Source organism: Cajanus cajan, chromosome 1 (assembly GCF_000230855.2).
Source record: "Cajanus cajan strain Asha chromosome 1, NIPB_CcT2T_4, whole genome shotgun sequence".
NCBI lineage: Eukaryota > Viridiplantae > Streptophyta > Magnoliopsida > Fabales > Fabaceae > Cajanus > Cajanus cajan.
In genome coordinates, this window is record NC_138517.1 from 68,021,605 (window position 1) to 68,165,783 (window position 144,179).

The 144,179-nt window shown below is 35.2% G+C and overlaps 3 protein-coding genes and 1 long non-coding RNA gene across 5 annotated transcripts; 1 reads left to right on the plus strand and 3 right to left on the minus strand.

The window, feature by feature from the left end:
• Window positions 1-14,200: 14,200 nt before the first annotated feature.
• LOC109815824 (ARM repeat superfamily protein) lies at window positions 14,201-81,651 on the minus strand. 2 transcript variants are annotated; one of them, XM_020380629.3, is made up of 27 exons: window positions 81,290-81,651; window positions 81,081-81,176; window positions 80,542-80,723; window positions 78,879-79,149; window positions 78,735-78,802; window positions 78,554-78,623; window positions 78,079-78,444; window positions 76,677-76,756; window positions 76,514-76,565; window positions 58,332-58,485; window positions 58,089-58,176; window positions 56,251-56,353; window positions 56,075-56,165; window positions 39,769-39,866; window positions 35,880-36,062; window positions 24,528-24,779; window positions 23,603-23,698; window positions 23,401-23,495; window positions 23,246-23,309; window positions 23,069-23,153; window positions 22,875-22,948; window positions 21,561-21,797; window positions 21,385-21,458; window positions 20,600-20,706; window positions 17,333-17,451; window positions 16,900-16,977; window positions 14,201-14,905 (listed from the first exon to the last, which is right to left on the minus strand). In XM_020380629.3, the coding sequence occupies exons 1-27, from the start codon at window positions 81,491-81,493 to the stop codon at window positions 14,708-14,710; spliced, it is 3,585 nt and encodes a 1,194-aa protein (XP_020236218.2). In that variant the 5' UTR covers window positions 81,494-81,651; the 3' UTR covers window positions 14,201-14,707. The 2 variants fall into 2 exon arrangements, with proteins under 2 accessions (XP_020236218.2, XP_082918033.1); XM_083061907.1 differs by lacking the exons at window positions 81,081-81,176; window positions 81,290-81,651 and having other exon boundaries at window positions 78,879-78,985; window positions 79,095-79,149; window positions 80,542-80,605.
• LOC109815825 (uncharacterized) lies at window positions 31,220-33,136 on the minus strand. The gene is made up of 3 exons (XM_083061918.1): window positions 32,096-33,136; window positions 31,887-32,005; window positions 31,220-31,800 (listed from the first exon to the last, which is right to left on the minus strand). The coding sequence occupies exons 1-3, from the start codon at window positions 32,838-32,840 to the stop codon at window positions 31,336-31,338; spliced, it is 1,329 nt and encodes a 442-aa protein (XP_082918044.1). The 5' UTR covers window positions 32,841-33,136; the 3' UTR covers window positions 31,220-31,335.
• On the minus strand, window positions 49,576-55,458 carry LOC145950634 (uncharacterized). Its single transcript, XM_083061914.1, has 4 exons — window positions 51,366-55,458; window positions 50,466-51,278; window positions 50,257-50,375; window positions 49,576-50,170 (listed from the first exon to the last, which is right to left on the minus strand). The coding sequence occupies exons 1-4, from the start codon at window positions 52,354-52,356 to the stop codon at window positions 49,706-49,708; spliced, it is 2,388 nt and encodes a 795-aa protein (XP_082918040.1). The 5' UTR covers window positions 52,357-55,458; the 3' UTR covers window positions 49,576-49,705.
• Window positions 81,652-83,003: 1,352 nt separating the features above from the next.
• Window positions 83,004-84,439, plus strand: LOC145951779 (uncharacterized). Its single transcript, XR_014429987.1, has 2 exons — window positions 83,004-83,063; window positions 84,228-84,439. It is a non-coding gene; the product is annotated as an uncharacterized LOC145951779 (long non-coding RNA).
• The last annotated feature ends 59,740 nt before the right edge of the window (window positions 84,440-144,179 follow it).

Below are 144,179 nucleotides of genomic sequence, written 5' to 3' on the forward strand. Positions count from 1 at the left end.
TTGAGTTCAGTGCGGCCGTAGTGAAGTTCAGAAACTTCAATACGGCCGTATTGAGTTCAGTGCGGCCGTATTGTAGTTTAAAATGTTCAATACGGTCGTACTGAACTTTTGGGAGGCCGTATTGGGCTTCATTCCCTCCACTTCCTTATTTTGAGCTATTACAAGACCTCTAGACCTACAGAGAATCCTCCTAGGGCCTTCCATGAGTCCTTCTGGCTGACTTTCCTTCAGTCCTCAAGAGTCTTCAAGCTTTATTTCCGACCCGGACAATTTTAGGGGTCTACAGCTGCCCCCCCTTTACTTAGTCGGACGGCCTTTTGGTGTACCGGCTGACAAGTAAAGGAGTTGACCCAATTGTCCGGGTGATGTGCCAACCTTCTGACTTGTAGCGTCTTCCGGTGGAAAATTGTTGAGTAGCCTCTCCAGGTTGTTGCATACCTCGGCGCTTCTGACAACCTCGGTAGCTAAGTTTACCCTCTCCAGGGTCAACTTCACTCGACGCCCGAGCCGGAAGTTGAACACCAACGTGCCTCTGACGACGCTGATGGTTGAGTACTGTCTCTCCAGACCTTGAGTACCGTCTCTCCAGACTTTGAGTACCGTCTCTCCAGACCTTGAGTACCGTCTCTCCAGACTCTGAGTACCGTCTCTCCAGACTCTGAGTACCGTCTCTCCAGACTCTGAGTACCGTCTCTCCAGACTTTGAGTACCGTCTCTCCAGACTTTGAGTACCGTCTCTCCAGACTTTGAGTATCGTCTCTCCAGACTCTGAGTACCGTCTCTCCAGACTTTGAGTACCGTCTCTCCAGACTTTGAGTACCGTCTCTCCAGACTTTGAGTACCGTCTCTCCAGACTCTGAGTACCGTCTCTCCAGACTCTGAGTACCGTCTCTCCAGACTTTGAGTACCGTCTCTCCAGACTTTGCCTCTCAACATGAGGCAGTTGAGTTTGCCCTCTCCAGGGTTTGCCTCTCAACATGAGGCAGTTGAGTTTTCCCTCTCCAGGTTTTGCCTCTCAACATGAGGCAGTTGAGTATTCCCTCTCCAGGTTTTGCCTCTCAACATGAGGCAGTTGAGTATCACCTCTCCAGGCCCTGCCTCTCAACATGAGGCAGTTGAGTTTTCCCTCTCCAGGTTTTGCCTCTCAACATGAGGCAGTTGAGTATCACCTCTCCAGGCCCTGCCTCTTAACATGAGGCAGTTGAGTTTACCCTCTCCAGGGTTTTGAGATAAGTTTGTCTCCACAGTCCACAATGCTGCTTCGACGGTTTGTTTTTCTGATTTTGTGCCGCTGAGGGCTGGATAACGCAGGGATCCGTCTAGGGGATGTGCAGTCATTCATAGGTTTTTTGTGCCCCAACTTGCATTGCTTAGTTGGTACCCATGGGGAATTTCTGACTCCTTGGGGTGTAGACACAGATGCTCTCTCTCTGAGTTGAGCGATGCCTTATGTTTGGCTGACGTCCTTTTGATGTAAGTGGAGTATCCCGGTTATCCTTATTCGGGTGTCTCTCTTTGATTTTCTGATTTTGTAGCCTCTGTGTAGGCTATTATCCACTGGGGGATCTTGTCATTTGATTCTTGATTGACCTCTTCTGTTAGGCAAATCATCTTGATGTTTAGTGGTTGGCTGTACGCCCAAATTCTGCTTGGGGAATATTTATTGATATATTTTTTATTTTTCTCCTTTTGTAGGGGTGCCTCTTGAGTAGGCGACTGGGGATTTGGGGATCTTATGTATCCCAGAGTATTATTTAGGAAGCCTCTGCAGGCTTAGCCTCACTCAGCGCTTGAGTCAGAGAGCTATCTTCCACTGAGGAAGTTTCAAGTCCTTTGACTGAATATTTTGCTTTGGATGATCGCGCTTCCATTGGGGATTTTGACGATCTTGCTTTGGTAGCTCTCGCTGGGGATTTGTTCCATGAGCTTAAGCTGAGGTTTCTCTGGGGAGTATTATTTCTGCGAGCCTCTCCAGGCTCATTTATTCTGTACAGTTGGGGAGTATTATTTCAGCAAGCCTCTCCAGGCTCAATTATTCTGAGAGAGTATTGTTTCGGCAAGCCTCTCCAGGCTCAGTTATTCTGAGAGAGTATTATTTCGGCAAGCCTCTCCAGGCTCAGTTATTCTGAAGGAGTATTATTTCGGCAAGCCTCTCTAGGCTCAGTTATTCTGAAGGAGTATTATTTCGGCAAGCCTCTCCAGGCTCAATTATTCTGTACAATTTTGTGGATTTTCTATGTTTGCCTTTTATCGATTTTTGGGCTTTTTCCGTATTTTGCCTTTTTATTGATTTTGGCTTTTTCTGTATTTTGCCTTTTTTGTTGATTTTGGCTTTTTCTGTATTTTGCCTTTTTTGTTGATTTTGGCTTTTTCTGTATTTTGCCTTTTTTGTTGATTTTGGCTTTTGTTGTACAGAAATAAAAGTGCTAAAAGATTTAGACTCAAAGAGTGAAAAATTTCATTCATTAAATAAACATGAAATTTTGTACAAGGGAAATGATGGGACGCAGCCCATTCAAACAAATACATAAAAATAGGAAAAAGAAAGTCGGTCTTCATTCTTCTGCCGGCGGGTCCTGTGGAGGAGCGGGGAACTGGCGGTGCATCCAGACCGAGAGGTTGTCGAACCCCTGCACCCAAGTGTCCAGTCGAGTATCGGTGCTCTGCTGCCATGCGCCGATACTGTGCTGAAAAGCATCGAATCGAGTATCGATGCTTTGCTGTAAAGCGTAAAAGCGGGCATCAAAGTAGGCCTTATCCGACTGTGAGGTGCCGGCCTCTGGCTGTGGGCTGCCGTCGCCCTGAAGATCAACGTCATTGAAGAGCTCGGCGAAGGCATCGGGGCCATCCGCTCGTACATACCCCCCTCCTGACCTCGCTATGATCTTCATACTGATCAAGGTGGAGGCATTAATTGGCTTCGGTGCCAATGGCCCTGGCTCTACGCCGTCTGGGCATCCCCAAGTCTCTGCAAGCCGTGAGAGGAGTGGGGCAACCAGGATGTATCCCTGCCTAGATCCTCCCTCTCGTGCCCCCAAGTTCTTGACGTGCTCGAGGAAGAAGTATCCGGGGTTGGCCCTCTGACTGGTGGCCATGCAGTATAATGCTAATAAATCCGGCCGTGTCACCGACTCGGGGCTCTTCCACCTGCCATGGATGGTGCTGGTGAGGATCTTGTGACAGATCCGAAGAGCGGTCGGGAGCCGAGTGCCTTTCACTCCAGCGTGATAGTCCGACTGACCCGTAATCTCTCTCCACATCTCATTCGGGGTCAGACCATCCGGACACTCGCACACGGCATCCCTATACTCCAACTGATCCTGTCGTGAGAAAAAGCCGGCTTGGACATTGAACTCGTCCAATGACAAAGAACGGTACCCCCCGTTCATCCAGAAGTCTACTGAGTAGACCGTCTCTCCGAAGCTGTTTGTCGACTCAGTGACGCCGACGGTAGCCAAGAACTCCTTTGTCGCTGTCGGGAAGATCTTGGCGTGAGGGTTAAGGAGGAACCCCCATCCTATGGCGTTGATGTAGCCTAGGACCTCGACATCCCACTCCATCGCTTGGAGGATATTCAAGTCTAACACCCGCGACGGCTTGAAGACAAAAGTTTCGAAGAGCTCCAGCCTCTCTTGATGCTTTGCGGTCATTTCTCTTTGGGCGGGGACCCTTTGCCTTTTCCTTGAAGATTCGGCCATGTCTTTGAATTTTAGAAGACCTTGAGCTCACTCACAGAGAATACAGACAGAGGAATGAAGAATGCTGTGCAGAAATGAGGGAAAAAATGGGCTATTTATAGAAGAATTTACGTCAGTACGGCCCGTATTGAATTCAATACGGCCGTACTGACTTGGCCGTTGGTGTGCAAATTAGGGAACCAATACGGGCCGTATTGAACTCAATACGCCCGTATTGGTGTGACCGTTAAGGTCAATACGGGCGTATTGGGCTCAATACGCCCGTATTGAAGCTGAAGGGCTGCCTTAACCCTAGCTTCAATACGCCCGTATTGAAAGGAATACGGCCCGTATTGAATTTTAATTTTAATTTTAATTTTTTTTTTTATTTTTTATTTTTTTTTTTATTTTTTATTTTTAGATAAACAGAGAATAAGTGATCTTCCATTACACCTATCATCTGTATGCATGTATGATGTATGATGCACCTAATTCTATTTGATTATCTTTCAAAAGAATTAACCGATGCGTTTTTGTTTGGATTCTGCCATTCCTCAAGACGGACTGTGCACTGCCGACTTCTATAACCGAAGAATGATGCGTATTATATTGAGATTTGGTGTTATCAACCAAGTGATTCTTCCCTTCCTTTAGAAGATATGTCAACCCTCCTATTGACCACTATATCTCCATGTTTCCACTAGATTATCCTACAATCGCTTGGGACAAGAGAGAAAAGAAAGGAAAGGTATATATTTTTTGAAAGTTTGTGTTTTAGAGGGGTTTTTATTTTCATTTTGAAAAATGGTTTTTGTAAGAATGTCTGGCCAAGGTAGGCTTATGTGTTTAGGCTTGTTTGATTAAACACTTATGAAGTTAATAAAATCTTGTTTATTGACGTTGTGATTTGACAACTTAGATAGCTTCCCTTGAACCTTTCTTTTTGAATTCAGTTCATGGTACCATCATGGATTTATTTTCATTTTTTGATTGTCCTTATTTTTGCCTAAAACACCCTTTTGTGGCGTCTTAGCGGACTTTTGTTTTTGTTCATTTTTGCAACCCTAACTTTTGCCTAGGTCACCCTTTCGTGGGATTCCTAGCGGGTCTTTTGCTCTTATTTTTGCGCAGCCCCCTTTTTGGGTTTCCTGCCGAGCTTTCTTTTATTTTAAAAGATTTCTTTTTATCCATGATGGCACTTGTCGAGGCCAAGGAAAGGTGCTCTAAGTTGTCACGCACACTTCCACATAAAAATGATGTGGGTTTATTGTTATTAAGACAATTTTAACCTCATTCATGCTTATTCAAACAGGGTTAAAAATAATGCGGTCTAGAATTTTATTGCAAGCAAGAAAAGAAGCAATAAGAAATAATAAAGAATGATTTTATTATAATCATAATGGAAACATGTGCCCTATCGAGGCTCGGGGGTCGGGCTGTCCCCGAGGAGTAATCTCTAATAGTCATCAGGTCTATACATCCCTATCGGAAGAAGAAGAGCACTTGATGACAACGACCGGCCTTGACGTTTGTGAACCGGCCTTCCTAAAGATCTGGCTTAAAGAACGTCGAGAAGGATCTTGGTTCCTCTTCGTCCTTTGATCTTTATTAGGGTTGTATCCTAACCCTTGTTTCCCCGGATTATCCTTGATAGTGGGTAGCTCGGGAATTCCTTGGGAATCCTTGCCAAGTCCTTGTCCTGGCAAGTATCCATTCTTGGTGAGCATGGAGGCTACCTTCTTCATTTCTCGGGGAAACATTTCGACATTGGCGATTTCCAATGCTTGGAAGGCGGTTTCTAAAGCTTCCTCCGCTGCATCCACGTAAGGTATGGTGGATGGCTTACTGATGAGTATATCATCTTCAGCTTGTACAGTCACCAGCTTGTCACCCACAATGAATTTGACTTTCTGGTGGAGCGTAGAAGGAACAGCTCTTGCATCATGAATCCAAGGTCGGCCGAGGAGACAGCTGTATGCGGGAGTAATGTCCATCACTTGAAATTCGACGTTGAAGATGGTGGGCCCAATTTGGATTGGGAGATTGACTTCTCCCACCACTTCTCTTTTAGAACCGTCGAAAGCTCGGACGATCATGTTGCTCGGGCGCATTTGGACTCCCTTGATTGCCACTTGATCGAGCGTTCTTTTTGGCATTACATTCAAGGAAGATCCATTATCTACCAAGACTTTAGCGATGTGATACTCCTTGCACTTTACAGAGATGTGCAAGGGCTTGTTATGATTTGGTCCCCCAGCGGGGATCTCTTCATCGGTGAAAGAGGGGTGATCACTAGCCGTGATGTGACTAACAATCCCCTCAAACTTGTCTTGGGAGATAGTGTGCGACACGTATGCCTCGTTCAAGACTTTCAACAGAGCTTGCCGATGCGGTTCAGAGCATAGGATCAACGACAACAGAGTAATCTTTGCTGGCGTCTTATGAAGTTGATCCATGATGGAGTACTCGCTTTGTCGGATAAACTTTAACAGCTCGCCTGTCTCCTCCTCGGATTCTTTTTCCTCGGTTTTCTTTTCTTCTTTTTCTTTATTCTTGGGAGCTTTATCGTAAAGATCTTCGGGAGTGTAGATCCTGCCACTCCTAGTCATGCCCCCAAGTCCAGCGATGTTGGAGATATCGCTGTCGGCAGAAGAATGGATGTCGTATATCCATGGCACAGCCTTATTTGATTCGTAGGGAAAAGGCCTTGGAGTAGTGATCCTTAACGGTGTTGGACCTTCCCCTTTGTTCGTCTTGATTACCAACAAAGGAGTTGACGTGTGTTCGCTTGGCGCGGTTGTTGGCTTACACTTGATAACGAACGGCGTGCGATCCATTCTTTGAACATACGCATCGATTAATTCTTTCTTTTTATTAATGTTTATTAATGAATTACTAGGAGGGATGTATGAAATGCAAATCTAGATCCCTCCATGATCTTTGATAAGAATGCATGATATGAGATGATGACGTTGAATATGCATGCATTGTGTTTATTCAACTAAGCATTATCATGTTTTTAGGATGTCCCTAAGATGATGCATGATATTGCTTGGTTTGGATAAATAACCCCTTTTTTTCTTTTTTCTTTTTTTGGGTATTATTATTTTTTTTTGTATTTTTTTTTGGGTGAAAAGGGAAACTACCTATATGAATGTGATGAAGGTAGATGTTAACACCATGCAATGGAAGATTCTTATTCCTATTTATTCTTATTTTAAAAAGGAATGTTGTATGTTTAAAGAAATGCAATGTATGCTCAAACAATTTCACATAATCAATGCACAAACAATTCACTCATCCACGAACAGTCACGAGCGAATCACGAGGTAGGGGTATCCTGCAGAAAAGTGCATATTCAAGGTGGTTCTAACTGTTCTCACCGGTCTGAGGCCCCCAAGGTGCCCCCATTATAGGGACCCAATTCCTCTTGTCGTAAGTCGATGGAAAGCTCCAACGAACTGTCGGACTCAAGTTCATGGTTATCACCTTGAGTGATGCTTTCCGACAACGGTCTACGGGCACCTATAGACCCATTCGACAACCGGCCGTACTAACATCCACTCCCTATGGCTTTCCACTCATGCCCCCGGGTATAGAGGGAACTGTTGTGTGCAAAGGTTTGTGTGCAGTTTTTATTTCAAACAATTGCGAGAATTTAAACATACAACAATTATTAAAGCCAAATAGATAAACATGTTATCATACAAGTGAGGGGTAATGAAGTAATTTTAAACTATTATTTTAGAAATAATCCATCACTAAATGGGACTGACTCTCGAGGCTTCCCCAGTGGAGTCGCCATCTGTCGCCACCGGCCCGAAACGGGCTTTCGGCATTCGCGAAGGATGGTTGGACTCTTTTATTTGTTTAAAAATATGGATTGCTAGAATGACTTATTCTCAAACTGAGACCTTGTCAAACGAGCAATTTTATTAAAAGGCTCACCAATCCATGTTAATCCCAAGCGGGACCCTCCATGGATTAGCGGTTTTCATAAAAAGGAAGGGTTCATGGAGTCGCCACCAATGTTTTACTCAAAACATTGGAAAAAGAAGTTTAAGGCAATCGATTCAAAAATCGACTTCGGCCATGACAACCAGAGTCGGGTAAGGGAGTCGGTTACGCGTGGGGAAGGTGTTAGCACCCCACAGCGCCCCTTTCGGGTTCCCTATGACAGATTATTTCTAAAAATAATAGTGCAAAATTACTAAATTACCCCTATTTATTCTAAACAATTATAACTTAACTATCTACATGATGACAGTTAAATATACACACAGAAAGCAGTAAAAGGAAGGACTTAAGAAGAAACCTTTGAAGCGTGCTTTTATATTCAAGTAAAACTGGGAAGCTTTTTGGCGTTCCCTCGCTCTACAAGCCCGCTCGCTCCCTCCTAGAAAATTTTAACTATGGAAATCCGGAGGATTTCCCTTCGACTCAGTTCGAGACTCAAGCAAAAAGCTCAGAACTCGAGAACTTTGTCGGATCAACTCTCCGAGTGATTTCTAGGCAGAGCACTGCTCAAAAAAACCCAGAATACTCAAGAAGAGGGTTAAAACTCAGTGTCAAAGTGTGCAATGACGTCCAATTGACGTCATATTTATAGGGATGAGGCGCAGTACGGCCTCTGGGGGTCAATACGGCCCGTATTGAGTTTTTGAACTACAATACGACCGTATTGAATTCAGTACGGCTGTATTGAAGTTCAAAAAACCTCAATACGGCCGTATTGAGTTCAGTGCGGCCGTAGTGAAGTTCAGAAACTTCAATACGGCCGTATTGAGTTCAGTGCGGCCGTATTGTAGTTTAAAATGTTCAATACGGCCGTACTGAACTTTTGGGAGGCCGTATTGGGCTTCATTCCCTCCACTTCCTTATTTTGAGCTATTACAAGACCTCTAGACCTACAGAGAATCCTCCTAGGGCCTTCCATGAGTCCTTCTGGCTGACTTTCCTTCAGTCCTCAAGAGTCTTCAAGCTTTATTTCCGACCCGGACAATTTTAGGGGTCTACCACATCTATGTTTTAAGATGTTGAATATGTAATCAGAATATTTTCACCTGAAGAAAAATCTTTAGTGGATGGAAAAGCCTATAGGTGACATCTTTAGGGGATGTTGGTTTTTATCGTTTTTCTAATTTCTTCCTAAGTAGAAAAATGAAAGATTAAATCCAAATTTTGAGTTTTTTTAATAAATAAAACATATAGAGTTTTTGTAAGGGTACCAGCTAAAACTTATTTGTTCTTCGTTTTTATCAAAATAATATCTACTTGTGTAAGTTAAAAATGGATCGATTATTAATTCTTTGGTGCAACTTTTATTAACAAATCCTCTCATCAATCTATTATTATCAACTTTTGATATAAGAAATTTTCACTTTGTAACACCCCAGATTTCATAATTTATAATAAATAGTATTTTAGCAATTATTTTAATATTTGATATATTTATTTTAGAATTTTGAACATTATTTAATTTGTTCTATAAATTATATTTTATGCACGATACATGATTTTATGATTATTATTTTGATAAGTATTATGAAGGTAATTTTATGAAACGTATTTTATTTAACAATTTTTATGTTATTTGATTAAAAGGGAAGAAATGTATTTTAATTATATATATGTTTATTTTAAGGGAAGAGAGGACGTATTAGTCTTTTGCTAATTTCTATTGTTATTAATTATTTTATTAAATGATGAGAGGGGTTAAGGAAGTTATCGGGAGTTAAGTCATTTTTACGTAACCACTCTCTTGACTTCATTCCTTCTTACACTTCTGAAAAACAAGAGGAACCTGAAGAAGAGAACTGATCGGATTTTGCTTGTGCATCTTTGTCTGCTCATCAAGGTAAGGGGGGAGTGAGAAACCTCACTCGGGGGTGTGAGAATAATTATTGGGTAGCAGGATTAGCCCCAATCCCTTAACTGATGCATGCTTCTAGGAACAAGCTAAATGTGAAAGTTTTCTATTTGGATGATTGTTGTTTCTATTGTGTTCCTTGTTGAATGTTGAGTATGATTATGTGTTTAATTTTAAAAATAAATAAGTTTTGATATGAATTAGAGTGCTTTGTGGGTTCCTCTAGAAAACCCTATGAGAAACAATTAGGAATGTGATCTTATGACAATAATTGAGGTATTTTATGCGAAATTGAGTATGGATTCGTGTTCCGGGTGTTAATTGGAGTATTTGTACTGAATAAATTTTGCAAATATGTATTTATATGTGAAAAATCGCGTGATTGCAAAGTCTGGGTTTGTAGGTTCGCATTGGGGCACATGACACAATTCTTTGTGTCGGGTGCAATTCTTCGTGCCGGGCATAGGAAAGTTGAGCCAAACTCTGGAAAATTTTGTTGGGTGCAGGAAAGTTGCATCGGGCACAAGAAGCCTCGTCGAGTGGGTTTCTCCGCTTTAGGTGCAACATTAATTTCGCCAAGCGCACCAGGTGTGCTACTCTACTTTTGGTGCATCATTTAATTCGCCAGGCGCGAGTTGGGGTGCACTAGGTGCGACCCCGGTTCATGTTTTGCATGTTTTATATGCTTATAAATGGTTAATTAACTATGTGATGCTCAACTATTGATATGATGTGAATTACGTGCTATTGTGAATACTATGAATGTGAAAACTAATGTGTGTGATCATATGACTATGAGAATGTGAAATGTGATGATATGAGATAAGACATGAAATTCCATGACAAATAAAGTGAAGAGTCATTGACATTGTGAATGTGTGACATGCATCATATGCATTTATGTGACGGGGTACGATATAGAGTACACCGTTAGGGAAGGCCCTCCAGGTGTGAAACATCTTGGAGGAGTCCTAGGGGATAACGCGGTTTGGAAGACCCAGTTCTACCCGTTTGTGTGCATGGGACGTATCTTGGGTGGCTTCGCTATCCCGATGAGACCCTAACATTACATCTTTCTAGTTGAGAGTGCACGATTAAGCCTGCATGTACTCCTAGACTACTCCAGGTTTGTTACTTCGGCAACATACCATGTGATATATGATGAGATATGTGACTGACACCACATGCATGCATTTATGAGTCGAGTCCATGGTGTCATTGAATGATAAGTGATTATGTATGTGTTACTATTTTATGTATGACCTATGTGTGTGCCTTGATTGCGATTGCTTTGTATGTGTTATCTAATAGTTATTTTTGCACTTGAACCTGAGTGAGATGTTTCTCACTCCCTTGTTGTTTGTGTATGTTTGCAATTGTGTTGCAGGTGATCATCGACAAGAAGATGCTGGTGATGAAGTTTAGGCTTCGGTATTGGGCATGCTCTGATAGGACATGTGACACAGGGTATAGATAGAACTAGTTTAAAACTTCATTTTATTATTTCGTTTTGAAAAACCTTAGTTTTATTTCCTTTGCAAATTCCGCATTTGAACTACGAATTATGCTTATGAATGTGAATCCTTTACTCATATATTATTTGAGACATTGTTTAACTATGAAAATTTTTATTCACTCAAATATTGTTTAATCATTTATTCCATATTTATGTTTGGGGTGTCACATGTTTATCCAAGATGACAAAGTAATTAATATTCATTTTTTAAAGAGATTTTCATTGCTTAACTTTATATAAGTTGACTAAGAAATATAACATTCTCTATCCTTCAAAACTAAAATGTGACGTACAGAAGAACAATTCCATCTTTTGGTAATGTATGAGAAAGATGTTTTTCTATCTTAATAGCAAATTGTGTGTGAAGGTATTATTTTGCTATTTTTGCTTAGATGGTTCCTTCTACAAAAGGCAAACTAATACTACTATCTCTTTGTGAGAGGGTAAAATGCAAACTAGTTCATATTTTATACAACACAACTAGGACTATACATTACATCGAACAAAGATGAGATCAAAAGCAAGCGAAATTATTTAAGTGATGATGAATTTATGTCTCACATATGACAACAAAATTATTGAAATAAAAAAAAATATCAGAGTTATTTCAAAAAGTTATAATAAATTATTGATTCATCTTGAATCATCATCATTATTCACTTTACATTATGCAAGCACGACCGTTGAAGAAAGCGACTAACACAAGAGACTGACGAGAGACCGACAAACACGAGGGTGGCAAGGGCGGCAAATGCAAGGCTGAAAGGATTTATGATTTTAGGCAACCCGCTTGTGAAGGCTTAGAAGGAATAGAGATATGATTTCTGGAATGCTAGCGAATTAAGGATTAAAAATAATAAGAAAAAAATGAAATATTGAAAATGAAATCAAGAAAGGAATTCACGTTTTTTTTTCCATTACTTTCTTAATTAAAATAAGTAAATTCTAAATATTATATTTTAATATGATGATAATTATAATTTTGTTTTAAGAGATATTTTGATAAATGTTAAAAAATTCTTATTTTAAATACAGTATTTAGAAGATACTTTTTTTTTATAAATATATCAGTATATATTAAAGAATATTAGAATCATATTTTAAAAATATATATAATAAATATATTCTTATAATTAAATTAATAATTCAATTTAAAGAACTCAATTTATTTAAAAAAATCTAAAAGCTTCTGGAATATTATTTAATAAATTTTCAAATGGTAAAATAATTCACTTAAATTAATTTAATAATTTTAGTGTAAATTAACAAGTTCTTAACAAATACATTATTATGATTAAATTTTTTAAAAACGTAAGTACAAATAAAAAGTTAAAAATAATTTGAAATGCAAAACTTATGAGTAATTTTGACGCTAATTTAAAAAACGTAGTAATTTGAATGCTAAATTAATTTAAAAAAAAATGAAAGTTATAAATAATTTAAAATATAAATTTTAGTGTAAATTAAAAAGTTCTTAACAAATATATTATTATGATTAAAAATTTTAAAAACGTAATTACAAATACAAAATTAAAAATAATTTGAATTGCAAAACTTATGAGTAATTTTGACACTAATTTAAAAAAACGTAGTAATTTGAACACTAAACTAATTTTAAAAAATGAAAGTTATAAATAATTTAAAATATCAATTTCAACTAATTATATTTTTCTCGTTTTAATAATATTATTTTAATTCATGTAATCAAAATAAACATAAAAATATTGTTTTTTAAAATGTAATTTAAAAATAAATTTAGATCAGTACAAGAGATAATTATAATTTAAGACAAACGAATATATGTGATAATTAATTAATGGAAAGCTTATAAAGCATAAAAATATAAAAATTAGTGAAAAGTTAAAAAATGATACTTTTTGCCCTATTGAAATTCGAAATGGAGACAATATAAATAATTTCACTTAAATCATGAAGAAGTTATATATTAATAATAACCTATAATCTAAAACATGTAATAAAGAAGATTGTCTCATTTGGTGTATATATTTTTAGATAATTTTATTCTTAAATTTTAAAATTATAAAAAAATAATATTAAAAATTAATCATTTTACAAATATAAGATTTGAATTCAAGAACTTTAAGTTTGAAGATCAAACACAATACTGATTAATCTAATAAACATTAATAATTTTTGAATATTTTTAAACATTGATAACAAACATTAATAATTTTATAGAGGTACGAAATGTTTCAACCCTACTAATATACCCTATTTTGGTATCCAATTTTTCAAAGACATAAAAAAATCCCTAATTTTATATAATTATGTCAAATAAAAAAAATATAAAAATAACTAAATAATTTTTTTTAAAATGGCAAGTATTGTTAATATTTGATTTTTAAATTGAGTACAAAAACGAGTATATACTTACTTGTCTTATACTTGTCTTTGTCCTTATCATACTTTAAATTTCTAGAAATTTAATTTAATTTTCTTAAAATTTATTTGAAATTTATGTAATTTTTACTCTATGTTAAAAAACAATTTTAGTATTTTTTTAATAAAAATATTTAATTAATTTTTAGAATAAATACGAGTATACTTGAGACAATACAGAAACAGAAATAAAACATAAATTTTATATCCATCAAATATAAAAATAAAAATAAAAATAAAATATAAATTTAGAGACGAAGACAAGAATATTAAAACTCACACTGCCATCCGTAGCGTCAAGAAGCAATTGTCAAAACAGAGGTTGGACTTTTGAACCAAGTGTGAACCAATACAGAGATCATGAAGCACATTAGCCAGTTGACCATCTATCATGTCGACCTTTTTATTAACCGTAACAATAGAAGCTTGAGTTTGGAACCATGTTTATCTCATTCACCGTGGTAACCCTTCAACAATCTTGTGTTTTTGAGTGCTCTTGCTGGTTTAATTCAAATCATTGAGCTTCTAACAAAAAATATAATTATATTTTCGTGTTATTATCTATTTTTTGAAAAATTACGACTATATGAAAATTAAATTTAAATCCCCTTGCTAAAATTTTTGTATTAATTTATTGTAAAGATATTTCTTATTATTTAAAATCAGATATTTATTTAATTAATATTTTATTTTTCTATAATTATCAATTTTATATCATTAATTTCTGCACACAAAATATGATAAAAAAAATTACTTAATAAATACCACCAAGTTAAGACTTTACAACAACCATTTATTTATTTATTTATTGGGTATGAGAATAGCAAAAAAGGGTGTGAGAAAAACGGTGCCCATCGACATGGCTCCGCATATCCAAGTGTTGTTGAGGCACACTAAAGCTATTCAGCCTACAACTCTACTCCTTGCAAGGAAATCAGTTTGGGCAATGAAAGGAAAACTTAATTTCCAAAATGTAGCATTTCAGTTAAACAGTATTAATCTCCATCATTTCAGGCATAACAAAGATTACACTCCGCAAATCTGTAACCATAACAAAAGCCATAAATATGTAGACACAATACGATCCTCTTGTTCAGTAAAGCAATCTCTTCTAGGACTGATATAGTGAATCCATCCATAAAGTGCTTCATTAAATAAATTCCTCTGGACTCGACTGGATCTTTTGCCAATATTCCAATGCCTGAAAAGATTTCTATGAACAAATGTCATTTTACAACTCCACCTTCACATATTGTTCTTCAATTCCTCAAACTTCTGAGCAATTGCATCCTGTTTCTTTTCTTTGTACACTTCAATCAATGACTGTATCGCACTAGATATCATTACTCTCTTTCGGTCTACAGTGCACTTATCTTGAACATCATTCGTCTCCTCAGCAGATGAGCATAATCCCTTGAACCAATCTTCAAGGATAGATGCTTTCTAAACAAGCAAAAAGAAAATTAAATCAAGGGAAATTTCCACCAAAGATTATCAGAGAAGAAAAAATCCCATGATCTGGAAGGAATTACAACATTCAAAAGACCAACTGAAATTGCAAATGCATGCTAGCTACACACATTGCAAGGATAAATGACAAAAAGGCAGGTATCAGCTTTCGTCCTGAAGACCAATATGTACAAGACAACCGTTAGGATATGCTGCTTTTTCTTTGATTATTTTTATACTACTGAAAATTATTGCACGAATGTTCAAATAAATACTGTATTCAGTTAGACTAATGATAACAAGCCATAGACACATGAATAGCTTTCTAGTACAAGGTGGAGTATAAGACTACAAGTACATACTACAGCTGTAATATAATAAGATCTGTAGTATGTTATTATTATGTACAATATATACTAATATAATATGTGCAAGTGAGAGTGTGAGAAAAACTAATTTTGACCATATACATACATGAAGGATTAAGACTAACTCTTCTGTCAATTATGCCATTCTATACCTCGTGAGTCTAGCAGAGTATTTGACCCATCATTTTTCCGGTTTCTCTTCAAAGAAATCGGGACTAAACACAATCCTGAGACTTGAGTAACTTTTATGCTAAAAAATATATAAAACTTCTAAACAATAACTACAGTTTTGAAAAAGAATTTTTAACTTTAAAATAGCTCTCAAGACCCAAAAGAGTTATGCTAAACATTACCTTAATCAACACTTCTTATTTTGTTACTTGAGTGAAATTAGTGGTAAGGCATCGGATAAAATAATGTCCAATGAAGAGACATTCGATATAATAATGCTGCAACAGATATAATTTTCATGGAAGAATTGAAAGCAAGAATAAATGTTAAACTAGAATTATGGAGGGCGGCTTTGGAATTATATGATTTTTGTTTAAGCAGATATAAAAAAGAGTATAAAGGATAAGGTAGTCAAACTTGAGAATCTAAGTAAACATGTGAAACTTATCTAAATTCAACTTGCGTTTACTTGTAGAAAATAAAATTACGATTATATTCCAAAAATAATGTATAAGCCTACCCCAGGTCACAAGAGACCGAGCCATAGATTACATGTATGCATAAGTAATCATTTGATTTGACTCCCATAAGTCGCAAGCTATAATGATGAAATTTTGTAGTATGGTATGTTAGAAGGATATAATGGTGTTTGTGTTGAAAGATCTATTAGCATTGCCCATAATCCAATTCAGTATTATAGTGGACTTATAAAATCACGTGTGCCTTCTGGGTGTCAACTGGCAAATATATTAACTACAGAATTTCACAGAGCGCTTTCGGTGATAGTGTATATGTTGTATAGGTTGTATTGTATGTACCATAGACCTGCATCTAGCATAGAGCTACCTCAGTTAGTTACGACAGCTGTCAGTTAGTTGGAGCTTGAGATCTCCGTATTCTGTAAATACCTTCTCTGTAATCAAATAAAATATAATAGGAAACATATTTCATATTACACTCTCTAGATTCTCTGTATCTTACATTTAGGATCTTTCTTGCAAGCTGGGAAATATATTAGCCAAGGAACATCCTTGTTTATATTTTAATTTGTAAAGATTTGTTTCCATATGATTAGTTTGTTTTATTTCTTGTAATTATGATAGCAATATTCTTTCATGAAAATACTTGGTCAGAATTAATAATCACTTGATACATATTTGTAATCAGTCTATATACAAGTATTTGTGAAAATTATTCATATTTTTCCTCATTTCAAGTACGGTATATCTTGGAGGTTGCCCCATCTCATGTTCATTTCAAATCTCCCAAACCATTTATAGAGAGATGTTTTGGCTATATATTGTAGTTTGGTTGTGTGAATAAATCAAGAGACAGAATTTTTTTCTCCAAACTGTCATCATTTATTGCTTTTGTACAATACCCACTGCAAAGTAATTTCATTCTTCCTGTGCTTATCTATAATTTTTTCATTCATGATAAAATACATACCTTCACTAGAAAATCTTTCAGCTGTTGATCATTTGTGCTCGAGGTAAAGCGTAGAATGTGTAACATTGTCAAGGTAAGCTGCACCAAGAACATGAAGAAGTTAAGTAATGACATAAAAGCAGCAGATCAACAGAAAAAAGTTACAACTCTATAATAAGAATACAATGCAAGTTCATTCAAATTTTAAATGGTTTTTAAATCAAGATTATTGTTAACAGAGAGAAAACATAGACATGCAAGATTCTGAAACCGTGTGTTTAAACGACACCACAGAGACATGTTTATATAGGCTTATTTCATTTAATGAGAAAACAACTTTTCCTAGACCAACAATACCCCTTAGTTTGAATCACAAATACCCAATATCATGCCTATTCATTGACCACTCCAAAATGATTAATTCCACATGTCATTAATGAATATAAAGAATGACCTGTTTTTGTAATGAAACCCTGTACTTGAAATTTGATGGCCCGGAAATTTGGTCCTCTTCTATATTCTCCATTAAATGCTCTATAGATTGAACAATCTCTGAGAAGGATGGGCCATAATCTGCAAAAATGCGAAAATAAGTTATTTTCAGATAAAGAATTTGAACTGAATGTAATCAGAATAGAATACTATGTATGCCAAAGTAGGTAAAATGGTAAGAGTAAATTAAGGTTTATGTACGGTATATTTTAAAATATAAGAGCCCATTTGATTCGCATGATAGGGATAAGGTCCAAGAAGAGTGCTAGCAATATACTTTCTATTATACTCATGTTAACAAACTCTCTTATTGGTTAAAATTCATTGAAAACTATAAAACCATAAGATTCATTAAACAGTGTGTGGAAAAAATCAAATTTTATAATTTCAGCCAATAAAAGAGAGTGTGTTCTTAACATTTTGCTATTATAGAAGTTTTTGATAAGGAAATCTATTTTTATTAGAAGTTATTATAATTGATTCTGTTTGGGAATTACAGTATTAGAAAACTATTTTCGGATTCGACTTTTTCTTTAATTAGCAAGATCAAGTGCGGAAGCAGAGTACAAAACCATGGCCCTAATGACTTGTGACCTTATTTGGTTCAAACAACTCCTTAGAGAGTTCAAATTTGAAGACGATGCAAATATCAATGATGTGATAATTAGGCTGCCTTACATATTGCATCCAACCTTGTCCTTCATGAGGACCACACACATTTAGGTTGACTATTACTTAATCAGAGGAAAGATTGGGACAAACGAAATCATCACTAGTTTCTTCAACTCTAGTGATAAACTAGGATGTCTTTACTAAATCTTTGAGGACACAGAATTAATTACATTTGCAACAAGTTGGGTATTAATGACAATAGGTACATATCATCATCTTAAAAAGTGAGTTTAGGCCTAGCTCAATCTTACAAAACCTATTTGTAAGGAGAGGGTATTCTTTCACTCATAAAATATTTTAGCCTTACCTTTGTGGGACTTAGGATTTTCAATACACCCCTCACACTATTAGACTTGGTGCGTGTATTGGTGGGTGAGCCTTATAATGGATCTAGGATAGCTTATGTTGTGAATGTAATTAGTCAGTTCATGCATGACCCCCAAAAAATGCATATGCACATAGTTGACAGGATTCTTTAGTACCTGAAGTCAAGTCTAGGAAAGGGATTACTATTCAAAAGAGGAGACACCATGTCTATGGAGCTTTATACTGATGTAAATTATGCAAGGTCAGTCACAGATTGGAGATCTACTTCTGGATACTACATGAGGACTAAGCAACAAAATGTAGTTGCTTGGTCTATTGCAAAAGTTGAATTTCAAGCCCTGGCATAGGGTAATATGTGAATGGCTATGGATGAAGATTATTGAGACAAGCTTTGTCTACCTATGGAGATTACTAAATTTCTAGGAAAGCTTTGTTTACCTATGAAGCTGTTTTGTGACAACAAGTTAGCCATCACCATTTCTCACAACTTGGTTCAACACAACATGATGGACCATGGGCCAAGGGTCCAATCACTAGAGCTATTACCAGGAGCATTCAGGAAGGATTGGACAACTTGAAGACCAATGGGTTTTCTAAGCCCAAGGTTCTCTTCATTTGGACCACTCTATCATGAAGAGAAGGCATAGTTCTTTTGTATATAACTTGTATATAGTTTTCATTGTATAGGTCACTTTTTGCCTTTGTATTTGTGAGACACTTTATTTCATTTTATAGATCATTGTATAGTGAATTTAGAGTAGGTTCTTTGGAGACTACTCCATTTGACCTTGTATTAAAGGTCACCAATTTTACATTTTTCAGTAGTAGAAGTGGGGTGACAAATAGCAAGACTTGAAGGTGTGATTAGTAATTGGGCCAGAATTGGACCTAGGCAAAATTTTACATATTGAACTTGTTTTACTCCATATTTTTCAAGGATTTGATTTAGCTAGATCTTATTATTTTTGGATGAACCTAACTAAACCAAATTAACAATTTTTGAAATGGATTAAGTGAGCAAATTAAGTCCAAGGCCGCCTAGCTTTCTTAGTTCTCTTCTTGGCCGAAATTGCTTCTCCTCCTTTGGAGTCTTAGGAAGCTTGTGCTACAAGCTTCTAACTTAGCTTGCTTCCCAAGCAAGCTAAGATAGAAGCTTGCTCCACAAGCCTCCTAAACTAGGCTGGCCGGTCAAGCAACCAAACCATGGTTCTCTTGAACCATGGTTAAGGTTAGCTTGTTCCCTAAGCTACCTACTTCTATAAATTTGTAAACCTCTCATTTTCTCCCACTTTGGATGAATAAACTCATAATTTTCTCTCAAAATTCTCTCTTCAAAAGCCTTAGAAACCATGGAGAATCCTTCTCTACCTAGGTTCCTTCACAAAGGAGTTCCTCCTTTGTGCCTTGGTGCCTTACTCTTCTAGCTTCTTGAAGAAGTTACCGAGCCTCCTTTGTTGCTTCTTCCACCATTGGAGCGTCTTCTTCTTCATCATTTTCAGCCATTGGAGACCTCAAGAGTTTGCTTGGGACGTGAAGGTGAAGAGTGAACGAGAGCAACAATCTTCTTCTTCAACCTCTTCCATCATGACAAGACCAAACATATTGAGATAGACAAACACTTCATCAAAGATAAGTTAGATAATGGTGTCATTGTTATAGCTCACATCTCTGTAGGACTACAAGTGACGGATGTACTTATTAAAGGACTTCCTACTAGTAGATTTGTAGATTTCAAGAGTTGATAGACAAGTTGGGAATAATTGATATTCATTTATGAACTTGAGAGGGACTCTTGTAAAAAAGGAGTATTTTAAGAGATTTGATATTATTTTACAATCTTTCTTTATTTCCTTTAATTTTGTAGTTACTCTTTATTTAGGGACAAATGTATCTCTATAATAAAGTAATATAAGAATATAATTTGTGGGATACAAAATAATAAATTCACCACTTTAAACTAATACGCATTGTAAACAGAGTAACTATCTCTAATAGGTGAAAGCAGAAATAAGATGTTGTATATAGGAGTGTCTTAGGAGATTTAATATTATTTTATAATTTTTCCTTATTTCCTTTATGTTTGATTTTCATAGTTACCTATTTTAGGGACAAATGTATCTTTATAATAGGGTAAGAGAAGAATGTAATTAATAAGAAACAAATTAATAGTATCCTCTCTTTCAACTCAAGATAATAAACCAATACAAATTCATTCTAAGAAAACAGTTACCTTGCACTGACACTGGCACAGCTAACGCTGCTGCAGCTTGTATCCTGATTTTAAAATTTGATGAATCACGTAATAGTTGCAGAAGAATACCATACACAACTGGAGACCTGCAGAAAGGAAGAACAGAGAATTGTTCAATAGTTTGAATTTTTATGTTACACACGTAACAAATATGAACATGATATCTTCATGAAGAGAGCCTATAAAAAACAACAGGACCGAAAACAATGCAACAAATGTCGTTTATCCAATGAAAGTGAAATACATTCAACCAAAGTACCACTTTTTTAATACTTCACTCAAGGACAATACTAGAATTGTAGTAAACTTCACAAACCAGCAATCAAATCTTGTACTCGTGTATATTTCTAATTTAGAGAAGTTTCATCTTCATATTAAATGAAAGGCATGACTTATGTCTAAATTTGTGGGTTTCAGGTAGATAGGGAGGAAGAAATATAAAAGGTGATGAAACACAGTTGACATTAAGGCTAACCAAACTAATTGGAGTGGGGGGTTTAGGCCTTTCTTACAGTATCTCAATCAAATTGGAGTTATTCATAGGCTTATTTTTCTTAACACTAATCATCAAAATTGGGTAGTTGAATTGTGTTTCTGTTGATTCACTAATAATCTCATTGATAAACATATGATTAGTACACAAATAAGAATAACCTAATACAAACACTCTTTCCTATATGCTTCATATTACAATATCTAGTAACTAATAAATATATCTAATGTACATGAGAAACATAAAAATCATGTGCTTCAATGTAACATACCAGTCCATATCTTGCAGCCTTAATGTCTCGTTGAGGAATAGGTTACCTAGAGCATGACAAACATTCCACTGAACCTAGTAACAGAGACTCCAGGTTCAAGAGGGATATAATGGATTGACAAGAAATCAAAATATTCAGAATAATCAAATAACATTCGGACAATAAGATTATGGTACCTTCACGTTCCCAGTATTAATGCAAGAAATAAAAGCCTGAACTATTCTTTCTAGCCTATTGAAATCTTGCAGAGAATCTGATGTGCAACACTGTTGAGACACCATTAGATTCTCACTATTAAGATACGTAGCAGTCCTGCAGCCATGGTAGTCCAACGTTGTATCTTGGAATTTTGATGTTGAAAATTTTAAGATTCTCGAAATATACCCAAGAGCCCTTACAGCATTAGATTTAACCTGGTAATGAAAAATAGAAAAAACCATTAAAACAAAAATCAATGGAGAAATGTATACTAAGGAGTCAAATAATCAATATATGATTTACCTAATAATCCTATAAAATAGGTCAATGACTGTTAGATACCGTAAATATCTTGAATTATGGTGATTATGCAATCCTTAATTATGATAGTTGAATATTGAGTTTTGGTGAATTGCTCGAGTGTTTGATCCACTCGGCAGCATCTTTTACTTCTAAAAATTCATATTGGAATACATTTAATAACAATAAATAGTGTAAAAAGATTGAAACAGAGAAATAGGTGCCGAAACCATGCGTTCAAATGATACCAGAGGTATGTTTATATGCGTTTATTTCATTCAATACACATGGACAGGGGATATTTTGTTTCCCCTAAATAACATATTATTTGCCTAATTATTTTATTACTACATTATGATTCTCAACACTCCATCAAGCTAGGGTGCATATAAATCATATCCACTAGCTTGTTACATATATAACTAATTCATCGACCCCTCAAGGATTTAGTAAGAAAATTTGCTGATCACTAGAGTTGACAAAGGTAGCCGTTATTTCTCCACACTCAACCTTCTCCCTTATGAAGTGACAGTCTACCTCAATATATTTGGTAATACAATTGAGAGAAACGAGAGGCAAAACAGAACTGAAAAAAACTGAATGGTAAAACTATCTTTAGTTGAAAGTACAGAGAGTGTAACCTTTTAAACCTAAGCTATATGACTCCTTGCAGAGTCAGCAACAGACTATCTAACAAACCAACTATAACAGAGAAAATGTAAAGGGAATAGCAATAAATTGACAATGTAATGTAAACTTAAATGTACATGTTAACATAATGTGAATATATCTAATAGTAGGATTTACTTAATTATAGAAATGAGAAAATTATTTTCTCTTTAATCATTACCCACACTATATAATAATACACTTCGCTGTGTACATTCACACACGGATTCAACCATGTCATGTTTTCTCTCCTTCTCAACAATGACATTTCATCAATATAGAACATACAATTGAAAGAAATACAGAATACAAATATAAGATACCTTGTCTCCATCTTCAGTAAGATGCAAAGCACATTCACTCAATGAAACAATCAGCTGGGGATTGGAGTTTGAACCTACATAAAAAAATAAAATAAAAAAGGAAGAAAATAAATAGATTACAAAATACAAATTTGAAATTCTGTCTTGACACAAAATGGTTGACCATTCAATCACGGATATCAAATTGAGCTCACCCGTTTGTCCAAAGGGAAGGATTCTATCAGAGTGACAAATAGCATCACATATATTTGCCAATGCCCATGAAGCCGTTATCCTAACCTGATATAAGGAAAACAATGAATTACAGTTTAAGTAATAAGAATAAAAAGTGTATAGGACAGTATGCAGTCAAAAACTGAGGCACAACTTACTGAGATTAGAACATCATGAGAGTTTTTCTCAACAGCATGGATAAATTTGTCAAGTACCTCTGCACTACAGAGATTATTGAACATTTTAGTTTTACACTAGTGAATCCGACACATTTAAAAAAGATTATAATATTGATACCAAGTTTTAGTACAACCTCTGACACACTTGGGGGAAACATGAAATGATACCAATGGCTCGACAGGCAGCAGATCTCACCGATGGTACATTATCACGTACAGCAGCATGAACCTACAAAATTTTAGCAAGTTAATCAATTAAATCCAGCAGCATGTCAGTCAATTAACATGATACTACAATTAGACATAGCATTGAGCATGGGTTCTATAAATACTTACTAAAGAAGACAATATGAAATCCTGTTTTTCCTTAGTGAAACAGATGAACACTGAAGAAGTCATACCCGCAAAACACGTAACTGATGCAGCTCTCACCTTTGAGGAAAAACAGAAAGACCAATACATTCATTAAAGATATATTATTCATTGATTCAGTAATATTATCATTCCCTTCAATACAATATAAAAAAATAATGAATTGGAAAAAAGTGCAAGATAAACCATATGGATAACGTTAGCAAGTGTGTAAGTGTATGGTATTGAGCACTGAGCTAAGTTAAGCCTCTTAACCTAGTGCATACTTTGTATTAGAGAATAGTATTTGAAAGCACTTCTCATGATTTTCATTTTATTTTTACTTTTTCTTTTCTGTTTTCTCTTAGATAGTTATTTGGGCTTCTGCTATCTCAGTTGTTTGGGCCCAACCTATAAGCTGGCCCATAGTCGGTGTCTATCATCTATAAATTGATGACTCTCAATTGCTGTAACTAACTTTCAACAGAATCAATAATACCATTTGTTTTCAGTTACATAAATTCTCTGAATTCCATCATGATATCCAAAGTAGGGTTCGAACCCTAATACCATTTTTTTTTCTCTCATAGCCATATCTTTGTGTTTCAGCTTCAATCTGTTCCCACTACAGTTGATTCTTCAATGGTGATCTCATCCAATGCTCTGATTACCTTCTCTGATTCCATCTCTGTGAAGCTTCCCACCAAAAATTACTTGTTGGTCATCAACTACAACATTTCTTGGTGAATCCAATCATTTGAATGAAGCTTCACACGATTAAAGATTGTGACACAGGTCGCATATCAGAAGAGTTTCTTGCTTGGGAGCAACAGGATCAGTTGCTACTTTCCTAGCTCCAATTGTCAAACAAAATAATAGAAACTATTACAAAAGAAATGAAAATTCTCACCATTGCTGAAGAGTGACACAAGATAAGAGGCATATGCTTCTCAATTGCCTCATGCCATTGCTGAATTCCTGATTCACAAGCTTCAAAGTTGACTACAATATCATCTTTGCACTCTAGCTCGTACGATGGAGCAGAAGACACTTTCTTCATCCTGATGCAATCAGATGCAAAGGGAACACCCATCAATTTATCATCTGAAAGATCTTCTGTTCCTTGAAATCCAGAGACTGCCCGAAGACCCTCATCTAGAACCTTGAAATATTAACATAAATTTTATCACTACCCAATATAGATTGAAGAAATCATGATGCAGAAATGAAATGACATCACCTAAACCCATCAAAATCAAATACAAATATTTACAAAAAACAAGGACAAAAGTTGGATCAGTCAAGAGTTGCTTATGCTTTCGGTGTTCTTCTCTATTTACCATCGAATTTTCAGCTTGATAACGTACATAATAAAAGTTTGTACAGAAGATCAGCATTGATTACCGACATCAAATGTGAAACTCCAATCTGATTTGAAAAGAGCACTAAAAGCACATGAGGAACTGCATGTAAGTTTTGTCAAATAAAAGAAAACCAAACATGGAAATACTTTTCTATATATATGAGAAGAATACAGAGCAATAGTATAAGACACAAGAGGTCATGCCACGTGAACAATGTAATGGTTCTTAGAAAGTAAATTTGAGCCTAATTCAATCCTTACAAAATTAGCTTGTAAGGTGAGAATTGTACTCCACTTGGAATGAGATTAAGCTAGGTCAGGCCTGCCAAGCTTTAAATATATAGGTCTGACTTGTTCTATATGAGCTTGACGTATTATCTATCATAAACTTAGCCTTGTCTTTTCAAAAGTCTAAATTGGCCTATTAGCCTGTTTAAATGTCTATTTTATAATAATGGGATTAAATAAGACAACAAACTTAATTTTAAACAGGTTAATGAGTTTTTTTTTTTTTTAATTTGTTGTGGTAAAAAAAAGTCATTTACTACTAAAATTTAGTTTAAAAAAAAAAAAAACTAAAGTAAGATACAATACCTTAAAAGAACACTGCATATATTTTTTTTTATTCATCAAAAAGTTAAAAACAAAACCAGTAAAAAGTATTGGCCAAAAACTAGTGAGGCCCAGCTCTAATTACACTTGTAGTGTCTGCAAAAAAAAAAGAAAAAAGAAATCATGGAGATTCTAATAATATTAATAATTTAATTTTTGTATTATAAATTTATTTAATTAATTTTTTTTATTAATAGTGTAATGTGTATTAAAGTTTTTATTATATTATATTGATAAATAGGTTAGCGAATAAGACCTAACAAACTTTTTTAAGCCTTTAAGTCTAGCATTTTTTAAAAGTTCAAACCTAACCTTTTTATTAAATAGATCATGTCAGGCTAGGCCAAACTTTAGACAAATCAAGCCATAGGCCCCTATTTAAGATTTGATCCATTCCCGTCTCTACTCTCCAAAAAATTATATATATAAGCAATTTGGAAGCAAGTTCATGAACAATAAATGAAAAACACATCAAATTTAAGAGAATGAGGATTCGGGTAAACAAAACAAACCTATTTTAATTTCAAATGGAGTAAACAAAAATGGAAAAAAAAAATTTGATTAATGTTCAAAGAATGGTTACCACTAACAGGAACCAATTAACATTTTTTCCAACACAACTCCTTTTTCTCCTTATTTAAAATATGGTAGTCAACCAAGGCTTTAACTCGGTTGTTAGTGGCATTAGATCAAATGTTCAAGGGATAAAAGCAATGTTCATATCAAGGATTTGTTCACCAACAGGACAATCCATTTCTAGTTCTTTTCCAATAGGAATCAAAGTCTATACAATCCTTTTGTTAGGCCACCATCGATGTATGATATTGCAAACTTCATCTTATGTATGACTATACTAGATGAAGCATCATAGAGTTTAGCCACTAAGATATTGACACTCAAGTGGTTGAGATCCTATATCGACTAATGATATGATCAAAATAGGCCTTGTTAGAATTGTTGTAAATAGGATATGTTAGTGTACTATAGAAAGAGCATGGCAGCCAAGATAATATTTATTCATACTGGCTTTTGTTTTAATATTGTAGCTCTCTTTGGTGGCAAAGTTATGATGGGGTGGGGAATGTCAAGAATTACAAAAGCTAGCAATGAGAGTTTTGAGTCTCACTTGTAGAGCTACAAGGTGGGAAAGAAATTGGAGCATATTTGATCAAATCCATACTAAGAGAAGAAACCACTTAAAACAACAAAGATTAGATGCTCGTCTTTGTTAAGTATAACCTTCAACTTGGGATGAGGTAAAAGGTTAGAGAGGAGAAAGGAGATACTTACGATCCTATATACTTATCTGATATAGAATCAAATGATGAATGGATTACTGAAAAGTGGATCCTTGCCTACCAATTGATGCATCATGGATGAATATATACAAGTGTTTTACTTTAGAAGAAGGAGCTCCAAGCAAGAAAAGTAAGAGAGGTATGTGTTTAAAAGTTTAGATTTAGAACATGTAATGTAATACTTAAATATAATACTATGTTAAGAGATTCAATGAGTTAAATGCCAACGTTGATAGGAAGGGAAAATCGACTATAATAGAAAAGGAGAATGAAATTGAAGAGACAATTAGCGATGTAGGTTAAGAGGATGAGGAGGAGTATTTGATATTAAAGGAAGAGGATGAACTAAGTGACATTGATCTTGGAGATGATGAATGAAGCATAAAACTAGGATGTGTGAAGTAGGAAAGATTAATTTGCATTTTGCCATCATATTTTGTATTTAGGGGTTGAACTTGAAGACTATAACTTAGTGCAGCCAGCCACCACTTATTTTTTGATTTATGACTTTTATCTTGAATTATTTTGTGATTCATAGCTTCATATATGATATATTAGTGTGTATTTTTTGTTAAAATGCTATGATTTTATTGATCTTGTATCTAACAGTTTGTAATACAATATGATTCATGACTTGTAAAGTAGCTCTTCCGATTCACGATTCAAATCTCAATTCGATAATCATGATTACATGTTACCACCATGTAATTACTCAAATAAAGCAAAATCTTTTCCATCATTTTCAATCTATAGATCTTGGCAGACTTAGTTACTTCTTGGGGGTAGAGGTGGCATCGTCCAAGAATGGCCTTATGACTTCTTAGAGGAAGTAAGCAATAGATATTTTGAAGGAAACTAGGGTTGATGAATGCTAAGCTTGTAGAAAACCCCACATATCCCAATACCTCAAAAGCACGGATACGTAAATTTTCATCCCGTATCCGTATCGGATACATATTCGATACGGATACATTTCGATACGTTAGGGATACGTATCTCAACCATATCTATAGTGATCTTGTTAAATAAAAAGAAAAGAAAAAATACTTTACAGATTTGTTGCGATACGTATCCATTATTCAGAATTCAAGCATAAATAAGCAAGAAGAACACAAAAATTTGAGACGAAGATCCTCGGATGCAATTCCAAAACTTTCGTTTGCATTCCAAAGCCAGATCAAGATGCGTTCAGCATTTGGGCACTAGCCATCTGTCGTAACCAAGATCACGACGGGATGACGCTAACATTTATTTTTCAATGGAGCCGCCACCAATATTTTATTTTAAGGGAAAAACATTGAAAAACCCTTTAACAGATAATCTTTAAAATCAAAGTTGGGTTCGGGAGCCAATTACGTGTAGGGATCGGATTCAACAAAAAGCCAAACACCAGTGACCCAGGTAAAGAAGTTCATCTCCGATTCTCCATTATTTTTCCTGTAAGGTTTCCGATACCCATTACCCAGTTACCCACCCAACCTAGGCACCTATTTTTCTTGTTTTTGTTGAAACATGAAAGAGCATGTGCAACCATTTCTCTCGAGTCTCGACTTTGGGGAAAGTTTTTGGCTTTTTTCTTTTTGGTTGTTGCGTGTAATCAACACTCACTGAGCATGTGTTTCACTTTTTTCCTTTTTGATTGACAGGTGTGTAGTGTGCACTGTGCCGCTTTTGGCCTTTTGTACATATACACATGGCTACATGGGTTTTTTTTTACATTTAATTTTATGATTTATTTAAAATTTTTTTAATTTTTTGTAAAATTGTAAATTAATAATAATAAGAATTTTTTTAATTCTCTTTTAGCATCTCTATGTACAAAAAATTGTAACAAATTTTTAATTTCTAGTTTTTAAACTAACAAAATTTCAATCTCACATAAATGTTTTTTAAAAATTTTAATTTTCTTTCTTAATTTTAATTTTTTAATATATACTAATTCAGATGAAATTATAATATTAAAATAAGTTAAATACTTAAATACTCAATATTTATATAATTTCTTTATATTAATATAAAATTATAAATAAAAAATATTTGATAATATTTAATTTATAATTTTAATATTTTCAAGTTATAATGCCTTTTGTGAAATTACTTAATATTTTATAATTTATATTTTTATGATTCGGAGTGATTAAATTTTTTAAGTTGTATAATTTATTTAACAATTAACAATTTAACATAGATATACTTTTTTTTTTTGCAGAAGCATAAAAATTATTTATTTATAATGTCAATAGCAAATGCTTCTGGTTCTGATTCCAAGTAAGTTCGTTTCTACTGATGTTGTACAAGATGAACATGCTCCTCTTTGGTGTTGTTAGCATATTAGATAAAAGTTCAGAAGGGAGAGGAAATAAGAGTTGGTCTTGTAATTTTTGTCAAAAGGTTTATAAAAGTTCTTATTCGAGAGTTAAAGCTCATTTGTTGAGGATTTATGGAACTGGAATTTCTGAGTGTGCAAGTGTAAATGATCAATATTTGGTTGAATTAAAATCAATTGTTGAATTGGCTGAAAATAAAGTGAAACCTAAGCATGTCTCATTGCCTAAAGAGAAAATGCATCAGAGTTCTTTATTGAAAAGGAGAAAAGTTGGTCCTTTGGAGAAAGCATTTAATTTAGAAAATAGAGATAATCTCAAAGCTCTCATTGCTAGAATGTTTTATTCTTCTGGATTGCCTTTCAACCTTGCCAGAAATCCCTATTATGTGAATTCTTATTCATTTGCTGCAAATCACATGCTTAATGGTTTTCTCCCTCCTGGATACAATGTCTTGAGGACAACTCTTACAACAAGAGAAGGCACAAGTTGAGAGGTTGCTTAAACCTATTAAATCGACTTGGAATGCAAAAAGTATTAGCATAGTATTTGATGGATGGAAAGATGTCCAAAGAAGGCCTTTAATTAATTTTATGGCTACAAGTGAAGGGGGTCCAATATTTTTAAAAACTATTAATGTTTCTAATGAGATTAAAAACAAACATTATATGGTTGATAAGATGATAGAAGTTATAAAAGAAGTAGGAGAACAAAATGTTGTTCAAATTATAATAGATAATTCTCCTGTATGCAAAGGTGCTGGAATGATTGTTGAAATTTCTTTTCCTAAATTTTTTTGGACTCCTTGTGTTGTTCACACATTGAACCTTGCATTGAAGAACATATGTGCTGCCAAAAACACTGAAAGGAATGAGATAGCTTATGTTGAATGTAATTGGATTACTCAAGTTGTTGATGATGTTTCTTTTGTGAGGAACTTTATCATGAATCACTCAATGAGATTGGCAATTTTTAATCACTTTTCACCTCTATAGTTGCTTGCTATAGCTGAAACACGCTTTGCATCTATTCTAGTTATGTTAAAGAGATTTAAACATTTGAAAGGTGTTTTGCAATCGATGGTTATTAGTGAAGAATGAAACTCTTATAGAGAAGATGATGTGGGTAAGGCCCAAGTTGCAAAAGAATTTATTTTGAATGATGTGTGGTGGGACAAAATTACATATATTCTTAATTTCACCGAGCCTATTTATAGTATGCTTAGGGCTTTTGACACAGATAGTCCCACACTTCATTTGGTCTATGAGATGTGGGATAGTATGAAAGAAAAAGTAAAAACGTCTATCTGTAGATATGAAGGAAAAGAGTTAAATGATACATCAACATTTTATTAAGTTGTTTATTCTATACTAATTGATAGGTGGACTAAGAGTTGCATCCCTCTCCACTACATGGCTCACTCTTTGAATCCTTGGCAAAATTAGCCTATTAAATATTTATTTGTTTTTCTAATTTATTTATAAATAATTTGGTAGTTACTAAATTTTTTTATCTATTAACTTTTTTATTTATTCACAGGTTCTACAGTGATGAATAGCTTCAAGAGGTTCCAAATAGAATTTCTCCACATGAGGTTAAAGAAATTTCTATGGAAAGAAATAAATGTTTAAAAAAGCTTTTCATAACAACTGAAGAAAAAAGAAAGGTTTCTCTTGAATATGTTGATTTTTCATCAAAAGCTCATAATTTTGCTTCTTTTGACTCGATTTAAGATAAATGGACATTAAATGCTAAATCCTGGTGGGTAATGCATGGTTCTTCTACCCGTCTCCTTCAAAAGCTTTCTTTAAAGCTTCTTGTACAACCTAGTTCTTCACATAGTAGTCAATCCCGGATAGCGGCGCGGAGCGGCCGACCCCAAAACTGGGATAGCGGGATGACGCGGAGCGGGATAACCGCTATTTAAATATTAATTTATATATATTAAATAATTAATAATATATATATAAAAGCTAAAAAAAACAAAAAAATAACTCTAAATTCATGCATTAAACATTTTTAATAATTAAAAGTTCATAGTACTCAAACAATACATAATATAAAATGTCTCCAAAACAAAGTGTTAAAGCTCTAAGTAAGTAAAAAATTAAACATTATAGTTTAATCTTCTTCCTCATCAAGATTAAAGTCTTCCTCTCCCTCAAATTCATCACTCCCACTAGCATTAGAATTATATTCTTCTTCTTCCTCTACATCATCATCCTCGTCTTCTAGTACTTCCATCACTTTTTTTCCTTTATCTTTCTTGGATGTAGATGCAATTGTTGATGTCTTGTTCACTTGTGTTTGTCTCCTAGTGTATTTCAAAGGTTCACCGGCACCACTTGCTTGGGCAACATCTCTCCAAGTCAAAACATCATCATCAAACACCAAGTCATCTTCAAATTCATCCTCATCATTTTCTTCTCCCAACATCCATTCATTGTTATCATCAACTTCATTCAAAGCAATTGGATCAATTGGATCTTGACACTCAAAGCGTTCTTGAAGAGCTTGATTATATTTAATAAAAACCAAGTCTTGAAGCTTTTGGTGCTCAAGCTTACTTCTCTTCTTTGAGTGAATCTATAATAATTTAACAACATGATGTTAGTTAATTTTCCATTTTCAATAGTAAACTCAAATTTAAATCCACTAATTCATTAACTTACATGCTCAAAGGTACTCCAATTACGCTCACAACCAGATGAGCTACACGTCAAGCTTAGTACCTTAATGGCAACAATTTGCAAATGTGGTGTATGTCCTCCATACATCTTCCACCACTCAGCTATAAATGCAAATATTATTATATAAATAAATTATCAAATAACTATAAAATTTGTAAGTGAAGTTGAAGCTTAAGAAAAGTCTCACTTACCAGGAGCCATTTTAACCCTTGCTCTAACTGCTGCAGGAATGCCAAATCTTCCTCCTGCCCTTTTATATATTGCCAATTGATTGTGAACATTGTCTACAATGTCATTATTTTCACAAAGCCTATCAATACATTTGAAAAGGCCATCCACCACTTCATCATCAGCATCCATTCTTGTTGAATTTTTGTAATAAAACTCAGGATTTAGATAATATCCTGCTGCATGCAACGGATGATGGAGTTGACAATCCCATCTTCTATCAACAATTGCAAATATATCCTTATATTTTTCTTCATTATGATTAAAAGAATTTTGAATTGCCTCCTTAGCCCTCTCCATTGCTTCATAAATGTAACCCATTGCCGGTTTTTTTTCATTATCTACCAACCTCAACACACGTACAATAGGCCCCATAGCCTTTAAAGCATAAACAACATCACTCCAAAATGTAGGCATAAGAACAATCTCCGTTGCTTTCTTCCCCTTAGGTTCTTTGGCTCCTTTTGATTGCAACCATTCGTCGGAAGTAAACATCCTTCTAAGATTTGCCTTTAACTTATGCAATCGTTGCAAAGTAAGGAAGGTGGTAGCAAATCTTGTAACTCCATGCCTCACCAATTCAACCTTATTTGTATACTTCCTCATGGTGTTTAGGGTCAAGGTATGATTATAAATGTAACCCACGAGCTTGATGCCTCTTTGTATTACCCTTTTGACTTTAGGGATCTTTCCAATATCTTCTAGCATCAAATCAAGACAATGAGCAGCACATGGAGTCCAAAATAAATGTGGTCTCACAGTTTGTAAAATTTTGCCTAAAAACACAATAACAAAATAATTAAAATTAGAATTTATATCTTATAATCGTATGAGTATAAAATTAGAATATAATTGATTCTTACCCGCCATAACATAATTGCTTCCATTATCTGTTACTACTTGAACAACATTTTTCTCTCCAATTTCCTCAACAAAACTATTTAAAAGTTCAAACACCTTCTCACCGGTCTTGGTATATTCAGAAGCATCCACACTCTTCACAAACATTGTTCCCATTGAACTATTAACCAAAAAGTTAATCAAAGTTCTACTTTTCCTATCTGTCCAACCATCAGACATAATTGAGCACCCATATTTTACTCTCTCTTCTTCATGGCCCTTCAATAAGCCCTTGGTGTATTCCAACTCTTTTTTAAGGAGTGGCACTCTTAATTCATGGTAGCTTGGTGGCTTTAAATGGGGACCATAGGTGCCAATAGCTTCAACCATCAATTTGAAGCTCTTTGATCTAGCAACATTAAATGCAATTCCATTCCGATAAAAAAAGCGAGCAATGTATTGAATTACCCTTGCTCTTGCTTCCTTGTTACAAGCATCATTTAAACTTGTTTGCCACAACCCCTTATTCAATTTGATACTTTCTTCTGCCTTTCTAGTAAAGTGCAAATCAAGGGGACCTTTGACATTTATACCCCTCTTCTTGGAAACAGAAGTGGCTTCACTTGATGTAGATGAAGGTCTCTTAATTCTAGCAATGGCTTGGATGTCATCCTCCTCTTCATTTTCATCTACGCACTCCATATATACTTCTGAGGCAATTTTTTTACTCTCATAGGCAACCTTCATTTCCAATTTTAGATCCTCAGGAATTTTTCTACAAGCACCTACATCGCCTTTTATTCCAAGTTGATGTCTTTTTGCTCTAGTAATTCCACCAGTAGATGTTTTCAGACAAAAATCACACGTGACACTCTTCCTATTATTTTTGTCTTTTAAGCTGTTCCACTTCCAAAAGACATCAATATTGTCACCAGTGGGCTTAAACATTTCTGTTCTAGGAGTGGGACCAGAATTGGGATTAGTTTCATTTCCAGCAGAGATTGGTTGGCTCATGATTAAACTGATTATCAAAGACAAAGACAGCCTAATAAAAATATAATAGAATCAGAAATTAAAAAAAATATGCTGCTGAAATAGAAATAGAATTTTCTGAAATTAAAAATAAAATTTTCTGAATTAAATTTAATCAGAAATTAAAAATAAAATTTGCTGAATTAAATTTAATCAGAAATTAAAAATAAAATTTGTTGAATTAAATTTAATCAGAAATCATAAATAAATTTTTCTGAATTAAATTTAATTAGAAATCAAAAATTAAATTTACTGAATTAAATTTAATCAGAATTTAAAAATAAAATTTGTTGAATTAAATTTAATCAGAATTTAAAAATACAATTTGTTTAATTAAATTTAACCAGAAATAAAAAAATAATCAGTTGAAATAATTTAATAAATAATTAAAAAAAATATGTTGCATGCATAAAAGACAGAATCAGGGAGAATAGGAGAATACGAGAATAGAAGACAAAAGCAGGTCGGAGGAACGAGAATAGAAGACAAACGCGCGTCGGAGCTTGCGGCCACGTCGGACCTGCGTCGGACCTGGAGGCGCGTCGGAGTCGGAGGTGCGTCGGAGCTGGAGGCGCGTCGGCGATGGAGGTGCTTCGGAGCCGGAGTTCGTCGGAGCTGCACGCGTTCGCCAGAGAAGAAGAAACAATGAGAGGGAGAGACGAGAGGAGGGGTAAGTCTGAAATCGCGAGAGAGAAAGGGATGATTAGGGCAAAACAAGCCCATTGAAAAGACGGACTTACCCTTAATGAAGGGTAAGTCTGAAATCGCGCCGCGATTCCGCGTTTAGGGCCGCTCCGCTCCGCCTCCGACGCGGCCGCTCCAGCCGCTACAGAAAACCGCCACGCGACAGCAGCCACATTGCGGGGTGAGGCCGCTCCGCTCCGGAGCGCCGCGAAAGCGGCCGCTCCGGCCGCTATTGACTACTATGGTTCTTCATCTTGTTGTGAAAGGAATTGGAGTACTTATTCCTTCATTCACTCCCTGAAAAGAAATAAGTTGAATCCTAAAAGAGCAGAAGACTTGGTTTATGTACATACTAATTTGCGACTCTTGTCTAGGAAAAGTGAAGAATATATGCAAGGGAGTACTAGAATGTGGGACATTGGTGGAGATGCATGGGGTAGCTTTGATGGTGTTGAAAATCTTGAGGTGGTGTCATTATCTCTTGATGAACCAAAAATAGAACCTGTCTTATTTACAGATGATGGTCAAGTAAGGGATGAAATTGATACTATTCCTATTTTTTGACAATAAAAAATAATTTATAATTTTTTTAGTAATGTTTAAAAATTAAAAAGCAAGAAATGTATTCTTAATTTTGATTTTTGAATATTTATTTGCAATTATTATTTTATATATATTAATTTTTTTTTAATACGTATCCTAAACGTATCGTATCCTATATTTTCAAAACTTGATGTATCGCCGTATCGGATACGTATCGTATCCGTGCATCATAGCCCAATACTAAACTTTAACCAAGTTAGGGAGAGCCTCTTTTAGACCCAAAAAAGTATATAAGACTGGTGGAAAATTGAATTATCTCATTGTAACTTGTCCAAATATTTATTTAGCAGATAGTGTGGAGAGTCAATTTCTTAAATGTGAAGGACATTGAGATGTAATTCACATTTTTTGGTAAATCAAATCAACTCAGAATAATAGAACATTAACATAACATAATACAGCGAGAACATTACAATATATATCTTAGAGAGGAATGCAAAGACAGAAATTAACTTCCATGTAAACGACACATGCATTTTCTTCACAGTAATTGACTACTGATTATTCACGAATTAATATTCGAAGGGAAAGAGGACTGAGAAGCTAATTTGAGGAAGATTTAGCATTTATGAAGGGCAAAGTGGTTACCTTAATAGCAGTGACGAGAACTTTTTCATTAATAACTGGAGTAGGGCTACCAACATGTTCACTTGACTGCCTGGAAGGAGCTTCAAGGCATATAGTGCTAAGGAAGCCATACACCATAGCAGAAATTTGTTCCCAACATGCAGCCACTATATTAGGATAATTGTGGGATGCAGCTTTAAGTGCCTGTAGAAATTTAATCTGAATAAATCAACAATCTAACTATGATGCACATCAACTTATTGAAAAATCAATAGAAAAAAAAAATGTCAACCAGTAACTATTATTTTGAAGTTCGAAAAGAGCTATTAATGTAGCTTTTCATGACAAATTAACTCTTAGAATTTAGTTTTAGTACCTAACTTAATCTCACAAAATTGACTTAAGAGATGAGGACTGTCGAAGCTTTATAAGCTATATTTAAGTCATATCTTTCATTGATGAGGGACTGAACCACCACTCTTGAGTTGCAATTAAGGGGCGTGTATTGGTTTAGGATTTCATAGGATTTTAAAAAACTTTTTTTTAGTAAAAAAAGTCCGTTGGTATTCAATTAGGATTTTATGTCACTTAAAAACAATCAAGTGGTATTCAATCTGGATTTTCAAGATTTTTTAAAGAGTCCATTAAAATTTATTGGTATTCATTTGAGATTTTTTACAACTTAAAAACAATTCATTGGTATTAAAAAATATAAGGATTTTAAAGGATTGTATGTTAGAGAGATTTTGAAGGACTTTCTAGTGTTATCTATAAATACCAAATTCATAAAACAATCTCATCCAAACCCACCAGATTTTGGAAGATTGTTTGAAGTAATTTTCAAGTGCTTCAAGAATTTCCAAGTGAATTTTTCATCTTTTTTTTTTCTATGCTTCTGTCTTCTCTATTTTTTCTCTACTAATAATACTGCACTACTGTTCATTGCTCATATATAATACTGTAGTATTGTTCTCATTCCATTCTCCTATTTTGTGAAACTCCGATATGTAAATGACAGTGTCATTAACTTGCTCTATTTTTCTCTTCGTTCTCTTTAATTGACTTGCTCTATTTTATTCTTTTTAGTTTAATTTTTTCCTTTATATAATAAAAAATGCTTGAAATTTCAACTTTTAAGTGGTAATTTTTTTTATAACACACGTCAAGAAAAGGAAAAGGTAAAAGATCAAATTGATACATGATCTCTACAATATATATATATATAAGATAAATTTGAGTTAGGGTTTCTATGAGTAGAATGAGATGAAAATAGATCTTAGTTGGGAGAAAAACTCTCATCATAAAAACTGCGATCTCTCTGCTTCCTTTGAGTTTGTTACTCTTATCCCTCCTCCTTTTATGACCCAACAATTATTTTATTTTTTATACTATTAATTTTTTTAATTTTTATATTGTGAAATTAGGATTTTTTTTATATTTTAAAAAAAGGAAATTAACATAAGACATTACAATATCTAATTTTTAGGGTTTAGGGTTTATGCCTCCATTAACTTATTTTAAAAAAAGGAAATATTGTCAAAATATTTGTTAGAATAATTTACATTTATAAATATTGTTAAAAAATTATCATATAATATATAACTAAAATACTAATATATATATATATATATATATTCTCTATATCTAAAGAATTTCGTTTATATAAAAAAATTTATATATCTAAATATTTTCTTAGTATCGAATATACTGTTTTTTTATATAAAAAATTATCTTATGTTTCTATATTTCCATTTTTACATGTTTTTTATAATGGCCAAGGTATTTGATCCTTTAACTTCAACATTACTGGTTAATGAAGATCATACTTTTGAGCTTATTATTCAAACTCAGGAGCTATTGCTTGGAGGACTAGTATAACTATGGATATGTGGATGAATGTTATTTAAGAGGATATGATATTATAGAGAATTATTATTATTATTATTATTATTATTATTATTATTATTTATCTAGACATTGTTATTTTTTTTATTATTTTTGTCTTTAACTCTTAAAATTTGAATGTATGAAAAAAAATTTGAAATCTTATCATACGTCAAAAATCCACAAAAATTCTATAAAATCCACAAAGTCTCGTAAAATCAATTAAAATCCTTATTTAAAAGTCTTGTAGAATCCATTAAAATCATGATTTAAAGTCTTGCAGAATCCTACAAAGTCTTAAAAGTCATGAAAATCATGCAAAGTCTTCTAAAAAAAAATTTAACTAAAAAAGTCTTTTAAAATCCTAATCCAATACAACTCCCTAAGAATCTCCCAAAGAGGGCCAAAATTATAGTGGGCTAAGAGTGACCCTCTTACGTACAGGGATACCAACTTAGAGCATAGTAAATGCAAATGGTCCAACGATGGATCTAGATTAGGCTCTCATACCATTTTTGAATTTGTTCTTTATTAGTGTGTAAATATTGTTTTTACCAGCTTTTACCTTTTCTGTTCTGCATTTAACTTTTAATTCTGTTATAACAAACAGAATCTCCCTGCAGGTGTGTTGTATGCCACCTGTCTCCTTTTTGATTTAGTAAATCTATCCTACAGCTGTACTAAGAGGTGTAGCTTCTATAAAAGGCTCCCCTTACATTCTGTTTCGAATGAAAAATGAAATGAAAAATATCATCACTGTTTTAACCTTTCTTTTTATCTAACATTCTTAGATCCTAATTCAACTCCACAAAATCAAGATTCTTAGATCCTAATTCAACTCCACAAAATCAAGTTATAAGGTAAAGAATACCTAAGCTTTATAAGCTCTATCAAGTCATATTTCTATTCAATGTGGGGCTAAAACGCCATCCTTGAGGCTGCAATTAAGTCAGGCCCCAATGAGGATGCAACTAAGGTGGGCTAGGGGTGACCATAATTAAGGCGGCTTTCTTGAAATAACAAAGGCAAGATACCACTTTAGCTTTCAGAATCAAGCATATTACGGTTGACATCAACATTACCCCTATCTTCATTTTGCAGCAAGTCATCAAATTTCAGTAACCTTTTTCCAGAAAATAAAAATAAAAAAATATGCAAAGCCAATAACAGTTGCAATATTTTAACACAATATATCATAAGAGTTAATGCTGGAGCACCCAATATTATTTCCTTATTTCATTACTTCACTCTTTATTTGTAGCACACCCAGGAAAAGGGATACTCTTTAAAAGGTAGAAAGACTTTACAGAGGTATAGACGTATAGTATACACCTGCACAAACTAAGCAGGGTGCATTATAGACACAAAAATTCACTTCAGGATATTGTTTGTTCTTGAGTGGACTTGAATATAGAGAAAAGTGTTTAGGAACAAGCAAAGACCCATATACATCCAAATATCTGTCACTTTGAGCCATTTATGAGATTTGAGATTTTCCAAACTTTCTTCGAAAATTTTTATTAAGAAATTCCTCCTTATGGCAAGTTCCTCATCTTTTGCTAATCTCCCACTTGGAAGTGCATACCAATACCATACACTCTCCTTTCCTTCCATATTTGTTTGGTTTCTTTTGCATTTGGAACCATGGATGAAGATTGGAGGAGGTACGAAGAAGCAATAGAGGATTCAGCAATCACCACCAAAGGTTTTTCTATCCGATTGACAAGCATGTTACTAAGGAGTTGAATAGTGGCTGTTTATATACAAGTAATCACTTGTACTCAATATCAACAAATAATATTCAGTTTCTTTATGTTTTCTTTATATATTTTGCAGTCTTATCGCTGTCATTTATGCAGAAATCTATCCAATGTATGCATAAGTTAAAGAATTCAAACCAAAATGACAGACTCATCAAAGAAAAAAAAATCCACAAACCATGTACACCATCCCCATTTTTAGTTGCTAGCAAATAAATAACTCAGCAAACTATGCAAAAAATACTCAAATTTACCAACAAGATTACCTGAAGGGCCTCAAGGCAAATAGTTGGGCAACTCCATTGCATTGAATATTCAAATAAGGTAGAAAGAACACCTGACTTCTTTTCATTCCCAATATAACCTGAAGGAAAGCCAACAATAGCAAACATGAAGCGAAACCAACAATGCAATAAACTAACTGTTAGAATCTGTTTTATTAGAATCTGTTTTATTAGCTGTGTTAAGATATTCTAAGATATAGTTTAGACATATTAGTTTATCTTTTACTAATTTATAGTTTATCTTAATCCCTAAACTTTAGGGATTGTTTCTGTTAGTTGCCTATTTATTTGATTGTACCCATCAATTCAGATTAATAAGAAAAATTATTCTACCCTAAATTTTGACATGGCATCAGAGCTCTCAAATTCTGGGAGCCACCTCTGACTGCGCAAACCAAAACCCTAGACGGCAGCCTTCATTCCTGGACAGCCTTCATTGTTGTCAATCATTTTTTTTAGGACAATCAGCCTTCATTGCTGCTATGATTTGCAGTGTTGTTTCTTAGTTGCCGTCGCAACAATCAAATACATACTCACTGCATTAGGGTCGTTGTACTACGGTGGACATGGCAGACCCAATTGCTGAAGTGGTGAATACTGAGTCTCAGAACACTCAGGAACAGCTGCAGAACCTCAACATTGCCTACCGATTGAATGGGAAGAATTACTTGAAATGGGCCCAGCTTGTTCATAGAACTTTGAAAGGTCAAGGGAAAGCTAAACACTTGACTGAAGATGCTCCTAAAGAAGAAGATCCCAAATTTACAAAATGGGATGAAGAGGACTCTATGATCATGGCATGGCTATGGAACTCCATGATCCCAGAAATCACTGATACTTGCATGTTTCTTAATTCTGCAAAGGAGATTTGGAATGCCATGGAGCAGACATACTCCAAAGCTAAAGATGCTGCTCAAATATATGATGTGAAGGTGAAGACTGTGGCTGCAAAACAGGGAAACAAGACTGTCACAGAGTACGCCAATCAACTCAAATCTCTGTGGATGGAGTTAGACCATTACAAGGTCATAAAAGCCAAGTGCTTAGATGATTCAGCAATGCTCAAAGAGTATATTGAGCAAGATAGAGTCTATGATTTCTTGGTAGGGCTTAACTCTGATTTTGATCAAGTGAGAGTCTAGATCCTCGGAAAAGAAAAAATTCCAGGAATTAATGAAGTAGTAGCTATGGTCAGAAGTGAAGAAAGCAGAAGGGGAATAATGCTAGAAACCCCAACCATGGAAAATTCAGCCATGGTAGCTTCCGGATCAGCCATGATGGTAGACCAGAAAAAGGGGGAATAGCTGATGTGGAGAAGAAAGGTGAAGGAGTGTGGTGTACCTTCTGTAACAAGCCTCGCCACACTCGTGAAAAATGCTGGAAGCTGCATGGAAAGCCACCTAGTAAGGATTGGGGTCCCAAAACCGAGACAAGGAGTGGGGAAAAAAAGGAGACAACACCAGAAAGGGAGGACATGCACACATAGGTGTTGCCACCAATGAAGAAAACAAAGGAGGAGTGATTCAACTTAACCAGGATGAAGTAGAGCAGATGAGATCATTCCTCAACAAGTTGGATAAGTCAACAGGTACTTGTTCTCTAGCACATTCAGGTATGTTTCCTTTTTCTTTTGGACTTAATGCCTTAGATAAAAATTATAACCCATATTGGATACTAGATTCTGAGGCTACCGACCACATGACACCCCTACCTAAACATTTCTCTTCTTACACCACTTGCCCTAGCAACAAGAAAATATCCACAACAGATGGCTCTCTGATGACTGCAGCAGGTCAAGGAGAAGTTCAAATAAGCCCATCTATAACCCTTAAAAATGTCCTTCATATTCCTAAACTGTCTGTCAGTTTGATTTCCATAAATAAACTCATAAAAGACCTATCATGTAATGTTATTTTTTATGACAATGTTTGTATACTGCAGAACAAGTACTCGGAGAGGACGATTGGACATGCTAGAGAATGGAATGGCCTTTATTACTTGGATAATCCGGATTTGCCACCGGACCTGGAAAATAGCAACTCTTTTTTCTCTGATTCAATGAAGGCCAACAGGGAGAAGGTCTTCCTACATCACTGTCGTCTTGGACATCCTTCCTTTAGAGTCATAAAATTGTTATTCCCTTCCCTTTTTAGCAAATTAGATGTGGAAAGTCTCAATTGTGAAGTGTGTGAGCTTGCTAAACACAAGCGTGTACCTTTTCCAGTTAGTAATAATATGAGCACTTTTCCCTTCTATTTAATTCATATTGATGTGTGGGGTCCCTCAATTGTCCCAAATGTTTCTGGTGCCCATTGGTTCCTCACCTTTATAGATAATTGTACTTGTGTCACATGGGTCTTCTTACTAAAACAAAAATCCGAAGTCAGCTGTGGATCAGCATTTTTTCTCCATGGTAAAAAATTAGTTTGGAGTTAGCATTAAGAGGATTAGATCCGATAATGCCAAAGATTACTTTAATCATGGGCTTATTTTCTTTTGTCAAAAGGAAGGTATCATTCATGAGTCAACCTGTGTCAAAACACCTCAACAAAATGGGATTGCTGAGAGAAAAAATGGTCACCTACTTGACCAAACTCGGGCTCTTCTTTTTCAACATGAGATTCCTAAAAGGTTTTGGGGGGAGGTTGTTCTTACTGCATGTTATATAATTAATAGACTACCTTCTAGTATTCTAGCATCAAAAAGCCCTATGGAGGTTCTGTCCTCCTTTTATCCTAATGTTTCCACATCCAATCAACTTGTTCCAAGAATATTTCGGTGTGTCTTTTGTCCATGTCCACAGTGGTAATAGAGGTAAACTTGATCCTACAGCCTTAAAATGTGTTTTCATGGGATAATCATCCACACAAAAGGGACATAAATGCTATCACCCACCATCACAAAAATTCTTCGTGTCTAGAGATGTCACCTTTTTTTAGCACAAAAGCTACTTCCACCAAGATCATCCTCAGGGGGAGACTGCAAGAAAGGAAGATGATCTTCTTATGCTCCCTGACTTAAGCTTGGGACCAGAAATAGGGACTAAAGGTGTAACAACTGAGAAGGAACCCACTAAATCCATTCAAGATGGAGCTGATGTAAGATTTGGAAAAGGACTGGTTTATACAAGGAAGACAAAGGTCATTCCAGAATCTGTCCATGTCCAACAATCCAGCCCAACATTACATGAGGTAACTACCCCTGATCCTTTAATCTCCACAAAATCAACCTCTGATTTCCCAACTGTACAGGAACCTGAAACCAGTCCAGCACCACTTTATGAGGACCTAGATATTCCAATTGCCCTTAGGAAAGAAACCAGGAAATGTACCACCAAGCCACTGTACCCTCTAGCCAATTATTTATCCTTTAGAAACTTCTCACCTACCCATAAAGCCTTCCTCACAAGCCTAAACACTACAACAACACCTACCTCTTTATCTGAGGCATTGAGTGATAAAAAATGGAAACAAGCCATGGATGTGGAAATGGAAGCATTAGAGAAGAATAGTACCTGGGATTTGTTGCTCTCCCAAAATGGAAAAAAACTAGTAGGGTGCAAGTGGGTATATACTATAAAATACAAGGCTGATGGATCCATTGAGAGGTACAAAGCAAGGTTAGTAGCTAAGGGATTCACTCAAACCTATGGAGTGGATTACATGGAAACATTTGCTCCAGTTGCAAAAATGAATACAGTTAGGGTGATATTGTCCATAGCGGCTAATTATGGTTGGAACTTGCAACAAATTGATGTTAAAAATGCCTTCCTCCATGGAGAAATTGAAGAGGAGATTTACATGGAATTGCCCCCTGGATATGGTGAAAAAATAGTTTCCAACACTGTTTGCAAGCTAAAAAAGGCATTGTATGGGCTGAAACAGTCACCACGAGCGTGGTTTGGAAGGTTTACTAAAGTTATGATAAGTTTAGGCTTTAAACAAGGAGACCAAACTCGGTTCATTAAACACTCTAAGTCAAGGGGACTAACAGTGTTACTGGTTTATGTGGATGATATTATAGTGACAGGTGATGGTGAGGAAGAGCAACGATTGTTAGGCCAACATCTAGCCAAGGAATTTGAAATTAAGACCTTGAGAAAATTGAAGTATTTTTTGGGAATTAAAGTGGCCCATTCTAAAAAGGGGATATTCATATCTCAACAGAAATACATCACTAATTTGTTGAAAGAGATTGGTAAGACAGCATGCAAGCTTGCAAGTACACCAATTGACCCAAACCTGAAATTGGGAAACGCAGAAGAAGATACTGCAGTTGACAAGGAAGTGTATCAAAGGCTAGTTGGTAGACTGATATATTTATCTCACACTAGACCTGATGTTGCATTCGCCATGAGTCTAGTCAGCCAGTTCATGCACCAGCCGAAGGAGGTTCACTTACAAGCTGCACTAAGAATTGTGCAGTATTTGAAAGGGACCCCAGGCAAGGGAATTTTGTTCAAACAAAATGGGAATGTAAATCTGGAAGCATATACAGATGCAGACTATGCAAGGTCAATTGTGGATAGGAGGTCAACTACGGGATATTGCACTTTCCTTGGAGGGAATCTTGTGACTTGGAAGAGTAAAAAACAAAGTGTGGTAGCCAAATCCAGTGCTGAAGTAGAGTTCAGGGCAATGGCACAAGGGATATGTGAACTACTCTGGCTGAAGATTATCTTGGAAGACCTAAGGATAAAATTGGATGAACCAATGAGACTTTATTGTGATAACAAATCTGTTATTAGCATAGCTCATAATCCGGTGCAACATGATAGAACCAAACATATTGAGGTTGACAAACATTTTATCAAAGAAAAATTAGATAGTGGTCTGATATGCACTCCATATGTCTCCTCACAAGACAACCTTGCAGATATTCTAACAAAGGGGCTGAACAGCAACATCTTTGAGAAGATTGTTTCCAAGCTGGGAATGGAGAATACCTATTCACCAGCTTGAGGGGGAGTGTTAGAATCTATTTTATTAGAATCTATTTTATTAGCTGTGTTAAGATATTCTAAGATATAGTTTAGATATATTAGTTTATCTTTTCCTAATTTATAGTTTATCTTAATCCCTAAACTTTAGGGATTGTTTCTGTTACTTTATGAGAGAAAGAATTGAAAGAAGATTTCTTGAAGAAAATATTATTGAATAAGAGAGAAATTGATAAAGTGATACACGAGAGATATCACCTACATATATAGACCTAACGGACTTAACTAACTCAAGAGTTAGTAAGTCAACCAGACTAACTAACCTAAAAGTGTTAGCAAAATACAAGAAGAAAATACATTTGAATACATGTAAATAATACAACAAATAAAAGTATTTATTATCCTATTTTCTTCTCTAATACACCCCCTACAAGCTCAAGGGGGATGAAACATAGTAGATGGATCAGCAACATTGAGCTTGGAGTGAAGAAGAAGAAATCTCTTAGGAGACAAGGCCTTGGTCAGAACATCTGCGAACTGATGTTGGGCAGGAATATGCGAAACAACGAGGGACTTGTTGAGCACCTTTTCACGAACAAAAAAGATATCAAGCTCCATATGCTTGGATCGTGAATGTAAAACAGGATTGTGCGAGAGTGCAACAGTACTCTGATTGTCACAAAGTACAGTAAGAGTGTTTAGGGGAACCTTTAATTCCTTCAGAAGTGACTGAATCCACAAGACTTTAATTACTGCTTGAGCTAAGGCTCTATATTCAGCCTCAGTGCTGGATCTAGCAACAAGTAGCTGTTTCTTGGACCACCAAGACACTAGATTAGGTCCAAGATAGAGACATGCCGCTGAAGTGGATCTTCGATCATTCGGATCAGATACCCAATCAGCATCAGTAAATGTAGTGAGATTGAAGGGAACAATGTGCTTTGCAGGCGAAAACACAAGTCCATGACCAACAGTTCCTTTTAGGTATCTAAGAATTCGTTTGACAACTTTCCAATGCTCTTCCGTGGGAGAGCACATGAACTGACTTACCTTGTTAACACTGAAGGCAATTTCAGGTCGCGTAATTGTGGCATACTGCAATGCACCAACTACAGACCTGTACAATGTAGGATCATCAAATAGAGTACCATCTTTAGCAAGCTGTTGACCGCCAATCATAGGAGTGGAGATGCCTTTGGAATCTTCCATTTTGACCTTAGTAAGAAGATCAGTAATATACTTGTCTTGGGAAAGTAGCAACTTTCCTTGAGAGAGGGACTTAACTTCAATGCCTAAGAAGTAATCCAGAGTACCAAGATCTTTAAGAGAGAAAGTAGCATTGAGTTGGGTAACAAATTTTTGTAGCAAGGAAGGAGAATTTCCAGTGAGAATGATATCATCTACATAGACAAGCATAAAAATAGTTGCAGCTGATGTGGAGAAAATGAACAGGCTGGGATCACACTTGCTTTTGCTGAAGCCAAGCATAAGTAACACAGACGTGAGTTTGTCAAACCATGCACGAGGAGTCTGTTTCAGACCATAAAGGGATTTGTGCAATTTGCAAACAAGATGTTTATTGGCAGAGTCAACAAAGCCAAGGGGCTGAGACATGTAAATGTCCTCTTCAAGCATGCCATTGAGAAAGACATTATTAATATCAAGCTGTCGAAGAGGCCACCGAAAGGAGACAACAAGAGAAAGAACAATGCGAATGGTGACAGGTTTCACAACAGGAGAAAAGGTTTCAGAAAAATCCAAACCAGGTTGTTGATGGAAGCCTTTGGCAACGAGCCGAGCCTTATATTTATTTATGGAGCCATCAGGATTCTCCTTGACACGAAAAACCCATTTGCAGCCAATGGGTTTTCTGCCGAGGGGCAGGGTGGTTAAGGTCCAGGTGTTGTTGTTATGTAAGGCTGTGATTTCAGCTTGCATGGCAGCAAGCCAATTAGAATCGGCTAAAGCAGTTTTGACTGTCTTAGGCACAACATGTGAAAGGAGAAGTGTGGGATTTAGTCTGGGTTGAACAATACCATTTTTGGAGCGTGTGGTCATTGGGTGAAGGTTTATAAGCCCTACCAAATGCAATTGTAACACCTCTGCCAAATGCAATAAATGTGTTCCCCAATTTGGACTGTAGACCAAAATATCATCAAAAAACACAAGAAAAAATTTGTGTAAACAAGATTTAGACACATCATTCATCATGGACTAAAATGTGGCAAGAGCATTCATTAATCCAATCGGCATGACCAAGTACTCATAGTGGCCATTATGAGTTCGAAAAGTTGTTTTATGGATATCTACATCCTTTACTCTAATTTGGTTAAAACCTGATTTGAGGTCAAGTTTAGAGAATACCCAAGCTTCATGCAACTCATCAAGGAGTTCCTCCACCACTAGAATAGGGTATTTGTCAGGAATTGTAACATTATTTAGAGCCCTGTAATCCACACACATCCTCCACGAGTTGTCCTTTTTCTTTACCAAGATGATAGGGCTAGAGAAAGAACTATTACTGGCCCGAACTAAAACCTGTCATTCAATTTCATCCTTGTGGTGATGAGGGTACCTATAGGGCCTGACCCTTGTTGGTCCTTTTCCTATTTGAAGAACAATTGCATGATCATTGTCTCTATGTGGGTGGTAAGCCTTGAGCTTTAATGAATACAATTGGAAATTGAGCTATTAATTGTTGGATCTTCTCATGTTGTTCTTGCAATAAATCTCCATATTAGACTACTTCTTGATCTTGAACCTGTATATTCCAAAATAACTTGTCAAAGGACAACCCTTTGCTGCCGATTAAGTTATGCAAGGAAGAAGTGGTTGTTGCCACCTCCAGTTTAATGCCACACAAGGTGATCAATTCATTCTTGTTGTAGAAAGTCATTGTCATTTTCCCCCAATCTATTTGCACCAATCCTAATGTTCCCAGCCATTTAATCCCCAAGATTAAATCTAAGCCGCTTATGTCAAAATCATAGGCAGTCACAGAGGCTTCCATTGGGCCTAAATCAACCTTCAAGTTGCAAGTTCCCTTTGTCAATACACGATGACCATCAGCCAACCGTATGGCTACACTTGAAGTGTCTTGCACAAGAAAATTCAAAGCCTTCACAACACGTCTTGATACAAAATTATGGCTGGCACCGCTGTCAACTAAAATTAAAATTGGTAATCCATTCAATTGTCCCTTTAATTTCATGACTTTAGGACTAGAAACTGCTTCTTTAGTGGAATGGAATAAGCTCATAGCAATGCATTTCACTTCCTCAAGAGTCCCGTCATTATCACTTTTAGCAAATTCAATCTCACCCTCTTCGTTGAAAATCTCGTCCTCTACAAGCAATGTGAGTCTAACCTATTTTTCTGGGCATTGATGCATAGGATGGTATTGCTGAGCATACCTAAAACACAACCCCTTTTTCTTTCTATCAAACAATTCTTGGGCATATAAGTGGCAGATCCCTCTACTCCTCGTATCTCCTGGGTGGCTAGTAACAAACCCAGATCCATGTGACTTGGGTTCATGTTTCCAATTCTGGGAGTTATCTTGCTGATAAAGGGCACTTTTTTTATTTGAAAATTCAACACCAGATTTTTGCAAATACGATCCATTGTTGACCATAGATTTTCGATTTGAAATTTTGCCCTTGCTATCAAACTCCCCATATATTGCACACTCCACATCTCGAGCTAGAGAGATAGCCCTATTAATTGTTTCTGGTTGGTGAATACGCACCCAACATCTAATTTCGGGTTTTAACCCATGCATAAAATATCTGATGGCATGTGGTACAGCTAGGCAAGGGACTTGGGAGGACAAAAACTCAAGCTCTTCAATAAATTCGGCCACAGAATGCTCATGTGTAAGTGCAGCCAGTTGTTCATAAGGATTTCGGGTATTTATGTCTCTGAAGCGATCGAGCAATGCCTCCTTTAACTTTTCCCACGAAGCCCTGGGTGACCCTCTCATAGCAAGGAAAACCAATGGGCGACATGCCCTTCCATTGACAATTGGGCAAGAGGAATTTTTGTTTCTGGTGGGTACCATACACACGGAAATACATTTATGCCCGAACAATCCAATCTTGTGGGTCCGTACCATTAAAGGAGGGCAATTCAACCTTCCTTGCTGTGAGCCGATAGTCATCAGTGAGGACTAAAGGGGTAGGAGGAATCTTAGGAGGGTCATTAGCCTTGTGGGACTGATTATCTCCATTCTGTTTTAACCACTGAGTGATCATAGATCGAAACTCAACATTTTCACAACGTTCAGTCTCATTCGCATGTGCTTCCTTGATGATAGATTGTTGGAGATCAGCAACCGAGGATTGTAATTCCTGAAGTTAGGTGTCCAAAGTTGTGACTTTGGATTCCAATGCATCGACCTTAGAGACCATGTTGAGGTATCCAACAGATCGGACCAATGATAAGATCCTAGAAATATAAGAATACTTTATTGAATAAAAAAAAGAATTACAAGTAGTGCTCTACTTTCTCTTTTTCCCAGAGCATAGGCTCCAAACAATTTCTTAAAGAATAACTTTTCTCTCCCTGTTTTCCCAGACTTCACCTGACCCCTTTTTTATATCCCTACTAGCTAACTTCCTAGATAGTCTTATCTATTATTAACTTCCTAAATAATCCTTACTTTAATTTAAAAAGATAAAACCATAGTAGTCAATCCCGGATAGCGGCGCGGAGCGGCCGACCCCAAAACTGGGATAACGGGATGACGCGGAGCGGGATGACGCGGAGCGGGATAACCGCTATTTAAATATTAATTTATATATATTAAATAATTAATAATATATATATAAAAGCTAAAAAAAACAAAAAAATAACTCTAAATTCATGCATTAAACATTTTTAATAATTAAAAGTTCATAGTACTCAAACAATACATAATATAAAATGTCTCCAAAACAAAGTGTTAAAGCTCTAAGTAAGTAAAAAATTAAACATTATAGTTTAATCTTCTTCCTCATCAAGATTAAAGTCTTCCTCTCCCTCAAATTCATCACTCCCACTAGCATTAGAATTATATTCTTCTTCTTCCTCTACATCATCATCCTCGTCTTCTAGTACTTCCATCACTTTTTTTCCTTTATCTTTCTTGGATGTAGATGCAATTGTTGATGTCTTGTTCACTTGTGTTTGTCTCCTAGTGTATTTCAAAGGTTCACCGGCACCACTTGCTTGGGCAACATCTCTCCAAGTCAAAACATCATCACCAAACACCAAGTCATCTTCAAATTCATCCTCATCATTTTCTTCTCCCAACATCCATTCATTGTTATCATCAACTTCATTCAAAGCAATTGGATCAATTGGATCTTGACACTCAAAGCGTTCTTGAAGAGCTTGATTATATTTAATAAAAACCAAGTCTTGAAGCTTTTGGTGCTCAAGCTTACTTCTCTTCTTTGAGTGAATCTATAATAATTTAACAACATGATGTTAGTTAATTTTCCATTTTCAATAGTAAACTCAAATTTAAATCCACTAATTCATTAACTTACATGCTCAAAGGTACTCCAATTACGCTCACAACCAGATGAGCTACACGTCAAGCTTAGTACCTTAATGGCAACAATTTGCAAATGTGGTGTATGTCCTCCATACATCTTCCACCACTCAGCTATAAATGCAAATATTATTATATAAATAAATTATCAAATAACTATAAAATTTGTAAGTGAAGTTGAAGCTTAAGAAAAGTCTCACTTACCAGGAGCCATTTTAACCCTTGCTCTAACTGCTGCAGGAATGCCAAATCTTCCTCCTGCCCTTTTATATATTGCCAATTGATTGTGAACATTGTCTACAATGTCATTATTTTCACAAAGCCTATCAATACATTTGAAAAGGCCATCCACCACTTCATCATCAGCATCCATTCTTGTTGAATTTTTGTAATAAAACTCAGGATTTAGATAATATCCTGCTGCATGCAACGGATGATGGAGTTGACAATCCCATCTTCTATCAACAATTGCAAATATATCCTTATATTTTTCTTCATTATGATTAAAAGAATTTTGAATTGCCTCCTTAGCCCTCTCCATTGCTTCATAAATGTAACCCATTGCCGGTTTTTTTTCATTATCTACCAACCTCAACACACGTACAATAGGCCCCATAGCCTTTAAAGCATAAACAACATCACTCCAAAATGTAGGCATAAGAACAATCTCCGTTGCTTTCTTCCCCTTAGGTTCTTTGGCTCCTTTTGATTGCAACCATTCGTCGGAAGTAAACATCCTTCTAAGATTTGCCTTTAACTTATGCAATCGTTGCAAAGTAAGGAAGGTGGTAGCAAATCTTGTAACTCCATGCCTCACCAATTCAACCTTATTTGTATACTTCCTCATGGTGTTTAGGGTCAAGGTATGATTATAAATGTAACCCACGAGCTTGATGCCTCTTTGTATTACCCTTTTGACTTTAGGGATCTTTCCAATATCTTCTAGCATCAAATCAAGACAATGAGCAGCACATGGAGTCCAAAATAAATGTGGTCTCACAGTTTGTAAAATTTTGCCTAAAACCACAATAACAAAATAATTAAAATTAGAATTTATATCTTATAATCGTATGAGTATAAAATTAGAATATAATTGATTCTTACCCGCCATAACATAATTGCTTCCATTATCTGTTACTACTTGAACAACATTTTTCTCTCCAATTTCCTCAACAAAACTATTTAAAAGTTCAAACACCTTCTCACCGGTCTTGGTATATTCAGAAGCATCTACACTCTTCACAAACATTGTTCCCATTGAACTATTAACCAAAAAGTTAATCAAAGTTCTACTTTTCCTATCTGTCCAACCATCAGACATAATTGAGCACCCATATTTTACTCTCTCTTCTTCATGGCCCTTCAATAAGCCTTTGGTGTATTCCAACTCTTTTTTAAGGAGTGGCACTCTTAATTCATGGTAGCTTGGTGGCTTTAAATGGGGACCATAGGTGCCAATAGCTTCAACCATCAATTTGAAGCTCTTTGATCTAGCAACATTAAATGCAATTCCATTCCGATAAAAAAAGCGAGCAATGTATTGAATTACCCTTGCTCTTGCTTCCTTGTTACAAGCATCATTTAAACTTGTTTGCCACAACCCCTTATTCAATTTGATACTTTCTTCTGCCTTTCTAGTAAAGTGCAAATCAAGGGGACCTTTGACATTTATACCCCTCCTCTTGGAAACAGAAGTGGCTTCACTTGATGTAGATGAAGGTCTCTTAATTCTAGCAATGGCTTGGATGTCATCCTCCTCTTCATTTTCATCTACGCACTCCATATATACTTCTGAGGCAATTTTTTTACTCTCATAGGCAGCCTTCATTTCCAATTTTAGATCCTCAGGAATTTTTCTACAAGCACCTACATCGCCTTTTATTCCAAGTTGATGTCTTTTTGCTCTAGTAATTCCACCGGTAGATGTTTTCAGACAAAAATCACAAGTGACACTCTTCCTATTATTTTTGTCTTTTAAGCTGTTCCACTTCCAAAAGACATCAATATTGTCACCGGTGGGCTTAAACATTTCTGTTCTGGGAGTGGGACCAGAATTGGGATTAGTTTCAGTTCCAGCAGAGATTGGTTGGCTCATGATTAAACTGATTATCAAAGACAAAGACAGCCTAATAAAAATATAATAGAATCAGAAATTAAAAAAAAAAATATGCTGCTGAAATAGAAATAGAATTTTCTGAAATTAAAAATAAAATTTGCTGAATTAAATTTAATCAGAAATTAAAAATAAAATTTGCTAAATTAAATTTAATCAGAAATTAAAAACAAAATTTGTTGAATTAAATTTAATCAGAAATTAAAAATAAAATTAGCTGAATTAAATTTAATCAGAAATTAAAAATAAAATTTGTTGAATTAAATTTATTCAGAAATTAAAAATAAAATTAACTGAATTAAATTTAATCAGAAATTAAAAATAAATTTTTCTGAATTAAATTTAATCAGAATTTAAAAATTAAATATGTTGAATTAAATTTTATCAGAATTTAAAAATAAAATTTGTTCAATTAAATTTAATCAAAAATTAAAAAAAAATCAGTGGAAATAATTTAATAAATAATTAAAAAAGATATGTTGCATGTTGCATAAAAGAGTAAAAGACACAATAGAATAGGGGAACAGACAACAGAGGGCAAACGTTAGTCGGAGGAAGGAGAAGACAAACGCGCGTCTGAGCTTGCGGCCACGTCGGAGCTGCGTCGGACCTGGAGGCTCGTCGGAGTCGGAGGTGCGTCGGAGCTGGAGGCGCGTCGCCGATGGAGGTGCGTCGGAGCCGGACTTCGTCGGAGCTGCACGCGATTGCCAGAGAAGAAGAAAATATGAGAGGGAGAGACGAGCGGAGGGGTTTGGTTTCGAGGAGTCTGAAATCGCGAATGGGAAAGGGATGATTAGGGCAAAAAAACCCCATTGAAAAGACGGACTTACCCTTAATGAAGGGTAAGTCTGAAATCGCGCTCGCGAATCCGCGATTTCGGCCGCTCCGCTACGCCTCCGACGCGGCCGCTCCGGCCGCTACAGAAATCCGCCACGCGACAGCAGCCACGTTGCGGGGTGACGCCGCTCCGCTCCGGAGCGCCGCGATAGCGGCCGCTCCGGCCGCTATTGACTACTATGGATAAAACAGAAATAATTATCAACTTCCTAAATAGATTACAAACAGATAATAAACTGTTAAATCTTATTCCTCCTAGTATAGACTCTCCAAACCTTGGGCCTATTATCTTGCCTTACTAATTGGGCTCTATCAAAAATTCATTAATTAGATATTAATAATCCCTTTTTAAATGGTCTGATTAATGAAACTATTTATATGCAACAACCACTAGGATTTGAGACTAACTCTACTATGGTCAGCAAGTTAAACAAAGCCTTATATGGCCTGAAACAAGCTCCTAGGCAATGGTTTAATAGATTACAAACTACTCTGCTTTAGTTTGGGTATAAGGCTAGCAAATGTGATCCTTCTCTTTTTATTTATCACATAAATAATAATGTTGTCTATCTTCTGGTCTATGTAGATGATATTATCATCACAGTGAGTTCATCTCAGTTTACTCAGTTTCGGGAATAGCGGTCAGACACCAGCAAAATGGTTCTATTCTCCTCACAGAACAAATATATTCGCAACCTTCTTCAAAAAACCAACATGCTTGAAGCCAAACCTATTTCAACTCCTATGTTCTCTACTTCCAAGCTGTCTAAGCATGGGACTGATACATTGACTGATTCTACCTTCTATAGGTCAGTTGTTGGAGCACTTCAATATGTCACAATAACCAGACCTAAAATAAGTTTTGCTGTCAATAAAGTCTACCAGTTTATGGCCAATCATCTTGAGAGTCATTGGAATGCAGTAAAAAGGATTTTAAGGTATCTTAAAGGTACACTAAGTCATGGTTTACACCTTAAGGCTGCTGGAACTTGTAAAAAATTGCAGCTCCATACATTCGGTGATATTGATTAGGCTGCGGACCCTGATGATAGAAGGTCAACATCAAATGCAGCTATCATTTTTGGACCTAATCTAATCTCATGGTGGTCTAGAAAATAGCTTGGAGTTGCCAAATCAAGTACTGAGGCTGAATATCAAAGTCTGGCTCAAGCAGCTGTTGAAGTACTATGGATTGAAACTCTTCTTCATGAATTAGGAATTCCTTTCTCTATTCCAATTATCTACTGTGACAATCAAAGCAAGGTCTCTTTAGCTCACAACCATGATCTTCACTCTAGGACAAAAGATATGGAGATCAACCTTTTTTTTGTTCGAGAAAGTGCTTGCCAAGCAACTTAGTGTTCAGCACATTCCAACTCAAGATCATTAGCTGATGCTCTAACCAAACCCCTATCATCTGCTAGATTTTTACTTTTGAGAGACAAACTCAAAGTTGTTGAGCTATCCACTACTACTCACCCAACTTAGGTTTGTGGGGGTATGTGAGTGAACTATAAAGAGAGCAGTTGTAAAACTAACTCTCGGGTGGTTAATTTATCACAGGTTTCTTTGCTCTATAAATAAGTGGTTTTGCTCCACTGTCAAATAATGAAAATCAGTTAAACATTTTACAAATTTTCTGTTTCTCTTCTCTCTCTCTATCACTCAATAACCCTCTTCTTCACAAACTTTTTGTAGAGCAAACACACTGCCATGCCATTTTTTGTAAACTGCCGTACTCACTCCATATTGGGCTTGTGTGAAAACTCCAACATCAATCATCGGTATGTCCATCCTTCTTACAATAAGTACAATAGACGTTTCCTCTATCCCCAATCTCCACGATCAGTTGGGTTAGATTACGGAAATGGATTTCAAGGAAAATTGAGGAGGAGCCTCAAATGAGGAACCTTAATTAAACAATGTTTCTACTGTAGGTATGGTAGGAATTGTCAAGGTCTAATCTTGAACGACCTCACAATCCTTGTAAAGACCTTTAAGGATGTAAATTATTCAAGCCTGCTCAATACGCCAATACCTGCTAAAGGGACATCACTTACTATCATCATCTTCAGCTCATCACTTACAAGGTCAATTTCTCAAGTACCTTTGGTCTAGACTTTTCTAAAACCCTATTCAACTAAAATGGATAGCTTTATATCATCAAGAAAACCTTGTAGGCCTAACTGAATGACCTATCTAAGTAAACCTGAATAATAATAATAATAATAATAATAATAATAATAATAATAATAGTAATAGTAATAATAATTTTACTCAAATTATTGTATTGATTTTTTTCTGTAGTGTTATTGAAATTATATATTTGTTTGACAATAAGATTAGGCCCGTTAATTTACATAAGGCTTAGGCATGTTACCTTGTTTAGATGTAGGCTTCTACAAAAGGCTTTATATAATGCAGGCTATTTTTCAAACCAAGTCAGACGTTTAAAATTACCTAGTCAGGTAAATAAGACAGGCTTAGTTCTTATATTTTGCAAATTGGATAAGCCAATTTAACGTTTGCATCCATATTCTAGAGGATTTATTATCTTCTTGCATTTTTTTCTTTCTGTTCGGTCTTAATAAATTGTTCATTTCTCAAAAACACAAAAAAAAAAAAAACTCAATAATATGATATTAGTTGAAATGAAAATATGTATCTCTTTCAAAATGACAAAAATATTCAAATGAATACACACAAAAATTAATTGAAACAAAAAGTAAGAATGAATTAACCTACATAAAATATAATCCACATTTAGATGCATGAGTTATGTAAATATTGATATTAAATTTTTAGACTATTTCATTAATTTTAAGTAAAGTACTTATAATATCAAGAGTAATATAAAAGTTACCTGAAGAAACCTCGTCACAGAGCATCTTCCTTATTTGAGCAGAAGATGGTGATGTAGACAAAGCTAATGTCAAGCAACCAATGGCAGCTGCCTGTTAACACGGGTCAATGTTATACATTCATATCATTGTGGCATAAGGTCATACAAAACTTTGAACAATCAATCATACAACTAACCAGCAGACTACTTCGGTCACTTTTCAACCAAAACCCTTCTTCAATCCTTGTCCTAATAGATGTAATAACAATAGGCAACAAAGTTGGTGGCATTCTTGAATATCTGGAAAAACAATAAATTTCAGTTCACATACTAATTTTGTAAATCAAGAGCCTTCTAATCTACCTTCAAGAAATAAGTAAGCAAATATATAGAAGAATACAATATGAATGAAATCATTTTCTCAGTTTTTCAATCTACAACCTAACCCTTCATGCTCGTAAGAAACACATGGAAATAGACCTCATCTTTGTTAAGAGAGAAAGTTGCTCAGAAGCAAGTTCAAGTCCTTCATGATCCACAGCTCAGGATCCACGGGCTAATCTTCTAACAAAACCTCTATCACCGAAACATTTTTTTTATTACTTAGAGGCAAACTCAATGTGGCTGAGTTATCAGCTTCTCACCCGCCTTGAGTTTGTGAGGGAGGGGGGGGTGTTAATGATGTATTGAGTTCAGTTAAAGCAATTGATCTCTCGGGTTAACTTTCTGTTGTGGTAATTAGTTGGGCTAGCTTTCCATTGTAATACTTAGTTTGTTGTGACTACATTCCTGAGTATAAATACCTTGTAACAGAAGAATACAGTATGAATGAAATCATTCTCTCAATTTTTCAGTTTACAATCTTTATTCTCTATGTGCTATGCTATTCTAACACAATGAAACATTTAATTATATTTAGAATGATCAGCATCATATTTGTAATTAATTGTTTTATTATTATATTTTGCATTAATTGATTCTCTTCCATCTTTTTATATTTTTTCATTTTTCATTATACAACCTTTGGACTAAAGCAACAATAGTTTGTATTTTATACCCTATAAATCATAATTTTCAATTTCAAATGGCCGTGCATGGCAGCCAATACTAAAAATGCTATAGCAGGAAGCAGGATCAAATATTATAATAATACAAACTAAATAATTTATACAACACATATCAGTGTGTTTGATTTTCAATTTCATCCATTTAAACCCACGTTCAACCCAATCCAACACTCATTTTCCATTTGTACATTGGAATGTGCAAAACATCCATTCAGCACAATTCAAATGGGTTTCCAAAGACACCCTAAATAATCAAGAACCAAAAAAATAAAATAAAATAAATTCATGATTACCACCAAACCCGTATTGCATTTTTGCTTTTTCATCATTGGTAATATATTTATAGTAGATCCCTTAAACTTAGGTAATGTATTTATAGTAGACTCTACACCATAAAGTTAATTCACAGGGATAAATTTTTCCTTCCCTTTTCTGTTCCAAATTTCCACTACACAGCCAACTATTTATTTGTAAAACTGTATTTTGAATAAAACCATCAACAAAAGAAAAACCTTTTTTGACCGATATAAATATTAATCTATGATTAAGTTGTTTGCTATCTACCACATCTCTTAATTATCCTTTTGACCTTTTGTATTTCAATAATTGCATGATTTTTGTCCCATAGTTTCATTTTCAATTGTTTCAACTTTCAATAATACCCTCCTACTTATAAAATGGTTGTGATGTCAATAAAACCATTAGATAGATGTTCCACAGTTTGCAAAAGATTTGATGATTTGGGTTCCTCAGTCGTACTATTTTATCCAACCTCGGTATTTCAAATGAAAAAATTAATATTACTGGCTCCAACCATTAAAGCATAAGAGCACTATGGACAAACAATAACCAAAACAGGAAAAATATTGTACTAGTATATAAGAGGAGAAAAACAAAAGGAAAAACTTTGCAGTGAAACTACAGCTAGATTGAACAAATAGGGTAATCCTGGAAGCAAGGTAACATACGGTGTAGATAATATCACAAGCTTGATAATCTTGAATAACAAAGCCAGCAATTTACTATGAGCTTCATGCTCTACTAAGTAAAGAAGACCTACATCAGAGAAAAAAGGACAAGTGCAAAATTAAGCAAACAAACAAATAAATAAATAAATAATGAAGAGCCACGAAAAATAAAATCGAAAGCACCGTTACAGGTGTGTGTAAACAAAAATATATTCAATAAGATACTGCAAATGTTTTAACTACCTCTATGAAGTTCCAGTAAAATCTTCCCAAGGGAACTTGAAAGTGCCATAAAAGATCCAAATTTGTTAGATTCCTTATATTCTGCTACTTGCAGGAAAATGGAAGAGAGACCATCCAACAAGGTCACTAGTGTGGATGCAGATGCCATACGTGCCTGGATAACATAAACAACTTTTTCTTAGGAAATCAAAATACTGTAAATATCATAGATATTCATGAGGTCAAAAATATCTTTGAATATCTCTAAATATTAGTGTGTGATAAAGCCCATGGTTTTGGTGATAGGTCAATTATTGGCAACAAACTAATAGGCCCAAAGTGTGGAGAATTTACACTAGGAGGAAGGAGAGAAAACGAAAGGGAGAAAATATTAAACATATGGGATGAGCTGGCAGTTTGTTATGTCTGTCAGAGGGGATGGGTTGTGGGAATATTCAGTCATATAAGGGAAAATAAATAAAAGAGGGGGCATTTTAATTGGCGGGACCCTTAGTGGTGGAAAATAAATAGTCATAGGCTCTTGGCATTGTATGAAGTTTCCATTAACTTTCAGATCAATATATACGTCTCCATTTTGTGAGAGCTCAGATAATTGTTGGTGTAATTTTCTGGTTTCCTAACATTAGTCTGACCTGTCGGATTGATTATGCCACCTAAGATGCCAGATAGAGTCAATTTATTGGAAGTGAAGGTTACATCATTGGAGGATTCCGTCAAGCTTGCAATGGAGGAGTTTCGGAGAACTCTATCGACGGGCATTACCAAACTCTTGGATCATCAATTATCAGATGGTGGAAAAGATAGTAGCAAGGATGGAAGTGTTACCCATAGGAAGACTATCCATGGAAGTGGCGGTATCTTTTTGAAAGGAGGTTCAGGAAGTGGTAGTGAAGATCAATTGGAAGAATATCGAATGTCTATCTACAAAGTGGAGCTACCTATGTTTGATGGCAACGACCCCGTTGGTTGGATAATGCAAACTTAAGTTTATTTGAGGTTCAAAACACTTCAGAAGCAATCAAGATTAAGCTGTCTCGACTCGATATGTAAGGGGCAACCATACTCTAGTTCAACATCTTACAAGAAACAAAGGACAAACTGACATGGCAAAATTAAAGAAACCGATGGTTGTGTGCCATGGAGGCGAGAAGTTTGAGAACCCTCTTAAGGAGCTCTCATCATTGTTGCAAATAAGGACAATAGATGAATATATTGAGCGGTTTGAGCTAATTCCATCTAAGGTTAGTAGATTGCTTGAGGAGCAATATGTGGGATATTTCATGAGCAACTTACAACCTACAATACGGAGACATGTTCAAACGTTGAATCCGACTACCAGTATACAACTTATGAAAATAGCGAGGGGTGTAGAGGAAGAGTTGAATGGAGAAGATGAAATGAGGGGGAAGCCTATGCAAGGACGTGTTTGTACTCCGAGAAATAGAGAAGCCAATTGGGAGGGTGGGTCACATTCATTCCCAACCCAACATGAATTTGGCCAATCTAATTTGATGGGCTCAACACTAAACATCGCAATCAGTTTTCAACAGACTCTTTGGACTGTTAATAATAATCATTAGATTTGTTAGTTTGTTATGCTTTCCATTAGGCTTGTTGTAATTGTATTGACACAATTACACTAGCACTCAACTATATAAATAAGAGACTTGCTCTCTAATTGTAACATGAAATACATATATCATAAGTATATAAGTATTTTTCATATCCTCTCTGTTTTTCCCTCAACTCTTTTCTCCTTATGCCTAAACACTCGAACAAAAGGAGATCAGTGAATTTAAAGAAATATACAGTTAATACAAAATCCTCTCATTTCAACTTGGTTTCAAAGCTCATAATCTTGGGAGCTTTGTTTCTATTGCATAGTACCAACACTGCTATTTGTTGCCCCTGCCACCACCTACGAGACCATGGTCAAACCAGGAGGAGCAAATCCCCTTCACCATCCAAAAACCAAGAAATCTAATACACAATGCACACATGTTAGAATTCATATGCTAGACTCCAACTTCCAGTATGACCCACTCAACAAGGGAAGAGATCATGAGCCAAGTATCTCATTTCTCCATTTGTTTGTACTGACCATTTCTATGTCCAACATCAAACCTTTATTTTTTCCACTTATGCAATCAAAACACCCGCATCAATCCAAGAATCATTCAAAGATAGAAATTGGATTCAAGTCATGAATGAAGAAATGTAGGCATTGAAGAAAAACTAAACATGGGAGATCGCTAATAAACCAAAGACAGGAAAATTGTAGGGTGCAAATGGATATACACACTCAATTATTGGAATGAGCAACTTCAATTCCAAAGAAATGCTTTAATTTCCCCAAGTCTTTCATATCAAACTATTTGCCAATTTCTTCTTCAGGGTCAATTTTTTCTTCTTCTCCTACAATGATTATATCATCTACATAGAGTAAAAGTATTGTAAGTTTACCATTAGGAGAGTGTCTTATAAATAAAGTATGATTCCCTTGACTCTGTTTGTATCCCAAAGAAATCATTGTTTGGATAAATATCCCAAACCATGCTCGTGGAGATTGCTTGAGTCCATACAAGGCCTTTTTTAATCTACATGCTTTATTTTCTTCAACTGAAGCTCCAAATCCTAGGGGAATCTACATCAAACTGTTGTAAGTCCCAACCAAAATGACCGGCAAGGGAAAGTGTAACACGTACTATATTCATCTTTGTCGCTGGTGCAAATGTCTCCTCATAGTTTATCCCATAATTGTATGTACCCCCTTTGCTACCAATCTTGCTTTGTATCTTTCTATTGCCCCATCAACTTTGTGCTTCACTCTGAATGTTCATTTGCATCCTACAACTTTCTTGTCTTTATGCCTATCTATAATCTCCCATGTTGAGTTTTTTTCCAATGCCTTCATTTCTTCTTTCATGGCTAGAATCCAGTGTTCTTCTCTCATAGCTTCTTGGACTGAGGTTGGGATATCTACCGAATCAATGACAGTTGTAAAACTTTGATGTCAAGCAAAGTAGCAAACAAGTGGTTAGTACAGAAATAGGATATTTAACATAAGATCTTTTCTCTTTCCTCAAAAGCAATAGGAATTTGAATATCATCATTAACACTTACTTTCTCCAAATTACCTTCAAGATCACTTAATTCCAAGTCATACAATTCCTCTTGCCGTGGAACTATGGTGGATTTTTTCTTCCTTTGATATTTTATGCCAAAGAACTTATCTTACATTTGGACATCCTATAGAGACAAAAATGGTAATAACTCTAAGCAAGACTTGTCTTCAGGTTCTAAACTTTTCTCCCCCTGAAACCGAGGACAGACAAAGAAGGACACATTTTCATTGAAAGTAGCATCCATGAAGACAAAAAATTTACGACTCTGAGGATGATAACATTTGTATCCATTTTTATTTGACGGGTAACCAACAAAGACACATTTAATTGTCCTGGATCTAATTTACCTCTATGAGGACAATGTGAATGGACAAAAGCAACACAACCAAAAGCATGACAATGTAAACTTGAAATCAATGGGACAGAAGGAACCAATGATTGTAATAACTCAATAGGGCTAACACCATTAAGGACTCGAGTGGGTAACCTGTTTATAAGATAGATGGAGGTTAGGACAATTTCTCCCCAAAAAGTGTTAGGAACAAACATTTGCAAAAGTAAGGCTCTGGTAACTTCTAAGAGATAATGATTTTTCCTTTCAGCAGCCCCATTTTGTTAGGAAGGATCTGGACGACACTACCCTTTGGAATGGGCTAAGGGGTCGCCGTTGAACCTTTCAAGATGGTTACCAGCGAGTGGGTCTCGTCGTAGATGAACGTGAGGCCTTGTTAGTGTATATGGGTTACAAAAAAAAGGGAATATTTGTTTGTTAGTCCTTTTTGCTTTTTGCATTATGTGATATCTTTAGGATATCTTCAGAATCTTTTAGTGGACAGCTGTTCTGCCACCTCTCTTGTTTTTCTCTCTCCGCTGGTTGCTTTTACAACTGTTTTCTCTCTTTTCTCTAGCTGCTGTATTTAGAAAAGGTTCTCTATATATTCAGCACTCCTTGTATTCTTTCTATAGCAACAATGATAATAAAGCTTCACTATTACATTTTACCTCTCTTGATTTTATCTAACATGGTATCAAGAGCCTTCTGATCCTGTACCAAGATCTTAATTTTTCTTCCTCATCTCTTCTATGGCAACATCAAATAATCCCTCCCCCTTTTCACAATTTTTCTCCAACTCCATAGCTGAAAAACTTGATGATTCGAATTATCTTCACTGGAGGCAGCAGATCGAACCCGTCATCAAATCCCACAAACTTCAACGATTTGTGGTTAATCCGCAAATTCCACCCCGGTATCTAACTGATGCTGATCGTGATTCTGATATTGTTAATCCAGAATATAAAACCTGGGAGGTCCAGGATCAAATGCTTCTCACATGGTTGCAATCGACGCTCTCGAAGTCTATCCTTTCACGTGTCATTGGCTTCGTTCACTCTTACCAAGTGTGGGACAAGGTTCACGAGTATTTTCATACTCAAACTAAAGCTCGTGCTCGACAGCTCCGCACTGACCTGCGTTCCACCACTCTTGATGGTTAGTCTATGCGTGATTTTCTGACTCAAATCAAAACTATTGCTGATGAACTTGCTGGAGTTGGGAGTCCTGTGTCTCTTGAAGAATATGTTGATGTTGTTCTTGAAGGACTGCCTCAGGAGTATGCACCTGTGGTCTCTGTTATTGAAAGCAAGTTTGTCACTCCTATTGCTGAAGTGGAAGCTCTTCTTCTTGCTCATGAGTCCAGAGCTAACCGGTTTCGTAAGCAATCCTTTTCTCCTTCAATTAATTACACTCAGGGTTATTCTCGTGGCAGTGTTAGTGGTGGTCACAGTGGGCGTCGTGGTGGTCGAGGTTCGGGCAGAGGCCGTGGTGGTCGATTTGCCAATTTCCAGTGCCAGATTTGCTTCAAGTATGGCCATACTGCCAATGTTTGTTTCTATAGAGCTGATGTTAATTATCAACCTGCAGAATCCCTTGTTCTGTATGATCCTACCACACTGCAGCCTGTGCAGGTCACTTCTTCTTCAAATCTTAAAGGCTCCAACACTTGGGTGAATCCTAATCCGAAACAGCCCAGCCAGCAGGCTCATGTTAATGTCACACCAAGTGCTATGGTTGCTAATACTTCTCAACCAGGTGCTAACTCTTCATGGATTCCTGATTCTGGTGCTTCATTTCATGTTACTGGTGAGCCTCAGAACATTCATCAGCTTGAGCATTTTGATGGTCCAGACCAGATTTTCATAGGAAATGGTCAAGGTTTGCACATCAATGGTTCTGGTTCTTCCATTTTTGTTTCTCCTATCAACTCTCAATTTAAGTTTCACCTGAATAATCTTCTCCATGTTCCTCTTATCACCAAAAATCTGTTGAGTGTCAGTAAGTTTGCTAAAGACAATTGTGTTTTCTTTGAGTTTCATGCTAATCATTGTCTTGTCAAATCTCAGGAAACCAATGAGGTTCTTCTTCAAGGTGTTGTTGATGCTAATGGGCTTTATTCTTTTCCAAATCTAAAGCTCCAAAGTCCCTCGGCATTGGTCACTTCTTCGGCTCAAATACCCTCTCAGTCTGCTGTCTCAACTTCTGCTGTCTTAGATAATTTCAATTTCAATAAAAAATCTGATGTATCTAGTTCTTCCACTATGTGGCATACTAGACTTGGTCATCCTAATTCTCATGTTCTTAAGCTTGTTCTTACACAATGTAACCTTCTCTCATCAAATACACATGTTACTGAATTTTGTTCTTCTTGTTGTGTTGGAAAGTCTCGTAGACTTCCTTCTTCTGCATCTCAAACTATATATTCTACCCCCTTGGATTTAATTTTCACTGATTTATGGGGACCATCTCACATTACATCTTTTTCTGGTTATCTTTACTATGTTGCCTTTATTGATGCATTCTCTAAATACACTTGGATATATCCCTTAAAATCAAAGGCTGAAACTCTATCTGTTTTTCAACAATTTAAGGCTATGGCTGAATTACAATTCAACACCAAAATTAAAAATGTTCAATCTGATTGGGGAGGGGAATACCGCGCCTTTACTTCGTTTCTTGCCACAAATGGAATCCAACATAGAGTGATTTGTCCCCACACACATCATCAAAATGGTGTGGTTGAAAGGAAACATAGACATATTGTTGAAATTGGCCTCACCCTTCTTCATCATGCCTCCTTACCTCTAAAATTTTGGGATTTTGCTTTTACCACTGTTGTTTATCTTATCAATAGATTGCCTTCTGCTGCATTAAACTTTAATGTTCCTTTCACTACTTTATTCAACAAATCACCAGATTACAAATTCTTAAGAACCTTTGGTTGTGCTTGTTTTCCTTTCTTGAGACCATATGTCAGTCATAAACTTAATTTCAGATCCCAGGAGTGTGTTTTTCCGGGATACTCAAATTCTCACAGAGGGTACAAATGTCTCTCTTCTTCTGGCCGAATTTACATTTCAAAGGATGTCATCTTTAATGAACATAGATTTACTTACACAGATTTGTTTCAGCCAAGCCTTACACAAAATGTCTCTCCATGTCAATACTTCAATCTCAATCCAAATTTGTCTCCTCCTTGCACCACTTCAACTGTTCTCTCCCAGCAACCTCCTTTGCCTTCTCAAATTGGTGATTCAAGTGTATCATTTATTCCTTCAATATCTTCTTCCCAAAATGTGTCTCATTCATCTCCTGAGTCTTCCTCACAAAATGTCTCTTCTCCTACCTCTTCCACTGCCACTGCCAGTATACCAAGAACCATTAATAACCATCTTATGCAAACCAGGTCTAAATCTGGCTTTCATAATCGTCGGATACATCCATCCCTGTTCTTAGCTCACAGTGAACCTAAAACTGTTAAACAAGCTCTTGCTGATCCTAACTGGTTCTCTGCTATGCAACAAGAGTACAATGCCTTAATGCTCAACCATACTTGGGACTTAGTTTCTCTACCATCTGATCGCAAAGCAGTTGGATGTAAATGGGTTTTCAGAGTCAAGGAAAATGTTGATGGCTCTATAGATAAGCTCAAAGCTCGGCTGGTTGCAAAGGGTTTTCATCAAGTGCATGGTTTTGATTTTCATGAGACTTTCTCCCCTGTTATTAGACCTATAACTATTCGTATTATTCTCACTCTTGCTCTCACCAATAATTGGAATCTATTTCAGCTTGATATAAATAATCCCTTTCTGAATGGCACTTTGGAAGAAACTATTTACATGGTGCAACCTCCTGGATTTGAAGCTGGGGATAAGAGTCTGGTTTGCAAGCTAAACAAGGCTCTCTATGGCTTGAAACAAGCTCCTCGTCAGTGGTTTGACAAATTAAAATTGACTCTAACTCGGTTTGGTTTTCAAGCTAGCAAATGTGATCCATCTCTGTTTCAATACCAACATCAAACTCATACCATTTTTATTCTAGTTTATGTGGATGACATCCTTACCACTGGCATCTCTTCTTTGCTCATTCAACAAATCACCAACCAACTTGACTCAATTTTCTCTTTAAAGCAATTGGGAAGCTTGGATTACTTTCTAGGTATTGACGTTAAATACTTGCCTGACAAGTCTTTGGTTCTGACTCAAAGCAAGTACATTCGAGACCTTCTTTTTAAAACTAATTTGGCTGAAGCTCATGGTGCTCCTTCTCCTATGTTCTCTAACTGCAAATTGTCCAGGTCTGGGAATGACTTCTTTCATGATCCCACTCTTTTTCGATCTGTTGTTGGTGCCTTACAGTATGCTACACTTACAAGACCTGAAATCAGTTTTGTTGTTAACAAAGTTTGTCAATTTATGGCTACTCCTCTTGACTCCCATTGGGTGGCTGTCAAACGAATCCTCAAGTATTTAAAAGGCACACTCTCTTATGGTCTTCATATGCAACCTGCTGCTGTAAATGGACCCATCTCCCTCACTGCCTTTTGTGATGCTGATTGGGCCTCTAATATTGATGAAAGGAGGTCCACTTCTGGTTCTGCTATCCTTTTTGGACCCAATTTGATATCTTGGTGGTCCAGGAAACAGCGTGTTATTGCTCGATCCAGCACAGAAGCTGAATATCGCAGTATAGCCCAAGCCTCTGCTGAATTAACTTGGATTCAAGCTCTTCTGCGGGAACTTAAGGTTCCCTTTTCTACGCCTACTTTGCTCTGTGACAATCAAAGCGCGGTGGCCATTGCTCACAATCCTGTTTTCCACAGCAAAACAAAGCACATGGAGATTGATGTGTTCTTTGTTCGTGACAAAGTCCTCTCCAAGCAACTTCTGGTTTATCACATACCAGCTCTTGATCAATGGGCTGATCTTCTTACTAAGCCTTTGTCTGCTGCTCGGTTTGAAGTTCTTTGGGACAAACTCAAAGTGCAAAGTTTTTGTGTCAAAACTTCACCTTGAGTTTGAGGGGGGCTGTTAGTGTATATGGGTTACAACAAAAAGGGAATATTTGTTTGTTAGTCCTTTTTGCTTTTTGCATTCTGTGATATCTTTAGGATATCTTCAGAATCTTTTAGTGGACAGCTGTCCTACCACCTCTCTTGTTTTTCTCTCTCCGCTGGTTGCTTTTACAACTGTTTTCTCTCTTTTCTCTAGCTGCTATATTTAGAAAAGGTTCTCTATATATTTAGCACTCCTTGTATTCTTTCTATAGCAACAATGATAATAAAGCTTCACTATTACATTTACCTCTCTTGATTTTATCTAACAGGCCTACACATGCCGAGGAAAGGAACGGACTGTGGTGGCGCGTGGGGATGTCTCCGATTGTGCGACTCATGGCATTGTGATCACCAATGATGGGCACTCCTTTATGGCTCACAGCTAACTTCAACGACTCTAGCAACAACACCGATGGTAACTAGGCATGGCAACGGGGCGGGGCAAGGGCGGGTTTTACGTTCCCCGCCCCCGCCCCCACAAATTTAAACCGCCCCGCCCCCGCCCCCAATACCCGCCGGGGATAAAATCTGGGTCTCCATCCCCGCCCCCGGCGGGGTTCGGGTTTCCCTGCCCCGCCCCCACTCCTATTTTTTTTCTTCTTTTTTTCTTTTAAATAAATATGAAAAATCTTAAAAAATAAAAGAAAAGTAAAATAATATAAATTTTTACATATAAATATTTATAATTTTGGTTTATATATATAAAAATAATTTTTTAATTATATTATTAAGCGGGGCGGGGGCGGGGGGCGGGTATGGGGGCGGGGTGGGTATTAACATCCCCGCCCCCGCCCCCGATTTTATCAATCGGGGAAAACCCGAACCCGAATTCGAACCCGATAAACACGGGTTTTCTCCATCTAAATCGGGACGGGTTTGGGCAAGTACCCACAGGGACGAGTTAGATTGCCATGCCTAATGGTAACAGTGACAATGATGGAGGCAGCAACTCAAATTTTTATTTTCATTTTTTAGGACAGTAGAAATACAACTCCCAAGATTGGGAGCTCTATTACCAAGTTGAAAGAGAGGATTTTATTAATTTGTATGATGCTAATTACATTCTTCTCTTACCCTATTATAGAGATACATTTGTCCCTAAAACAGGTAATTATGAAAATAAACAAATATAAAAGAAATAAGAAAAGATTATATCCTAAAACAATATCACAGCTCCTAAGATATTTTTATTAACAACAAATTATACAAAAACTGCCTCAACGAAACAATAGAGGGCTTATTTAAAGGATCTACAATAGACTAACTAATTTAACTAACACAGCCTGACCTAGTCAACTATCAGTTACAGTTTGACCTAGTCACTATCAGTTTCATCTTTTCCTATTCTTATAATAAACTTATAGAGGTTTTCCTTGTTTTTGATACTCCTTAAAATCATTCCTCACAATCTTATGTTTTAGGTATCACATCTCTTCATTCATGATTTTTCTAAAGATACTCAGATTTTCTTAATTAAAGAACATTTTGAGTTGTTCTCCATATTTCAAAAATTGTCTTGAAATTCATACTCAATTTCGATATCAAATTTGTTTTTATCATAGTGACAATTCAAAAGAATATTTTTTTCAACATCCTTTTGCAATTTTATGACATCTCATCTCATGGTATGCTCTACCAATCTTCTTGTCGTCACACCACAAAAAAATGGCGTTGCCAAACACAAACATCAACATATTATTGACATTGCACGTACCCTCTTAGTTCACTCAAATGCACCTTTAAAATTTTGCAAGGATGTTACTCTTATGGTTAGTTATCTTAATAATATAATGCCCTTTTTTTCTATCAGTAACATTGTCCCTCACTTTATTTTATTTCTCAATGAACCTTCTTCACATTCTTCCTCATGATCTCACTTCAGGTCTTGATAAGCTGAAGGCTCATGCTATTAAGTGCATGTGCATCTCCCTCGAATATTCATGCAACTAGAAAGGTTATCAAAGTTACTCTGTGGCCAACCATTGCTTTGAAGATAACCCCTTTTTCGCCTCGTTTGTCACCTTCTTTGAAGATATCCCCTTTTTCGCCTCGTTTGTCTCCTCTAAATTTGTCTACCAGGTATTACCTATTTACCCTAAATCCTCTCACTCAACCCTGTTGAGATGATGGAGATCATTGAGATGACTTGAAGACTCCTCAAGAAGTTTTAGTTTTGATGATGTTAATGTATAGATGGTGTTTGAGCCTATGCAAAAGGATATTGTATTGATTGTAATAGATATAGGCTTGTGTATGTGTTTGTTTATGATCGATGATGATAATGAATGCTTAATTCAAGAACTAATCAAGTTTTTTAAGAAACCAAGAATTTGAATTTTTAGTATTTCCATGAAGTAAACATAAAGTAATAGATTATCTTGAAAAGGAAAATTTACTACCAAGTGTTTAAACAGAGAAATATGACTTGATTCAAACAAGAGTTTTAAAGGTAACATTGTTAATCAATTACCTTTCACAGTAATAGATTACCAAATCTGTTACTGGAAAAGGATATTCAAATGTCCTCTATGTTAATAGATTACCATGTCTGTTACTGGAAAATGTTTTTCAAGTACTCTCTAAGGTAATAGATTACCAAAGTTGGCAATAGATTAAAACAGACTCTCTTGCTTGAAACAAGGCTGAAGAATCAAAGTTTTCATCGTGTTAATTGATTACCACAAGAGATAATTGATTACCACAAAATGAAAGGCAATCCTGGATCTTAAAAAGCTCAGGATAATCGATTACCATATCCCGTAATCGATTACCCTGGAGATATTTGTGTTTCTAGTTCATTTTAAAGAGCTGGTAACAAATTACCATATCAGGTAATAGATTACTTCTATTATTACTCTTTATAACTGAATCACGTTTTGCACTCTATAAAATCAATCTTTTTGAAATTAAAAAGAGAATTTTTTAGAACTCTTTGAAAATCTTTTGAAAGAAAAACATTTGAGAAAAAATTTACTTTCAGAAACAAGATTCAAGGCTTATCAAAGAATTTTTCTGAAATTTCAAGAAGTGCAAAGATAGAACATGAATTCTTGAATGAACAAATTCAAGAAATGTATTCAAGAGTGAAAGATCAATATCTACACGAAATTAGGTGATATCTTTCTGATCTTTAAACTTGTATTTTCGTTTTGATTGGTGTATCTCTTAAGATAGGGTGTCTCAACAAGAGATTTTGAAATCTTGAGTAGGGTTTCTCAAGTAATTTTTTAGGGGTACAAAAATTTTGTTTGTTTTCAATCTTGGGGTGTCAAGATTGATGTTTGTTTGAATTCTTGTAATATTGTGTGTGCAAGGTATTTGTAAACAATATTATAGTGAATGATCTTTGATTTAGTGGAGTGTTAAATAAGGGAAAATTGGATGTAGGCCAAGTGAATGGTTGAACCAGTATAAATTTTTGTGTTCTTTATCTTCTTACCCTTATCTTTAAAGAATCTTACTAATTTCTTGTTTAAAGAATTTAAAGATTTCTGAGATATGAAATTTCAATTGCAGTACCAACTCTGATCTTTATTCTTGTAATTGAAATTTATTAAAAAAGAATGTAATATAAAATCAACCTTGGTTACAAGTGATTGTTTCGCTGCATTAACATTGATATTCTGATATGTTGGTAACAAACCTTGTAATATTTTATTCTGTGTTAATTCAAATTGAGTAAAAGTTGTATTTTAGATATCATGATAGGTCTTTATCAAGAATTATTCAAAAAGTGAGTCATCTTAGGATAGAATCTATTCAACCCCCCCTTCTAGATTCTTGTAAACCGGGACCAACAAACCCCTCCCCTTCTTATCTATGTCACCCTCAACCTCTACCTATTGAAGAAACTCCCATGGAAGAGATCGTTGCCTCATCACCTTCTCTAATCAATTTAATTGTCGTGGTCGACTCCTATTTTCCCATCATCATCCATGAAGGTAATCATTCTACCCTCAACCCACACCCAATTTATATTTTCTTATGTTATCACCATCTCTCTCCTTCCCACTATGCCTTTGTGTCTACTCTTTACTCCGTTTCTATTCCAAAAGACTATCCAAGAAAAACTTTCACATCCAAGTTCATGACAAACGATTGATGAGATACAAGCTCTAAAATCTAACCAAATGTGGGCTCTAGTTCCTCCACCACCGAGTGAAAATCTCTTGTTGGTTGCCACTAAATTTATAAAACTTGGACTTGATGGACAGATTGATTAATTGAAACCACAACTTGTAGCCAAGGGCTACACAAAGATATTTGGCCTAGATTACAGTTAATGGAATGGAATACTACCTCCCAATCCCAAAGCACCTATCACAAGGGCCATGTCCAAGAGAATTCAAGAGGAATGGGCTCAAGATGAAGATAGAAAGCTTAAGCTCCTTTTGAGCTATAGGTTACTTTCTTAGTCCATGTCTTCTTTGTATATATTTCATTGTAAATATTTTCTTAACTTTGACCCAATATTTTTGGATCAATTAGTTAAAGGAATTTATTTCCTTGCAATTTTCTTTTTACGGGTGTATTTAGTATTTCATGAAGGTGCAACTAGTATTTGAATATGTGCTTATTAAGCTTGATTGGACCATGAGATAGTGGGATATATTGGCCTATGAATTGGACATCCACTTCTAGATTATATGTCTCTCATTAGTTCAAATAAATCCACCAAGTCACATCTTCCACACACTAGTCACACTTTTGGCATTTTTTTCTTCTACACCCTCTTTTCTACTAACAACCTCCTATCACACCATTTGCACCTTGTCATGTGGCAAACTCTTATTTGCTCTTTTAAACCTAGAATGTTGACACATTAAGGAAGGTAATTCACATTTGAATTTTAGCTAGAGTTAGTTGGCTTGAGTACAAGTTAAACTAACCTTGGTTACAACTAACATTGGTTAGCTTAACTTGCATCACAAGCTACCAAACTCCATATATACACATCACCCCTATGTAACTCGTCACTTTGAGCATTTGTATGAGAATTAAGTTTCCGAATTCTCTCTTCAAAGCCTTGTTCTCCTCTCCTTGGAGAATTTTCTCCTTAAGAACTTTTATCAAAGAATTCATCCTTGTGACAAATTCCTCATTTCTTACTTATCATCCACTTAGAAGTGGTGCACCATACACTCTTCTCTCTATCCATATTTGCTTGAGTTCTTTGACATTTGAAGCCATGGATGAAGATTGGAGGAGCTACTAAGAAGCTATGGAGAATTTGGCATCCTTCTTCTTAGGTTTTTCCATCAATAGTGATACATTTTCTCTATTCGGCAAGATGGCCTCTATTAGTCTCTTCCTATCCATGTTAGTTATGCATCGTTGGCCTCTTTATCAATTGGAAACCAAAAATGCATTTCTATTTGGTGATTTGGCTAAGGTAGTCTATATGGAGCAACCTCCTAGGTTTGTTACTCAAGGGAAGTCTACTAGTTTTGTTTGCAAGTTATGCAAAGCCTTCTATAGCCTCAAGGAAAGTTTGATAGCATGGTTTGGAAGATTTAGTTTTGTTCTTCAAAATTTTGGCATGGCTCATAATGGGTATGATCACTCAATTTTTTTACAAACTTTCTTCCACTAACCAATGCACTTATCTGGTGGCATATGTAGATGATATTGTTAGTACAGGAGATGACCACAAGGGTATCTGGGATCTTAAAAGTCATTTGTTTCAACACTTTCAAACAAAGGATTTAGGCCAAAATATTTTATAGGGATTGAAGTAACCCAATCAAAGACAATTGTTGTCATGTCTCAGAAAATATTCCATCAACACTCCCATGGAATACCAAGCTTAGCCAAATCAAGGGGAGTATTTCTTGGATCCATGAGGATATCGTAGAATAGTTGGGAAGCTGAATTATCTCACCATGACTAGACCTGACATATCCTTTGTAATCAGTGTTGTTAGTCAATTCCTCAATTATCCATGCAGAAGTCATTGGGATGTTGTGGTTCAAATTTTGAGATATATAAAAGGATCTCTTAAAAAAGGGTTAGTTTATGAGAAGAGAGGTCACATTGGTATTATAGCATATACAAATATAGATTGGGTTGGTTTTCTAATTGATTGTCGGGCTATGCTTGTCACACTACATGTGAGCTGATTTGGCTAAAACAACTCCTTAGTGAACTTCAAGTTTGCAAAATTGAGTCCATGAAACTTATTTGTGACAACCAAGCAACCTTACACATAGCATCAAACCCAATCTTCCATGAACGGGCTAAACACATTCAAGTTGATTGTCATTTTATGCGTGAGAAGATTGCTTTTGGTAGGGATGGGCAAAATAAACTAAACTGAACTTATAAAAACTGCATTGAACTTAAAATTAGTTCGCCTAAACTGAACCACATATTAGTTCAACTTCAAACGAATTGAACTGTTTTATTGTTTCATTGAGCTAATTTGAACAGCAATATAAAAATTTGAACTGGACTGTAATTCAAACTACACTGAACTGATATGATTTTTTAAATTGAACTTTTTTGACCAGTTGGTTTGTCATGATAGGGCAAATTCACCGACTTTATTTTATTTGAATTTTTCAAAGAAAAATATAGAGAGAAAAAAATATCAGGTCAAATAGATCTAATAAGTTTCAAATCTAAAAATTAGTGGCCCAATATAGTCCAGTTGGCCTCTTGGGTTGACCAAATTGACACAATGTTTTTTGGATCACTTTTTTTAAAGCCTAAGACATTAGGCTATTGAGCTAACCCATTAAGACAAACTATTTTAGACACATTTAATTTTTACTCTTTTATAAAAATAATTCAATTTTTGTAGTTCAATTCAGTTCAATTTTTTAAAAAAATAGTTTAGTTCAGTTTTTTTACAAACAATTCAGTTTTTTATAGTGCAGTTCAATTCAATTTACTACCAATTCAATTCAATTCAGTTTTTTTGCCCACCCCTAGCTTTCGGAGAAGTCACCAACTCTTTTTTCAATTCTAATGATCAACTAGTAGATATTTATACCAAGCCTCTTAGATGGTTGGGGATATCCTACATTTGTTCCAACCTAGATGCCTATGATCTATAAACTCCAACTTGACGATGAGTGTTGAGATTTGATCCTGATTTCCATCTAAGATTTGAGTCCATGAAACTTATTTGGGACAACCAAGCAACCTTACACATAGCATCGAATCCGAACTTCCATTAACAGGTTAAACACATTAAAATTGATTGTCACCTTATGTGGGAGAAGATTGCTTTTGGAGTAGCCACCAACTCTTTTGTCAATTCTAATGATCAGCTAGTAGATATTTTTACCAAGCCGTTTAGAGGGCCGTGGATATCCTACATTTGTTCCAACCTAGATGCCTTTAATCTATACACTCAAACTTGATGAGGAGTGTTGAGATTTGATCCTGATTTCCATCTAAGATTTGATCCTAATTTCCATCTAATCTCTTTCAATATTATTTCATTTTTTTTTATTATTCTTGCTAAGTTACCATTTGATTATATTTAATGTCTAAATGTATAATCCCTATAATCAAAGGATCTCATCATTATTGTAATTGATTTCTGATCATTATAAATAAAGAGCTAAGGAATCATTCGCCTCAAGCATTCAGAATCATCTAAGATTCATGCCTTGCAAGTGGTAACGTCACAACAGCACGATTCTGTCAATGGTGATTTAGCAATGAGATGTAGGACTTTGGGCCTTACATAGTCTCCTCATGCTTGGTTTGGGAGAGTTAGCCATGTGATGTAGGACTTTGGGTTGAGATGAAGTGAAGATCATTCAGTTTTCTATTGCCATCCCTCCCCTAAGAAATGTGTTTATGTTGATGACGTAGTGATTACTTGGAATGATGTTACTGAGATTTCCTAGCTAAAAAGGCACTAATATAGTTATTTTCATACCAAAGAACCTTGGTTGCCTAAAATATTTTATAGGTATTGCCAATCAATGGAAGCCATTGTGATCTAACAAATGAAGCCATTGTGATCTAACAGAGGAAGCCATTGTGATCTAACAAAGGAAGTATGCTTTAGATGTTTTGAAAGAAAAAGGCATGGCTGATTGCAGGCCCAATGATAGTCCAATGAATCCTAATCAAAAGTTAATGGCTACTCAAGGTGAACCATTCATAGATCTGGAGAGATGTAGAAAAACGATGGGGAAGCTTATTTATGTTGTGGGAGTTGTAAATCAATTTATGCAGGCCCTTCATATTAATCACTAAGGTGTTGTTAGATATATCAAAAAGGCTCCTAGACAAAGATTGTATGAAGTAAAGGGAAACAAAAGTTCCCAGATATTAATGTTGATTGGGTAGGTTTTCCTAAAGACAGATGCTCTACTATTGGATATTGTGTATGTATAGGTGGTCTCATATCCTAGAAGAGCAAGAAACAAAATGTTGTGGCTCAATCCAGTGGAGAAAAGAATATCAAGCTATAGTCTTAGTTACTTGTGAACTTGTGTGGATTAAACAACTCCTTCAAGAGTTGAAATTCTGTGAAGATCAACAGATGAAGTTATATTGAGATAATCATGCAGCCTTCCACATAGCCTCTAATCCAATGTTTCATGAGAGGACTAAGCATATGGAGATTAATTGCCATTTTGTTTTAGAGGAGTTGTTATCCAAGGAGAATAGTACTGAATTTATCAACTCCAATGATCAACATGTAGATATGTTGACCAAATCTTTAAGAGGACTTCAGATACAACTCATGTTCCAAGCTTGGTGCTTACAATTTATATGCTCCAACATAAGGGGAAGTATTAAGTTAGACTTTTTGTTATTTATTATAGTTTCAATAAAGTTGCTTTTGGTTGTATTTTAGACACAGCGATAGAAATCACTGTCTTTTTAGTGAGGATGAATCACTAATTTTCTCCCAAAAACTTTAACTTTAACTGTGCCGTATAATGGGCCTAGTTGAGGCCCAAATCCAACAGCTGATCACCAACTCCATTTGAGGGCCTAACAATGATATAAAGGAATAGGAATATATAGAGAAATCTCCTAGGTTTGTTGCCCACGGGCAGTTATGTGGCTATATGCATCAATTACAAAGTCTTTATATGGTCTTTAACAGCCACCCTAGGCATGGTTAGGGAGATTTTGCAGTTATACAAATGTTAGCACAGTTTGTAGTGAGGAAAACCACCCAATTGTTAACAAGCACTCTTCAACCAATGTAACCATCTAGTAGTCTATGTGGGTGACATTGTGGTGGCAGTGAATGCCTAAACAGAACTTCAGCATCCATCATACTAGATCAATGGAAGGAGAACGCAAAAATTAGGGAAAAGTAAAAGGTGAAAGAGGTAGGTAAGAACTGAGTAAGGTGAGGTTTTTGGTGGGTTGGAACAATCTTCACATCTCCAGAATTCACTTGTTATCTTCTTTTTTCTCTTTTAATTTTAATCATAAGCACTATCAAAGCTTGTAAAGAGCATGGGCTCCCTATTTGCTTTTCTAATTCCAATTTCTTATCAAAATAATTATAACAAATAACAAGCCAACATAAATCATAAACAGTGTAAAATTTGGAAAATATTACATCAAAATATATGTGACCATTCAATTTAAAAATAGAAAATTGAGTTCGACAAACACTAATACACAAGGAGAAATGCACAGGGCAACTACACATACATGTATCAACATCAATGTTCATTACCTTCAAACAAGGATCAAATAGCAAGCATGTCATTAAAGTCGCATCATGCATCCTATGAAAATACAGATTAAACAATCATGTAGTTAGAAAACAACAAAACAAGATCCGATGGAGAGAAAGATAGTTTGAATTCATAAAAGGAGGAGTAATGGTCGGGTCATACCTTTGTTGTAATACATCACTAGTTGGCAAAAGCAAGGAACATTGCATGGATAAAGATTTAGAATCAGCTTGACAAAGATCCTTCCCATCCAAAAAAAAAAAAAAATCATTCACTACAAAATTGCAAGCAAAGCTTTTGACATGCATGAAAGTATCCAAGCAAGTTAAATACGGGGAGGGGGGAACTTGATAAGTACCTATCCATCTTCATGAATTATTGGGGCAGGAAAGGGTAACATAACCACTGAGTGTGGAATTGGTTCTTTTTCATAATAAAAAAATGTTTTGAAACTTAAATAAGTTTGAAATTGGTTCTCTTACCTAGTGAAATGTTTGGAAACAATTATGTTGTACTACCAAAAATGATTCTTGATGCTATATTGTTTTCATCAATTTTAAAACTGAGCTGATTGTTTTCTAACACCCAATGGAATTTTGCTCCATTTATGTAAAAGCAAGCTTTTAGGTCATCTTGATTTACATCAAGTAATTCTCATATATATTATCATGGTTTGACAATATTGCCTGCCACTCAAAATTTGTGCTTGAAACAATAATACCATCTGTTGAAAATTAAAATATGATATGCTATATTTATTGTCATAATAGCAGTTTATAGTCACATAGTATCAGATTTAGATGAAACATAATATCCTCTATTTATGTATAATTAATTTAATAAGCCTATGTAAACTTGCATCCCCTATATATTCGGACACATTGTGAATATAAACAAAATATTGCCTCTCATTAAGTGTGAGTTTATTGTTAGCAGAGCAATGGCTAACTATAAATAGGAAGAGGAGTTGAGAAGAAAAAGGAATCATTTGGTGAAAGAGTTACAACTAGGGAGAGGCCTGAATCTATTGAATATCCAGGGAATTCTTCATGGAGATACATTCAATCAGTAAAGAAATTCTGTTTTTCTTCCATTTATGTTTCTATCAGAAACCCAGTGATATTGGTTCTTATAATTTGGCCTATTAACCAGATTATTTTGGAATTATAGAAATAAATTATGTGCTTGACTTTCACCCTTGAGTACAACATTTTTTTACAAAGGTGGTTAATAGGGATACAGTTGATTAATTTTGTAACAAGCTGGGCATAGTTAACATCTACGCATCAACTTAAGGTGGAACATTTAGAATTGATTCTATCCCTATGCTCGACTGATCTAAGGCTTCCAAAACTATCTAACAAAACCATAGCAATGAGATAATAGGGAAGTTAATGCCAAAAAGGTAAAGTTAATGGTTCTAAGTTCTTCAAAAATACATTATCACCAACTTTGTTACTTTTTGTCTTAGTCTTTTGAGAATTTAAAAATCTTGACAATATTATTAATTTATATTTTTGAGCAAATCTAAAAGTAAAAAGTTACATGACAGTTTGGAATCTACCTGTATGCAAGTTATGGCAGCTATTCTAACCCTAGAGTTCTGCACTCTGCCACTGTCCTTAACTGATCCATCTCCATCACTAAACTCTGAATCTGATGATGTAACATTAATAGTAGAAGACTCGCTATCTGATATATATTGGGAATGTCTAGCTCTATTGTGCTTCACATTTAAGCAGTCCCTTTTGCGCAAGTGTGGAGGCCTATATGTACTATGATCTGATTTGTTCAGTTTTTCCCTGCTTGCCTTGGGACTCATATTATTAAGCTCCTTCTTCTCATGACCAACAGGCAGAGAAGTACCTGGTGTTCTACCAGAAAGGCCATAAATTAAGAACTTTCGCAGAACAGCAACAAAAACTGACACCTAGAAGGAGAAAAAAAAAAAGAAGAAGAAGAAAAAACACGTCACAATGGTTAGAAGTATAACATATTTCTTTTATTCTTTATATTAAAACAAAAATTAGTTAACTTACATGATCGGAAACAGAACACTTAGGATCAACAAGGATCAGATGCAGACAACACAGAAAAGATTCATAAAACCTGCAGCAAAGATACATCAGTGACTTGTAAAGAATGATATGTGGCCAAAGCATGAATCACTAAAAAATTTCATCACTGGCTTCTACTCAGTTCCTCAAACATACAGATTACCTGGACATGACACTATCTTCCACGACAGGAGGTTTTAATGCCAAGACATCCATTGTTTTTCTGAACACCTATTTCAGAAGAGACTAGTTAAAAAAATTCTAGAATTAATATACAGTTTTACAAAAAAGGTGCAGTATTATATACCTCAAAAATTGATCTCCAGATATCAACAGGGAAGGATGATCCAGCTCTAGAGATTACTTCACTAAGCATCTCAAAAGCCACTGTCTGTAATTCACTGGAACTTCTCTCTGTGGAAAATCTCATATTATTCCCAGTAGATTTTTCTTTACAAATTGAATGAGGCATCCAACATGAGACACCATAGGAGCAAACAATAACATCAAGTAGAAATTTAACCAGTATAGTATCTTCAGACTGCAACCATCTTCGATGAGATAAAGTAATAATACATCTGGAGAGGAAGCAGATTTTGTACAGTGTAAATTAGAAGTATGATTTACCAAACCAAAAAATTTGAAAGGTATTAACAGTAAAAACTCGTATTGAATCATTTACCCCTTTCAAGAAAGAAGTCAAAATATGATTGCATAAACAGTACTTGCCCATTCATATTTAAAAAATTAAATTAACAATATACAAAAATACAGATACCATCAGAGACTTGGAAAAATGCAAAATACAGAACCTGTTCAAATGACTTAAAAATATATTATTAATTGATAAATTATCAGTTAAAAAATCTTCAAGAAAATAAAATCACACGAAAAGGTAAAGACTTTTGTATAGTCAGTCTCACACGAGGCAGCTCCAGACCCTTTTTTTTTGTTTACACTAAGGTGTGAAGCCAATCCCACTCAACGATGGCAGATAGCCACAAGGTGGTTACAGTGGAGGATTTAAACCCTACCAGCTTACACTAAAAGCAAAGTCTGTGCACTGCAGTCAGGAGCTTATGATGCCAATACACCCCAATGTTATAACTAACAATTAATAGAGAATAGTATACTATCAGAACAAATAAAAGGAAAAAAAGCACAATGACTACAATCAGTGACTTAAATCTCATTTACTAAATAACTAGAATGGCAACAACAAAAATTACAACTATTGTTTTAAAATAACAGGATACATAATTCAACATTATTAAAGGGCCAAAGAAAAAATACCTATGTTCACTTATCTCATAATAGAAAAGCAACAACAAGGTATCAGTTTAAAATAATAAAATAAATAATCTCAACATTTTCAAACAGGCAAAGTAAAAACTAGAGAAGAGTCTATTTCAATCATAAAACCTGTTGTGTCTCTTATGCTTTTCAAGTAAAAGCAATATTATAACAACTCCAAAAAGAGTATATATATATATATATATATATATATATATATATATAGAGAGAGAGAGAGAGAGAGAGAGAGAAAGAGAGAGGAGGGAAGTCTATCTAAACTTTTTCCGTTCAATAACTCATGTTCTACATCAAACTTCAACGATCCAACCGTTGAATTTAAAGTTCTTAATGCATAGATCAAATCTGTAAATTTTTATAAAATTTGAAAACCATTTGATACTTCATTTCATCATTGATTTGAATTAATGAAACGAAATATCAAATGGTTTTCAAATTTTTTTAAAATTTGCAGATTTGATCTATGAATTAAGAACTTTAAATTTAACGGTTGGTTCGTTGAAATTTGATGTACAACATGAGTTATTATTGAACGGAATAAATCTAGGTAAACTTACTCCTGAAAAACGAATCCCTCCTCTCTCTCTCTCTCTATATATATATATATACTGCCTAGGCAAGATTACATTATGCATCAAATCTTTTCCAGACAAGAGAACCTGATAGCCTGGAGGCACTCAATGGCAGGAATTATTGTAGTAGCACTGGAAACTCCAACTACCCCATCACTAGTAGCAGCTTTTCTAAGAAAAAGATTCAGCATCTTCCCGAAACAATTGAGCACACTACTAAAAGAGGAGAAATTCATATCGAACGAAACACGTGAACATATATCATGAATCTGCGATAAGAACACAAGAACCAAAATCATTTTATAAAAATAATTCTGAAAAAAATGTCAATAATACTTATACATTTACTTAGCAAAGTTGGGCCGTTAATTAAACTTCTCTATAAATACTTATAGGATAAGAAAAATACAAAAAAGTAAATCAAATTGAGTTTCTTAACATAAGCTAAAATTAACTTATGCACTTGACTTTTATAGAAGTTCTTTTAATTTAACTTTGCATAAGTTTATTTTAGCTTATGGAGAAGCTCAATGCAATTTACCTTCTTATTTCCTTCTCGCGGAAGAAGTTCATCCAAACAAGGCTTAGAAAAAACCAGAAACAAACAAAGTAAGCAAACATGATACCAGGAGTGATGTCTGTGTATAGATATGAGTACAATCTTCTTCATCTGAAGAAGTCGCAGAAACCAATTCCATCATAAACAAAATGTCCGACAAAACCTTAGAGAAAAAGTTAAACAACAAATCAGGTGCGCAATTGTAACAACTGAAAAGAGAGCGAATAATCCAACCCTCGCACGCGTACATTTATGCGTTTGAGATTGAAAAGATACCTCGTGTGAAGGAAGTTCAACCGCCGCAGACACCATAGCATTTGAATGGGAGAAGATTAGATTATCGAGCATTTGAGCAGAAGAATTACGAGGAGGAATCGTTAGGGTTTCATCCCTCAGAGTCAAAAACGCAGTCCTCCACGACCTTGCCAACGGCGTCGATGACGGTGCCGGTGCCGTTGCGCCAAATCCCGTTCCGGCCATGGAAAAAATAACAAACACCAAACGGCGCTTTTTAGTTTTTACTCATCACTCGTGCCTTAGTGGAAAGGAAATCAATTCAGCGAACTCCTGCGAACCTATGCAGTCCGAAGGGGAACACACAGAGCCAAGAGCCAATAGACAAGCCAAGGGGAAAACACATTTCATTTCTTATTTTTATATTTTAAAAGTTGTTCTGATTTTTAAGGTTGGGTTTGGAAAATGTTTGTTTTAACTTCTTAATTCACCGATCAAAAACTTCTTAATTTAAATTTTAACTTCTAAATATTTTATTTATTATGATTAGTGAGTCGATACACTTCATGTATCAATTAAAATTAAAAATTAAAATTAAAATTAAAATTAAATAATAAAAATGTAATGATTTAATTAATATGATAATTAATTCAATAAATTCAAGATTTTGAATTTTATAAAAAAATTATTTTTTAAATTTTTAAAAAATAAAAAAATATATAATAATTAATAAAATATGAAAATTAATGTGATTATTAAAAGGTATATCTCATTTATATATTTGTATAGATATTGGTGAGAGTGTTATTTATCTTTAAAGAAGACATTAATTTTTCTCACGATCTTTTTGAACTTAAAATTTTGAAATTTAATTAAAAATTATATATACCTATTATAAAAGGAATAGATTTTAGTAATCATCTTTTTCGTTTTCATTTTGTATTGGACACTATTACCCTTAAATTTAACAAAAAAAAAATTCATACTTTTTAAGATTAGCCTTAACTAAAATAGTTTCATTTTTAGGCGAGGACCTTAAAGCTTTATAATTAAAATCAATTTTGGTTAGCTTATAGTAAACTCTAAAAATTATGAATATTTGTCCTGATTCTTCATCTAATATTGTAACACCCCAAATTTTTCTACTAATACTATGAATAATTATTATTTATTTTTGTATTTATGAAGATTATTACCTTATAATTATTTTGATTAATTAAATGAGTTTGATTGAATTTTTAAAGGTTTTTAATAATAATTATTTATGAAAATTATTTTGTATAATATTATTAATTATGATATTTTGTTATAATTATTATTTGAAGAAAATCATGTTTTAAATTGTATTGATATTTTATTTTAATTTGATATATATATATATATATATATATATATATTCATTAATTAACAATCCTGGATTTTCATAGCTCTGGAACGGGCCGTTCCACTTTGGGAACGGGCTGTTCCAAATCAAGCATGCGTGGATAAAATTTTAACCTAGAACGGGTCGTTCCACTTTGGGAACGGGCCGTTCCGGATGTGTTTTTAAAGGACAAAGTCTTGACTCAGAACGGGCCATTCTGGGTTTAGAACAGGCCGTTCTGGCAGAGATTTTTGTACATGTTCTATGTGCCCAGAACGGGCCGTTCCGGATTCATAACGGGTCGTTCTGGCCGCGGCCTGATACCTATAAATAGAGGGTTTTGCACTCTTTAAAATTCATTTCTTCATTTTCTAATTTTTTCCTCCTTCCTCTCTGAAGACGAAGGGGAACCTAGAGGGGGCGACCAACAAGATTCGGCTCCTGCTTATCGAGGTAAGGGGGAGTGAGAAATCTTGCTCTAGGTGTGGGAATATATGTTGGGTAGTGGGATTGGCCCCCAATCCTATGTTTGCTGTATTTTTGTATGCTCATGTATGAGGGGTTTCTCCCAATTGTATCTGTTTTGCTTATTATTTTTCTTATATGCAATTAATTGTATGATTTGAGATCTCTATGGGTTCCTGTGGAAAACCCTATGAGAAATAGGCAAAATATGAATATTTTCTGTTTTGATTTCTGATTGCTCTTTTGTATTCCTTATTAAATGTAATGTGTAAGTATGTGATTAATTTTGAGAATAAATATGTTTTGATATGATTTAGAGTGCTCTATGGGTTCCTGCGGGAAACCCTATGAGAAATAGGCAAAATATGAATATTTTCTGTTTTGATTTCTGATTGTTCTGTTATATTCCTTGTTTGATGAGATGTAAAAATATGTATTTAACTTTATAAATAAACGAGTTTTGATACAAATTAAAGTGCTCTGTGGAGGCTTTGTGAATATGATGAGATAATGTGAAATGTGATTGAGATATGAGATATGAAATGTGATAATGAAATATGATGACGAAATGTGATAATGTGAAATAACCATGGGAAATGATAATGTGATATGAGAATGCATAGAGTCTTGATTGACATGCATCATTTGCATAAGTGTTTTAAGGGTACGATATGAAATACACCGCCAAAGAAGACCCCCTAGTATAAAAGCTTTGGGGATTAGTCCTTGGGGATAGCTCGGTTTGGAAGTCTCAGTCTCGCTCATTGTGTACATGGGATGTATCTTGCGCGGCTTAGCTATCCCGACGAGACTCTGGTAGTATATCCTTCTAGTGAGAGTGCGCAGAGGGTGTGACCCCGCATGTACTCCTAGACTACTCTTCGTGTATTGCTAGCGGCAATATGCCATGTGATGTTTTACTGGCGCCACATGCATGATAATATGTAGGTCGTGTCCATACATGCATTTTTAATGTTATATGATAAAGTGATGGTTTATGTCTTGGATGAGTGTGATGTTATTATTAACTTATCTATGTTATACTTGTTTTGTTTGTTTTTGGCTATTCGACATACATTTCTACACTGTGAGCCAAAGTGAGATGTTTCTCACTCCCTTTTCTCGTGTTGTTTTGCTTTGACTATTATACAGGTGATCATCAGCGTGAGGCTGAGGATGTTGGTGATGAAGCTTAGGCTTCTATGTTGGGTTTTGCTCTGATAGGACATGTGACATCGGGACATAGATAGGATTAGTTTAAGATGTTCTTATTAAATTATTTTGGAAAATTCAGTTTTATTTCTTTGTAATTTTATTGGCATGTTATTTGGATTAAGTTTATGAATGTGAACTCTTTACCCTTACGTGGTTGGCAATTTGATTTTTATTGATGAAAATTTTTTTTTTTTTTTTATAATTACTGTATATGTATGTTGGGGTAGAGGGTGTCACAAGTATCTCATATGAAATTTTATGTATAATTTTAACGCATTACTAGTTTTTTCATTTATTATGTTCACTGAAAAATTTGGATAACAATTAAAAAAGGCAGGGTCATCATGCAAATTGCTTTCTAATACTGCTATTATTGAATCGAAAAATTGTTTCATCATACGATCTCTAAGTAACAATAATATAGGACTATTACCTCCTAACCTATAATTGGGTTTTGCTACTACTTGAATTAAGAATATAATCATGATGAAGAGAAATAAATTCATGATGAAAAACTTACAAAGAAAAATATAGCAAGAAGATTTGGAAGATCAGATAGCAAAACAAAACTTTTATTATCTCAAAACTCTCGATGCCTATTGCAAACATCAAAGAATTCTTATATAGAAGTAGCATACATATGAAAATTACATATAAGGGCATTTACAATCCTCACTTATTAGGGTCATTAACAGAAAAGAAAAAAAAAGTACATTCATTATTACAAAAGATAATCTATTATGGAGTTATGAGTGAGGAGGTAGCAGGAGCATCTTTGAAATTTTTTAGCATTTGATATAAAACGAATCTTATCTTAAGCAGAGAATCTTATCTTTTGAAGGATCTTGAATAACTTTGTCTGAGTATCGTATCTTGTAATTATAATATTAGTTAAATTAATAACCATCAATAAATTTTTAATATTAAACATGATGTAAAAGAAAAAAATTTTAATGTCTGATTTAATTATTTTTATAAAAAAAATAATGAAATATTTGTACATAAAATTTAAAAATAAATTTTGAATAATAAAAATATCAAGATATTTTTATTAGTGAATAATTTATGAATAAAAAAATAAACACTTAAATCCATTTTTAGTTCTTATTTATTTGTAAATGTGCAATTTTGATCTTTGAAATTTTTTTATTGTAAATCTAGTCCTCTAATTTTTAAAATTAAATAATATTGGTCTGTTATAAATTTATCATCAAAAATTAAATAGAAGATATTGATGTGGAACATGAATGACACTACATTATTTTTTACTTAGTCACATTGACTTTCGGAAAAGGAACAATATTAATTTTTAGCACAAATATGTTAGGTTTCTTTTTATTTCAATTAAAATTTATAATTTATTAAAATAATTTATTTTTAATTTTAACACTATTATTTTTCTAATTGACTAAGTGCTAGGAGTTGTAAAAAAAAATCTAATTGTTAGGTATTGTTAGGTACATTCTACATTGGTATTTTTTATTTAATTTTGAATAACATATTAATGGTTCAACAAATTTTTTTAATTTTGAAAACTCTGATGACCAAATTGTTGGGGACCAAAATTACACATTTAAAAAATTATAGAAATCAAAAGTGAATTTAAGAAAAAAAAATGAATTATATATGTCATAATAGTATTAAATTTATCATATTATTTGTATGTATTTTAATAAGACTAGATATGAGTTAAATTGAAAAGGCTTGACTTGAATTCAATAAGAACAATATTTTCCCTTACTCAAACTCAAGTATATTATATGATTTCATGTTCATTATTGATCATTACAGAATTTTTCTTTTTATAATTTCAAAATTTTCATTCTTATCTTCTTCAAATTTCCTTAAAGAAAATATTATATTATTATATTAAAAGACGATTTTAGATCCTTCAAGAATATATGTTTTAGTTAACAAATTTCAATGTTTTAGATAAAGAAATTATTTTTTTAAATCATATAAGAAAGACGATAATATAAGATGATTGGTTATGATAATGTGTCTTTTTGACAATTCTCTCGGACGAAACACTTTGTCTGTTTAATACAAATGCATTAAATATATCATTTATAAAGTTTAAAAACTATATCATATATATTATTCCTTAATAAATTGAGAGAATAAAATCTTCTTCGATACTTGAACTTCAAAAAAGAACACAAATTTGTTTTTCGTAAAAAAAAGGAATAAAAGGAGATATCTCAAAGTGTACAAAGTCACTAATAAAGTCATTTTAATTAACACGCACTACACTTTCTCTCATTTTGTATCTTAAAGGTGATACGTAGTCTCATTGATTATATAAGAAATGATAATTTGGTGAAACGCATTTAATGTTTGCAATAGTTACACCAACATACATCTTATTCTACAAGGAAAAAAGACAAAAAAAAAAAAAGAAGAAGCATGCCTATGAGTGAAGCTCAAAGGTTTACAATAGTCATCTTCATCAAGCACCTACATATAAGGAAGCTTGAAGAGTTAGAAAGAAGAAAAAGAACATTTATTAAACTATTCATTTCTTTCTTTTTATAAAAAACTTTGTATTTAATTATTGTATCACGTCTTGCGAGTAAGACGTTACCTAGCTTTAACTTTTTGTTTTAGCTTGAAACTTGGAAAGACTTTATTATAAAAGAATACTTAGTTGTTGAAGAATAGAGAGACTCCATTGTTCAAAAAATACTTGGTAGTTACTTAAAAAGACAAGTCAAAGAATATTTAGGTTTGACTTAGAAGTGACTTGTGAAAGAATACTTCTATCTTTTATAAAGATAGTGAAACTTGATTGAGTTGATCAATAAATGAACGTACTCTCATTGGTTGAGAAGAATTATTACAAAATCACCTTATGTTTTTTTTTTGTTTTTTGCTTATCTCTTCGTTTGCATTATTTTACTACTTGAGCTACGTCATTGTTTCAAAAGTGTTGAGATTTTTTATAAACATTATTTAAACCTCCTCTAATATCTTTATTTTCTCCACAATTTGGTATCAAAGCAACAACTCAAATGAAAGTTCTGAAGGCACAACAAATGATAAGATATCTCTCATATCTGAGAAGTTTAAGAAAATGTTGAAAAAAAGGGAAGACAGAGGAACTTTCATAATAAGAAAGATAGGTTCAAGAAACTTGTCAAGGAGGACAACAAAGACATTATCTACTATGAGTGTAAGAGACCTAAACATATGAAAGTTGAATGTCCTATAGCAAAAATAATGGTCTAGCAGAAAGAATGCCTAGAAGAGCCTTATGGCCACACATGAAGATCTAAACAGCAACAATAACAATTCAGATGATAAAAAGGCTAATATATGTCTTATGGAAGATACAAATGAAACAAGAATAGATGTAGAATTGACTCTAGCTCTCATTCTAATGTTTCTAAAATATCAGACGATAGTTTTTATAAAGAATATATGCCCTATGAAACTCTTTTAGCAACTCTCACATGATCACTCTTGAGTATAAATTTTTTTAAGGAATGTTATATGAAAATATGATCTTTGATCACTTAGGATATCAATTTTAATGCTAACAAACTTATGTTTTTATTATAGAAAAGTTTTTTAGGTCATACTATAAGCATATTAGACTAAAAATTTTGGTTATGGTGATGTGTAGTCTCTCATATAAACCACTTTGTTTGTGTAAGATGAATGCATTCAATATATATTATTTATGATGTCTAATATCCAAATCATCGTGTCTATAAAAGTATGATATGTTGGGTCTCCTTCCTTTCCATAGTTCATAAAGAGTCTTATTTAATAATGGTTTGATCAATACTCTATTTTGAATATAAGTTATTGTGTTCACTGCCTTTGCCTAGAAATGTTTTGATATATCATTTTCACAAAGAAGTGTTCTAGCCATTTCTTGCAAGGTCCTATTCTTTCTTTCAACTACCTCATTTTGTTGGGGTATTCTCGGTGAAGAGAAGTTGCGAGAGATGCATTGTTTTTCACAAAAGGTTTTAAAATCAAAGTTTTGAAATTTAGTTTCATGATCACTTCTTTTGGTAGATATGCAAAATCTTTTTTCATTTTGAACACGTTTGCAAAATATCTCAAAGACTTTATAAGACTCATGTTTATGGATTAGGAAATATACCCATGTGAATCTAGAATAGTCATCAACAATGACAAAGCCATACTTTTTTCCTACCAGACTAAGTGTTTTAGTTGGACCAAACAGATCCATATGTAACAGTTCTAGTGGTCTAGGGGTGGAAAGTTCCCTTTTTTCTTTAAAAGATGATTTTTGTCTATTTCCCTATCTGACAGGCTTCACAAGGAAGATGAGTTTTCCAAGAGATTTCAGACAGTCTTCGTACTAAACCTCTTTTGGAGATTTTTGAAATATGTTTCATATTGACATGTCCAAGATTTTTGTGCCAAATAAATTTCTCATCTTCCCTGGAAACTAGACATGTTACATTCTGTTTGCTTAGACTAATCAGATTAATCTCATAAAGATTGTTCTTCCTTTGAGTAGCAAAAAGTATAAACCCATTATTTGGTCTGACTATGCACGAGTCTTTATTAAAAGACATAGTATATCCACTATCACAAAATTGGTGTATGCTAAGCAAATTATACTTCAATCCTTCTACATAAAAAAACATTAGATATTATAGGTGTAGAGTTTTTACCTATCTTACCTATACCTCTTATCTTTCCTTTTTCGCTTCTGAAGGAGACAAATCCTTCATGTGGTTGCAAATCTAGGAACATAGACCTTTCTCTTGTCATATGTGGCGAGCATCCACTATCCAAGTACCAGTGTGAATACTTTGGCTTTCCCACCAAGGATATCTAAAACAAAAACTATTTGAGGTTTTGGTACCCATATCCTCTTGGGTCCTTTTTTGTTAGTCCCATTTACCTTAGTTTTTCTCCTAAGGTACTTTATCCTAGTTGGTTAGGCAATCAAGGCTTTATAGTTCAGTCACTTTTGAAAACCCAAGGTGTAGAGAAATTTGTTTCTCTTAGTGGATTTTATTATCCTGTTTTGGTTAGAGTATTCTATGCAAATTTAGGAAAGAATAATGATGGTATTTTAATTTCTAAGGTGAAAGGAATTACTATTACATTGTCTGATTTTGTTTTTAAGACAATTGCTAGACTAGATAGGAAAGGTGTGGCTCCTACTTTCAAGAATATTAAGGACAAAGGATTTACAATTGAAAAGGAAACATTTTTTGAAAGTCTTTAAAGAGATGTATAGGCTTGGGAAGCTAATAAAGCAATTAAAAGAAGAGAAAAGAAGAAAGTCACTTATAATATAGGTGGAATATTTATGGAAGACAAACTACTTCACTATGTTATTGTCTAGATTCTTGCTGTTAGAGGAAGTAATTATGCTCAAATGAGTGAAGATGACATGATACTTATGGCTGGAATCAAGAATCAAATTTAGATTAATTGGGTCTTTATAGTTGAAGACATAATGCTGAAGACAAAGAGACTAATGGACTACAAGTGTCCATATGTTGTGTTCATAAGCAAGTTGTTAACCCATTACAATGTACCTCTAGATGGAGAAGATAGAGAATCTAGAAGAGATATTCATGACATCAAGGAGAAAACTCTGCAGATGATGAAGTTAGTCAAGACAAATGCTGGTTGGATGTCAAGAGAAGATGTGCCCAATGTGGAAGCTGGAGAACCTTCTCAATTGAAAGCTAAAGTGGAAGTAAAAGTTGAAGCTAAAAATCCTAAGCCTCTCTCAGCATTTGACTTTCTATGTTAGCAAAATTAGATGACATTAGGGAAGAACAAAGGCAAGATTATCAAGAGCTCAAGGAATGCTTTGAATCTATCTCTGAATGCCTAGAAGCAATGAACATCCTTTAACCCGATGAACAGTTCACTCACATCACTGGGCACTACATATCATTTTTGTTTTTGTTGTATTTCTTTTTCACTTTTGAACAATTTAAATTTCTAGTTTGTAATTTGTTTAATTTGGTTTATGTTGAACAATTTACATTTTTGATTTTAATGATTAATACTTGTTATATCTTTTATATAGATATCTGTTTTGGTGTTCAATATATCATTTATTTCTCTAGGTTTACACCTTTTTCTTTTGTTTGGATTAAGCCAAATTGGGGGAGAAAATTGATGATATAACTTTGTGTTTATATATGATATTGTGTATGTGTTTATGTATGATATTGTGTATACTTGATCATGGAGAAAATTGATGATATCTAATGCTCTAAATGTATGAGAAAATTGATCTAAGAATGGTACTTAAGAATTCAATTGATATTTTGAAATGACTAATGCTTGTGTTTATTGGATTAATTTGTATTATTATTAGTATTAACACAATTATGAAATTTTGAAAAAGAAATCTGCATAAAGTTTTGTATTGGAAGAATTTGTTAGTTTTGCAAGTTCAAGCAACAAAAACTCTATATCATGAAGCAATTGGTATTTGGCTCATCAAAACCAAAAAAGGGGAGATTGTTGGAATTATTGGAGATTGTTAAGTTAATTATTAAAGCCCCTCTTGAAGATCTTTATGAAGATTGAAGATGATGTTTTAGTTTTGATGATGTTAGCATTAGTTGTGATAAGTTTGCTTCCTTTTTTTTTTTTTTACTTTATGACATATGTTGAAAAGGATATTGTATTGCTTGTTAATTAGACGTAGACATGGATGTGTTTGCTTATTACTATTATCTTGATAAATTAATTTCAAAATTACATCTTGTTTTAGAAAGCATAAAACTAAATGTTTTTCATTTCATGTGAAAACATAATGTAAGAAATTATAAAGTGTTTTGACATAAAATAGAACTTGGTTCATTCAAAATAATTCAAGGTTAAGTCATGTAATAGATTACCATGTGAGGTAATAGATTACCATGTGAGGTAATAGATTACTGAAACTTAGTTTTGAAGTGGAATTCAAAGTCCTCTCTGTGATAATCGATTACCTATTAATGTAGTTGATTACCATGGTGACTTTTGAGTGAAAACAAGTTGAAAAAGTATCGAGATAATCGATTATTGACATTAGTAATCGATTACCTCAATTGAAAATTATGTTTTATGGCTTTTAGAATACATGTTAATCGATTACCACAATTATTGTTTCAATTGATTTCAGTTTCATTAAAAATTGGTAATATATTACCTGTTATTGGTAATAGATTACTATTGTTATGAGTTTTTAATGATGAAAACTTATTTTCTCTATAAATATAACTCTTTTCAAAAACTTAAAAGAAAGATGGAATATTTGATTAGAGAGATCAAAGAAAGGGAAAAAACATTTTCAAGATCTGAAAATCATGTTTGAGTGAAGATCAAAACAAATTTTCAAAACAACTTTTGAAGAGCAAGTTTGAAAAACAAAAAAAGATGTCTTCATGAAAAAGAAAATCAAGAACTTCAAGATTATTGTGTTGATCTTTGTGGAAGATCACTCTACACATTAGGTGTATCAATTCTGATCTTTAACCTTTTGTTTTGTATGGCTGGGTATGTGACTCTTTGAGATAAGGTATCTCAAGAAAGAGTTTAAGAGAAATCTTGACATAGGTTTTCTCAAGTGGATTCGTGAGGTGCAATAATTCTATTATATGTGTAATCTTGTGGGATCAAGATTAGGTGATTAAGTTTAGGATTATAACATTGCTTGTACATGTGTTTGTAAATAATATTATAGTAGAAAGACTGGATTTAGTATGGAGCTAAGTCTAAAACTGGATGTAGGCCTTTGTATGGCGGAGCCAATATAGATCATTGTGCAAATTCTCTCTTAACCTTCATACCTTGTTATAATTCTTGTTGAATTGATAAAAAGAATTTCAAGAAGTGAAAGAAACATTTTCTTGAATATTATTGAAGTTAGTCATGAAACACATAGAAGGGGGAGTTGAATATGTGTGTGTGTGTAAGAAAGAATTTTAAACCATTTTCGCAAGAATAATGCTCTACGTCCAATGCACTTTTAGATACCAAACGGTTATGCAGAATTTGCTTAACACAATATCATTCTGTTTGAAAGATTTATCGTCTGCTGAAGGAAAATGTTTCATATAACAATTATGATTAAAGTTCTTGCATTTTCCTCTTCAAGATAGTTTCATTTAAAGATAAGAAGTAGATAAAACCCTTTAGTGTATTAAATATATATATTAAACAAAGTTTGCGTCTGCATCTAAAAAAATTGATTTCAATAAGAGATTGAAGGTGGACAAAGTTTTTCATAAAGGTTTAACCAGTAATGAAGATATGCGTCTAAAAGAAATATGAATTAGCAGTGCAAGTTATTTTATATTGGTTCACTCAGACCGAGCTACGTCCAGTCTCCTTCAACTGAAGGGTTCCACTAAATATGCAATTAAGTATATAAGCATTATCGACCACTTCAGGCCCGTTTACTTTATTCATCAACGCTAGTATTTTCTTATCAGCCTCTTCAGTCTAGCAATGAGTATTATGGAACACCCAGGTCAGAACCACTCCTGGTCCAAGTATCCTCGACCTCTCCAGACCTTGAGTATTCTAGACCATCCCGGTCACGGCCACTCCTGGTCATGAGTATTCTCAACCACTCCTGGTTGGCTAGCTTCACTCACCAGCTCTAGTATTCTTAAATCACTTCTGATCCCCTAAGTATTCTCGACCACTCCTAGCCTGCCAGCTTCACTCACCGTCCATGAGAAAACCTCATTTTCATGCTTGACTAACCATCATCTGATTCTCTTGTTTAGTTTGCACAGGCTCGGTTGATTCTTGCATTTAATGCATCTGATCTTGCATTAAATGTTTTGCTTGCGAAATTTGTGTTTCATGGAGTCTTTTTGAACTATTTGTTTGCTTCTATGTCTAACATTAATCATGACCTAGATATTTCTGTACGTTCCTGGTGTTGTAGTTATAGAGGCATTGTCCTTTACTGACTACTAGGTGTACTTGCTCCGACACACGCAGTTTTGAATTGTGGATAAGCACTCATCCATCTTGTTTATCTTTCTTCTTCTATTTTGATGTCTTTATGTGTTCTTCTGAGAGTATGGATGCCAGGTAGTTCGTCTCGTTGTTTCTACAGACACAATCCAGCATTCTTGATCTTCGTCTGTGTTATTCGAGTCTCCGTTTGGTTAGCTGTGACTTAGTTTTATCCTACGTCCATGGTCTTGTATCATTTGAGGCTTTATTATTTTCCTTCTTGTGCTGGACTTGATTTCATTTGATCTTGTTGTTAGCTTTTCCCCTTCAACTTGGTTGCTCATGTCCTTTTTCTTTATTTCTATGTTTGTGGTATCTTCTTCTGATGTATTTCCCTCTATTTGATTAGCCTTTATCCAGTGCTTGGCTTATCTCTTGGTTCTGATGTGGACAGTAACTCATGCATATTCTCTATTCTTTAACTTGCCTGTACTTATATCCGAAACACTAACACACTTGTTAGAAATGACAACATGTATTATATTTGTCTCATTCATAAACTTGTTGGGAATTGCTTTTGTCTTCGTCTGACTTAATAATTATAAGTTGCTGATTTGTGAAATCTGATATGATATATGCAATTTGGTAATAAAGTGAAAGATGGTAACTACTAAAATCAATTTGGATTACAACATCTCAAGTTAGATGAAAAACACATAGAAGGGGGGCTGAATATGTGTGTGTGAACAAAGGAATTTTAAACTTTTTCGCAAGGGACTCTTTCTTCATCCAATAAAAATATTACTTTGAATGCTTAACTGAAATTATGCAAAATTGGTTCAATAAATAGATTTTTGCGTCTGCACACAAGAAATGTTTCTTAGACGAAAACTTGTTTCTTAAGGAAAAAACTATTTCTTCAGATAATAGTTTAAATAATAGTGTTTTTCGTCTAAGGGTAGTTTCATTGAAGAATAAATAATGGAAGAAGTTTTCAATATGATTTAGCAAGTAGGTAAAATTTTGTCTAAAATGTAAAAAGATAGTGCAAGGGCTTTTATATTGGTTCGCTCAGACTGAGTTACGTCCAGTCTCCTTCAAATGAAGGGTTCCACTAGATATTCAATGAAGTACAAGTATTATTTATTTAGCCTCTTCAGACTCGTAGTGAGTATTATAGACCACCCAAGTCACGACCACTCCTGGTCGGCCACCTTCACTCATTGGCTCTAGTATTCTTTAATCAGCCTCTTTAAGCTAGTAGTGAGTATTATAGACCACCCAGGTCACGACCACTCTTGGTCGGCCAACTTCACTCATTGGTTATAGTATTCTTTAATCAACCTCTTCAGGCTAGCAATGAGTATTATAGACCACCCAGGTCACGACCATTCGTGGTCCCAAGTATTCTCAACCACTCCTGGCTCGTCAACTTCACTTGCTGACGCTAGTATTCTTTGATCAGCCACTTCTGCCTCTTAGTGAGTATTATCAACCACCTCCTAGCCCGCTAACTTCACCATTAGCGCTAGTATTCTTTAATCAGCCACTTCTGGCTCTCAGTGAGTATTATTGACCACCTTCTGGCCTGCTAACTTCACCATTAGCGCTAGTATTCTTTAATCAGCCACTTTTGACTCACAGTAAGTATTTTTTGAAAAGCCTCTCTAGGTTTTACAAGTATTCTTTCCCTAGCCTCTTCAGGCTTTACATATGATAACTAATTAGGTTTTGTTTGAGTGTTTGGTTTACTCTCACAGAGAGGACACATATGTTTATACACTCACTAAGGTATGCAATGTGACACCCTTACTACCCCAACTCATATATATTGTAACAATGTAAATAAACTAAAGAATAAAATTTTCAACGTTGGTAAAAGGGTTCACATAAAACCTTCATAATTGTTCTTCAATATCCAAAATAATTGAAAATAAAACTTGGAAAGTAAAACTTAAGAGTTTACAAATTGTTTTCAAAAGAAAAGGTATAACTCCAAATACATATAAAAATTTATATCCTAGAGTCCTCTACCTCGATGTCACAATACCAGAGCACACCCACAATTCAATTGTTGACATTCTAGATGTCACTCAAAGCTGGATTTTCCTCACCTAAAACATCCACAAATTATGCGGTGAGAAAAGAAAACATCTATATGTAAAACACATACAAACACACCACAATGTAATATCATCATAACTAATTACATAATGAAATATTTACAATCATTTCTACATATCATAATTCTATCAATCATGCATCAATTTCACATCACAATTTCACATTCACACCAATCCATCATAAATCTTGCAATTAACTCTACCATTTTCACATTCATAATCCACACAAATCTTACAATTAACATTATGCCAAGGCCACGCCACAAATAACATAAGTGATACAGGTTAATTGCCTCACTCATCCCACACTATGCCAAGGTCACGCCGTCCTTGTAGCATCACTTACCCAAGGGTCGTGCCATCCCTGGTCATTAGTGTGAGGAACCACAATCACATTCATAATCCACACAAATCTTACAATTAAATCTATGACAAGGCCACGCCACATCTAACATAAGTAATACGTGTTAATTGCCTCACTCATCCCACACTATGCCAAGGTCACGCCGTCCTTGTAGCATCACTTACCCAAGGGTCGTGCCATCCCTGGTCATTAGTGTGAGGAACCACAATCACATCATATTCACATTCAATTCAACATCTCATCTCATAACTCAATTATGTATCACATACACACAACAGATATAAGTCCAACAAAATAGAGGTTCTCATACCCCTCAAGAAATTCACCATGAATCCACGTCTAGATCATCAATTGTTATCATATAATATAACCATAACATTTATAAATTAATATAAAACCAAATTGATTCACTAATTTAATAGAATATTAAAATCAAATAGTAAAACCCCCAATTTTTCCAAAACCTAACTCACAGACACTTTTCTACAATTTCGTTCTCTCTCCCAGATCATCATTTTTACAAATTAATTATATATTCATAATCCTTAACACATACAGAATCTAATAATGCCAATAATTCTTCAAACAAAAATAATTATAAAATTATTAAAATTTCCACAGGAACCCTTCTCCACCCATTCCCTTATGTGACTCTACACATAAATCTCCCTTTTTCTCCCGTACCTCGATAAATAGTAGTTGAAACTAAGCAGGATCTGGTTGGTCTCCTCCGTTGGTTCCCCTCGGTCTTCAGAGAGTGTAGAAGAAAAGAAGAGAATGTAGAAGAAAAGAAGTCAGAAGTGAAAGGTGTGCTTTTTGAGAGTGCTAGAGCGCTCTATTTATAGGCATCAAGAGTCGCTGGAACGACCCGTTTCAAATCCGGAACAGCCCGTTTTGGACTCTTCGTCATGTGTAAACTTTCACATCAAGAATGGCCCGTTCCCAAACTAGAATGGCCCGTTCTGGGGTTGCATTTAACCCATAACGGCCATATTTGGAACGACCCATTCCCAACTAGGGTTATAGGCCTTTTTAGTAGTTTGAAACGGCCTGTTCCAGCATGGGAACGACCCATTTTAGGCTACTAAATTGCCCTTGTTTTAGTAGACTGAAATGGCCCGTTCCAATTTGGGAACGGCCCGTTCTAGGCTACTAAACCACCCCTGTAAATTTATGAAAAATTACTAAATTACCCTCAATAAATGATATGAAAATTGGGGTGTTACATGCAACCTTAGTCTGACAAGGATTGAATGTGTGGTTTACTCTCATAGAAAGGATACAAAGATTTCTACACTCACTAAGGTTCATGTTCCTAAGTTACACTTAGAACTCCTTAGCTAACAGAGATAAATACACTATGGTACATTTGATGGTATACGCTCTTTCTCTGGTTTCATTGCTTTGTGGGTTGGATATCATTATTTGTTAATGCCAAAGCCAACCTTTCAAGGTTTGAAGTCGTGATATATATATAGTCTTGAAAAATTTTGCCAGTTGCAAATGTCCATTGAAGCGGATATAGTCATTCATGACTAGTTTGATCTTTCATTTAATGCAGAAGATCTCACATTAAATGTTGTTTCCTGTTTATAGACATTACGTGAAGTCTTTTTTGCCTTGTTAGCAGCTGTGTCTGAGTTTAGCAGAGACCTAGGAACCTTTTGTCCTTTTCCGATTATCATAGCTTCAGAATGTTGTCCTTTTCTGAAAAAGTAATGCACTTTTTCTGACACATGCATGCTTTTACTTTTGAGTGCTTTTCTTCTTCTTCTTTCATCACGCTATCATGTTGAGAGCATTTAAATGATTGTAGACGATGCCTAATTTTTCCTTGGAGACATGATTCTTTAAATGCTTTCATGGTTGTCTTCGTCTGCGTCTATTAGTCTTATGCGTCTCAATCTGTGATTTTCATCTAAGCATTTGACATTAATGCTTTGACTCTCTTTTGGTCTGGTCAACATTACAGATGGACAAACTTTGTTTTTGTCTGAAATATCTTTTAGTTTGTGCTGTCCTTCGTCTGATACATAGTTGACTTTCTTCTGATCTTTGACCCATACTTCGTCTAATTTCTTATGTTGCACTTGAGGTTGTCCTTAACACACCTTTGTCTGATATTAAACTAATAGTCGTCTAGTGCACATATCATACTTTATCTATTCAATTGGCTTGATTTGTCTGATTCTCATGATATGCCTTGCCTTGACTGTTCTTCATCTGAGTTGACCATTTGACTTCATCTGATGTTTGTATGGACTTCATTTGATGCTTAACCCATTTTTGTCCTTTCATCTAATACTTCAAGGTTTCGACTTGTAGTAGGCCTCGTCTAGTGTTTATTGAATGTTCTTCTATCTTTGATTAGGCCTAATCTTGTTGCTTGACCAACCATCATCGGATTTTCTTGTTTAGTTCATCCAGGCTTCGTAGATCTTGTATTTAATGCATTTGATCTTGCGTTAAATGTTTGCTTGCCAAATATGTGTTATGTGAAGTCTTTTGTACCGTTTGTTCACTTCTATGTCTGACTTCAATCATAACCTAGGCATATCTGCACTTTCCTGGCATTGTAGCTGCAAAGGCATTGTCTTTTACTGAATGGTAGGTATGCATGCAACTTTAACTTATGGATTCGCGCTCGTTCATTATTTTCTTCTCTCTTCTTCTATTTTTGATGACTTCATGTGTTTTTCTGAGAGTGTGGATGATAAGCACTACTTCTCGTTGTGACTTAGTGGACTTCAGACTTTTTCAATATTCTTTGTTTGCGTATGGAATCAAGTCTCAGTCTGAGAGGTAGGCTTTGACTTTTCTTTTCATCTTGTGTATATCCATCATCTATGGTCTTGTATCTTCTGAGGCTTTATTATTTTCCTTCTTATGCTGGACTTGGCTTCACTTGATCTCTTCGTCTGATGCCTTGTGGCTTTTACCCTTTATCTTAGTTCTGGTGTGGGAAGTTGCACATGCTTCGTTCTTCATTTTGCCTGTACTTATATTTTTCTGAAACATTAACACACTTGTTAGACATAACAACATTATTATATTTGTCTCATTCAAAACCTTACTAGGAATTGCTTCGTTGTCTAACTTAACAACATCTGTTCTGCTATGTATTAAATATGATAAATTGTATCTTTGATTGGTGTGTAATCTGAATTTGATTAGTAAAATTTGTATAAGAAAGAAAGAAATTAATAAGACAGCAAGAAAAACCATTAGAAGTCATCTAAGCGAAGAATTTATTCAACCCCCTTCTAGATTCGTGTTCTACCCGAGACCAACATGTTTGTCATCATTAAAACTTAAAGAATCATTTGTCGTCTTTGATGGAGAAGGTTAGGAGGAGTGGTAGATGACTTCTCCTTAGCTTCTCCTTTGCTCGGATCTTCTTCAAGGAGATGGAAACCACAAAGATGAACACTAGATGGAGGAAGAATCTCGGATATAGAAGAGGCTTAAGCCTTGGATGGAAGCATCCAAGCTTAAGGTGCAAGGGAAAGCTCACTTCAAAGAGGAGGAAAACCTAGTAGGGTTCCTAAGGTGAAGCTTTCTCTCATGGTGACTCTTGAACGAAATTTGGCTGAATAAGCTCTCAAATTTCATTATTCTCAAAAGTGAATACAAAAATGTGAAGGGAGGACTTAAGTATGCACGGAAATGAAGCACATAGGCACCTAAACCAAAGCTACACAAATTGGCGCCTAAAGTTTGAATTCAAATTTGAAATTTGAATTCAAACTTTGGTGCACATGTGTAAGTCCGAAAATTTAGGTACCAAGGTGCATTTAGGTCTGATTTGAGAGTCATTTAGGGTTAATATGAGTGTCACATGTTCAGCCACCAATGGTGCAAAACATGTGACACAAATGTAACTTAAATGGCTTCCAAATTAAACCTAGTTTAACCTAATTAGCATACTTTAGTATTCCTTGTATTTTCCTATTCTAATGACCTAATTACATTGGTCAAACAATTACAATGGAAAGGAAAAATTACAAGAATGAAAATGAGCCCAATATTGGGTACCAAAAGCCCAAAGGCCCATGAAGCCCAAAACTAGGCCCAACTAGCCTAAAACCTAAAATGCTACTCTATGTGGTCCAAAATACAAGACCAAAATATATGATACCTATACTAACATGATGTATACAAAACATATGAAAATAGCTATAACAAAATATGGCCCATGAAAAGTTCAACTTGGGCCTTCCCAGGCCCATCAGGCCCATTGGGCCCTGACTGGCCCAAACCTTCATGTCTAGCCAACTCCTCTTGGCTCCTTCAATATGTCACCTCTTGCCTTCCTAGGCATGATTCCATCAGTCTTAAAACAATATTTTTGATTTAACAAACATATAAAGCATTATTCATAATAGGTAAAGAGTTTTTACCTATCTTTCCTATACATCTAATCTTTCCTTTTTCACTTCCTCCAAAAAATAGGGATCCTTCATGAGATTTAAGGTCTAGGAATATAGACCTTTCTCCCATCATGTGTGATTGAGCAACCATTGTTCAAGTACCAGTGTGAATCTTTCCTTTTTCCCACTAAGGATATCTATAACAGGAATTATTTATGACTCTGGTGCCTAAATCTGTTTAGGTCATTTCTTGTTAGTATCCACAATCTTAGGCTTGTTCTTGTATCTATCAAGAGTTTGTTCTCCTTTTCCACTAGCCTTATGGAAAGTAGTCTTATATTTGGATTGAGATTTCCCAGATCCAAGATCAAAGCCAAGACCACTTTTATTTGATAAAAGTCTTCTATGTTTTAAAAACATGTTTAATTTAGAAGACCCATCAAAAAATGTAGGTAGGTTCTTTTTGAGTTATATGTTTTCAGCCTCTAATGTTGTAACCTCAAGTGGAACATTACTAATGATATTTTCTTTGAGAGTTTGTATTTCTCTTGTAGCATATAACATGTCTTTCTTGAGTTTATCATTTTTATTTTGTAAAACTTTGCTTTTATTCTCTCAACTTTTTATACTCAAGAGTGATCATGTGAGTTTGCAAAGAGAGTTTCATAATACATCTATTCCTCATTAAAATTAGATGAATTGGAATTGAAATCAAAATTTACATCAATCTCTATATCGTTTGATTTAGAGTTAGCAACTGCCATAAGGTAGATGTTGGCTTTCTCATCATTTGAATTGTTGCTACTACTATTGTCCAAATCTTTCCATGTGGCCATCAAGCTTTTCTTGGCCTTCCTTTTACTAGACCATCACTTTATATGTGTAGGACATTCAACCTTCATTTGTCTAGGCTTTTTACACTCATAAAAATGGCTTCCTTGCTATCATTCGGATTAGGTTTTTTGAACTTGTCCTTCTTCTTGTGGAAGCTCCTCACACAAAAAATAAAAGTCAATTTAGTGATCGAATTTAGCGACCAATTTTTTTCCGTAGCAAATAGCAACATAATTAGTTGCAGTTCTTATTTAGCTACCGAATATTTTCAGTAGCAATTTTTGGTCACTAAATCCGTCGGTATTCAATTTGTAAATTACATATCCTTTTGTGACCGAATAACGACCAAATTGTATGTAAATTTGCGACTGAATTGATTTCGGTAGCTAAATTAGTGACGGAAAAATTTCAGCCGCTAAAAACAATACAAAAATAATATTTATAATAATGGTAGCGAGAAAATAAAAATTGGTCACTAAATATAAATTTTTAAAAAAATAAGAATATATATTTTTTAAAAAGAAAGCAAATATAAAAATATATTGTATTATTTTTATAATGATAAAAAAATTGATAATAAGAAATAAAAATCATGACCCTTCCAACAAAAATCATTTTATTTTTTAAAATAATACATATTATATAATTTAAAATAGATAATATATCATAATGTATTAAAAAATGAGAAACATAATGCTATAAAAGAAATTTAAATAAATTTTTTTAATTGAATCTTTTAAAAAATTTGGACTAATTTGAATAATAATTTATCTATCAAATTTATTTATTTTTTTCTTGAGAAATTTATTTCTCTTTTATCATACTTAATATTTTATTTTATTAGATGATATGAAAATACACAATTTATTATGCTTTCCAATTTTGTTAAGGTAAAAAAACTTATTTTTAATTTGTAAATCTTATTTATTTCATTTATTGTTTTAAAATTAGACTTAATCATCTAGTTTAGTTGATATAAACGTGTTAATTTCATTAACTTAAAAATAATTGGTTTATATAAGGATTAATATGAACTTATCAAACAAATCTAAAATCGATATAAAAATTAGATGTTTTTTAAAAACAATTATTGTGTTAACTTAACAATAACTATCATAAAATTTAAAATGTATTTTTCATTTAATTATTCATAAAAAATAATTTTAAATTAAGCATTTACCAAAAAAGATACTTTTAATTAACATATTTTTTTTTTTAATTTTATTAATTCATGGTCATCCTCTCGATTGATTAAAAAGTGATAAAATATAATTAATGTTCAATTAGTTTAATAAATAAAAATTATAAAATAAATTATATATATAAATATACACACCAATAACATGTGAGTTATATTACTGATGGAATATTTCTGACAAATTTATATTTGTGAAAAATGTAAGAATTTTTGACAAAAATTGGCAATCATATATTAAAAAGATCATTAATAAAACTTTATATATATATATATATATATATATATATATATATATATATATATATATATATGTAGAGAGAGAGAGAGAGAGAGAAGAGGAGGAGGAATCAAATGACTCACAAAGTAACTCTTAGTAAAGTTACTCCACCCAATAACTCATGGTATATGTTGAATTTCATCAATCTAATTATTAAATTAAAAATTATTAAATTTTACTAATAATTAATATAGAAAATATTGATTATATTCGGAATAAATTATTTACAAACAATATAGTTGAAAAATAAATTATTTTAAATTATTTAACTAGAATCTTATTAATAATTTACTATATGATTTTGATATTTTTGTATAACCAATATCTAGTTTTAAACTTGATATGAAAATATTATGATATAACTTGATAAGATTTTAAATTAGTATTTTATTAATGGTTGATAATTAGAAAATAAAACAAGGATAAATACATTTTTTGAATTTTATATCTTAGATTTAAGATGAATAAATATATTAAGTTAATTAATAATTTATTTAAAATGTGAAAATTTAATTTATAAAAATAATATTTTAAAAGAGAAGGGTTATAATAACACTGGTGTAACGTTTACTAAGTATTACATCGATCAACAACTTTATATTAAATGTGAATTTTATAAATTCAACCATTAGATTGAAAGTTTTTTACTCTTAGATCATATATACAAAATTTTATATGAATTCAATATGATTTGATACTTTATTCTTGTAAATCAAAATTGACGTAATATATACATTTCAAAATATACTAAAATATGACCACTTTGATTACCTTTAAGTTGTTGTTCATTTTTAACAAAACTTGATATAAACATATAAAGTGATATGAACTTTCAATCTAACGGTTGGATTTACAAAATTCACATTTAATATAAAGTTATCAAGTGGTGTAATTTTTGGTAAAATTTATACCAGTGTTATTATAACCCTTATCATTTTAAAGTATATAAATTATTATTTAAACTTTTAAATTTATAATAAATAATTTAAATTGTATCATAATATTAATTTTAAATAAAAATAAGTAGATTCTTAATTATAAATAAAGATTAATTAAATATAATATAATAATTATTATTAGTAACATAATTATTATATATATTTTTATATTTCTATAGCGGTCCGAACACTCTGAAATGAGAGGGATCCAAAGATAGTATAAGTATGAGATTGTATAGTTGAGGATGACTTAAATGAATTAATTTGTACTACTTATACTGACAATTTGCAACTACTTTTCGGTAGCTTATTTCATCAGAACTCTATAGTTAAGCATGCTTGACATGAAGTAATATAGGGATGGGTGACCTTTTGGGAAGTTTCCCAGAAACTATGTAATTAAGGACAAAACATGCTAAAAATGAAGTATTGTGAAATAGAATCCTTGAGAGGCCAAATATGAGTGGTTCGTAGCGACCGAATTTATGACGTCTATAAATTTTAATAAAATAAAAAATAAATATTTGGTGACCGATTTATTCGGTCACTAATTTGGTCCTCATACACATCTGCGGTCAAAATCATTGCAACCATTTTGCGATCAAAATTTTCGGTTGCTAAACAGCGACCAAAAATTTTTCCGCCGCTATATAGCTTTGTGACCAGGGTTTTTGCGACTACTTAAATTTAGTCGCTAATTCCGTCGCTAAGGTAAATAGCGACCGATTTTAGCAATTTAGCGACTGATTTTGGTGGTCGCTAATTGTCATATTTTTTGTAGTGTCAGCATTCCCTTCTTTTTTAGCATATCTTTAAACTTCTTAGACATGAAAGATATTTTATCATCTATTGAGTTCTTGGTATTGTCATATGAGCTTTTGGGCTTATACTCAACCTTCAAAGCTTCCCTTTTGTCTTTTCTCTTTATAGTTTCACCATTTCTCAAAGTAATAGATTCATTGTAGTTAAGATTGTCTTTGTTGTTCAGATGAATTTCATGAACTCGTAGTCCCCAAGAAGTTCGTCAAGAGTAAAAGCCTTTAGGTCACGTGCTTTGAAATTGTTGTGGCTTTGGGCTCCCAAACCTTTGGAAGACTATCTAAGATCTTGAGGTTGTTGAGCTTTTAAAAACTCAGTTCCCAAGGATTTTAATTTTTTTAAAATTGTTTGGAAATCTTCCAAACATTTTGTCAATGGTTTCATTTTCCTTCATGGTGAACAACTCATAGTGTCTTTAAAGGGTGATAGCTCGTGTGAGTTTGACATCCTTTAGCACAATTAGATGTTCAACCTCGTCAAAGGCTAAGCTCTAATACCAAACTTTGGACAAAAGATAGACACCAGTAGGAGGAGTTGAATAGTTTTGATCAAAAAACTTGCACTTTTGCAAGTAATGAAGTAATAACACTAATAGTAAACAATGTTGAAGAGTAGGCAGACGAAACACACGATATTTTTTATAATGGTTCGCCTCAACCACCAAGATTACATCCATTTCTCAATCCTACGAGATTGAATTCAACTATCTTAAACACGATACAAATATTCTTTTAACAAGGTACTTGTGACTTAAACCTAAGTGTTCTTTGAATTGACTCTTCAAGCAATCTACCCAAGTATTCTTGTCACACAAAGCCTCTCTAAGCATCAAGACCGAGTATTCTTTTATAGTCAAGCATCTCCAAGCTCAAACAATAAGTATTCTTTTACAAACAAACCTCTCCAAACTCAACCAAGTATTCTTTTACAGACAAGTTTCTCCAGGTTCAACCAAGTATTCTTTTACAAACAAGCCTCTCTAGGCTCAACTAAGTATTCTTTTATAGATAAGCCTTTCCAGGCTCAAACCTTAACTTCGAATTACCAATGTTTACAAGGTTGTTTCGTCTCCCTATCAAGACGTGATATAAAAGTTTGAGTACAAAGAGATTTATAAAAAGAATTTGAATATGTTTGTTACAAATTTTTTTCCAAAAGTTCTTACAGAATTCTTCTTCTCTTTCTGATTGTGAAGTTTCTTATATAGTAGCTTATATGAAGATGACAGGTGCAAAACCTTAAGGGTTCTTTACAAGCTTGTTTCATTTGTCTACATTACATGTTCCTTAAGGTGAAAAGTGTTCGTTAATGCATTAAATGCATTTTTACCAAATTCTGACTTCTTATCTGATGAATGAGGCTACTTATCATCTTTAGAATACCAAACGAACTAGTTGTAGTGTGTGTCAAAGAGAAACATGTTCTGCATCAACTTTTGCTAACTTTCTCCGCAATTTCAATGATCCATTTTTTCTATGTTCTAACGCAAAGCATGACTTTCTTTTCTTTAATAGACTTATGAGTTCCAAGGAGTTTTCTTAGTTTGATCTATTAAGGAATTACTTAGGCATATAAAAAGTAAATGTTAGTCAATAAATAATTGGCATATAAGACTTTGTACAAACAAATTGTATGTTTCATCTGATGACACATCATTTGTCTAAAGAATTGTGTCTTATACTTCGTCTGATTAATACTTCTCAAAAACATTTTCTTTTAGAAAAATATTTTATTTGTTATCATTAAAATTTTGAAAGTTTGAGGGATCTAAGATTGTCTTTTGACTTAACAATAATTAAAGTCAAATAAAAATGTTATGGAAGTTTGAACTCAAACATGTGTGTGGAGAAAAAAGAAACATTAGAAGGGGGTTAAATAATGTCACTCAAAAACTCAACACTTTTTGAAACAACGAAGTAGTAACATGACTGTAAAAGTGCAAATGAATAGATAAGTAAAGAAGAACACACAATATTTTTATACTAGTTTGTCTCAACCATCGAGACTACGTTTAGTTCTTGATTAATCCAATCAAGTTCCCGTATTTACAAAGATAGAAGTATTCTTTTACTAGCCACTTCTAGTTCAACCCAAGTATTCTTTGACATGCCTCTTCAAGTAACTACCCAAGTATTCTTTTAATACAAAGTTTCTCCAAGCTTCAAACAACCAAATATTATTTTAACACAAAGCATCTCTAAGCTTTAAACACCTTAGTATTCTTTACAATCAATTCACTTTAAGCTCAAAGCAATAACACTAAGTTAAAGCTGGGTGAGGTAATAATGATGTTTCATTTTACTATCAAGACGTGATGCAACCTTTTAAGAGCAATGTTTCTTACAAAAAAAAATGAATAATATTTTTACAATGAATATTTTTCTATTTTTTATGAAACTTCAAGCTTTTTTATATAGGTGTTTCATAAAGATGACCATTGTAAATCCTTGAGCATCTTTCATAGACTTATTTCGTCTATCTTCATCTTCGTTTTGAAAAAAGTGTGTGTTGATGCATTAAATGCTTGCATCAATTGTGTTTCACCAAATTGTCACTCTTATCTAATTAAGAAAGCTACTTATCACCTTGTAGGTGCTAAAAGAGAGGAACTATGCATGTGTCAGATTGAAATAACTTTTCTTGCAATTTTTTGTGCTTTATGGGATATACTAGTCCTTTTATGACGAAAAACATGTCTTTGGTTCCTTTGGTGAATTGTGAGTACCAAAGAAACTTTTTAATTCAATCTGTTAAAGAATCATGTGAACAAAGATGATTTTGTTATCAGACATCATAAATGATATAATTTAAGAGCATTTTGCCTTACAAATGAAGTGTTTTGTCTATGAGACTTAATGTCAAGATAACATATGATCTTATGTCAAATTCGTCTTAATGAATGATCTGAAAAGTTTTCTCTAAAAAAATATCTATTTTGTTATCATTAAAACTTAAGACTCGAAGAATATAAGATCGTATTTTGATTTAACAATTTGTTCAGAGGGATTTTAAATTGACCAACAAAGCTTGACATACATTTATAATGAAAAATACTTTTTTCAAAATACTTTATGAAAATCGATATAAAGATATGAAATTTATTAAATAATTTAACCTTTTGTAAATTGTTGTTAATAATAAATAATAGATTAATTTAATTTATTAGTCTCTATAATTTTTTTTATAATTAAGTCCATATACTTAAAAACACTCTAAAAAGTTCTTATTGTTTAAAGTTCTTGTAAATTAATCTTTTACTCACTAACTTTATTAAAATTTTGTTAGCTCAAACTGAATATGTTAATTATAATTTAGTATTGTAATACTCTTTTAATTTCATATATTTTAAATGTTCTTAATTAAATCTCTAATTTTAATAGGTTAATTACACTAATATTTAGGATTTATTTCACATTCAATTTTATACAAGACTTTAAACTCTTTGGTATTTTTTTTAAAACTTATATCTAGTTATAAAAATTAAGAGAAAATGAAAAATGAAGCATTTTTTATCAGAAATATTTAAATCTAAATTTAATATTTTAATTTGTGCAATATATGTAACAGCCCAATTTTCACTGGGTCTTGGGCCCAATTCGTTGCCCGGAACGAGCCGTTTCAAAAGTGAAACAGGCCGTTCCGGAATAAAGAATTTGCCTAAAAATGTAATTGAGAACGGGCCGTTCTGAAAGTGGAACGGGCCGTTCTGCTGGGATTGAGAACGGGCCGTTCCGGTTTTGGAACGGGCTGTTCCAGTTGAGATTTTTGCTTGGTTCTGGAGGGTCCAGAACGGCCATTCCACTTTTGGAACGGGCCGTTCCGGGTTAGCTGAGGCAGATTCCTATAAATAGGAGGCCTTATCTCTCATTTTCTCACATCTCTCATTCTCTCTTCCTATTCTCTTCTATTCTTTCTTCTTCCCCTCTTCTTTTCTCTGAAGACCATGGGGCACTTAGAGGAGGAGACCAAGAGATCCCTGTTGTAGTTTCAACTGCTGTTTATCCAGGTACGGGGGAAAAAGGAAATTATTTATATGTAGAGTTACATGAGGGAACTGGGTAGAGGAAGAACCCTTAGAGTTATGAGTAATTTTATAATTATTTCTGTTTGGAGAATTAATTATCTTATGTGATTCTGTATATATTTAGGACTACGAATATATGATTTGTTTGTAAAAATGACACTCTGGAAGAGAGAATGAAATTATAGAAAAGTGCCTGTAAGTTAGGTTTTGGGAAAAATTAGATTATTTCTGTTTGAGGAATTAATGACCCCATTAGATTCTATATGTGTTGAGGATTAGAAATACATATTTAATTTGTAAGAATGATGATCTGAGAGGGAGAACGAAACTGTAGAAAAGTGCCTGTGAGCTAGGTTTTGGAATAATTAGGGGTTTTATTGTTTATGTTGATAATTCCATTGATTATTATTACATTTATGAATGTTATATTAAATTGATAATTCTATTGATTTAATATTGTATTAAACTAGGGAATTAATTGAGTTTTATATTATTGTTATATTATTGTTATAATGAGTATTCATGGTGAATTGCATGAGGGACGTGTAAACGCTTATTTTGTTAGACTTATCTGTTGAGTATGTGATATGAAATTGTGTATGTGATATGAAATCGTGATATGAGATGAGATGTGGTATGGACATGATTAAGAATGTGATTGCGATGTGTTTCCTCACACTAATGACTAGGGATGACATGACCCCTGGGTAAGTGGTGCTATAGGGAGGGCGTGAACCTAACATGGTGTGGGATGAGCAAGACAGTTAACACACACCACTTATGTCGATTATGGAAGCCTTGACATAGGGTTAATTGCAAGAGATTGTATGGATTGTAATGTGATTGTGGTTCCTCACACTCATGCTTCAGGGACGAGCGTACTCCTGGATGATCAGGGATGATACGAACCCTGGGTAGGTGATGCTTCAGGGACGAGCGTACTCCTGAATGATCAGGGATGATACGAACCCTGGTATGATGTGGGTTGAGTGAGGCAAATAACCTGTATCACTTGTGTCAGATGTGGCGAGGTCTTGGCATAATGTTAATTGTAAGATTGGCTTGAATTATGGATGTGGAAATGATATTGTTAATCGTAAGATTTATGTGGATTGTGATGGACTGATTGTGATGTGATTGTGATGTGATTGTGGTCCCTCGCACTATTGGCCAGGGATGATACGAACCTTGGGTAAAGGACAAGCGTACCCCTGGCATGGTGTGGGATGTGTGAGGCAATTAATACTTATGTCGGGGGTGGCATGACCTTGGGCAAGAGATGCTATAGGCGTGACCTTGACATAGGGTTGATTGCAAGATTTGTGATGATTGTTGTGATTGCGAATTGTGACGTGATGATGATGCACGATTGATAAAGTTATGATACATTGAAATGTTTATGAATATTTTGTTAAGTATCGAGTTATAATAAGATGATATGTTGTGTGTTTGTATGTACTTTACATATAGATGTTTTCTTTTCTCACCGTATAATTTTGTGGATGTTTTAGGTGAGGAGGATCCGGCTGCGAGTGACATCTAGAATGCCAACAGTTAAATTAGGGGTATGCTCTGATATTGTGACATCGGGGCAAAGGACTTTTAGGACGAAATTTTTATATGAATTTGGAATTGTAAATATCATTTTGAAAATAATTTGTAAACTCTTGTGTTTCATTTTCTAAATCTTTATTATTGTGGTTATTGAAGAACGATTTTTGAAGTTTCTCATGTGAACCCTTTTATCAAAATTTAAACATTTATTTGTAAAGTTACAGTATATGTGTTGGGGTAGTAAGGGTTGTAGACCCCTAAAATAGTCCGGGTCGGAAATAAGACTCAAAGACTTTCGAAGACCGAAGGAAAGTCAGCCAGAAGGACTCCTGGAAGACCCTAGGATGATTCTTTGTAGGTCTAGAAGTCTTAGAGTAGCTTAGAATAAGGGTGTGCGAGGATTGGAGCTCAATACACCCTCCCAGAGGTTCAGTACGGCCGTACTGAGCCATTTGAACTGCAATACGGCCGTAGTGAACTCAATACGGCCGTACTGAAGTTTTTGAACTTCAGTACGACCGTACCAATTTCAATACGGCCGTACTGTAGTTCAAAAAAACTCAGTACGGGCCGTAGTGAAATCAATACGGCCGTACTGAAGTTTTTGAACTTCAGTATGGCCGTACCAAATTCAATACGGCCGTACTGTAGTTCAAAAACCCAGTACGGGCCGTATTGACCTCCCAGGCCGTATTGCGCCTCAATCCTATAAATAGGACGTCATTGGCACGTCCTCACACACTTTTTACACATTCCTCAACCCTCCTGCTGAGTATTCTTGGGTTTTTGAGCTATTCTCTGCCCTAGATATCTCTCCAGGAGCCGATCCGACGAAGTTCTTGAGTCATGAGCCATTAGCTTGAGATTTGAACAAGTCGAAGGGAAATCTCTTTGATTTCCATAGTAAAAATTATCTTTAGGGGAAAGGAGCAAGTGGACGTGTAGTGGGAAGGAGCGCCAAAAAGCCTCCTAACGTTGTTCTGATATATATAAAAGCCCGCTTCGAAGGTTTCTTTCTAAATCCTTTCTTTTACTGCTCTTATTTATTGCTTTTTGATTATTGCACTGCATGTTTAGAGCTTTCGTCATGTAAATATTTTATCTATAATCGTTTCTAATAAATAGGGGTAATTTAGTAACTTTACACTGTTATTTATGAAATAATCCGTCATAGGGAACCCGAAAGGGGCGTTGTGGGGTGCTAACACCTTCCTCGCACGTAACCGACTCCCTTACCCGACTCTGGTTGTAATGGCCAAAGTTGATTTGTGAAAATCAATTGCCTTATATCTTTTTCCAATGTTTTGAGTAAAACATTGGTGGCGACTCCAAGAACTCCTTCTTTTTGCGAAAACCACTAATCCATGGAGGGTCCCGCTTGGGATTAACATGGATTGGTGAGAGCCATTTAATAAAATTGTTAGCTCGATGAGGTCTCAGTTTGAGAATAAGTCGTTCTAACAATCCATCATTTTCCAAACTTTAAAAAGAGTCCAACCATCGTTGCGAATGCCAGTGTCCGTTTCGGCGGGTGGCGACAGATGGCGACTCCACTGGGGAAGCCTCGAGAGTCAGTCCCATTTAGTGATGGATTATTTCTAAAATAATAGTTTAAAATTACTTCGTTACCCCTCGCTTGTATGATAACATGTTTTACCTAGTTGGCTTTAATAACTGTTGGATGTTTAAATTTCCGCAATCGTTTGAAATATAAACTGCACACGAACCTTTGCACACAACAGTTCCCTCTATACCCGGGGGCATGAGTGGAAAGCCATAGGGAGTGGATGTTAGTACGGCCGGTTGTCGAATGGGTCTATAGGTGCCCGTAGACCGTTGTCGGGAAGCATCACTCAAGGTGATAACCATGAACTCAAGTCCGACAGTGCGTTGGAACTTTCCATCGACTTACGACGAGAGGAATTGGGTCCCTATAATGGGGGCACCTTGGGGCCTCAGACCAGTGATAACAGTTAGAACCTCCTTGAATATGCACTTTTCTACAGGATACCCCTACCTCGTGATTCGCTCGTGACTGTTCGTGGATGAGTGAATTGTTTGTGCATCGTTTATGTGACATTGTTTGAGCATACATTGCATTCTTTAAACATACAACATTCCCTTTTTAAAAAAAAATAATAAGAATAAATAGGAATAAGAATCTTCCCTTACATGGTGTTAACATCTACCTTCATCACATTCATATAGGTAGTTTCCATTTTCACCCAAAAAATAAATAAATACAAAAACAAAATACCCAAGAAAGAGAAAAAAGGGTCATTTATCCAAACCAAGCAATATCATGCATCATCCTAGGAACATCCTGAAAACATGATAAAGCTTAGTTGAATAAATACAATGCATGCATATTCAACGCCATCATCTCATATCATGCATTCTTATCAAAGATCATGGAGGGATCTAGGTTTACATTTCATACATCCCTCCTAGTAATTCATTAATAAACATTAATAAAAAGAAAGGATTAATCGATGCGTATGTTCAAAATGGATCGCACGCCGTTTGTTATTAAGTGTAAACCAACAACCGCGCCAAGCGAACGCACATCAACTCCGTTGTTGGTAATCAAGACGAATAAAGGGGAAGGTCCGACACCGTTAAGGATCACCGCTCCAAGACCTTTTCCCTACGAATCGAATAAGGCTGTGCCATGGATATACGACATCCATTCTTCTGCCGACAACGATATCTCTAACATCGCTGGACTTGGGGGCATGACTAGGAGTGGCAGGATCTACACTCCCGAAGATCTTCATGATAAAGCTCCCACGAATAAAGGAAAAGAAAAAGAAAAAGAAAAAAACCGAGGAAAATAAAGAATCCGAGGATAAAGATCAAAGGACGAAGAGGAATCAACATCCTTCTCGACGTTCTTTAAGCCAGACCTTTAGGAAGGCCGGTTCACAAGCGTTAAGGCCGGTCGTCGTCATCAAGTGCTCTTCTCCTTCCGATAGGGATGTATAGACCTGATGACTATTAGAGATTACTCCTCGGGGACAGCCCGACCCCCGAGCCTCGATAGGGCACATGTTTCCGCTATAATTATAATAAAATCGTTCTTTATTATTTCTTATTGCTTCTTTTCTTGCTTGCAATAAATTTCTAGACCACATTATTTTAACCCTGTTTGAATAAGCATGAATGAGGTTAAAATTGTCTTAATAACAATAAACCCGCATCATTTTTATGTGGAAGTGTGTATGACAACTTGGAGCACCATTCCTTGGCCTCGACAAGTGCCATCATGGATAAAAAAGAAATCCTTTAAAAACAAAAATCATAAAAACAAAAAAAAGCTCGGCAGGAAACCCAAAAAGGGGGCTGCCCAAAAATAAGAGCAAAGAACCCGCTAGGAATCCCACGAAAGGGTGACCTAGGCAAAAATTAGGGTTGCAAAAATGAACAAAAACAAAGGTCCGCTAAGACGCCACAAAGGGGTGTTTTAGGCAAAAATAAGGACAATCAAAAAGCGAAAATAAATCCATGATGGTACCATGAGCTGAATTCAAAAAGAAAGGTTCAAGGAAACTATCTAAGTTGTCGAATCACAACGTCAATAACAAGACTTCCTTAACTTCATAAGTGTTTAATCAAACAAGCCTAAACACATAAGCCTACCTTGGCCAGCCATTCTTACAAAAACCATTTTCGAAAAAATAATCCCCTCTAAAACACAAACTTCTGAACAAAAAATATCTTTCCCTTCTTTTCTCTTGTCCCAAACGATTTTAGAGTAATCTAGCGGAAACATGGAGATATAGTGGTCAATAGGAGGGTTGATACATCTTCTAAAGGAAGGGAAGGATCACTGGGTTGATGACACCAATCTCAATATAACACGCATCATTCCTCGGTTACAGAAATCGGCAGCGCACAGCCCGTCTAGAGGAATGGCAAAAATCCAAACAGAGAAACGCATCGGTTAATTCTTTTGAAAAAATAAATCAAATAGAATTAGGTGCATCATACCGCATACATGCATACAGATGATAGGTGTAATGGAAGATCATTTATTCTCTGTTTATTTCAAAAAAAAAAAAAAAAAAAAAAAACCAATACGCCCGTACCAGGTTCAATACGCCCGTATTGAAACTAGGGTTATGGGCAACTCTTCAGTTCAATACGGGCGTACCGAATTGAATACGCCCGTATTGACCGTAACGGTCACACCAATACGGGCGTATTGAATCCAATACGGCCCGTATTGGCCCCCCATTTTACACAATAACGGCAAAGTCAGTACGGCCGTATTGAATTCAATACGGGCCGTACTGACCTACTTTTTCCTATAAATACGCCCCTTCCCCCTCTCATTCTGCACAGCATTCTCATCCCTCTGCATACTTTGTCTGTGAGTGTGTCTGAGATCTCTCCAATTCCGAGAAATGGCCGAGTCATCAAGAAAGAGGCACAGGGTCCCCGCACAACTCGAAATGACCGCGCGGCATCAAGAGAGGCTGGAGTTCCTTGAGACGTTCGTCTTCCATCCGTCGAGGGTGCTCGACTTCAACATCCTCCGGGCAATGGAATGGGAGGACAAGGTCCGAGGCTACATCAACGCCATAGGATGGGGATTCCTCCTTGATCCCCACCCTCAGATCTTCCCGACTGCGACGAAGGAGTTCCTGGCTACCGTCGGCGTCACAGAGTCGACGAACAGCTTTGGCGCGACAGTCTACTCAGTGGATTTTTGGATGAGGGGAGGATACTGCTCCCTGACGCTGGACAAATTCAACGTCCAGGCTGGCTTCTTTCAGCGAGCTGATCAGCTGGAGTATCGGGACACCATCTGCGAGTGCCCCGATAACCTGACCACGAACGAGATGTGGAGAGAGCTCACAGGTCAGATGGACTACCACGCCGGAGTGAAGGGTACTCGGCTCCCGATGGCGCTACGGATCTGCCACAAGCTGATCACCGGCTCCATCCATGCCAGACCGAAGAGCCCCGAGTCAGTGACGCGACAGGATCTGCTGGCTCTTTATTGCATGGTCACCGGACAGAGGGCCAACCCCGGATTCTTTTTCCTCGAGCACATAAAGAATCTGGGGGCAAGAGAGGGTAGCGACGCTCGGCGAGGATACATCATGGTCTCCACGCTCCTTTCACGACTCGCCGAGACTTGGGGGTGCCCCGATGGCATAGATGCAGGGGAGTTGGCGCCCAAGCCCATCAATGCTGCCACCCTGATCAACATGGAGATCATTGCTAGGGCAGGGAGGCAATTTGTACGAGCGACCACACACGACACCTTCAGCGAGCTCTTCGAGAACATCGAGCTCCCAGGTGATGTGGACCCGCAGCCAGAGGCCGACACCTCACAGCAGGACAGGGCCTACTTCGATGCTCATTTCGATGCGTTGCAACAGAGCATCGACACTCGATTCGACATGGCACAGCACAGTATCGACGCCCTCAGACAGGATTTTGACAGCCTGTCAGTCTGGCTGCATCGTCGCTTCCCAGACCTTCCACAGGATCCGCCGGTAGAGGAGTGAAGACCGGCCTCTTTTTCTTACTTTTTGTTTATTTGATGGATCGGGCTGTGCCCCACTTTTCATTGTACAAATCCAATTTCATTCAATGAAATTCTCCACTTTGAATTCAAAGCTCTTTAGCATTTCAATTTCTATACAGAAAAAGCCAAAAATCGACAAAAAGAGGCAAAATTCAGAAAATTAAACAGTCATACAGAATAAGTGAGCCTGGAGAGGCTTGCCGAAATAATACTCCCCAGAGACATCTTAGCTTGCACTCTTGGGCTGAATTCCCAGTGAAAGCTATCAGAGCAAAATCGGCAAGATTCCTCAACAGAAGCATGATCGTCCAAAACAAAGCATCCGAGTCAAAGGACTTAGACTTCCTCAGTGGAAGATGGCTTTCCAACTCAAGCGACGAGTGAAGCTAAGCCTGCAGAGGCTTTCTAAATAATACTCTAGGACACACAAGATCCTCAATTCTCATTCGCCTACTCAGAGGCACCCCTTCAAAAAAGGAAAATCAGAAAAGATCAAAATAACAGAATCCCCCAGCGGACAACAGCCTACGCAGAGGCAACAAAACCAGCAAAATCAAAAAAAAAAAGAGTCACCCGAATAAGGATAACCGGGATACTCCACAAACGCCGAAAGGACGTCAGCCAATCATAAGGCATCGCTCACATCAGAAAGAGCATCTTTGTGTCTGCATCCCCAAGGAATCAGAATTTCCCCAGTGGGCACCAACTATGCAATGGAAAGTTGGGACACAAGAACCTATGAGTAACTGCACATCCCCTAGACGGATCCCTGCGTTATCCAGCCCTCAGCGGCACCAAAATCAAAAACAACCGTCGAAGCAGCATCGTGGATGTCGCCACCGGCCCGAAACGGGCTTTCGGCATTCGCGAGGGATGGTTGGACTCTTTTATTTGTTTAAAAATATGGATTGCTAGAATGACTTATTCTCAAACTGAGACCTTGTCAAACGAGCAATTTTATTAAAAGGCTCACCAATCCATGTTAATCCCAAGCGGGACCCTCCATGGATTAGCGGTTTTCATAAAAAGGAAGGGTTCATGGAGTCGCCACCAATGTTTTACTCAAAACATTGGAAAAAGAAGTTTAAGGCAATCGATTCAAAAATCGACTTCGGCCATGACAACCAGAGTCGGGTAAGGGAGTCGGTTACGCGTGGGGAAGGTGTTAGCACCCCACAGCGCCCCTTTCGGGTTCCCTATGACAGATTATTTCTAAAAATAATAGTGCGAAATTACTAAATTACCCCTATTTATTCTAAACAATTATAACTTAACTATCTACATGATGACAGTTAAATATACACACAGAAAGCAGTAAAAGGAAGGACTTAAGAAGAAACCTTTGAAGCGTGCTTTTATATTCAAGTAAAACTGGGAAGCTTTTTGGCGTTCCCTCGCTCTACAAGCCCGCTCGCTGCCTCCTAGAAAATTTTAACTATGGAAATCCAGAGGATTTCCCTTCGACTCAGTTCGAGACTCAAGCAAAAAGCTCAGAACTCGAGAACTTTGTCGGATCAACTCTCCGAGTGATTTCTAGGCAGAGCACTACTCAAAAAAACCCAGAATACTCAAGAAGAGGGTTAAAACTCAGTGTAAAAGTGTCCAATGACGTCCAATTGACGTCATATTTATAGGGATGAGGCGCAATACGGCCTCTGGGGGTCAATACGGCCCGTATTGAGTTTTTGAACTACAATACGGCCGTATTGAATTCAGTACGGCCGTATTGAAGTTCAAGAAACCTCAATACAGCCGTATTGAGTTCAGTGCGGCCGTATTGAAGTTCAAGAAACCTCAATATAGCCGTATTGAGTTCAGTGCGGCCGTATTGAAGTTCAAGAAACCTCAATACGGCCGTATTGAGTTCAGTGCGGCCGTATTGTAGTTCAAAATGTTCAATACGGCCGTACTGAACTTTTGGGAGGCCGTATTGGGCTTCATTCCCTCCACTTCCTTATTTTGAGCTATTACAAGACCTCTAGACCTACAGAGAATCCTCCTAGGGCCTTCCATGAGTCCTTCTGGCTGACTTTCCTTCAGTCCTCAAGAGTCTTCAAGCTTTATTTCCGACCCGGACAATTTTAGGGGTCTACAGCTGCCCCCCCTTTACTTAGTCAAACGGCCTTTTGGTGTACCGTTTGATAAGTAAAGGAGTTGACCCAATTGTCCGGGGAATGTGCCATCCTTCTGACTTGTAGTGTCTTCAGGTGGGAAAATTGTTGAGTAGCCTCTCCAGGTTGGTGCATACCTCCGCGCTTCTAGTCACTTTGGTAGCATGAGTCTTGCCCTCTCCAGGGTGAGTTTGCCCTCTCCAGGGTGAGTTTGCCCTCTCCAGGGTGGCTGAGTTCGCCCTCTCCAGGGTGAGTTTGCCCTCTCCAGGGTGAGTTTGCCCTCTCCAGGGTGGCTGAGTTTGCCCTCTCCAGGGTGTTGAGTTTGCCCTCTCCAGGGTGAGTTTGCCCTCTCCAGGGTGGCTGAGTTTGCCCTCTCCAGGGTGAGTTTGCCCTCTCCAGGGTGAGTTTGCCCTCTCCAGGGTGAGTTTGCCCTCTCCAGGGTGGCTGAGTTTGCCCTCTCCAGGGTGAGTTTGCCCTCTCCAGGGTGGCTGAGTTTGCCCTCTCCAGGGTGAGTTTGCCCTCTCCAGGGTGGCTGAGTTTGCCCTCTCCAGGGTGGCTGAGTTTGCCCTCTCCAGGGTGAGTTTGCCCTCTCCAGGGTGGCTGAGTTTGCCCTCTCCAGGGTGAGTTTGCCCTCTCCAGGGTGGCTGAGTTTGCCCTCTCCAAGGTGAGTTTGCCCTCTCCAGGGTGAGTTTGCCCTCTCCAGGGTTTTGAGATAAGTTTGTCTCCACAGTCCACGATGCTGCTTCGACGATTTGTTTTTGATTTTGGTGCCGCTGAGGGCTGGATAACGCAGGGATCTGTCTAGGGGATGTGCAGTTACTCATAGGTTCTTGTGTCCCAACTTTCCATTGCGTAGTTGGTACCCATTGAGGAATTTCTGTTTCCTTGGGGTGTAGACACGAAGATGCTCTTTCTGATGTGAGCGATGCCTTATGATTGGCTGACGTCCTTTGACGTTGGTGGAGTATCCCGGTTATCCTTATTCGGGTGACTCTTTTTGTTTTTCTGGTTTTGTTGCCTCTATGTAGGCTATCATCCGCTGGGGGATTTTGTCATTTTGTTGTGATTAGCCTCTTCTGTTAGGCGGATCATCTTGACGTTCAATGATTGGCTGAATGCCGAATTCCGCTTGGGGAATGATTATTGATCTTTCGATTTTTCCTCTTTTTGAAGGAGTGCCTCTGAGTAGGCGAATTATCTTGATGTTTGGTGTTCGGCTGAGTGCCGGATTCCGCTTGGGGAATGGTTATTGATTTTTTTTATTTTTCTCCTTTTGTAGGGGTGCCTCTTGAGTAGGCGACTGGGGATTTGGGGATCTTATGTATCCCAGAGTATTATTTAGGAAGCCTCTGCAGGCTTAGCCTCACTCAGCGCTTGAGTCAGAGAGCTATCTTCCACTGAGGAAGTTTCAAGTCCTTTGACTGAATATTTTGCTTGGATGATCGCGCTTCCATTGGGGATTTTGACGATCTTGCTTTGATAGCTCTCGCTGGGGATTTGTTCCATGAGCTTAAGCTGAGGTTTCTCTGGGGAGTATTATTTCTGCGAGCCTCTCCAGGCTCAGTTATTCTGTACAATTTGTTGAGTATTATTTCGGCGAGCCTCTCCAGGCTCAGTTATTCTGTGAGGGAGTATTGTTTCGGCAAGCCTCTCCAGGCTCAATTATTCTGAGAGAGTATTATTTCGGCAAGCCTCTCCAGGCTCAATTATTCTGTGGGAGTATTATTTCGGCGAGCCTCTCCAGGCTCAATTATTCTGTATGATGCGGAATCTTTGTCTTTTTTGTCGAATTTTGACTTTTTCTGTATTTTTGCCTTTTTTGTCGTTTTTCGGCTTTTGTTGACTGCTGTCATACACAAGCAATTTTTCTATTTTTTTATTTTATGCGATTGCCTCATGATAAGGTCTTTGAATGTGCAACTAATGTGTGTGTGATGCACAAATGCAAGTTTTATTATTTAATGTTTTTTAGAAAAATGAATGGCTCTCCCTATCCTCCTTTTCTTGGAGGAATTTCTGTCATCGATGAGAGGGAATATTTTTGTGAGCCTTTTATGCAGGAGATTACGGATTTTATAGGAACCCCTCCAATTTTCTTTATTGACCGATTATTAAAGGAATTTTGTACAATTTTTATACCAATTTTAGAGGCATAATCACATGGTCAAGAGAAAAGAGAAATGAATAGATATTTTATTGATATTCACAATTGTTTTTACAGAAAGATATACAGAAGGAATTTCTGAAGAATGGCTGGCCAGGGTAGGCTATATACATTGGGTTTAACAATTATATCTGTAATTGTTGCTCTTTACGTTCCCCTAGTTGCTTCGGGTGAGATGCCTGAGCCAGGAGTGTAGATGCTGCAAGACGCTTGCTTCTAGAAGATAATCACTTGAACCGCCTTTCGGTTTTCGATTCAAGTGATCGTTGCTTGCTTTGTTTTTGTATCTTATTCTTTTGCCCCTAATTTTTGCCTAGGACGTATCCTAGCGGGGATAAATTCACCTTTGTTTTGCCTAGTACCCTTGTACTGGCGGGCTTTTTATTTTGCCCTAACTTTTGCCTAGGACGCCCTTTTTGGGTTTTCATCCTAGCGGGCCTATGCAAGCAACGTCTTCAAGCGTAGTACTTCTTTACCACGTCAGCGTTGACTGGGTATCGAAGTTCTTCTCCATCCATGTCTGTGAGGATCAATGCTCCTCCTGAGAAGGCTCGTTTTACCACGTATGGTCCTCCGTGATTTGGGGCACACTTTCCGATTTTGTCCTTTTGAGTTGGTAGCAATTTCTTCATTACCAACTCTCCCTCATGGTAGACTCGAGGGTGGACTTTCTTGTCAAAAGCCCTTTTTGATCTTCCTCTGATAGGCTTGACCATGGCATATGGCGTTCAGCCGTTTCTTTTTGATAAGGTTCAACTGGTCGTATCGGCTTTGAACCCACTCTGCCTCGGAAAGTTTTGCTTCCATAATTACCCTTAGAGAAGGTATCTTGACTTCGACGGGTAGAACTGCCTCCATCCCATAGACGAGGGAGAATGGAGTAGCTCCTGTAGATGTACGTACTGAAGTCCTATAGCCATGAGGAGCGAAGGGTAACATCTCGTGCCAGTCTTTAAATGAGACAACCATCTTTTGCACTATTTTCTTGATGTTCTTATTGGTTGCCTCGACTGCCCCATTCATCTTTGGCCGATATGGGGAAGAGTTATGGTGTTGGATCTTGAATTCTTGGCACAGTTCTTCCACCATTTTGTTGTTCAGATTAGATCCATTATCAGTGATGATTTATTTCTCCCTGCTTCCACTAGATTATTCTAAAATCATTTGGGACAAGAGAGAAAAGAAGGGAAAGATACTTTTATTCTGAAGTTTGTGTTTTAGAGGGGATTTATTTTTCAAAAATGGCTTTTGTAAGAATGGATGGCCAAGGTAGGCTTATGTGTTTAGGCTTGTTTGATTAAACACTTATGAAGTTAAGAAAATCTTTGTTTATTGACGTTGTGATTTGACAACTTAGATAACTTCCCTTGAACCTTTCTTTTTGAATTCGGTTCATGGTACCATCATGGATTTATTTTTGTTTTTTGATTGTCCTTATTTTTGCCTAAAACACCCTTTTGTGGCGTTTTAGCGGACCTTTGTTTTTGTTTATTTTTGTAACCCTAACTTTTGCCTAGGTCACCCTTTCGTGGGATTCCTAGCGGGTCTTTTGCTCTTATTTTTGCGCAGTCCCCTTTTTGAGTTTCCTGCCGAGCTTCTTTTATTTTGAAAGATTTCTTTTTACCCATGATGGCACTTGTCAAGGCCAAGGGAAGGTGCTCCAAGTTGTCACACACACCTCCACATAAAAATGATGTGGGTTTATTATTATTAAGATGATTTTAACCTCATTCATGTTTATTCAAACAGGGTTAAAAATAATGTGGTTTAGAATTTTATTATAAGCAAGAAAAGAAGCAATGAAGAATGATTTTATTATAATCATAGCGGAAACATGTGTCCTTATTTCATCACTGATATGGGTCCCAATGTTGACCTCTTATATCTCTCGGCCATGCCCCAAATTCACAGTCTCCAATTTCTCTTGACGAGTTGGAGTAGGCGAGCTTCTTGTTCTAGCAGTCTTTGCAGATCCGGAGAGATGGTCTCCTCATCACTCTCCAACTCAACCCATTCACTTTCGGATCCCGGTCAGAGCGAACAATTACAGACATAATTATTTTATTGGTTCTGTTTAGGTTTAGAATTATTAATGTTAATGAGGAAAGAGAGAAAAGAACAAAAGAGAGAATGATATTTGAAAAATGCCTCTTTATTGATATGTATTAAAACTGTATAAAAACCCTTATTTACATGAAAAGGTTCTCATGATCTCGGGTACTGATCATGAGTCCCTAAAAGAAGAATATGGAGGGGCCCTATTGTGGCTTGCTCTTCTCTCTACTCCTGCTTCGACAGAGGATTCTTGCTCACGTCGGGCGCTGTTGAATCAAAAGTGATCCACCCTGCATCGATAAGGTCTTGGACCTTATTTTTGAGAGCTCTACATTTCTCCGTTGAATGCCCCGATGCCCCCGAATGGTATAGACATTTGTCTTGCGGTTTGTACCAATAGGGATGAGGTGGATCAATCTTCTTTAGTGGAACGTAAGCTAGAAGACGTGCTTCCACTAGCTTCGGCAGGAGGTCGCTATATGTGGTCGGAAGTTTATCAAACTTCTTCACAGGGTTGTATTGCGACTTTCCTGACTTCGAAGTGGAAGAAGATGAAGAAATATTTACGGCATTGACTCCTCCCTCCTTCTTCTTCCCGTAGGTCTTCTTGGCTTCAAATGATTGGGAAAGCCCAGCTAGCTTCCCACTTTTCAGCCCTTGTTCCACTCTTTCGCCAATGGTGATGATGTCCGAGAAGAGTGTTGTCGTGTTCCCTATCATCTTGTCATAATAGGGACCGGTCAACGAGTTTATGAATAGGGACACCGTCTCCTTATCCGACAGCGGGGGCTCTATTTGTGCCGCCAACTCCCTCCATCGTTGGGCGTACGCCTTGAAGGATTCATCATTTGTCTTACTCAAGGCTTGAAGATCGGACCTATCGGGTGTTAGGTCGATGTTATATTTATAGCGCTTGAGAAAGGCGTCGGCCAACTGCCTCCATGTGCACACTTGACTTCCATCCAGCTGCATATACCAATTGAGTGCGGTGTCAGCCAAGCTCTCTTGGAAGCAATGGATCAAGAGCTTTTCATTGGTAGCATATGCAGCCATTTTTCGGCAATACATGGTGAGATGACTTTTGGGGCAAGTCGATCCCACATATTTTGGGAAATCGGGCACTTTGAATTTGGGAGGGAATTGGATGTCCCTCACTAAGCACATGTCGGCGGCATCTTTAATATCAAAATCATGCCCCTCCATAGCCCTCAGCCGGTCTTCTAGAGCGCGGAATTGGTCTTTTGAAATTTCAGGCTCTCTAATCGTAATCCCCGCCCCAAGGGGTACAGCTCGCGGAGGGTCTTGTTCTTCCTCATGATCCTCCTCATGATGGGACTCATGGTCACTGTGGTGAGCCCCATTCATGTTTTGATGACGCATGAGTTCCATCATTTGCGCCATTTTCTCCTTGAGCTGTGAGAGCTCGGCTGTAAGCTTCTTATTTTGTTCCTCCAACGCGTCCATCTTCTTGATTTTCTGCGCGCGCGTGAGGACAAAGAGATGACCAGCCACTTTCTAAAATGAATGCTTAATCAATTTATTTTATGGAATGAATACGCTCTTGACATGAGCTTGATAACCCTCCATTTTTAAGGCCCTGCCTTTTTAAAACAGAGTGTTACCACCCTCCTTGACTTATGATCCCTCCCCAACGGAGAAACTCGATAATTATGGGTCTCTTTTACTCATGTCAAGAGGTATTGGTGAACCTAAAATGCATGGTTTGTGAGGATACATGATATTTTATTGGTAATGATGCACATGCTCCTCACTTTTATTATATTTTCACACATGGTCTTTTTTCTCATGTCATGGTATTTTCATGCATGGGGATTATTCTTTAGACCTTATCACGATGTTTATTACTAATGCACAAACAATTGCACATAAGCATTTACACAAACAATTCACTCATCCACGAACAGTCACGAGCGAATCACGAGGTAGGGGTATCCTGCAGAAAAGTGCATATTCAAGGTGGATCTAACTGTTCTCACCGGTCTGAGGTCCCCAAGGTGCCCCCATTATAGGGACCCAATTCCTCTTGTCGTAAGCCGATGGAAAGCTCCAACGCACTGTCGGACTCGAGTTCATGGTTATCACCTTGAGTGATGCTTTCCGACAACGGTCTACGGGCACCTATAGACCCATTCGACAACCGGCCGTACTAACATCCACTCCCTATGGCTTACCACTCATGCCCCCGGGTATAGAGGGAACTGTTGTGTGCAAAGGTTTGTGTGCAATTTATATTTCAAACAATTGCGGAAAATTAAACAAACAATAGTTATTAAAGCCAATTAGATAAACATGTTATCATACAAGCAAGGGGTAATGAAGTAATTTTAAACTATTATTTTAAAAATAATCTGTCACTAAATGGGACTGACTCTCGAGGCTTCCCCAGCGGAGTCGCCATCTGTCGCCACCGGCCCGAAACGGGCTTTCGGCATTCGCGAGGGATGGTTGGACTCTTTTATTTGTTTAAAAATATGGATTGCTAGAATGACTTATTCTCAAACTGATAAGTAACGAGTTATGATGAGACGATATTGTGGATTTTTCTTGTGTGCTTTTCATATAGATGTTTTCTTTTCTCATCGTATAATTTGTGGATGTTTTAGGTGAGGAAGATCCGGCTATGAGTGACATCTAGAATGCCAACAGTTGAGTTATGGGTATGCTTTAATATTGTGACATCGGGGCAGAGGACTTCTAGAACATGGAATTTATTTGTAAATGGAGTTGTACTTATTAATTTGAAAACATTTTATAACCTCTTATGTTTTAGATTCCAAGTTTCATTTTCAAAATATTTTGGATATTGAAGAATGTTTCTAAAGGTTTTTATGTGAACCCTTTTACCAACGTTGAATATTTTATTCTTTAGTTTATTTACAAGATTTATTTATATATGTGTTGCGGTAGTAAGGGTGTCATATAAATCATAACCAAATAAACTAAACATTCATCTTGTACATTATATAGAGTAATAATATATCCTCTTTACCTATAAACTAGCAGGGTCGAGGCACTTCGTGCCTCTATATATACTTTTTCTTCAAATTTAAAATAATTCATAGGTTAAATGAATTCATTTGTAGACATATAATCATATAAATAATTTTACATTATTTATATGATTGATTTAATCATTGTTTATTGATGAAGTGCATATAAATTGCATTGTGATATTGTTAAATTATAAATATTTGTCAACTTTTTTAACTTTATGTATCTATTGTTTTTTATTTAATAAATACAATTCAATTTTATATTTTATGTATTTTATATATAACAATGACATAAATATAAGATAAAATTTATGTTCTACATAGTTATATTTGTAAGCATGGATTAAAGTAATATATATATATATATATATATATATATATATATATATATATATATATATATATATATATATATATATATATATATATTTATGTACTGTACAACATGATGTTTTGCAATCATTAAATTTCCTTAATAGGAAGACCAAATAATAATTTTGTTTCAGGACGATTTTTAGCTTCCCTACAATTTACAAAAGAAATTAAATGTCATTTTGTTATTATTTTTAGCTAACATAACATGAAATAAAACATATATAATAATTAATAAATAATTAAGTTGAATAATCTCATACCTTTCGAGAATAAATTTTAATTTTTTATAGAATACATCATCCATAATTTATTTTACTTTAAAAAATTACAAAAATAAATAATATAATGTCAAGTATCAATATGAGATATTTAACATTTCATGTAAATTTGTATAGTTTATGAAAGAAATTACTATAACAGCCCGATTTTCACAAATTGTTTGAGGGCCCAAAGGCCCAATAGGGGTGATTTAGTAGCCCAGAACGGGTCGTTCCCAAATTGGAATGGACCATTTTAAACTACTAAAACGAGAGTGATTTTGTAGTTCAGAACGGGCCGTTCCAAAATACAAAAATTATCTACAAATTTTAGATGGAAACGGGGCGTTCCAAATCACCAAAAATGTCTATAACCCTAATTGAGAAAGGGTCGTTCTAAATATGGACGTTATGGGTTAAATGCAACCCCAAACCAGGCCGTTCTGGTTTGAGAACAGGCCGTTCTAGATGTGAATTTTACACATGCCGTCAGAGTCCAAAACGGGCCATTCTGGATTTGAAACGGGTCATTCCGGCGTCGCCTGATGCCTATAAATAGAGAGCTCTGGCACTCCCAAAAAGCATACCTTTCATTTCTGACTTCTTTCAGTTCTGACTCTTTTCTTCTACATTCTCTTCTTTTCCTTGTACACTCTCTAAAGACTGAGGGGCAGTCATAGGAGGAGACCAAGGAGATCTCTGTTTTAGTTTCAGCTACTGTTTATCCAGGTACGGGGAAAAAGAGGATTATTTGTATGTAGAGTTACATGAGGGAATTGGGTAAATGAAGAGTCCCTTAAGATTATGAGTAATTTTATAATTATTTCTATTTGAGAAATTGACGATCCCATTAAATTCTGTATGTGTTGAGGATTAAAAATATATATTTAATTCGTAAGAATGATGATCTAGGAGAGAGAACGAAATTGTAGAAAAGTGCTTGTAAATTAGGTTTTGGAAAATTGGATTATTTCTGTTTGAGGAATTGATGATCCCATTAGATTCTGTATGTATTGAGGATTAGAAATATGCTAATAATTTGTAAGAATGATGATCTGGGAGATAGAACGAAATTGTAGAAAAGTGCCTGTGAGTTAGGTTTTGGAATAATTGGGAGTTTACAATAAATGTTATAATAATTTATAAATGTTATTGCTATATTATATGGTAAAAAATTGGATGATCTAGATGTGAATTCATGGTGAATTAGTTGAGGGGTATGTGAACCACTATTTTGTTAGACTCATCTATTGAGTGTATGTGATATGGAATTGAGTTATGAGATCAAATGTTGTATTGAATATGAATATGATGTGATTGTTATTCCTCACACTAGTGACCAGGGGTGGCACGACCTTGGACAAGAGATGTCACAGGCGTGACCTTGGTATAGTGTAGGATGTGTGAATGTGATTATGATTCCTCACGCTAGTGACCAGGGGTGGCACGACCTTGGACAAGAGATGTCACAGGCGTGACCTTGGTATAGTGTAGGATGTGTGAATGTGATTCTGGTTCCTCACGCTAGTGACCAGGGGTGGCATGACCTTGGACAAGAGATGTCACAGGCGTGACCTTGGCATAGTGTTGGATGTGTGATTTCTCATGCTTATATCGGGGGTGGCACGACCTTAGGCAAGAGATGCTACAGGCGTGACCTTGGCATAAGGTGGGATGTATGAGGCAATTAATACTTATGTCAGGGGTGGCACGACCTTGGACAAGAGATGCTACAGGCATGACCTTGGCATAGTGTTAATTGTAAGATTTGTGATGGATTGGTGTAAAATTGTGATGTGAAGTTGATGCATGATTGATAGAATTATGATATGTAGAAATAATTGTAAATATTTCATTATATAATGAGTTATGATGAGATTACATTGTGGTGTGTTGGTATGTGCTTTACATATAGATGTTTTCTTTTCTCACCGTATAATTTGTGGATGTTTTAGGTGAAGAAGATCTGGCTTCGAGTGGCATCTAGAATGCCAATAGTTGATTTATGTGTATGCTCTGATATTGTGACATCGGGACAGAGGATTTCTAGGACATGAATTGTATTTGTATATGGAGTTGAACCTATTATTTTGAAAACATTTTGTAACCTCTTATGTTTTATTTTCCAAGTTTCATTTTCAAAATATTTTGGATATTGAATAATGTTTCTAAAGGTTTTTATGTGAACCCTTTTACCTATGATGAAAATTTTATTTCCTTAGTTTATTTACATTATTACAATATATGAGTTAGGGTAGTAAGGGTGTCACAATTACCACTACCTCAAAAATGGAAATACTTTGTTTTACATCAAAGTTGTTAATATGTCAGATATTAGTCGATGTTGCATTTTCAAGTGACCTAATATTATGAAAAAATAAGAGTTAGATTTGATTTAAATGAGGAAATATTACAACTATATTTTTATATCTATCAAATTGTCACATATAAAATATTATTCTAACAATATTATTGTATTACCTTTCTAATTTTTGAGACAAAAATTCTTTTTTCACCATTTTTCAAAGTTGGTTTTTATCTACTATTATTATAGAACTCCATCCAATTATAGAATATACTTTTAAACGATGAACCTGCAACAAAGAAATTTAAAATTAAATAAATAAGCAATAACAAAATATGAAGATGTCATTTTTAAATTAAATTGAACCTTGTTGTCAATGAGAGAAATTGTTGAGAGTGAATACTGGTCCTTCGAAATATTCCCTGATTTTTCAAACTCAACCTCCTAGCAAATATAAGTAATATAATGAAAAATAGATGATAATAAATTTTCATACTAAAATGTGAATAAATATGTTATCACTTACCTGTTTGTCAAAATACATGTTCAAATTCTTTATATTGATCTCTTCATATAACTGGAAGATCTTCTTGAATCTTAATTTGACTATAGATAAAAAATAAAAGAAACAAATGTTAGTTTTTGTATATCATTATCAACTATTAAGATAAATTTATAAATATCTTAATTGTCGTACATACGTAAGTCTCCTTCTACTGTGCAAATTTTCATTTGTGGAATCTTGAAAGGATATGTTTGGCAAATTATTTAACATCTCCGTGGTTGTACACATATGTGAATTATTTGGAGAAGTTATTGAACCTGATGTGTGTAGTTGATGTTGTTGTTGTCTCCTTTGTTAATAATTTTATCGTCGCTTAGACAATTAGTGTTGTCTTTGTTCCATATTCATTTGAATCCTTCTATTTCTATAGATTTGTCTCCATCTTTGTCCTTGTTGTCTTGACGATTGAAATTTTGCATATTGTTATATAATTATCTATCAAATAGCATTTGCGAACAATTATATATTTAATTATTTTTAACAAAATAAATAAATAAATGTAATAATCAGTATTAATCAATTAAAAATAAATGGTCAAACAATTATTTTGTTAAGAAAAATGTAATTATGAATTTTATTGAAATTAATTTATGCCTAATTTTAAATTTCGTTTTCAACTTAATTTATTTTATATTCAAAGTCAAGATTGTAACCTTAAACATGTTAGTTAAGAAATATAAGCTACTTGTATCAATGAATATTGGTATTAATTTATTATTTTAAAATAATAAGAAATAACAGAATATATATATATATATATATTATAATTTTTAAATTAAGTTGACCAATATTTATAATTTTACAATATTATAATACAAATTTATATGCATTTCATCAATAAATAATCAATAAATAATGATTAAATAAAATAAAATAACATATGTAAAATATATTTAATTTGTTTTTAATAATGACATCCGAAGAAGGCACACAAAGTTTGTAACCAGTATCATCAGGCAGAATTATCAGCTATTAAATATTCTACGTATGACAAAAAAATATAGCAACATAGGAAAAAGGCACACAAAATTTATAACCCGTAGAATTATCAGCTATTAATAAAAAAAAGGTTTAACTATATATATGTGTCAGTTAAAAACATACGTAAAAAAGAAATAATCTACACAAATACAAAATATTTGTAAAAAACTCAAAGGAAAAAAAAATAAAATATCATTATATATTCAAATTTTTAAATATATTAAAATAGTAAGTTTAAATATGAAATTTAATTTAATAATTTTAAAGGAAAAAATGTCGGAAAATAGAGATATGTTAAATTTAGATTTTTAAAAACTTGAGTAAAATTAAATTGAGTGTAAAAATAATACTTAGAAAAAATCATTGTAAAAAAACGAAAACAGATTTTTTGAATAAGTGGACTTTTTTTAAAAAAAGTTGTTTAAAAAAACTGAAATGAAATAAAATTTGTAAATAATAAATAAAAATAACTTTAATTTAGTTGAAGAATGTTGATTAAACTTATTTGATTATAAATTTAATAATATATTTTTGTAAATTTAAATATATTAAATTTAATTATTTAATAATTATGATTATGTATTGAAATTTTTAAATCTATTAAGATATAAGTTTAAATATGAATTTTAATAATTTTAATGGGAAAAATGAATTCGGAAAATAGAGATATTTAAAATTTGGATTTTTAAAAACTTGAGAAAAATTAAATTGATTGTAAAAATAATAGTATGGAAAAATCATTGTAAAAAAAGAGTAAACTTGAGAAATACATTGAATTTGTTAATTATGTAAATCTATGTAATTAATTTAATTTTAAAAAATTATTATTATTTAATGGCACATATTTTGATTTTTTAAATTAAATTGAAGGAAAGTTCTGAAATTTTACATGAAATATGAAGATATTCTCGAGGGTGGTTTTGATTTAAAATCTTTCTTATATGTGAAAAAAATATTAGAAAATATCAATGGTAGAAAAAGCAAAGAATAGAATGACGAAATTACTTTAGTACAAGCAGAGGGGACCATAGAGTGTTGGATCTCAACAATATTGCAAATTTTTGATGCTCTAAATGCAAACAAAACATTAAAAACAACTTGAAAACAAATGCAAGAAAATTTGTTGAATAAAACTCAAAACAAATAAAATTTCTAAATATGGAGATGTGGATAGTTGAAATTAAAATATAGAGTTGTGAAAAGTTGAAAAGGCAATCACAACCATCCCTGAAAATTACACACTTCAAAATATATAAAAAAAAGGGCCAGACAAAAAAAAAATCTAATTCTCAAGTGAATAAAAATAATCAAAATCTTAAACTAACAATAGAATGTGGTTGAGGAAGAGGGTCTGTTGCTTGTTATTTATACATGGAATCGAAGGTAACTGATTCGAATTCATACACTTATGTGTACGCTGCAAACAATGAGTGGTTATTATGTGCAAAAAAGTAGACAGTGTCAATAACCTTGGTGTGACACCCTTACTACCCCAACACATATATTGTAATAATGAAAACTTACAAATAAATCTTTAAATTTCGATAAAAGGGTTCACATGAGAAACTTCAAAATTGTTCTTCAATAACCACAATAATAAAAATTTAGAAAATGAAACACAAGAGTTTACAAATTATTTTCAAAATAATATTTACAATTCCAAATCCATATAAAAATCTATATCCTAAAAATCCTCTGCCCCGATGTCACAATATCAAAGCATACCCACAATTCAACTGTTGGCATTCTAGATGCCACTCGTAGCCAGATCTTCCTCACCTAAAACATCTACAATTTATACGGTGAGAAAAGAAAACATCTATATGTAAAGCACATACAAACACACAACAATGTAATCTCATTACATAATGAAATATTTTCAAGCATTTCTATATATCATAACTCTATCAATCATGCATCATTTTCACATCATAATTCGCAATCACACCCATTCATCTCAAATCTTGCAATTAACATTATCATTTTCACATTCATAATTCACACAAATCTTACAATTAACACTATGCCAAGGCCACGCCACAACTGACATAAGTGATACGGGTTAATTGCCTCACTCATCCCACACCACGCCAGGGTCACGCCCTCCCTGTAGCATCACTTACCCAGGGGCCGTGCCATCCCTGGTCATTGATGTGAGGAACCACAATCACATCACAATCCACACAATCTCTTACAATTAACCCTATGCCAGGGTTGCCATATTTGACACAAGTGATACGTGTTAACTGTCTTACTCATCCCACATCATGCCAGGGTCACGCCCTCCCTGTAGCATCACTTACCCAGGGGCCGTGCCATCCCTGGTCATTAGTGTGAGGAACCACAATCATAATCATATTTACATCCATACAACATCTCATCTCATAGCTCAATTCCATACACACATCAGATAAGTCCAAAGTAATGGGTTTCATACACCTCAAACAATTCACATCTAAATCATCAATTTTTATCAAGTAATATAACTATAACATTCATAAATTAATATAATAATCAATAGAATTATCAATTTAATATAATCTTAACATAAATGGTAAAACTCCCAATTATTCCAAAACCTAACTCATAGAAACTTTTCTACAATTTCGTTCTCTCTCCCAGATCATCATTCTTACAAATTAAATATATATATTTCTAATCCTCAACACATACAGAATCTAATGGGACCATCAATTCCTCAAACAGAAATAATCCAATTTTTCCAAAACCTAGCTTACAGGCACTTTTCTATAATTTCGTTCTGTCTCCCAGAGCATCATTTTTACAAATTAATCATATATTCATAGTCCTAAATACATACAGAATCACGTAAGACCAATAATTCTCCAAACAGAAATAATTATAAAATTACTCATAATCCAAAGGGACTCTTCCTCTACCCAATTCCCTCATGTAACTCTACATACAAATAATCCCCTTTTTCCCCTGTACCTTGAAATGTAGAAGCTGAACCTACACAAGATCTGGTTGGTCTCCCTCGCTAGGTTCCCCTCGGTCTGGAGCAGAAAGTAGAGGGAAAGAAGAGAGAGTAGAAGAAAAGAAATCAGAAAATGAGAGGTGTGCTTTTTGGGAGTGGCAGAGAGCTCAATTTATAAGCATCAAGCTTCGCCGGAACAGGCCATTCCAAATCCGGAACGCCCGTTCTAGACCCTTAAATCATGGGTAAAAATCACATCCAGAACGGCCCATTCTCAAACCAGGACAGCCCGTTCTGGTGTGCATTTATTACTCACAACGGCAATATTTTGGAAACGACCCGTTCTAAGCCCATTCCCATTTAGGGTTAAAGGTAGTTTTATTAGTCCGGAACGGCCCGTTCCAACTTGAGAACGGCCCGTTCTGGGCTACTAACTCACATTCATTTTGGTAGTTGGAACGGCCCGTTCCAATTCCGGAACAGCCCGTTCCAAGCTACTAAATCACCCCTATACATTTATAAAAATTACCAAAATACCCTCAATAAAATAAAATAAAAATGAAATAAAAACTGGGGTGTTAAAATTCTCCCCTCCTTTTAGAAATTTCGTCCTCGAAATTACCTGAAGCAAATAAAAATGGATATGACGCTTTCATCTTCTCCTCTAGCTCCCAAGTAGCACTTTCAGGTGTAGCTCCTCCCCAAATAACTTTCACCAAAGGAATTTCCTTACCCTTAAGTTGCTTCACCATTCGATCCTCGACTCTCACCGGGGTAGCTTCCACAGTTAGGTTCTCCTTAACCTCAAGATGATCCGACTCAATCACATGCGAAGGATCATGGATGTATTTCCAAAGTTGGGAAGTGTGGAAAACATCATGGAGATTTGACAGATTAGGAGGCAAAGAATTTGGTAGGCAACACTACCGACTCTTTTTAGAATTTGGAAAGGACCAATAAATTGAGGAGTAAGTTTTCTGGATTTCAATGCCCTACCAACCCCAGTCCATGGAGTGACTTTCAAGAAAACATGGTCACCTTCTTGAAATTCCAAGTCCTTTCTCCTCCTGTCAGCATAACTTTTCTGTCTACTCTGAGCTGTCCTCATCCTCTCTTGTATCAATCTAACCTTTTCAGTGGTTTGTTGCACAATCTAAGGTCCTAAGATAACATTATCACCAGGCTCGCACCAACACAAAGGGGTCCTACATATCCTACCATACAAGGCTTCATAAGGTGCCATACTTATACTAGAGTGGTAACTATTATTATAGGTAAACTCTATCAAAGGTAAAAGACTATCCCAACTACCCCATTGGTCCAATACACAGGCTCTAAGAAAATCCTCTAAAGATTGAATAGTCCTCTCAATCTGACCATCAGTTTAAGGGTGATAAGCTGAACTAAGTCTAAGTTGGGTCCCTAAAGCTTGTTGTAGGCTCTCCCAAAACCTAGAGATGAATCTAGGGTCTCTGTCTGACACTATGCTAGATGGTATCCCGTGCAATCTCACAATCTTATCAATATATAGTCTAGCCAATCTCTCAAGAGAATACCTAATGTTAATAGGTAAGAAATGTGCACTCTTAGTCAACCTATCAATTATAACCCAAATGGAATCATGCTCTCTCTTAGTCCTAGGAAAAGCAACTACAAAATCCATAGAAATGCTATCCCACTTCCACTCGGGTATACTCAAAGGCTAAAGTAGTCCTGAAGGTTTCTGATGTTCTATCTTAGTTTTCTGACACTAAACAGACACTCACAAATTTAGCTATATCTTTCTTCATCCTAGGCCACCAAAATATCTTCCTAAGGTCTTGATACATCTTAGTTGCTCCTGGGTGAAAACTAAGCTTGCTCCTATGACCTTCCTCTAGGATCAAACATCTAAGTGTAGGGTAACTAGGCACGCATACTCCGTCTTTAAATCTTAACACTCCATCTACACCCAAGGTAAATTCTCCTCCAATACCTTGTCCTATAGCATCACGTCTAGCCACTAGAAATGAATCCACTAACTGTGCTTCTCCAATTTCCCTCAATAACTCACTAGTCACCCGAGTCATACCTAGTCTCACACTACTAGGGGTGACCTCACAAGTCAAACTCAAGTCTCTAAATTGAGCCAAAAGGTCCATCTCCCTAATCATAAGAGAGAAGACAAATGCAAAGATTTCCTACTTAAAACATCAGCCACCAGATTGGCTTTGCCCGGATGATAACTAAGATCAAAATCATAGTCCTTAAGGAACTCTAACCATCTCCTTTGTCTCATATTTAATTCTTTTTGGTCAAATGAATACCTAAGACTTTTATGATCATTAAACACCTCAAATTTTGAACCATACAAATAATGTTTCCAAATCTTAAGTGTGAATACCATAGCTGCTAATTCAAGATCATGGGTGGGGTAATTCTTCTCATGTATTTTCAATTACCTAGATGCATAAGATACGACCATTCCTTCTTGCATTAACACTCCACCCAAACCCATCTTAGAAGCGTCACAATAAACCACAAAAGTCTTGCTAAGGTCAGACAACACTAAAACAGGTGCACTAGTCAACTTCTCCTTAAGGCTCGGAAACTATTCTCACATTTACTATCCCATACAGACACAACTCCTTTCCTAGTTAAACTTGTCAAGGGTAATGCTAACTTAGAGAATCCCTCTATGAATCTTCTATAGTATCCAGCCGATCCAAGGAAGCTCCTAATCTCACTAACTGACATAGGTGTCTCCCACTTAAGCACCGCCTCAACTTTAGATGGATCTACTGCTTACCCCCACTTGAAATCACATTTCTTAAGAAACTCACCTCCTCTAGCCAAAAGTCACACTTAGACAACTTGGCATAAAGTTGTCTCTCCCTGAGGGTTTGAAGTACTACCTTTAAGTGTTCCTTATGCTCCTCTTTAGTCTTGGAATAAACTAGTATCTCATTGTAGACACCCAATTTGGTCCGGGGGCATACAAACAAGGGAATGGACCTCTGTTATGAAGGGAAGGAGCTCCCGAAGCATGCAAACAACAAGATAGGACTTTAGAAGGCCCAAAAGCCCAAATAAGCTAATTTTAGAAGATTGGAACGGGCTTTTCCAAAACTGGAACGGGCCGTTTCCAATATGGAACGGGCCGTTCCAAGTTCCTAAAAGGACCAATAACCCTAATTTGGAACGGGCCGTTCCAAACACTTCAAAAGAGGGCTAAAACTTTAACTGGAACGGGTCGTTCCTAAACTGGAACGGGCCGTAACAAGTTATAAAAAGAGCCTAAAGATCCTTGTTTGGAACGCCTATTCCAGTATACCAAATGACGTGTTAATCTTATCTCTGGAACGGGCCGTTCCAATTTCAGAATGGGCCGTTCCAGTTACAAAATTTACACGTAACGACCATATCCAGAACGGGCCGTTCCGATTTTGGAACGGGCCCTTCTGGACCCTTTCTAAAGTCTATAAATAGATTGCTTGGGCTTATTTCTCAGGATCCCAAAAATTTCGTTCAGCACTCCTTAGAGCTCGAAATTTCTCTCTCTCTCTCTTTTATTGTATTTCTTGAGTTTTGTGAGGTTTATTGTAGTGTGAAAGGTTGCCACAAAGCACCTAAATCTCCATATTTGAAGATTAATAGAGCTCGTTCAAGAGGTATTTCAGTTAATTTTCTTCTCTCTCTTTTATTTCTTATCTTTGATAAATATTGTTTATAATAAAAGCAATCATGTAGACATTTTAGGGTCAATTGTATAATTTAAATTTTAAGCATGTAAATAGTTATTAATAAAAAGAGGATTTAATATTTATATTATTATTGTTTATAACGCTAACTTCATCATAGGGTACCAATTGAGGGCGTTGTAGGGGTGCTTAATACCTTCTCTACACGTAATCGACCCCCGAACCCAATTCTGGTTATCAATGCCATTATTGGATTTTTAAAAACCTTTTCTTTTTCTAATGTTTTGAGTAAAACATTGGTTGCGACTCCATGAACTCATTTTTCAAAACCATTAATTAAGGATTAGTCTGGTGTCCAGGCATTCCTTAATTGATGAGATCTTTAAAATGATGTCTAAATCATAAGTCGCAAGATCGGAAATTTTTGGGTTGCGACAGATGGCGACTCCACTGGGGACGTTTTAAGAGGGTCAGGCCCAATAAATGATGAAGTTAGTAAAATACGAATAATAATTTAAATATTTTTTCCCCTTTACTTTGTTTTTTATTTGTTTGGCTTTCATATCTGTTTGCTTGTTTAAATTCTGCACCTGTTTGAATAAAATTGTACACAATCCTTTGCACACAACAGTTCCCCCTACACCCGGGGGCATGAAGGTATTAAACATAGGGAGTGGTTGACGTACGACCGGCCCAAGTTTGGCCTTGGAGCCTGCGAGCCTTGTCAGAAATCACACTCAAGGTGATAACCGGTTACTCTAGCCCGAAATATTACGACAGACCTTAGAGTTTGCCAGGTGACGGCGATCGAGATACTGGGTCCCTATAATGGGGGCACCTTGGGGGCCTTAAAGACCAGTGAGGTTAGAACCGTCCAATACAATGCACTTTTCTCGACAGGGACCACAGATCAAGGATTTGAACATGATCGTTCGTGGGTGTACGTTGATTGAGCATGTGTGTGTGCATTTGTTTGTATTATTTTGTTCTAATAAGATGGATTGGAATTTTAAAATAAGCAAATGGAAAATAAAGAAATAAAAAATAATAATAAAAATTTTATACCTTTTTGTTAATTCTTAGGTCATCATTCCATTAACATCATATAGGTAGTTTCTTTTTTTAAAAAAATGAATAAAAAAAATCTCATCTTTACCATGCATCATTTCCCTTTAGATAATAGAAACATGATAAAAATTAGGCAAAAAAAAAATGACATGCATTCTAGATTAGCACATTAATTTCATTCATTTTATTTTATTAGCTATGGAGGATAAGGTTGCGGTATGTATAGAAAGTTAAGAAAAGTGAACGCTTTAATATACGACAGTATCCACGCTTTAAAGAAAAAGCCCAAATTGATTTTTAAAATATTATGGTTAGGCCCTTGCTATGATATGTTTGTTGAAGTAAGTCTTTTTAGAATCTAGTATAGATTCTCACTTAATATTGTCAAAATCTATTTAAGCATTCACAGATAAACAAATCAATGAGACTGATATTTATCATTCTCAACTTTCTCTACATTCTGCATTACATTCATTTAGAACGTATCTCTCCTTGTAAAATAATAAATGAGGATAAAAAGGGAAGTTAACCTATGTGTGTTAGTCAAAAGTAATGGAAAGTAAGCCATGCATAAAGACTTTAGGGTAAAGAACTCCACAATCATTAAGACGTCAACTCTTGCCCCAAGAGGATAAAGTCGTGTCGTGCAACCGTGAAATCCAAGCGAAATAGGAGAAATGACTATGCATAGATGGATCCACACTCCTAACGAGATGCAAGCTAATAAAGAGAACTTGAGGAGGACGAATCCCTCAAACACTAAGGCAAAGTGAATAGAGCTTTCTCAAAAGATGATTTCAACAAGAGAGAATCATTGCTTGTTAAGAAGTTGCTAGAATGAAAACCCGCAAAGGGCGTTCTAGGTAAAAAAAACAAAAAAAAGGGCAATGTTTGTCCGAGCTAAAAATCAAGAGACAGCTTGAATGTTCCTCTTGAGAAGCAAGACTCCATGAAAAGCTCTATCATCACTTCTACTCAGGAAAGTCTCAGAATATGGGTTGACAACACCTTCACGAGAGAAGAAGCCAAATGACCTCCCTCTACATGAAATCTTCTAAAGTGCCACATCCAAGCAAGTGGAGGACAAGCTCTACAGTTAGATGACCTAGGCCTCTCTAAGCGGCAACCTCCTTGATGGCATCCTACTTGCATGAACTTGAGATGATCAACAAGGAATAGGACGCCTTCTCCAAGGATCAAGTTCTTCAAAGGTGGCACAAGGTTTTAAGGTGGATGATGATGGAATGGACGAAAATGGAGGTTGGGTAGAAGGTGTTTGAGGAAATGATTGAGAAGGGTACTCTAGGGTTGGCTCACTTCATGATGATGAAGGCCACTTCTAGGGTTGTTTCTCTCAAGGTGGAGATGGTAGGGTTTGGCCGAAAATAGCCAAAGGTGACTAAGGAAAGATATAAAGGCACAAAAGGCTCTCTTTATATTCAATATCCAAAGTATTTACAAGGTGTGGTGCCTAGGGTATTTATAGGAGTGGGAGGCATCTAGGGTTGCATTTAGGGTGCCAAATGCACACCAAATGAAACCCAAATTAACCCTAGATGCAACTTGGTGGCCAAGGATGGAATCTTTGGGTTTAGTTAGGCTACATCTAGGTGCATGATAAGACCATGCAACCTTTGCCCTCCACTTGGGCCTAAGCCTTTCTGAGTCCAAAAACAGGTCCAAACACCACCAAAAATGTGTCTAGCTCCCTAATTAAATACCTTAGCCCAAAATTAAAAACCTATGATCTAAAACACCCCATAATACAAGGGTAAAATCGGAAATACAAAAGAAAATAAATCCTATGACTAAGATACCCCAAAATACAAGGGTAAAATAGGAAATTAAAGACAAGGGCAAAAATAAGAATAAAAATAAATGCTATAAAAACTTAGGAGCTAAGGCCCAAAAGTAGGCTTACTCCTCCTATGGTTTTTCAACACTAACCCATTCCTCTTGGTTCCTTCAAGATATCACCTCTTGGTCTTCTTGGCCTTAGCATTATTCCATCATTCCCTCCCTCTTGAAAAAGATTTGACCTCAAATCAAGAGGTTCTTCATAGTGGGCCTCATGACCAACAAAAACATAAAATAAGCATTAAAGGTGATAGTATATGATAGAAATGGAAAGTATATCCTAAGAGGCGTTCCACTAAAAATGCTAAAAAGATTGTTTAAACTAAAAGGACTAGACTCTATAATGTTAAGGATAGGATCCTCCCCATGGTGAAGTCTAGGTTTATAACTAAAACCTAAAAATTTAAAAAGACTAAAATTATAGCACACTAAAGCACTAGTCCTAAGAACTAAAATATCTTGTTGGAGGTACCCAATGTAGTGACCTAGGTATGTATTGGAAAATAAAGTAAACTTAACTAAAAAATTACCTAAACAACTTTGTATTGCATTATTTGTTAGATACATACGAGAAAAAGGTGTTAAGAGAAGTCTAGAAAACTCTTATAATATAAGTTTGTCTTATAGGGAAGTATCCAAGTTAAGTTCAAATAAGTTTGAACTTCCTTCAAGATCAAAAATAGAAGATACAACACCATGAGATGTATCCAACAAACCATACAAACCAAAAGTTGGGTGCTTTATGAAGAAAACTAAAGTAGAAAGAGTCTTAAAGAAAGAAGGCTTATCTACCTTGGGCACCACCAAGGAAGTAGTACAAGAGGTGATACTAAGTGAAGTCCACTTTTTCTTCACTAAATCTTGAAGTTGAGATTCTTTTTCTTTAAAAAGGACTTGTTTTTGAATCTCCACTTCATGACTAGTGGCAACGTGAGAGAAAGAGTTAAGGTCTTGATGAATAAAGAGAGTCTTTTTTAAATCATTTTCAATGGGAAAGTGACTCTCTTCAAGCATAAGCCCTTTGGAAGAAACATTATCCTCCTTACTCTTCTCTAAGAGTGTTGGTTGTTGTTTTTCTTGTTCTAACCACTCTTTAACCCTTTCTATACTTTTCTTCTTTTTTTCTTTCTTTTCTTTTTCTTTTCTTCTAAGTTCTTCCTCTCTTTTTGTATTTTCTTCCTTATGCATACTCTTAGGGATTCTAACCTCTTTGGAATTTTGATACCTAGTTGGGACAACCCTAGGTTTGGATCCACTAGTTTCTCTCCTCTCAACTAATTTTTCAAGTAATTGTTTTATTTCCTCCTTATTCCTAATATTTTCTTTTTCCCTTTTTCTAATTTCTTCCTCTCTTTTTATGTGCTCCTCTTCTTTTTTTTCTTATGTACTCTTTTAACGCTCTAATCTCATCTATAACACTAGACCTAGTACTACAAGAATTATGACCATGTACACTAGAATGATCACTCATCTTTGATCAAGAAAAGGTTTTCACAAATTTGTTTTCAAAAGGTTGCTAAAAAGGTTTTCACAAAGAATGAGTGATAAAAAGGTTTTCACAAAAAATGGCTTTCAAGATGCAAGATTGGTATGAAAAGGCCTAAGTGTACAAAGTGAACTATCAAGGGAGGTGGACTACCAAGAATCACTTAAAAACCAAGCCTTTTCAAGTAAAAATCACTAAGCCTTTTCAAACTTTTCTCACAAAACAATTTTTCACAATACTTGTGTGTGTGTGCACGGCCCCCTAGTAGGCAAAAGAAAGGCCTTCTAAACGAAAATTTAGACAAAATAAAGACCTAAGCAATTATACTACCAAAAGCTTTAAAACATGCAAAGGAAAGCAACTTAAAACATATACTAGTCGAATTCCTAGGTGAAGGTTTTCAAATCACCTTCAAACTACACGAAATTACTACCAAATTGAAGAGGTTTAAAATGGCCAATTACAACCCAAAATGAATGAAAGCAAAAGCCCAAAATACAAAAAAGGCCAAAAATTTAATGAAGAAAGAACAAGTAAGACAAGAAAATTTTGAGTCTCAAAGTCTTTAAATCTCCACCCCTTCACAATGAACACCCAAGGTTAGCCTTTCAATGGTATTTGCACTCTTTGATTTAGTGTAATCCTCTAAAGCTCCTTGAACTCAAATCGGACAGCCCCTCCACTCAATCCACCAAGAAAGCGTGTGGTGTTTAGAAGCTTTCCACACCTAGGTCAAGAAGAAACCAAAACCCAAGAGTACAAGAGGCCAAGAAAGAAAAACTAAAAAGGCACAATTAAAAAGGATAAACTCAAGTGGAATTGATAAGACAAACTTAAGAGTAGAAAGAAGACACAAAACTAAAATTAAGGCACATTAAGAAAGGTAAGCACACAAGAGAATAAGTCCTAGAATGGCACTAGAATAGAATTTGTCAAATAGGCTTAAAAGAAAGTAATGCACTTAATGTGTTTGATTAAATGTCTCATAAAGTCAATAAGCATTGTCTAAAAGTCCAAGAATAAATCCAAGTGCCAAGGTATGAAAATTTTGTCCAAAACTCCACAAGTCTAGCAAAGGTTCCCTTTTTCTTTTGTCTTTGATTCTTTTGATGTTGTTCCTTTTTATACTTGGCTAAGGTGCAGTTTTATTGTCCCAAAAGTCCAGCCACTCTCTTTTTTTCTTCTTTTTTTTTTGAATGTTTATACCTTTCCTTTGCTTGGGTTTTACACTTGTGTTTGTTGGTTTGGTTAGCAAATTTTTGGAGTATTCTTTTTAGTGACTTATGATGGCTTAATGAGACAAGTTTTGAGTGTTTTCTTAAGGTTTAATGTGCAATGTCCAGCAGCAAAAATATGCACACAAAAGTTATTTTCATACTCAAAACATCAAACAAAACATAGGCATATCAAGTGCACCAAGGATTACACAAAGTGGTCGAAAATTTTAAAGTAAATATGTGCAAAGAAATTAATCACACATGATATTTTAGGAATGTAGAACATGCTAGAACTAATTAGCATGCATGATTGACTCTCTAAAGCACATCAAGGACTCACAACCATTTCATCAAACAAGTTGCATGCATGTCATTTTTTGTTCATTTCAAAGGCTAAGCATAAAAATCTTGGAATTTCTTTCAAGGTAGTTCAAAGAGACAAGCTTATGACAAAACCGGATGGATTAAAAAAATAAAAAGCATTAATATATTATGCAGCCCAAAATTTCCAGCAACTCAAAAATTTAAAGAAAAAGGCAAGAACCTAAATAAGAAAGCCTAAAATGCCAAGATGATTCACAAGGAAGATATGGTATGAATCAATACAAGAAAGGAGATTTATGGATCATCAAAATATGGCAATTATGATGATTCATTTAAGCACACTTAGAAGACAAACAACGATGACATGACATGACCGAATATATGTAGAGACAAAGAAAGTGTTACCCTTGAAGAACCAAGGCTCTAGATACCACATGATGGCATCCTACTTGCATGAACTTGAGATGATCAACAAGGAATAGGACGCCTTCTCCAAGGATCAAGTTCTTCAAAGGTGGCACAAGGTTTTAAGGTGGATGATGATGGAATGGACGAAAATGGTGGTTGGGTAGAAAGTGTTTGAGGAAATGCTTGAGAAGGGTACTCTAGGGTTGGCTCACTTCATGATGATGAAGGCCACTTCTAGGGTTGTTTCTCTCAAGGTGGAGATGGTAGGGTTTGGCCGAAAATAGCCAAAGGTGACTAAGGAAAGATATAAAGGCACAAAAGGCTCTCTTTATATTCAATATCCAAAGTATTTACAAGGTGTGGTGCCTAGGGTATTTATAGGAGTGGGAGGCATCTAGGGTTGCATTTAGGGTGCCAAATGCATACCAAATGAAACCCAAATTAACCCTAGATGCAACTTGGTGGCCAAGGATGGAATCTTTGGGTTTAGTTAGGCTACATCTAGGTGCATGATAAGACCATGCAACCTTTGCCCTCCACTTGGGCCTAAGCCTTTCTAAGTCCAAAAATAGGTCCAAACACCACCAAAAATGTGTCTAGCTCCCTAATTAAATACCTTAGCCCAAAATTAAAAACCTATGATCTAAAACACCCCATAATACAAGGGTAAAATCGGAAATACAAAAGAAAATAAATCCTATGACTAAGATACCCCAAAATACAAGGGTAAAATAGGAAATTAAAGACAAGGGCAAAAATAGGAATAAAAATAAATTCTATAAAAACTTAGGAGCTAAGACCCAAAAGTAGGCTTACTCCTCCTATGGTTTTTCAACACTAACCCATTCCTCTTGGTTCCTTCAAGATATCACCTCTTGGTCTTCTTGGCCTTAGTGTTATTCCATCACTCCTTCTACTTCTCTGTGTATGAATCACGAACTCGGGGCATGCCCGGGCCCTCGAGCTACATTAAATGGGCACATGTAGATTAAAAATTCTATTTTAATGCCATACATTTTTCTACTTCGTTTCTTTTCTCCCTCTTATCTACTCTAAGCCTCATTAACAAACCTTAAATGAATAAGTACATTTGAAATAAGGACGTCATTAGAAACAATGGCTTAATACGCAATAAAAAATACATAAAGATCAATCAAATTGGGCATGACTTGTGGATAAAAGTCCAAATGAAATCAGTGCAAGGGGCATCCCCCTTTAATGGAGTAATGAAAAATGATCACAAATGCTGCAAAGACAAAGGCCCGACAGGAAACCCACTAAGGGGGCTACGCAAAAGTTAGGGCAAGATCTGCTAGGCAACCCACAATTAAAAAGGGTAGCCTAGGCAAAAGTAAGGATCAAAAGAAAATGTCCGCTAGGGAACACATCTCAAGTAACCTAGGCAAAAGTTAGGACAAAGCAACATCCCGAGCTGAAAACTGAAAGGCGGCTCGAGAAGATCATTTAATCAATATGCAATCCCAAGTCATCGCTTAACTCTGAAGGATATAATAAGCTAACGCGAAAAATGATTTTATCACTTTGAATGTGCTTGTTCATCAGCCTAAACCACTAGCCTACCTCGGCCAGCCATTCTTCTATAAACCATTTTTGAAAAAATCCTTTCTACCAAAAATTTTACAAAAAAAAAATATATATATCTTCTTCCTCTTTTTCCTCTTGACCTATATGGCATTAAGATAAATCTGAGAGATACACGGAGTATGCACAGTGAACACTCACAAGGAGAAGATGGAGGTGTCCTAGAACAGAGTCTAGGTACACCTAATCTAAGGGCTAACATATCATATCCAGTACAAGCGAGAGGGCTGAACTACACAAACCTTAGGTTCAAGAAGCAATACTGAATTCGACAAAGCTAAAGGCTAACAATCCATGTCATTGATCAATGCGCATAAATTAATTTCTTGAAAGTAAAAATAAATTTGCATTGTAAGCATTAGCATAGAAGCATCATTGCATAACATGCATATGGCACAAGTATGCACAAAAGGGTATAAGTTCACAAAAAATTTTAAAAAAAAATAAAATCCAATCCATTCCTGCTTTGCATTTTCTTTTGCATTCTTGCATTCTTTGTGTGTGTCTATCCATCCCTTGTCGGAGG

Coding starts and splice junctions, on each gene's coding strand:
- LOC145950634 (XM_083061914.1), bottom strand. CDS start 52,356: ATGAGCCAACCAATCTCTGCTGGAACTGAAACTAATCCCAATTCTGGT. Junction 51,279..51,365: donor AAGCAATTATGTTATGGCGG/GTAAGAATCAAT, acceptor TTGTGGTTTTAG/GCAAAATTTTACAAACTGTG. Junction 50,376..50,465: donor AAGGGTTAAAATGGCTCCTG/GTAAGTGAGACT, acceptor TTGCATTTATAG/CTGAGTGGTGGAAGATGTAT.
- LOC109815824 (XM_020380629.3), bottom strand. CDS start 81,493: ATGGCCGGAACGGGATTTGGCGCAACGGCACCGGCACCGTCATCGACG. Junction 78,624..78,734: donor GAAGATAGTGTCATGTCCAG/GTAATCTGTATG, acceptor TCTTTGCTGCAG/GTTTTATGAATCTTTTCTGT. Junction 23,154..23,245: donor CTCATGATGTTCTAATCTCA/GTAAGTTGTGCC, acceptor TCCTTATATCAG/GTTAGGATAACGGCTTCATG.
- LOC109815825 (XM_083061918.1), bottom strand. CDS start 32,840: ATGCTAGAAGATATTGGAAAGATCCCTAAAGTCAAAAGGGTAATACAA. Junction 32,006..32,095: donor AAGGGTTAAAATGGCTCCTG/GTAAGTGAGACT, acceptor TTGCATTTATAG/CTGAGTGGTGGAAGATGTAT. Junction 31,801..31,886: donor ATTGGAGTACCTTTGAGCAT/GTAAGTTAATGA, acceptor AAATTATTATAG/ATTCACTCAAAGAAGAGAAG.